Source organism: Amblyomma maculatum, chromosome 4 (assembly GCF_055883805.1).
Source record: "Amblyomma maculatum isolate TAMU_Amacu chromosome 4, ASM5588380v1, whole genome shotgun sequence".
Classification (NCBI taxonomy): Eukaryota; Metazoa; Arthropoda; class Arachnida; order Ixodida; family Ixodidae; genus Amblyomma; species Amblyomma maculatum.
The window spans coordinates 68571875-68716053 of NC_139347.1; the positions used below are offsets into that span (position 1 = coordinate 68571875).

The 144179-nt window shown below is 45.2% G+C and overlaps 3 protein-coding genes and 1 pseudogene across 19 annotated transcripts in view; 3 read left to right on the forward strand and 1 right to left on the reverse strand.

The window, feature by feature from the left end:
* Window positions 1–18207: 18207 nt before the first annotated feature.
* Window positions 18208–60009, reverse strand: LOC146191313 (uncharacterized). The gene is made up of 14 exons (XM_084601813.1): window positions 59875–60009; window positions 54498–54706; window positions 51142–51294; window positions 48583–48841; window positions 42999–43152; window positions 42408–42496; window positions 41333–41542; window positions 37698–37875; window positions 30738–30928; window positions 28578–28811; window positions 25893–26273; window positions 25114–25269; window positions 21108–21321; window positions 18208–19483 (listed from the first exon to the last, which is right to left on the reverse strand). Exons 2-14 carry the CDS (start codon window positions 54676–54678, stop codon window positions 18830–18832), a joined length of 3054 nt encoding a protein of 1017 aa, XP_084457939.1. The 5' UTR covers window positions 54679–54706; window positions 59875–60009; the 3' UTR covers window positions 18208–18829.
* Window positions 46570–47499, forward strand: LOC146191314 (protein GVQW3-like; annotated as a pseudogene).
* Window positions 60010–93897: 33888 nt separating the features above from the next.
* Window positions 93898–97407, forward strand: LOC146191315 (uncharacterized). The gene is made up of 5 exons (XM_084599910.1): window positions 93898–93918; window positions 94006–94074; window positions 94801–94890; window positions 95670–95842; window positions 97272–97407. The coding sequence occupies exons 1-5, from the start codon at window positions 93898–93900 to the stop codon at window positions 97405–97407; spliced, it is 489 nt and encodes a 162-aa protein (XP_084456036.1).
* Window positions 97408–116647: 19240 nt separating this feature from the next.
* Window positions 116648–144179, forward strand: part of LOC146191316 (uncharacterized) — a 42189-nt gene continuing 14657 nt past the window's right edge. Inside the window, exons 1-10 of one of the 17 annotated variants that reach the window (XM_084601814.1) lie at window positions 116659–117676; window positions 121352–121567; window positions 124798–124899; window positions 126654–126764; window positions 128177–128257; window positions 128361–128447; window positions 129489–129569; window positions 133291–133374; window positions 142805–143026; window positions 143856–143965. In XM_084601814.1, coding sequence (XP_084457940.1) covers window positions 117598–117676; window positions 121352–121567; window positions 124798–124899; window positions 126654–126764; window positions 128177–128257; window positions 128361–128447; window positions 129489–129569; window positions 133291–133374; window positions 142805–143026; window positions 143856–143965 — 1173 coding nt within the window. In that variant the 5' untranslated portion in view covers window positions 116659–117597. Of the gene's footprint in view, window positions 117677–121351; window positions 121568–124797; window positions 124900–126653; window positions 126765–128176; window positions 128258–128360; window positions 128448–129488; window positions 129570–133290; window positions 133375–142804; window positions 143027–143855; window positions 143966–144179 lie in introns of all 17 variants that reach the window. The other 16 variants (XM_084601815.1, XM_084601829.1, XM_084601823.1 and 13 more) reach the window with 16 other exon arrangements.

Sequence of the window (144179 nt, forward strand, 5' to 3'; positions counted from 1 at the left end):
TGCGGTGTGCGTCTTTCTTTCCCTCTTTCTTTTCTTCTCTATTTTCTCTTCTGTCTGCACGAGGCAGCGGAGGTGCCTCAGCTACAGAGCCAGTAGCAGGCCCGTGCATTTTCTTTTCCTTCTTCCTACAGCCACAACAACAACAACGGGCGAGGCCTGCGACCGTGGTGTCGGGCGAATCTGCCAGGCAGTGTGGCACTCTCGTTAAGGATAGAGAACGCAGCCATGTCAGAGAGCCTGCTGACATTCCCGAACAATGTAGATATACTATCTTGTTTCCGAGAAGCTCACCAAGTTCGGAAGCGTGACTAGGTCCAAGTGGCAGCAGCGATGCTTTGAGACGTTAAACCCCACAAACCAAATTGTCGTCGAGAAAAGCTGTCCGCGCGCGGCACAACTGGGCCCGTATTCCAAGTTTGCGTCGTTATCGAAGTGTCGCTATCTCACGTGACCTCGAGTCATCTGATTGGTCGAAATGCCGGAACTAGGTGTTGTCAATGCAGAACCGGAAGAGGTGGTCACATCATATTCCGGGGTTTCCACCAATCAGATTACTCGAGGTCGGAGAGATAGCGACACTTTCGATAACGACGCAAACACGGAATGCGGGCCCAGATTGATCGACAGAGAAGTGAAGTCACCAGACGCCAAATTCGAAGCGACCAACCGGAAGTCTCACCTTGTCTAGCGTTCAAATGGACCTCACAGCACATAGCCACACTTCCGCTTTCATCCTGTGTCAACGTTAATTTGCTACACTTTTTGGAGTTTCTGCAAAATGTCTCGTTGCATCACGGAATGTAACATAACAGAGAACTAATTTTACAACAGGAACGACCGACAACCGGAAAATAGAGGCGGCCACGCACGTGGCAAGGATATATACAGATTTCTGTCCGCAGACCGCATCCGCAGGCCGCGTCCGCAGGGTTATTCCACAGGCCGACGGCGCGCTTCGCATAGTAGTGACGTGTGAACATGTGATGCGCGGGCAGCGGATCGCCGGTCCGTCGCGTGAATCGGCCTTTAAAGGCCCACTGTCCACCTTCCGGTCGAAAATATCTCCTTCCCCGGTGACTGTGAGACTTCGCCCCCAGAACGCAAGGCCGCAAAATGTTTTTGAAAATAGTAACTAATAACATGCAGTTACAGCCACCGCAGTTGTTGTGGCTGTAGGAAGAAGGAAAAGAAAATGCACGGGCCTGCTACTGGCTCTGTAGCTGAGCCACCTCCACTGCCTCGTGTAGATAGAAGAGAATATAGAGAAGAAAGAAAAGCAAGAGGGAAAGAAAGACGCGCGCCGCAACAACAGCCGTCGTCCACCACCAGCGGTGGCGTGTGCAATGACGGCCTATCACCTGATTCTGTCGTGCTTCTCTCATTCCGTTCCCTCGCAAAGGTTTTTCACTCACCTACCCGAGATCGCATAGCCTCCGCAAGATAAATTCGCCTTCTTCCTCCGCGTTTGGCCGAGGTGGGGCGTGGCATTGCGCGTGAGCGAAAAGAAAGAAAAAACGGGTGAGGGAGCGCGCGCCGCTGGATTCAGTCTGGCCGTGGCGAGGGAAAAGCGCGCAGCGAGCGGTAGACACCCATCCTTCACCCTCAGACAGCGTGACGGACCAATGGACGTCGTTCTCGGCAAATACGTCCTAGCTGCGGTTCGACGGGCCAGCGCAGGGAACGGGAAAGCTGGCTTCTCGAAGGAGAGCAGGAGAGAGCTTTGATTTGTATTTTCGTTGCTTTGCGGCGCGCGTGTCACTGTAGCATTTTGCACAGACTATCTCCGGTAACTGATCGAAACACTGGGCTCTTGCACTGAAAAGGTCCTTCCCTTTTTATTCAGCGATAGTTCAACACCTACAATTTTTGGCTTCTTGACTGGATTTGTTCGCGCCAGAACTGCGCTGCGGCGCCTTAGCTCGTCTAAGGTTCCAGTGGTAGCTAGCAGCTAGATGAAAAGGCAACTTGTAAGAGCACTTTCAGGTGTTGTAGCAGAAAAATAAAATGGCATTTTGTAGCGAACATTCTATATTCTGTAGCAGAAACAAAACTACATTTTTACGGAAATGTTTGCCTATTGCAACACTCGCACAAAAGGGTACTCTGGGCAAAATCGATCGCCTTTTTTTATTTCGGCAAAATTTCAGCGTTTAGTTTTTACTTCGATCGCTGTAGATCCTGTGCTTCCAAATTTCATTTTAACACTCCTAAAGAAACCAAAAATTAAGAAATGGACAAAAAATTGCTGAATACTAATTTTTATACACAGTGAAAAATAACAAGAAATACGGAAAATCTACAGAAAAGCAAAAATGTTATCGTTGAATCAAATCCACATGTGGATTTGATTCAACGTTAGCATTTCTGTACTGTCTTTAATGATTCTGAAGGAGCGCGAAGGTGGTGTTAATTGCTGGCAAAACGCAACAAGACAGCTCAAGAAACCATTAACCCAACCCAGAGCTACAATGCGAGCGGCACTATTTTGAATATATACCATCGCAAATCCTGGAGAGCAGCACTGACAGAGGGCGTCTACCAGAAATGTTTTGAGGAAGTTAAATGACGACGCCTGCAGACAGGTACATATAACACACCAGCCCATTTAAACACAATACACCCCGGGTTCTGCGAATGCAAATGTAAATATTGCGACGAGAAGGCAGGCCTGCATCACATGGTGTGGACCTGCCCACACAATCCACTTGATGACCCCAATGCAGTGCCAACAATTGAGGGGTGGGAGGCTGCCCTATCCGGCTCTGGACTAGGAGCCCAGCGAGCCCTCATGACACGCGCACGGAGAGCAGCGGCAGCCGCAGGAGTCCCGGACTAGGAACCCCACCTACACATCCTCCTCTCTTATCTTTGCTCAAAAATTAAAGAGCAATGCAGAATCTGCATTGGAGTAATGCGAAAGCACGGATACTGCTGTTGGTTGCTTCAAGTTGCTTGATTCACATCTTGTTTGCCCATTTCAGTCTTTGGTACTTTTAAATTACGCGCCAATCCCTTTTTATGCCCTTTTTCGCCTCTACTTCCGGTTGCGTGACATCACATTATCTACCTCACATTAATTCACTTCTTGTTTACCCATTTTAGTCTTTGATACTTTCAAATTGCGCGCCAATTCCTTCCTATGCCCTTTCATAGCCCTTTTTTCGGCTCTACTTCCGGTTGCGTGACGTCACGTTCTTGACGTCATATTCACTACGGCACCCCTTTCTCTATTTCCGCTTTCACTCCCACCTTCCTCCCTTCCCTTACGCTCGGTTTAGGTCCACAGAATAAGTGTGGCAGATACTGTGAACCAGTTATTCTAATTAAATACCTAATTAACTTATTGACCTATTTTTTTCGGCCACAACATTACGTCACCCTCTATCGATTGACACTACTCATTAACCTCTACCCCTTCTCAATTACTCACAACTGCTGCGGACACAATTTTGCGGACACGGTCTGCGGACAGAAATCTGTGAACATAGCGAAATAATAATAAAGTTTTTCAGTCAGTCGGCAAGACATAGCGTGTTTAGTGCGTGCATGTACCACCGCGTGCTCAGCCCTTTTTAATGCGAAAGCATTACTTCGCTATGTTCACAGATTTCTATCCGCAGACCGTGTCCGCAGATTGTTTCCGCAGGCCGTGTTCACAGACCGTGTCCGCAGAACGTGTCCGCAGAACGTGTCCGCAAAATCGTGTCCGCCGCAGTTGTGAGTAATTGAGAAGCGTTAGAGGTTAATGGGTGGTGTCAATCGATAGAGAGTGACGTAACGTTGTAGCCGATAAAATAATTAGGCCAAAAAAGTAATTAGGTAATTAATTAGAATAACTGGTTCACGGGAAAGGAAAGGCGCAGTATCTGCCACAATTATTTTGTGGACACCTGAACCGCACGTAAGGGAAGGGAGGAAGGCGGAAGTGAAAGCGGAAAGAGAAAGGGGTGCCGTAGTGGATATGACGTCAAGGATGTGACGTCACGCAACCGGAAGTAAAGCCGAAAAAAAGGGCACAGAAAGGGATTGATGTGCAACTGGAAAGTATCCCGGCCTCGGCGGCTGCGTTTCGATGGAGGCGAAACGAAGTGGCGTCCGTGTGTTGTGCGATGTCAGCGCACGTTAAAGATCCCCAGGTGGTCGAAATTACTCCGCAGCCCTCCACTACGGCCCCCCTTTCTCTCTATCCACTTTCACTCCCACCTTCATCCCTTCCCTTACGGCGCGGTTCAGGTGTCCACAGAGCAAGTGTGACAGATACTGCGTCTTTCCCTTCCTATGAACCAACCAACCAACCAATTGGAAAGTACAAAAGACTAAAATGGGCAAACAAAAAGTGAATTAAGCAACCAGAAGCAACCTACAGCAGCATCCGTGCTTTCGCATTGCTCCAATGCAGACTCTGCAGTGCTATTTAATTTTTTATTATTGACTACCTCATATATAAGTTGCCGCAATTCAATAATAATCAGCGTAATGACATTGACCTCCTCAGCACAACAACTCTTGACTGATATGAGCGTCTAGATTTGGTAGTCAAAATTCCGCATGAAATTTAAGTGATAGTTCAACTCGTCCGCAAGGATGGCAGTCATATCCAAAGGTGTTTGAAGTGCGCTTTCACAATAAAGCAGAATAGCTTCAATTTCAAGAACCTCAGAAAATTACTCAGTTACCCCTCGGCATGCTTACGTGCTACGTGATTTTTTTTTTTTTTTCGTGCTGATGCAATAAGGGCTATTTCTTTAACCAACACCGGCTACACCAGTGTAGCAATTCCTGCAGTGGAGCTATGCTACGCTATAGTGTAGCTGGTGTGAGTCAAAATAATGGTCCTGCAGTTCGCTGCAGTGAAGAGAGCGTTCACAACCGACGCAGCAAATTCGAAACTACCGCATGAGATACAAAGTGCGCGGGATGCGTCGTGCCGAGCGGGCGCCCATGCGTGAGCCGTGCTGGATACACGTACCAGCGCGGTCTTTCAATGAGGCAGTTTCAGACGTCCGCCTTTTCTTTTTTATCCAACATGTCCTGAAGTACCGTTCATTCGAATAAACGTTACAAAGATTGTGCGTAGTGAACGCGGCCGCTGCGCGTACGCATGCAATGCTCACCGCCCGGTGTTTAATGATGATGATAATAATAATAATAATAATAATAATAATAATAATAATAATAATAATAATAATAATAATAATAATAATAATAATAATAATTTTGGTTTACAGGAAAGGAAACGGAAAGTATCTGTCACACTTGTTTCTGCGGACACCTGAACTATAGGGAAGTAAGGGAAGTAGTAAGGGAAGGGCGGGAGGTGGGGTAGAAAATGGAGCCGTAGTGGAGGGCTGCTGAGTAATTTCGTCCACCTGGGGATCTTTAACGTGCACTGACATCGCACATCACACGTACGCCTCCCTGTTTCGTCTCCATCGAAACGCAGCCGCCGGCGGTCGGGATAGAATACAGGCACTCCGGCGCAGTAGACGGGCATCTAAACTACTGTACCACCGCGCGGCGGGACACGGCCCGGTAATGCCATTTTGCGAACCGTAAGCACCGAGCGGCGTTGGCGCTTGTCGAACCACTACTTAAATTAGTGAAAAACTTAACTGCGCCAAAAGGACGGGACAAGAGAAGAACATAGGACGAACGCAGACTAACAACTGGTTTATTAAGGCGATAGCCTTTAATGGCGCATACTGTCGTGGATAAAGTGTGTCCCGCTTTTGCGGCGTTCTGATTGGCAGAGGCGGGATGCGTTCCTGCAATCTGCAATGCCACACTTGAACACGTGCCAAGGAACGCCATCCTACAGGAGCGATGGTGTGCTGTCCAAACACGCCGGAGAACTTTGTGATAGGTACTGCGCCTTTCCTTTCCTGTAAACCAAATATAATTATATGTAGCACTGCAACGAATGCTGGCAAGAGGCTAACGATGAGAGGCAAATTATAGGATAGGAAGGGTACGCTTTCAGAGACCCTCTAATTTTAAGGCGAAACCCTTTAATGGCTCATGCTATGGTGGAGAAAGTGTGCCCCTCTTTTGCTGTCGCGTGGAATTCCTTGGCGCGCGTTCAAGTGTGGGACTGCAGACGGCAGGAACGCTAGACAAGATGAGACTTCTGGGGGAAAGGCGCAGTATCTATCACGCTTTCTCCGACAAGTGTGCGTTTGGAAAGTACGCAATCGCTCCGGTCGCGTGGCGCTCCTTGCGCCAAGGCCAGTCTCTGGGGAGAGCGCTCTTCTCTTACGGCCTCACCGATGGGGTCTGTTTCCATCGCCCGCCGCGCCTGAGTGGGGTCGCCACCGCCCCACTGCTGCGCCTCTGCTACCGTCGTTCACGCGCAAGGGAAACGCACGCTCGCTCTTCGCTCCGTCCACGTCAGTTGCCACCGGCAGGTCCCGACATTTCACCTCTTATGATTTATACAAAGATGCCGTAATCAGCATCTAAGATTTGTCGTGTACGAGGAATAAAATATAAACACCGCTCACGCGCGCGCGCGCCTTCGTCAGTGCGGCCGAGCACGGTCGAATGAAGCTGGTACACTTCATCATTTTTTGCCCCTAAATTTTGTACAGAAATAAATTTATCAGGCTATGCAGTGTTCCTTCCAAAGCTGTAAGCAGGGGCAGCGCGACCTGACGTGAGTGCATGGCAAACTGCTGGCTGGGGATTCTGTCAACCTCTTCTGTTTTCGTTTAGAGCAAAAGAGGCACCGGCGAAAATTCATGGCGCGTCTCAGATTCAGAGTAAGAGAAAAAAAATATGAATACATATAGTTAAAATTGCAGTTTTCTAGTGGAGTGAGCTGTTCTAGCTTCGTTCACAACAAATCAGTCGGTTGAAAGACAGAATACTGTGTATATGTAGTCTCGCGACTGACGCACGTACGTGTATAACAGACGTAGTCGGTTTAATACACAGATAAACAACAAATTTTAATCAAGAAAATGGGCATGAACAGTTAAGCCCAATTGAAAAGAGCGGCAAACAATAAAGAAATTGTCTTTCAAAATTATACATTGTACTACATATTCATCAATTCATCAAATGTGACCTGCGGTTAGAAAATTCAGTCTCAATATCTTCCTGGCCGGTTTGTTCATATAGGGAGCTGGCCTGTAATTCCTGTGTGTCACTTTCTTGGCATAAATGACAAGAAGGATTCTGATAAATTTTTGAGATAATAAAGAAGCGGACCTTATAAGCTGTTGTTAATTCCTTCAGGGCAACTCAGCAATGACGAATTTGAAGTACTTCGAGAGCATTTGTGTGTGGTAGATGCACGAGTTCTTTTTTTTTTTTTTTAAAAAAAAAAGAAAACCTTATCCAATAGGGCAATAAACTCTGGTTTCGGATAATGCAGTCCACTAGAATTCTTGTCCTCGTAGAAGAATGTACATGGGGCTGCTTCTTTCGCTAGTTTCAAGAAAGATAGCGCAGCGTCACGCCCGAGGTCACTGATTAACTTATCAATGTATCCATCGACGTAAGCTAAACCGGAACATGTGACAGTAATGGGATGACAGGAGATGCCACCATAATTCTTTCATTTCCTCGGTTACTGATTGTGGCCGAGCAGAAATGATTTCTTCGGCATCGACGAAAACCGCCTTGATTATTGCTCCAAGATGAAACGTCCGTCTTGACAACGTGGTCAAGAGCCGCTGTTACGGCCCTCGCATCTAGCATGTAGTTCTCTCCGCACATTGGCCTTACTTTCCCTAAGAGAGCCTCAATGGGGCCACTATTGAGTTTCCTGGTGAGGACGGAGCCAACACCTTTCCCCAGGAGGTATTCTACCACTTGTACAGTATAACTCGTGATGAACAGCATTTCTTGAAATGTTTCTTCAGTGAAAGTTTCCTTCTTTAACGCTTTAGAAGTTTCTTGGATGCTTTCGATATAGCAAGTAAACTCTTTTGTCAGCCATTGCAATCGAGTATCACCAGCTGCGTCATTTATTAGCCTCTTTTTACCGCTTCCAGTACAAGTAGTGTCATGGATATCAAACCACTTCTTTATTGTTTTCATAATAAGCATGATATAATGTAAAATTTTATTAAAACAGCGTGTATTTGTAAAATAAAATAATGTTTAAATACAACACATTTGCTAATATATAAATTATAACAACATTGAAAACTCAACCTATATATGGATGGTTTCTCATCTAGCGTTGAAAGACGGTTTTGCTGTTGCAGACGATTTGCTGCAATGTTAGCCTTGAAGAAGCTTCGATGTGATCACTGCTCATTGTTTTTTTTTTTTTTTTTTTTTTGCTATTCTTGTGCAGGCTTGGGAAAAATTCGGATTAAAATGGACAAAAGTAACTACCATGCCGCCATGCATGCCTAATGCTTGTCGAACGTTTGCTGAGCGAAAGTGTTTTGATATAAAGACTCGGTTCACGTGTGTAGTATGGTGACGACATGCTGCTGCAGTATCTACCTTCCGTGTTCTTTCATTTCGGGGCTCCACTCACCACGAAACAAGCGAGCGACAGCGCGAATTAAGCCAGGCAGGAGCCACCCGCCGCCGCTGAAGCAGATGCGGAGCGAACAGTGAGCAGGTCGCGCCCCTTGCGGCGGCGGAGAGCGTAACTCAAGGAGAAAAGTTCCCATTGCTGCCGCGGCGATTGAAAAGGCCGTAAGTAGGGTGCCTCGATGCGCGCGCCCCCGCTTAGGGTGAGGTCACCCTTTGAACCACTCGACGCCGCCTCAAACTGTTTTCGCGCGCTCCCTCCGCCATTGTGTTGCCCGCGCCGACCTCGCCGCTCTGCTGTCGTGCGGGCGTCACTGCTAAGTGCCTGCGTTCGCGCGGCTTTCATCGCCGTGCAATGCCTGGATGTTGTGTTCCTCAATGCTCCAACCATGCGAGAAATGGTTGGAGGATGTTTCATTTTCCCAGAGACCCGAAAAGAAGGCTTCTGTGGCTGGTCCGGATCAAGCGTGACAAGTGGCAACCGACGAGCTCCTCATGTGTCTGTAGTGTAAGTGCCGCATGTTGGTTCAGTGCTGTTTTTGTTGCGATTTACCGCTTTTGCGTTTAGCCAGCTAAGTGTAGTACAAGATTTGTATTGGTCAGATGTCATTTTCGCACTATTCGTCTTGCTCGGCGTAAATAAAAAGGCACGCTTCCGCGCCGAACCGGTCATTGTCTGCTGCTTGCCTGTTTGCATCCGAAATTGCATGACACAATGTTTAAGCTCGTGAATGCGTACCAAACGTGCTTTCGCCGCTTCTGTTCATTAAAAAATAATTGCCTTTACGAGGCGCTTGTCAGAGAACCGCGGCCGGCACGAATCAAGGCACAGAGCACGACCACAAGCGAGGGCACATAAGCTGTGGCAATTACTCTGCATCTGGGTCGTCTAGGAGCCAACATGAATTCATTTACTTACGATTTTTTGAGTTTTTGACACGTATGCTGCGTTGGGTAGCTTGCGCTGCCTGTTAGCCCTATGCTTCGCCCAACGACACCGCACTAATTCAGTGAATGAGATAAACAGTATATGTTGTTATGTGCAGATTAAGGAGCTCATTCGATTGATTCGACTGATATATTTGGACTACGCTGTTGTCTTGCGTGCTGTTGTTTTCATTCTCGAGCAGGCAATGTGGGGCTAATTCCAATAACACATTCATCTGCAGGCTCATTTCGAAGACAAGAGCTTCGAACAAAACCGCGCGGACGGTTGGAAAAAACTCAAGCCCAATGCTGTCCCAACGGTGTTCCCATTCAAAGGTCAGATACCTCCTAACCTTGGTGTTTGCTACCATGTTGCTTATCGCCTCGTCGTCTACATTTGAAAATTTTACGTGATGAAGTGGTTGATTTGCATACGTGTTAAATTTTCTGCCGCGTCTTCTATGGACCCTTTTCAAAACTTTGGAGGTCAGCTTCTTGGCACAGCAAAATTCCTTCACCTTGGCCGCCAAACCAGCTTTGGAGTCAGAAAAATGTAGAATGCTGCAAACATATATAGTCTGAACAATGCGGCGTTCCTTTCCTTCACACGATACGCTGTCGGGATAAAGGGATTAGAACCAGTTTTGCCTAGCCACTCCTTTTTTTGAAGGAGGGTGAAAAACAGCTGCACCTGACGTTTAGGATGGGCCGCCATGGTGAAGAGTCCTTTGCAATGCAGAAAAGCTTACTTCGGAGTTTTGCAAAAGGACCACTATTTTAAATATGTAATGTGCTATTTTTCCTTATTTATATGCTTCCAGAACTTCCTAAAGAGCGAAGACCACCGAGGGACCGAAGTGTGCACATGCCTGCATTATTTAGTGATGACGCTGCCGCACAAGGTTCTTCACCAGAAGTGACAAACGTCCTTCCCTTAAATACGCAAGAAGATCCTCCAGCAGATTCATCGTCAGACGGAGTGATAAATGGGACATTGGTGGCTACAGAAAAAAGCAATGCTAGTGAGCAATTTACTTCGACCACCACGGATGTACGGCCTCAAGAAACTGCAGTGGCTCGTGCGACCCAACCCTTTGATTCTGGGGCAGCAGAGCTTTGGAAGAAGATAGCAGATCTCACAGCAGCCAATAATAAGCTGAAACAACACCACAGAGAATCTAAGAACACTGTAAAAAAACTACAGAAGCAGAATCGTAAGCTGCAGAAAGAGGCAGCTAATTTCTCACGAAATACGAAGTTTTTAAATGAAGACCAAATTCGTGCCCTTTCTCGGAACAACAATCGTGGCAATTCATGGTCAGCGCAAACAGTAAAGCAAGGCCTAAAAATTAAATTTGCGTGTGGAACCACTGGGTATGAAACGCTCAGAAAGATTGGCTACCCTCTCCCATCAAGCAGAACGTTAGCAAGAAGAATTGAGATCCTGAAGTTTCTGCCAGGTATCCTGCATGAAGTGATCGACGTAATGAGGTCCAAAGCAGAGGGAATGGAGGATGTGGAAAAAGACTGCGTTCTCTTTCTAGATGAAATGGAGATAGCACCCGGATTTGAACTCGACCGTGGAGAAGACGTGCTTTTGGGAGGAACGACCTTGCCCTCGAAGCCTGGAGAGGCAGCCAACCATGCTTTGGTCTTTATGCTAGGTGGGGTAAACCAAAGATGGAAGCAAGTGATAGCCTATGAATTTACTGGTAGGCACGTGGACGGCTCTGTACTCAAGACATATGTCCTGGAAATAGTTCAGATATGCAGCCAGATTTCTCTAAGAGTACGGGTAGTCACCTGTGACATGGGTGCAGCAAACTGCGCTATGTGGAGAGAATTTGGCTTTTCGAGTCACCGCCATTCAACAACTTCGTGCTCAATACCCCACCCAACCCTAGATGGGAAGGAACTTTTTTTCATCTCTGACCCAGCACATGTCCTTAAGAACCTGAAAGGACAACTTCTAAGCTCTAAAGTTTTCACACTGAGTGATGATACAGTAAGCGAGAACGGATTGCCTTCCTCGAAGGTGAAACTAGAGCATGTACAGGCCGTCTTGGATTATGATGCTGCCAATGAACTTAAGGTAGCACCAAATTTATCAGAAAACCACATTAGTGGTGGACACTTCACCAAGATGAAAGTTGGAGTCGCTGTCCAGCTCTTCCGCGAAGCCCCGCCAGCTATTCGGTTCCTAATAAAAGAAGGAGTGATTGAGCCAGAGGCCGAAACAACAGCGTGGTTTATGGACCTCGTTTCTAGGTGGTACGCCCTTATGTCAGCGCGTCATCCCACCATGGCGCTAAGCCGCAGAAACATGACTAAATATCATGCCGCCTTAGACACACTGCGTATGGCAATAGACACGATCAGAGAACTCAAAATGGGCACTGGATCTCAGTGGAAGCCATCGCAAGCAGGGGTCCTAATTGCAACAACGGCTGTCCTTCGCCTTCAAGATGTGCTTCTTGGCAGTGAAGGGTATGAATTCCTTCTCACGAGCAGGCTGTTGCAAGACTGCCTAGAAAACCTTTTTTCTGTGGTGCGGCTCATGAAGCCAGTGCCCACTGCGTACGACTTGAAGTGCGCACTTCGACTCATCAGCGTCAGCCACTTTCTTCACACTCCTAGGTCGACAAGTTACGAGCTTGACGACCGGGAATACCTTGTCGATCTGCTTGCACACGCCAAGAAGGAAGGTACAGAAAACGAAATCGATGAAATCAATGATTCGGAAATCCTGTTCATTGAAGAGCTCACGTCAACCGAGTGCCGTATCTTGTTTTACCTTGGCGGTTTTATTTTGAAAGGAATTCTAAAATGCATAACTTGTGCGCAGTGCAAGGCTGCTCTCCTTGGCAACCCTGACGATGAGTATGCTTCCCTCACTGCACTCAAGGAGTACGTCAGGGATGGACAAAACCTCGTATATCCTAGCAGGGATGTAATGAAAACATTGAAAAACTATGAAGAGCATTTTACCGCCGTCAATTCATGGTGTACCGGCACATTTTTCACCATGAAGTCGCCACTTCGTTCTTTGATCGCATATCTTGAACAGATAGACAAGCCCCTTGTGAAGACTTGCATGGCTCACAAAGAGCGAATAAGAAAAATGTTGACTGCTGCGTATGCCAGAGTGAGGCTCCGAATTCATCATCGCCAAATTCCGAGCCCTCATTCTAGTGGCCACGGAAGCAAAACTTGTGCTGGAGTCAGCCTTGCGTAACCAAGCCGGAATATGAAGTTCCGCGAAAGTTTTGCTTCGAAACCTGAATTCTGCATCTATGTATATATGCAATCACAACTGTTTCGTCAATTACAGTCATCTATTTAACATAGATGTCTACTTTGAAAAAGTGCAATAATGGTCGCGTTCCCATAAGCAGAAATATTGGTAACTTTATTGTGTGTTTTCATAACCACTGAATAAACGATTTCATGTTTGCTTGGGTAACAGTTTTTGTTTTCATCCAGGTATACCAAGACGAACAGGCGAGTGCTTATATTTTATTACCGTTGCTGATAATCGTTTTTTTTTTTTTTCAGAACGTGCGAAACCAAGACGCTGTGTCATTGACCGCGTCTGCTCAGTTTTCTTACCCATCCATTGCAGTCACCTGTATTGGGACATTCATAGCTACAAATTTAATAAAGAACGCCAAAGAAGCTTGGGCAGAAATCACCCGATGTGTTCCAGCAGTTCTAATAAACTTAGTAGTTTGAAATTAACTACAAAACAAGTGAACAGAATTAAATGCTTTCAATTGAGGGAGATGTGATCTAAAATAAATGTTCAACCCCCCCCCCCCTCCTCCACGCAGTGGATTGTGGCATTTTTCAAGCGTTTTGTTCTCGACATTAAACATGCGCAGGAATGATAACACCAACAGGGCTGCCAATGCCCGTGGTGGTATGCAGAATACGCCTTGTCATAACCGTCATCGAGATTTAACTGAAAAGCGACTCAAAACTTTTTATTTCATGATCCTCTGCTTAGTAACGGTTTCTTTCATCGGAATCTATCGCAAACCTCGGTAAATAAACGTTTTCAGGATTTTTTTTCCTTCTGCTTCTCTAGGAGTATGGTCGCTTTACTCGAGTAAGCGACCTGACGACGCAAATTTATGTTGGGACGGGTTGCTGTTTCCACGCACCAAAGGGTTCAGTGCATAAGAGATAGGTTTTGAACTCTAGCGATAGATTCTGGGAGAGCTTCACTGGCATATTTGGCGCATATCTTGCATACCCGCTTTCATTGTTACTGTCGACGCCTTGATGTTGGCTGCTTGTCCTGTTTTTAAAAGCACAAGGCAGGCTCTCCAACAAAATTAAGTATTATATTCTCATGTAAAACAAAAGCGCACCAGAATATTCCTTATTTTTCTTACTTTAAGCGCCCGCGGCAAGCCAGAAGCGAGCAGACCTCCCCCCACGAGAACGAAACCTGTATGCCGCGGGCGCGAGAATGGCGGCCGCCGTAGCAGACGACGCAGCTGTCCTCACCCCTAGCCGTAAGAAAGAGCGCGCGCCCTCTCTCGAGACCGGCCGTGCTTGCGCGTTAAGTGTGGGATTGCAGATGGCAGGAGCGCTAGACAAGATGAGACTCCTCAGGCTTTCGCCTTTCACTCCTTTAGACGCTAAAGATTTTTGCGTTGGTGTTGAAGGAAGGAGGCGTCGGTGCAATGAACCAGTTGTTAGTCTGCGTTCGTCCTGCGTTCTTCTTCTTTTGTCCCGTCCTTTTGACGCAGTTAAGTTTTTCAATAATGCATTACCAACTAGCCCCCCCCCCCCCCCCATCACACTCTATCAGATTTCAGTGCTTAAAGTCTGGCTCCATTGAAGGATGGTCTCTACTAATTCTAGTACAGGTGGAAAGGGGAATAAGTAGGGAGAGACAGAGAGACAGATAAAAATATATTATTGCTCATTATTACAATTAACTGCTATGTTCTGAAAACCATTGACAAGAATAATTATATGGCAGCCTGCTTTGTATTCACACGTTCAAGTGTGGGGGGTCTCAGACTCCCCCCCCCCCCCCCCTGGACAGGGGGGTCTTTAAATCCTGCTGACACCTGTCTGTCAATATACAAACAAATGCTTTTTCACCACCACCACCTGTCGAAAAGGCCGTCAACAGATTTTATGTACGGCCTATCACGCTGACGACATGTGCTGGCCATCAGCCATACAAGGAAAGCGCAGGTTCAGATTATTGATAAGCGCGAGATCGTGCATGTCAAGCTAGTGAGCGCTGTTTAGAAAGGTGGGCACAATTTTCCTCTGCAATGTTTTGGATATTTCTTCGGCCTTACTTTGAAAAGAAACATGCGATAAAACAGATCACAAAGTAGATTCCACGAACAAACTGGCATTCTATGTACAACCTATCGAAATTTTCGTTATTTCCATGCCCCTCCTTCTGTGACAGTCGTACGTGGAAGCTTGCAGCAAAGCGTGCAGTCAAGGTGATATCATCATGGAATGCTCCGCATGCACCCTCTGTGGGGCATCCAAAGCAGACTTTCACCATATCCTCTACATTTGCTCTGAGATCGCGGTGTCCAGCTCGGACCCGGCTGCGCAAAAGGGGCTGGTGGGCTGGGAAGAGTCGCCGAGAGCCACAAGCTCCCGGCCGCCCTACGCGATATCCAGCCGACCGATCAGTATAGGCAAAAATTACGAGACTTTAGCGACTAAAGTAGTGAAAGGCGAAAGCCTGAATGCCGCATTATGATACGCAACTGACGCTAATTAGCATTTAATTAACGAGTTAATTATCGTTAAGTACGTAATTAATCGATTAATTAATCACTCATTAATTAGCTAATTAGTGAAGTATATTGTTACGTGGAAACTCGACGTATTTACAGTATATTTACAGCACAGCTTGAACTGGCATAGCAGCAAACAGCAACACGGAACCAGCCCCACTTCGCCGTCATCACCTTGTCCCTTCCGCGAGGCAAGAGGACACACTTCGTCGTCGTCATCGCATAACGTGACCCCCCCGGCGGTGTAAGCGTCGTCCCGGCGCTAAACTGGCAAAGAAGGCATGAATTCGTATGGATTCAGGTGCGAAACATGGACAATGTCAGTAGTGGGGCGAGAGGAGGAGGACGCGGGCACAAGAGGGACAAGTTCATACGTCACATCGCCGACTTGGCGCATCACCCGATAAGGGCCACTGTAGGGGGACAAAAGTTTCTCCGAGAGACCAATGCGGCGTGCAGGAGACCATAAAAGAACTAAAGACCCAGGGTCATAGGATACGTGGCGATCTCGCCTATATCGTAGGCAGACTTCTGAGAGGTCTGAGAGGCGAGGAGCCGACTACGGGCTACATGGCGCGCTTCGGTGGCTTGCGCAATGGCGTCAAGTGCGTAGGTAGTTATGGGGCGGCCAGCAATCGGAAACAGCGTATTCAAAGGTAAACCGGGGTGCCTGCCAAAGAGCAGGAAGAAGGGTGAATAACCCGTCGTGTCGTACTTGGAATAATTAAAGCAAAGGTTACATATGGCAGCGCGAGGTCCCAGTCGTGGTGATCAGGTGATACACACATAGATAACATGTCCGTAAGTGTGCGGTTGAGGCGCTCGGTAAGGCCGTTGGTTTGGGGATGGTACGGGGTCGCGAGCTTATGATTCGTAGAACATGAATGCAGGATGTCTTCAGAAACTCGGGACAAAAAGTAGCGACCGCGGTCGGTGATTAATTGGCGAGGAGCGTCGTGATGGAGAATGACGCTGTGTAGTAGAAAGTCAGCGACATCCGTAGCGCAGCTCGTGTGTAAAGCTCGGGTGATGGCATAGCGTGTTACATAATCGGTTGCCACTGCGACCCATTTGTGACCCGACCGTGACGTCGGGAAGGAGCCAAGAAGGTCAAGCCCAACACGATAAAATGGTTCCAAGGGCACGTCAATGGGTCGGAGAAGACCAGCTGGTGACCGAGATGGTTCTTTCCTCCGCTGACACGTGTCGCAGGCAGCGATGTAGTGCCGGACGCTGTCCCGGCCAAAAAAAAAAAAAAAAAAACGAAGCCGTACTGGGTCGTAAGTGCGAGACACACCGAGATGGCCAGCTGTGGGCAGGTCGCGGAGTTCTTCAATAAGCGGAGCTTTTTGGGAATCACCAACAGGAGAGAAGAACCGTCATTATGAAAGTTACGGCGGTAGATGATACCATCCTGTAAAAAAAAAAAAGAAAAAAACAAGCTGCAGAAAAGAGTCTGTTCTTCCAGATGCCAGGTCTTCAATGATGGCTCTTAAAAATGGGTCATTGCGCTGCTCGCCTGCTATGTTGGGAGAAGTTAGAAAGGGCGAATACACAGGGAATCAATCGCCTCTGCGTCACCGAGATCAGGGGGTTCTACAGGATAGCGAGACAAACAATCGGCATCTTGAAGAAGGTGCCCCAACTTGTAAACGGCGTTGTAGGAGTATTCTTGAAGGCGCAAAGCCCAGCGACCACGATGGCCGGAGGGATCTCTCAGAGATGACAACCAACAAAGCGCGTGGTGGTCAGTGACAACTGAGAAAGAATGGCCGAATAAGTAAGGTCGGAATTTAGCGACAGCCCATACAAGGGCAAGACACTCGCGCTCAGTAATCTAATAATTGCGTTCCGCGTTGGAGAGAAGGCAGCTAGTATATGCGATGACGCGGTCATTGCCATGTTGGTGTTGAGCCAGCACTGCGCCGATCCCATATCCGCAGGCGTCTGTTCGAACTTCAGTGGAAGCTGAGGGATCAAAATCAGCCAAGACGGGGGGAGACGTCAGTAAGCTTAAAAGAGTTGAAAACGCACCTTGCTAGTCAGGGCCCCATGTAAAAGCGGTGTCTTTCTTAAGTAGGTCGGTGAGAGGACGAGCGATATGGGCAAAATCTTTGATAAAGCGGCGAAAGTAAGAGCAGAGGCCGACAAAGCTGCGCACATCCTTCGAAGACTGGGGACGCGGAAAGTCTTTGACGGCTTGAATTTTAGCCGGATCAGGTAGCACTTCAGAGGCGTCAACCATGTGTCCAAGAATGGCGAGTTGGCTGCGACCAAACTGGCATTTCGATGAACTGAGCTGGAGGCCGGCTGTACGGAATACATTGAGCATACTGGTAATGCCTTACCGGTATTAATGACTATTAATGACTTCAAAAATTAAGCCCTATAAAAATATGCGGCACTGCACAAAGTAAATCAACTATTAATAGTTTACTCGGTAGCCAACATACGTATATTATTTTTTCTGTACCGAAAAGCGAATAATAGCGACGTTCAGAAAATTCAGGATAATGCGCCGATATTATCCGAAATGCTTCCATATCGAAATATGAGACAGGAATGACGAGCGACTCGTTAAAGTGCAGTGAACTGAAACATTACGGTCTAGGTCGTATTGCTTGCCGAGATGGGACGAGTAAATACAATTTCCGGCGCATTTTTTATAGCTTTTGAACATTTACCCAAGCAAAAACTATCGCTGGAGATGCCCCGTAGTTTGCGTCACAGTGGACTGGCAGCAGATGCAGTTGATGCTGCAACTATATGCAAGAGCCGCTGAAAGATGAATTCATGACGCGAGGACTGCATAGAAACACACAGTTAGCAGACGACGTGACAGGCTCCGCTCCCAGATTTACTTTCAACTTCGCCATTAGTGGCGTGGCCATCGCTTTGCATGGGACATATACTGGGCAGCGTTCACCCAGACATATCAAGAAAGAAGACAACTCTATGCACACTGGATTCAAAAACGCTTTGGCCAAGGAGACTGGAATACAAGTCAAGGGCAATGCAAACATTTATTTCAGCATGAACTGTACATACTTCTATATCATAACACAGTGCAGTTATGGTGTTGATGTAATACCAACCAATAAAATATTAAAAGATCAATCTAATTTATTGTAATGACTGAGCAGCACATTGTACACACTACATAAGTAATCAGTACGGACTAATAACATCAATGGGCTTTGATTAAAAGCCCCGTTATGGAATCAATCTGGTTAATTTCAGCCCTGCTTCTGGCTCTTTCAGATACTGCTGACGATAAACCAATTTTATATAATGAAAGTGCTCATGAACACATAACACCTGATAATAAGAATATTTTTCACTACTTGTCCATTTTGGCTTCAAGACTATATAACAGTGCTGTCAGCAGTGATCCTGCACAGTAATACCAAGAATAAACTGAGCAACTAAACTAAGCAATGAAAATGCAACATAACTTTTAAATCTCTGCAACGCAACACAGCTGCAACGCAACACCAGATTTCATTTGTGAGATTACCGCTACGACTCTTCACTGGGTTCCACAGAATGACACTGCCAAACTCTGCACAACTGCACAGTGTAGAAGTGTCACCAATGGCTGCATTACGCATGCAGCCTCTCTATTTCTACCACACACCAGGGCAGTTATTCTGTGTCATGCAGGCATCGCTGACCACTTCCTCAACTTGGGATACTGAAAGCATGTGCAGCATGTGCTGCGTGGATCCAGCAACAGTCAGTGGTGACCCCCCGCCGATGACAGGCAGCGGATCCGTGGGCTGCTGAATGCTAGCAAACAGCTGCTCCACTGCGGCATGCTCTTGGCTCCCGGGCTCCATACGAGTCAGCTCCGTGATCTCCTGTGCCGGCTCCTCCATTTCAACTATAGCTTCTGGAGTTGAAGCTGGCATCGGCAGTGAAACAGAAATCGAAGCCGAAGTGATATCAACTGTATCTGAAGCTCCCACTGAAAGTGAAGCTACGTCCTGAACGCATGCTACGTCCTGAATGGAGGTCACATCCTGAACAGAAATCACATCTTGAACGGAACCCACATCCTGTATTGAGGACGCAGTTGGCACTGTAATTAAGTCTTGCATTGAGGTCATGGTTGACATGGCAGTCAGGTCAGACACTGAGGTCACAACTGGAATGGGTGCCATAGACGTTCCCAGATCCGTGACTGTCGTTGAGACCACAGTTTGGAGTGATGTGGTTGTGACTGGAGAGGGCTGTGAAGATGAAGCCGCTTCAGCTGCAGCACTTGCTTTGGCATCGCCCTTGGAAAAGAAAATTTTCAATAAAATTAGATGCTGCCATAAATGAAACCTTCAGCCAAAATAAATGATATGGTTATGTTCGCTGGTAAACAACAGTCAGAACGTCATGAGCTCAGGTAATTTCACATGCTGGTTCGCTGCCGAACAGAAAACAAAAACTGCAAACTTTCTTGCTTTGTTTCCCAAGTTTCAGCTTGTCTTCTATAAAGCAGGTTGAATGTCATGCCACATATTTTATTTCCTCGCACTGCAAAGCTACTGCGTCGGTACCTTTGCTTTATGCAGAGTTGGCTAAAGCTTTCTCTTCCTGCATTGTTCCACTCAGGTTCTAATCTCAGACATTCGACAATACTATCCCCCACATTGGTAGAAAGTGTCATACACACTGCAACAAAACTGACAGCCAGGTAACAAAAAATGCCACGTTAAAAGTCACCAACCAATATTTCTAACTAGACGAGAATGACAAAAAAAACAAAAAAAAAAAAACAGGCAGGCTCAAGTCTCAAAGAAAAAAAAAAAGGAGCCTATCGATAATAGCACTGTCACAAACTGTTTTAGGCTGCAGTCCAAATACTGAGCTGACCATATCTTAGACACCGAACAATCCGGTCGATGATTGAAAAATATGTCAAAGCACGGCTCTTTTAAAGATGTGAGAAAATTCTGCTAAAAACATGAGCTACACTGAGACTTAACTATTCCAAACTTCAAGTAGACTGGTGCTTGTCGGAACCAACATACAGAATCATCTTCCAAGTGCTCATGCTGTCGCACTGCTCAGGAGCACATCCTCATCTTGGAGATCATGTGTGCTTATCACTGATCTCAAGTACAGCCCCTATAACTGAAAATCAAGCTCCTTACTGAAGTGGTTATACTTGCAATATGCTATTAAAGTAATTGCATGCACAGATTTTTTTTTTTTCAAGGTGCAGATCATCCCAAAAGCTATGCCGCACTGCCATTAACTTCAAAACGACGACCACAATATCCTCTTCCGTATAGACATCATAAACTTAAATGTAGTGGCAGGAAAATTTTTTAACCATTTTCACAGCACTAAATGAAAACATCATCAGCCAGACTATACTCACTGCAGGGTGAAGGCCTCTCCCATATTACTCCCATTAACCCAGTCCTGTTGTCCTGTGCTAGCTGCATCCACTTGACCCCTGCCAATTTCTTAACCTCATCCACCCACATAACTTTCTCCTGCCCCTTGCAATGCTTTCCTTCCCTTGGAATCCAATTTGTTACCCTTAGTGACCATCGGTTATCCTCTCTTCATACTACATGCACTGCCCATTCTCATTTCTTCTTGACTGCTTCCTACCTCTTAATGTTACACTGGCCATTTTCCGTTCCACAGCTCTCTGCGTTGTCCTCAACTTAAGTAGAACCCTTTTTGGTTAACCTCCACGTTTCAACCCAATCGGTGAGTACAAGAAAGGTGCAACTGTTATATACTTTCCTCTTAAGCGATACCGGTAGTCATAATCTGCAAGTACTTGCAATTCGCCCCGTCCTAGTTTTATTTTTCTAATAGAAAACTTTGCCGAGAAAAAAAGCTGAAAGAAGTTCTTTTCAAAGCTCTTCCTTACTGTGCACATATACTACCAACCTTGTGTGCAAACTTGATATGCAGAAGCATGGAGGCATGGTTAAGGAAGCCCCGGTTGCAAATAGAACAGAACACCCGCAGGCTTGAGCGGTGCATAGTGGCAATGTGCTTTTTGAGGCTGCAGCGGCTGCGGTAGACCTTGCTGCAAACGCTGCACTTGAAATTGACCTCCTGAGTGTGTGTACGCAGATGCATGGCCAGGCTTAGCTCAGTCCTGCAAAAAGAATGCAACAACAACAACAACAACAACGAAAAGAGCTGTTCAAGTTAAAGCACACTGCACAAGGAAGAAGGTAAAGCACAGAGAGTAGGCAGTGCTGCTGGGTACATTAAGCCTTTTTCGCAAGCATCGTAATGAATATCCAACTTCATGTAGTGGTTACTACAGTAGATCCAAAATATGCATCATCCACTGAGGTTTTGTTCTGTAAGAATAGAAGAATGGCATGAATGTCCCCTCTGAAACATGACCGTGACAGGCGCCTGCTTTCCTAGGCCTACTGAGATAGGTTAAAAATACCAGTGCCTAGCTAACATGAACATTCTCGCTTCAAAGTTACAAATATAAGCTTATCAAGTGCCATTTTTTAGCTATCAGACTATCAATGCATCAAATATCTTGCAATCCTCTTCAAGTCTGATAAATTAGGGATGGACTACTGCAAAATAAAGATAGGGCTCTTTGTTCTGGGGTGAAATCCTATCCTTGCCCATTTCCGAGTACCAAGAGAGATTTAAAAAGACTGGTTTTTACCAGAAAAACAACCTTACCAAATGAAACTTGCCACTGCAAATTGTTGAACTCAGCTGCTATCGAAATTAATCCAGAGCCTATACTACAGTGCCTCCTCGATTCCTTCTTACTCCCACCTTCCCCCTTTACATCCCAGCACGATTGAGTAGCTCAGCAAAACCAAATTCACTTTCAAAGCCATTTCAAAAAGCCCTCGACTGTGAATTGTTAATGTAACTCATGTTGTCACTACAGGCAAAGTTTCACTTCCAGAACCAAAAATAAAAACAGCTAGACAGCAGAATGCAGGCTGGCATCACTGTATAAGAGTGTTATCTGTTGACGACGTTTGTCCCTGTTCTGCATGTGTGTATCAGCAACTGTGATGCTCAGAAATTGTTTGTGCAGCTAGGGCGCCCAGAAGGTTTTCAAAGAAACAATGAAAGGCTACCACTGTAGACAGTAATGCAGACTGAAAAAAATTTAACAGAAAATGACAGTATAATAAAAACTGTGTGTTAGTCTGTAAAAACTTTCTTGCAGAAGACTTCCTTCTGATGAATGCTGTTAAATAAAAGAATTTCCTGTTCTACAAAAGAGAAAATGCTCCCAGCTAATGAGTCTCCAAAATGTAAAAATAACCCAAAGAAACCCAAAGCATTGAAAAGTTTGAAGACAAACTCATTTTGTACCCATTCTTAAAGCAAAAATAAAGTTAAAGAAGGAAACAACACAACCTACACATTAAAAAAACAAAACAAAGAACATAAACAAATTACTACAACAGAAGGACCTCATTAGTAGGCAGAGTTGAATTTTTCCAGAGTGCATTACTTGTATATAGGTAAATTAGGCTAGGTTAGATCAGGTTACAAAGATATATTATTAGGTACCGTCCAGGAAGTTTATCAAAAAATGAAAAATTTAATACAAAGATTCATGTGACATACTATGTGGAATACCCGCCAGGGTGGCGCAGTGGTTACGACGCTCGACTACTGTTCCCAAGGACGCAGGATCGAATCCCGGCCTCGGCGGCAGCTTTTCGATGGAGGCGAAAAGCAAGGCACCCGTGTGCTGTGCGATGTCAGTGCATGTTAAAGAACCCCAGGTGGTCGAAATTCCCGGGGTCCTCCACTATGGCGTCTCTCATAGCCTGAGTTGCTTTGGGACGTTAAACCCCACAAACCAACCAACCATACTATGTGGAATACAAAAAAAATAAAAGTCAAATAAATGTCAGACTAAAAGCATACAAAAACTGCACATAGGCATAAAAAACAAAAACAAACTAATCAACAACCACTCCCCATTTCGGTGAACGTGAACGGCACCCACCTGTTGTACATATAGTGCACGTCAAGGATTCGCAGATGGCCTATGTTTATCTGCAGTCATCCAACATGGCATTCCCCATAGCCCAAATTACTCCAGATGTTAAAATCCACACACCACTGCCGTTACATATCATGCAAAGTAGCATGATGCAATCTAACATCAAAAAGAACTAGATTGCCGCCCAAATCCAAAAGTTTCTTTGCAGCTCTTTATGGTCAGATACAGTGCCAAAATACTCATTTTTCAAAAACAAAGCTATGCAAAGTAGTCACTGGCATATGAAGCTTTAACCTGTACAGTTGCACTCTGAATATTACAGAACATGTGTGTGTCTGAAATTTTCTCATGCATTCCACAAAAAGCTAAGGTTACTTGAGTCCATGCGCGAGTGCACCAATGGCACGTGCTAGTATATGCAAGGCACTTTCGAACACCCGCAAGGTTACATGCAACAAAAGTTTCAGTTTTTGAGACGTGCTCCACATTATCATGGCCAGGACTGAACATGGTGGATAATTACTCAGGACCAATATATTATCATCTTAGCCCTATCATATAAAACCAAACGCGTTCCCATTGCACATACGCACATTTACTGCACAGTATTCACATTGCAAATTTAACACATCATTGCACTGTGCATCCATTGCATAACAAACACACTGCAGTCTGATTCTGTATTCACCATCAATTTATCACTCCAGTTAACCCAGGTATATAAAATTTGAAGGGGATCGCGAAATAGTTCATTATACTGATCACTCCATATATAAAGCAAGCCAAAAGCTGAGCTCTTCTGTAACCCATAAGCATGAATACAGTGTACTAATGTTAGGGATGCACTTCCAGCAGTGAGATGCTGCCTGCCGGCATATTGGAAAGCACATCATAAATACTAGTGCGCCAACCCATGCGGCACGCGCGTGCACCCACATGCTGAGCAGCACCTTGCACCAGGGTTAAAAGGGGGCAAAGGGGGCGTAGGAGTTCGCACTGCTCGCAGCAGAAATGCCACTAGAGCTGGGGCTCGCATCAAAGCTGCAGCAACGAATAGTACTTTGAAAAAAGCCACTGCCGGGCTGTGATCGATACTGGTACACTATAAATGCAATAGAAATGAATTAATAGCACAGTTAATCACTTAATTAATCAGTAATGTTGATTTCTGCCTCACCTTCAGCAGCAAGTGCAGACCACAAGAGAGCAGTCGCAAGCTTTTCAACAAGTAGGCTGGCTTCACAGCATGTCTAGTGCACAGAACACTGGCTTCCCCACAAAAAAGCAGTGTTGCATTCAGAACACGCATGCCAAACCGAAGGCCATTTTCAAGCGGACTCGGCGTTCACCTCATCACGCAATTTTTACAGCTTTGGCGCTAACGGGCATGGGCCCAAGGACGCTCGGCTAATTTGGCTTCATGTGCACAAAGTTATCGTGGGAGTGCCACTAGAAGAAGCATCACGAGCAGGAGTGTGGCGCAGAGTTCGATATATTGAATGTTCTGTTAATGCGAGCTCGATAAGCGCGAATAGCACAGCTATATTTTTGCATGGGATTTCCAAGGGAGTATTGAGGCAGTTCGACACAAGCGGTAATTTGATATACAGGCGTTTGACGGCATACAGTCCTTTTGAATGTAACTTTAAACAAAATAACGAAGACTACAATTATAAAATTTCGCGGCAGACTTTTTTTTTTTGTGTGGTATGGTAGAACCATTATTTGCCGTTTCTCGTTTTATAAAGGTGGATACTTAATGAAGCCCTTATTTCAAGAATTACAAATCACAAGTCCCAAAGGAACAGCCATAAAGCCAGCTGCATTCTTTGCCTAATGCACATTTACTATTAAATGAACTAGAGCGAGGTATGGCAGCACTTTTATACACTTCTGTCTTCATTATTCGCAGATTACGCGACAATATGTAACACTCACTGAAAGGCTTTCCCACACTCTGGACACGGCTTATCTTCGGTGGCTTGGCCCTCAATGCCGTGGAAAAAGACCCGATGAGCACGCAAGCTGCCCTCAAACTTGAAGAAACGACCACAGGGCTCGCAACTGTGCTTCCACCGTGAGCAGCCATACTTCCTGCAAAGAAATGACATGAGACTCTTTGACGGGGCAAGGCCACAGATTATTATTACTATTACCCCGGCACATCAAAGCCACATTTTTATGCAGTTATGAAGACAGGTTTACAACAGAACGTTTAAGATGGCATTGCAACCTGTTCCCTTTCTCTTGCTCAAGGAAACTCTAAAAATAAGCATCAAGTAAAGCTACGGTGCAGCTGACCAGCTCCGATCATGAAAAGTGGTAACGGGAGCGCCGTAAGGAGAAGCCTCACTTGCTGGATATCAAATGGTCTCATGATTATCAGCTTGACAAAGGTATGCAACAGTGATATACTTTTACTTACGATTCTCAAGGCGATATCCTTATTGTTCAATATGACACAATTCAATATATCCGCGATCAAACCATTCCACTGACAAAATTTTGCATTCATTTTCCAATCATGCTGCGCTTTTGCTTTTATCACTCGAAAGTCTTATGTCACCCCTCTAATAGTTACGAGAAATGCCTCGGAATATGTATAGTGAAATGTAATTGGCGTCCTACTAACAGGATTTTTCTTTAAAGCATAACAAAAACAGAAAAGAGCACATTTTTAAGGCAAAAGTGTAAAACATGCACCGGCATCACCTCACCTGCCTGGACGGTGCGCCCAGTTCTTGAGCGCAGCCTGCTGTGCCGCCGTCTTGGCATATGGGGCGCCTTTGGAATCCGTGTGAGCCACCCGCCGATGGGCGACGACACCGTTGGACGTGCGAAACCGCTTATTGCACAGGCTGCAGGTAAAGCGGTTGTCTCGAGGCCCGTGGGCTGCGGCTTGGTGCTTCTCGAGCAGGCGTGGAGTCTCATAAAGTCGCTTGCACTGGCTGCACTCGAGACCGGCCGCATGGGCAGCACCATGCAAAGCCACATGCGTGGCGTGGGCATCCTCGGCGACAAAGTGCCGAGGACAGTGCGGGCATATCAGGGGGCCCCCGGGTCGGTGTTGGCGGCGCATGTGCAACGTCAGCTGGAACCTGCACAAATCAGATGGAAGAGTGTAACAGAGTCGCAATGAGGGCTAGTTGGTGTGATTAAGACATAATGGAAGCAGCGGAAAGAAGAACAATGAAAAAAAAAAGACACAGGACACTGCTAGCAGACCAAGCATTATCAGTTGAAAGCATAAAACATTACTTCCAACTGGCTAGTCCACTGCTGTTCTGAGACCTTCTTCCTTGGATGGTCTTGTTTTATTAAGTTTAGGTTAGAACACAGAGAGATGGCCCAGATCCCCAAAGGATAAACACGAAATGTTTGCAGCATCTGGCATGGCATCTGACTGCAACTAATGGCCTTTGTACGTAATACTGTGAATCTGCTGTGAAACTTTGTTCTATCTTTGATGTATCCAATTAAAAGTGCCAGTCCCCCCCCTTCTATAAGCAGTGTCACAGCACTTTTCTAGGTGTGTCCAGTGGTGTGCAAAAGTAACAATAAAATTCTCACCGCAGACAGGGCCTATATATATATGCATTACATACACGCATACATGTACCGTCTTTGCCAAAAGTAACCGAGCAGCCCAGCCGGCTGGTGGAGCAAGCGCAGAGCCGAGCGGCGGCAATGCGGTCGCCGTCTGTGGCCACTGCTTCCTGGCTGCGAGAAGTTTGCTGACGTAAGGCTGCTCCCTCGCTATCTTTCTTGGGATGATAAAATGTGAGCGGGTAGCATGTGCGTCATCCTATTTCGGGCCTTTAGAGTGCTGTGCTTGCCATGAAGGGCGTTGTGCACAGCAAAACGCAAAATTCGCTCAACGCTCATTTTGGGCTGGCGCCGTAAAGACGTGCCTTTCGTTAGAATGCCTTGCGTGCAGAATCCCAGTACACAGATCCCGTAGAGGAAGCGATTTGGAAAGTGGTTGTTTATGTCTCGTTCGGAATGTTAGCACAGGGAGATAGGACATGATAGAAACCTTGGTGTGGTTTTTTCCGCAATTCCTAGTGTTCGATGGAGACGCATTGTGATGATTCGTTGACCAAGAGAGAAGGTTGCACTTGCAAGGCTCCATTCCAGCATCTTATATATCGAGTCCCTCTCTTATATATCGAGCTCTGCCAGCGGGCACTAGCTAATAGCGAGTACCGCAAAAATATAGTTTGCGGTCCATGTGCCGCGTGTCCCGTTATCTCTTCATTTCCACAACATATTGCTGTTAGGTTTGTCACATGGTGTTCCCGCATAAAATAAAACAAACAAACAAAACGGCCGCACTTACCGAGAAATGGGCGATGTATGTTTCAGGTGCAAGAATGACATTTTCTCGCGCAGTTCGCTCATTAAACGAAGAGATTGGCCGCAGCTAACACATGAACACAATTACCAATGCGGAAAACACGATGCACTTTTTGCTTGTTACCAAATAGTGAGAAATATGGTACGAAACAAGAGGGGTACTTGAAAGAGCTGGAAATCTTTTATTTCTCTCTCTCCTACAGCTTAACAGAGCTTAACAGCTCCATGTCAATGGACCTGATGGGTAGACATCATAAAATTAACTCAGAAAAAGCATGCCTGTGTTTTTTGAGTGTGACATTCTTTTTTTTTTCTTTTGAGTAAGCAATGAGCTTGACCGCTCATCATTTGGGAAAAAAAAGCCCTCTTACAAAGCAGCTTTCAATTTTAATATACTGAAGAATTTTGACATTACGAACACAGTTATTACGAATTTAGGGATGATACGAATTCTGAAAATTCCCTGTCCAGAAGAACTTGGGCACGATGTGTGGAATCTTGGATGCCCCGAACACTCTCCCAAGCCACTTCCGATGATACAAATGCGTGATCCATTACAGCCTGCTCCGGCTCTATGTGGCGGCAGACTGCCCACGCATCGCCAAATCTACAATCGTAAGCTATGCAAAGTGAGTAGTGAGTGACAATGCATGGCCCACACACAGTCACTACCGAATTGCAGTCACCATTTAGGCTGCACATACCTACTGCAAAGTTGTGAGCTACTGCCACACAATCGTAAATAAACCCCGTTTTTGAAAGACAAAAATCCCGTAACTGAAGAAAGACAATAACAAGCTGTCAAGAGATGCACAGTAAGTGAGTCAGGTGTTCCCGACTCACTTCATGAGGTTCCTTGTGCAGCCTTTCAAAGAACACATCACAGTCAAAGGCACACACTTTTGGCCTCCCGAACCATTTAATTTAGTTCTTCAATTAAATCTGTTCAAAGTCTCTTCAGCTCCCCGAACTGTGGTTGTGACTAGGTAATTATTATGACAGCACGGCTGCACTTCACAGTGCAGGTCATGAAAAAAGGGGCCTACCTAAATGTGAAGGCGCGGTCGCACTGGGTGCAGGAGAAGGGGTAGCGGCCCGTATGGGTGGCCTGGTGCTGGCGGAACTGCAGGGCACTGTAAGTGGCAAAGGAACAGTCGGGGCAACGCATGTGACGCACACGCGTCATGGCCTTCAGCTCCTCGGCTGTCAACTCCTGCTCGTGCACGACGGCCATGTGAGTCTGCTGCTTGCGCTCATTGGGGAACTTGTGGCCGCACAGCCTGCGCAAAGGTGCGAGAGAAAGAAGAAAAATTCAAGTATACAATGACATGTGGACATGATATGCAACAAAAAGGAAAAAAAAAAAAAATTCAAACACTTCTACTGCTACAGTTGATCGAGTCATAAGTCAATGTGAAATGCATTTTTTTTACTACCACTTATGAAAGACAAGCTGGTCTGTGGTTTTACAGAGTTCTATGTCCCAGAGTGACAACGCTATGAAGGACGCTGTAGTGATGGGCTCCAAAAAATTCTGACCACCAGGGGATCTTTAACGTGCACTGACATCCCAAAGCCCATGGGTGCCTTGCCTTTTGCCTCCAACGAAACATAGCAGCTGCCACAGCGAAGATCGAACCTGCATCCTTAGGTCCAGCAGTCAAGTGCCCTAACCACTGAGCTACCACAGCATGAAACGACAAGAGAAAAAAAGAAAGACGAGTATATATAAATGATGAACAGTATAGCTTGTTGTGCACTTGGCTCCTTCGCTTTAGTTCGAAAGTGCCTGTAAACATGGATTGAGAGCCTTTCAACTAAAAAGACCATGTTTATGCATTCTCAGAAATCAAGCAGAGAAAAAAATTACGTGAGACACTTAAGCTCCACCTTTAAGGGTATGAAGCGATAGCATAAGCTACAAGCCCATATATAAAACCCTGCTTTAATCAAGCCGCATGAAAGTGTATGTGTGTTCTAGGGGTAATGTGAATGCAAGGCTCCTAGCAGGCTGACTCTGACGTCACACTCCCGTGTGAAAAAAGAGGCACGAGTTGACAGCTCCTGCCAATCGTAATGTCAGGCAACCCTGTGTCCAGTTAGTGCTCAGTCATGGCAGCTGCCAGATACCACCTGCGAGCACCACGCTCGAGATTTTTCGCTCACAACGCCAATGCCGGCCGCCGACGCCAGATTTTCGGTAAATGAGGCCTTTAATGCTATTGCGTTGAGATTACCTTTTATGCCTAAGGCCCCTCAATTTCAGCAGTGGAAAATTTTGAATTTTACGAACTAAGAATAAAGAACCCGCAAAATTCAACAGGAGACATCACATAATGCTCCAGAATGTGCCCCAAGTGATCAATATTATTTTAAAAGCCAGTGCTAATCTACTTTCTTCTTTTAAGCCTTGGGAGGAGCCTGCTTTTTTACATCCTTGGGACACAGTGTGCAGATATCCCTTAACTACTCGGTGTAGTAACATGTAGGGAAAGCAGCACCCCTGAAGCCTCAATTTCATAAATACAGAAAGTTGTCCATGAGCACAGCAAGGTTTTATGCACAGCGAGTAATCAATGGCGGTGTAGCCCGCAGTCACTCCACGATCACGAGTGACGCAGTACACCCAGGAAGCAAGCAGTCTGTGACGGCGTGTAGCATGCACATTGTTGACTCGAGTACCAAGTCACGCTCTATTCCTGCAGTGGTAATTTCTTTCCAGGTTGCTCCCATCACTTCGAGTTGCTGTCAGAATGCGCTCATTTTTCTTTTGGCTGGGCGGATTCAGGTTATCCAGCAGCAGCCAGGCTTGGAAGGTAGTACGGAAACGAGGAGTGCACGCAGCCATTTTTACAAGAACTAGAAAGATTGCAATGCTGCATGCGAAGTTTTGTTCGATCTCGGGAGCGATGCAGGCACACACTTTAGCTTGTTTGGGGTGCACATTGTTTATCGTCTACAATGGCATGTTCTGCAACTGTCTATTTAGCATTTTGTGCATGCGTGACATCACATCTCTCAGCATTCACGAGAGCATACAATCCTTCATACTTTCGCTCATTTAATTTGGATTCACAAGGTATTTTGGCTGCCAAGTTCTTGCTCCAGGCGGATATGGTGGTGTGGAGGAAGCTTTAGGTTAGATGAGCACTTTGAACGTGGGAGACATGTACAGCTCATTGCCAAACTTTCCAAAACTGACTCACCGGCAAGCAAACTTGAAGTTGCGAGTGTGGACTAGGCGCTCATGGTTACGCATGTAGTCCAGTGTGGCGAATTCCTTGGAGCAATGCGGACACTTGGTAGCATTGGCAAAGTCATGGGTGCGCTTGTGCTTGGTCAGGCTGCCCCGGCTGGTGTAGCGGTGTCCGCATTGGTCACACAGGAACGGTTTTGTCTGGAACCAAAACAGAACGAGCACGAATGGATTGTTTGCAAAGGCACTGATTTTCACACAACAAGGCAACCATTAAGGTCAACATAATATCGACTCAAAGACAGACTACTCGTCACTTTTTATATATAACTTGTTGCGTTTTTAACCGTGCACTTAATCACAAGATTGCGCTGTGTTGCCTTTCTTGCAAGTTGCATGAAATTTGTAATACTACTGCCCTATTCATGTGCACTCAGGTTCTCGTAACTAAGAACTTCATATTTCTTATTTCTTTAGTCTTCAATCATAACTGAACGGTTAAATAAAAATTTTGAATATAACCGTCAATGGGGAATTCAGAGATGCTTAAGACCAATTGCCAAGCCATTATATGATGTGTACAGTCTGACCTCATTAATTCAAGTTTCAAAGGGAGTTTGATCATAAATATAGGAAATTCAAGCTAAAAGGAAGCAGGATTTAGGGTCTGCACTTTACAGAATCATAATACAATGCACAGCACATAGCACACATCGCAAAAAGATAGATGGAGCAAGCGCTAAACTGAAGCATCTTACTGACATGGCAAATAAGATGACCAACATAGTCAAACTTCTTAATTTCTCAGCATATATTTTTTCCCGCAATCCTTGGGTCTTTATCTTTCTCACAACAAAACGTTATAATGAGATATGGAGCATGAATTAGGAATGCATAATATAGACCTTATTCACTGCACCTCATTCTTCTTTGAACACATGATGATGTGCGATGCAAACTTGTTAAGTCCCCAAGCTGCAGCGACTGTGCTGCAGGTGTTGCGAGATCATTTGCTGCCCCAGTGCGTGCATGCAGTCAGGCGTGGCAAGGCACAGAAAGTTTGAAACTGCTGTCAACACTGAGTCATTTTACGCTACTTTGTGCTGAACGTGCTTGGACTGCATTAGTAGACAGAAGGTGATGCCCTGTGCTCCTTTGGAGCTCATTATCGAAACATGTACACTGCAAGGCTCATTCATTCATCCACATGACTGCTGAGAGCAAGGATTACCCACAGAACCCCTTAAATGTAAACCGTTGGCCTCCGCACGGTCGCTCCCAAATTTTGACCAAAGGACCTACGCATACATTCCAACATTGCTCGAGCAGAATAATGCACCAACGCTGCGAGGTGAGGCTCGCTGCTTGAAAACAGTATTTGAATGGAGTTTTGAAAACAAAATAAAAAGTTTTGTGTCTAAGCCAAATGATCTTGTTACAAATGTCATGCACAAATAATGGAAACGATTCTGACGGCCAAGACGGAAGGGTTTATAGCCTCTGCCCTATGTATGCATAGGCTGTCACCAGCTCATGCTATTATCAGACATTTTCTACTGACATCGCATAGACTTGAACAGTAGTCACAGTTCGTGGAACTCATCTGTGCTAAGCCTTTTTGTCTCGAATATGCTATATAGGCAGTATCGAAGCGCATGGGAGACTTCTTGGAGATTGCGGGGGAAAAAAATGCCTGCTTTGCTTTTGAAAAAGCAAGCAGCCCCAACTGTTCCAATGTTCAACCATTAAAACTGATGTTTTGATGACAATATCTGACAAATAAAACACCTTGAACAAACTGCTGCGGAGTACACACAAAACGTATTGTCAATTCTGAGACTGATTTCAAAATAATTGCCTGGCCTAACTATGAGTGTTAGGGCTAATGCAATGCTTGTTTCGGCTGTCCACCATAGGGATAACGCATTAAATACCTTCATTATACGGCGTAAAATTATGCACATCCTGCTTCGTACCACCGCCGACGGGAACTGTCCAGAATGAGAGATGATGGTGGAACACTTCACTGACAGACGTCATGTCACCTTAAGGCATTCCAAATCGCAATTTAGACAGGGAAAAGTGCGCGCAGCGATGTGATCCAGCGTACGACGGCCCATAGCGACAGTTCTGCCGATAGCTCAGACTCCATACGTGCGACCCACGGCCATTGGTGCGTGGCGGGTGTCTGCACCTAGCCCACTTTTACGCACGTGTCGGCATTACTGAAATCAAGTTTTATGTTTGTACAATGAAGTTACTCTGTCGGCAGTAATAGGTCAGTCTTGTCAGCAATCAGCAGTGGCTAGTTTGAAAGCGCCTTCCGTTGCAGCGTCACATCACAGCCTTCACCCGGCGGGACCGTACGTCGCTGCAGGAAGCCCGCCGCCAGCGTGGGTGCACTCGTGCCATAGGCGTACAAGATTGATTTAGTTTTTTTTCCCACCAGAATGAGCCAACTGCCTAATACAGACAATGCTGCAGCGGGGGTGACTGTGGTTCTAAAGGGAGTCTGAGCAGAAACAAATGTTGTTTGCATTGGCCATACTGCTCATCGTAAAAAGCCTTCGAATAGCTGAAGCAGGCATCATAAGGCGCATTTCTCAGTCTTTCATCTTAAGGTACATGTGACATCTACTTATTGGGCAGTGATTGGAATGCATGTGAGCTTCGTCAAAAGTAGCCTTCTCGATGCCAAAAGGTCTGGCTGCGCAGTCACGGCACTACCTCGTGCAATTCCCAAACTCATAATGCATTTCCTTAATGCATTTAAAAAATACATACTCACATTATATTACATTCCTTTCTCCACTAAGTCACCAGAATGCACACAGATGTGTCCAAGGCAGGTTTTGAATGATCAGCGTGGCTGCGTCATCATGTGCGGGTGTGAAAGGTGTCAGCTGAGAGCGGACGCCGTCATGCCGGCTATGACGCTAGCTAAATTTGTATGCCGATGCCAGGAGAGAAGAAAAAAAAAAAAAAGAGTTCGAAATGTGTGCCATTCACCCAGCTCGCTCGCACTGATTGGCACTGATTGCTCTGAGCAGCGCTTATGCCCTCATTCTGCAAAAAAAGAGTAAGGCAGCGGAGAGGGAGGTATGCGTCAGTGCTGACTTATAATTTTGGACCAAAGTTTTCTTTTTTCAGAATGACCAGTATGAGTTCAGAGACTGACTGTGCATTTTGACACTTTTATAGAGCTCTTAAGGTTAGCTCACGAAATCGCGTAATTTGCGCACCTTTGTTTGGTAGCTTTAATCTGATGGAAGTATGCGTGTGCAAAATGCACGAGTAAATGCGTTTACTCTCGCAAGGCGAAAACAGGGGCACTTTCATAAGATACTTGCAAGGAACATAATTTTGGCAACCAGAGTAGCGGGTTCATTTTTAAGACATGTGCATCAGTTTTGAGAGATTTCCAATTATTCGACACTTGAATTATACGATTATGCAGTCCCTTGAAAGCTGTATAATGAAAGTTCTACTGTATTTACATTCATTGCCCCCTTCGCCTTATCACTGTGAACCCTCTTAATGGCAGGCACAGTGCAGTTCCTGCTGAAAGTGAATTCACTTTACACCCTGGCTTTGCTCCAGCCAGCGTGTTAGTTTGAGATGTGCTGACAGCAGTACAGATATTGAATGGCTGAACTCAGGAAAGTGGTCCCCACAGTTGACTGCACACACAACAAGCAGCAAGGTTTAGAGTCAGGCGAAGCTCAGAATGTGTACAAAACTATTTACCTCTTCCTTCATCTCAGATTTAAAACTTCTAAATTAGAAGTTGAAGTACTAATCTGAGTTTTTCTGAGAAATTAGATTTCTCTGACTGTTTAATTTATTCAGATGTTTCCCAGTCCCCAGACAATTTGAAAAAATTAGTAGGTGACTACCATAGTAGAACCTCATTGATACGTTTCCGGTTCACACAATTTCCCGTTTCATACATTCAAAATCGCGGGCTGTAAAACATCTTCCATAGAGTTACACAATTTTTCTCCCGGTTAATAGGTTCCTGGATACCATGATTTTCAGGTTACAATGTTCAAAATTTCTACAAACTCTGGTCGTATGATAAGTTTTGCGATCAACTGGACATATGCTAATGAGCACTCGCAACATAAAAAACTGATCAGCGGCGGTCACCCGCCACAGTTGCTTTCCTGCAACGCCTAGGTGCAACGGGAAGAAGCATCAAGGAAAGCCAACCAGCCAACATACAAGGCGCCCTTTCCCGCGGAAACACTACTTCATAAGGAGAAATGCAGTGGCTTCTTTGCGGTACCTAAGGTGCATAAGGATAGACCATTTAATAACTGCAACTACAGTGAAAGCTCGTTAATTCAATATGGCACTGTGACTGGCGCAGCAGCCGGCGGCGCCAGAGGGTAAGGGTTGGCGGCAGCGGCTGCCTGCTCTTCTCTCCTGTGCGGCCTCCGAAGCGTGCAACTAGATACTCGTTAGTTCAACCCTCGTCAATTCGGAAATACAGATAAGTATTTCTGTCGGTGGCATCCGAGCCAACTTCCATAAAAGGCTATAATATCGGACGGGCGTTACGGGCTTCCAAATAAAAAAAACACAAAAAATGATTACGTAAGAAAAAGTTTTTTCTTTGTGACAGCCGTCAATTCTTCCCCCATAAGTCATCAACGAAAGCACACAGTCAGTCGCGATCATGACGCCAGCTTCAAGCACCACTCGTTTCAAAAGGCGTTTGCACTATCACACTTTCCAATGATTATGTGGCAGAGGAGGGCGCCCACCCCAAACGCGACACGATAAGGTGAAAACGAGGCCCGCATTGCCCGACGAGCGCTGGCACTCTACCAAGTCCCCCCTCCCCTCCCCTCGCCGCTCTTTTTTTTTTCCCTATAGAGCTAGCATGAAAGGTAAACACACCATGATGTTATCACTGCGCAGCATCTTGGCACATTGCCAAGAAATGTGGGGTGGAATGGGACAGTGACCGGCGAAATGGAGAGAAGCGCTAACGAAAGCTTTTTCTTTTTTTTTTTCAAATTCTCTGTGGCAAAGTGGGGGGTCGATTCATTACTCGAGGGGGTCGCAGTAGGAGTAAATAGGGTAAATTTACCACAATGGAAATAGATCGTGTCAGTATTTTGAGGTCATTCGATAATTCAAACCTTTTTTCGCGGTCTCGTGAAGTTAAAATTAACGAGCTTTTACTTTATTCGCTTGCATACAAGCGGGCCAAATCTGGGGGAAGCAGCATGAGTAAAAGCGTGGCGACTTCAAGCCGTCGCAATGGCTTCTCTCCATGTCCCTGGTGTAAGGAAGCGAAGCATCCGGAAACAATTAAGGATGCGATCCCGGCTCATCATTCCTTCTGCACACCAGATCTGTTGATAAATTTCTTCCCTTAGGACAATGCAAATACAGACTGAATTCTGCGAGATAAAAAAGGAGCTGTGCATACTTCATGTCTATAAATGCTAATCTACCCTTTTATGCAGTGAAAGTCTCAATTTTAAATGTCCTTGTACCTCATTCAGCAGTTAAATTTTTAAATAATAGGCAATTCGGATCATATGTTTTCCCAGATAATACATTTTTTTGCCATTTTTAAAAAAACATATCAATGAGGTTATACTTGTGCAGGAGTTGCACTTTTTTTTTTTCATTGTTTGGGAATGGCATTTTTCTATTTCCAACCACAGCACAGCCCCAATTGCAGATCCCCCTTTTATGCAGCGGCATGCGCTTTTATGATGGGCTAGCACAGCCCTGGCATGTCCTCTATATACATAATGCATTAAAAGTATGGGTGATAAGGAGTGAGCCTGACATTGGCATGAGTTAACTGCCCAAAGTAAAGCAGATTACTAGCAGCTGCTTGATCCCTGAATTACTTTACTGGCAAACGTCATGTGATACTATGTCATTACGATCCCCTTAAGACCCAGTGCTTGTGATGGCTTCGCTGACAGTTTGGATTGTGCTTGCAGGTAACATGATTAACTGTGATTAGATTGAAAGTGCCTTTGCTATGGCTGTGATATGTTAGGCCTCAAGACAACGAGCGAACAATGTACCAATGCGAAGTGTAGTCCTCAAGCACCCAAGCCTGTCAGACGTCGTGATGCCGCACACAAAAAAAAGAAAGTGCCCCTCGCGTGAGTGCAGCTCATTTTAGCTTTTGCACAGCATGTTTTGATGATGATGATGCATAGTTTATTCTTTGGTGCGAATGCCGTGTGTACAAGATATTTTGGAATAACAGCGCGAAGGACGAGGACGAAGATAGAAGGACACAGGAAGATAGAAGGTTTGTGTCCTTCTATCTTCGTCCTCGTCCTTCGCGCTGTTATTCCAAAATGTATTACCAACTAGCCGGCACCTCAACTCTTGTACAAGATATGTTGGTAGCATTGAAGCATCATGTGTTGAAGGTTCCAGGCTAAGTCTCGAACAGAGGACGATGCATCTAGGGTCGTAGCAAGTGTCGCAGGTAGTTATAACTGTCTGCTATCTCCCAGCGGAATGAGCTACAAGGCCAAATTTGTGCCCAATAAAACAATTTTTGGCTGACATTATTTCCTTTCACAAATTATTGGCCGCTGTGTTGGGGATGCAGCCCTTATACGACTATACAAGGTAAAGATATATCTTCTAGTTTTTTCTAAGCAAGATTTGTAATATCAGCTTCGAACATGAGACACAAATCTATATAAGTGGCAAGAAGATAAATGAACAAAACGAAAATTGTGTTATTTACAATTATATTCATAAACAACACCTTCTCTTTCTCATCTATTTAAATCACTGCGATGAGGTATGCCATACATTTCCAACATAAAACAATTTGAGTGCAAAACTACACAAATCATAATGAAAGAATTTAGTGCTAGCTGGCAAGAGATAATGATTACGCACAGAGAGATGCAGCCCATGCATGGGTTAAGCACAGCAATCTAAGTCACACCAAGTGCTCAGTGACACCTGCCTTGGTGTGGCCCCTGAGGTGGCCCCAGTAGCCGCTGAACGTCTTCAATCTCCGATCGCAGATCTGGCAGACATAATTCCCATCTGAGGTTGGTTCCACATGGAGCAGCTGGTGCTTAAGCTGCATGTGCTCGTCCCGCTCAGCTTCCTTCAGGAATGGCTGCTCACACTTTTCACACCTAAGCAGTGGCAAGGAGAAACGGCAGATGTCACTGATCTTTTCACGAAACGAGGTAGCCTTCCTTTTGATGAAACATAGAAATAAACCTGCAATGCCTTACACAGCGGCTTAGTACCTTCCTGGCGCCATACAAGGAGGTGGCCATATTTTGTTTGCCAACAAGTAATGACTACATACTGCAAAGGCGGCAGCAGACATAAAATTAGAAAAAGGTTCATAATAAGTCTAAAAAAGGTTCTTAAAAGGCTCATAAAAGGTACATAAAAGATTCATAGCAGGTTCATAGCAGGTCTAAATCTTCTTAGCCTCAGGGAATCCCAACAGTTTCGATGAAGAGTTGAGAAACCCTGTGTGTTCTGTCATTCACTCCTTCCTGCCTAATATGGATGCAAAACATAGCACACAGATGCAGAGCCCTCAAAAACGTCCAAACAACGAATAGTGACAGGCTTCAAGGTTAAACAGTCTGCTATCTGCAATTAAAGAATGATTAGTCCAAAAATGAAGTGGGCAAAGTAGAGATGGTGGCTGGGGCATGCATAAATTTAGGTTCTCACAGTGCCTAAGGGCTTTGTGGAATTTTAGTGTGAGAATCCCTGATTGACACCGCATGCCAGTAAGTGAAGGCTCCTCCAGGTCTATAACATAGCGTTATGTGTACTTGTGAAATGCCTGAGACACTAGACAAACAATGCCCACTTGTGGACATGGGCACGTGGACTTTTTTGTAAGAGTAAAATGCTATATGCTCTAGTGTAGTTCAGCACTGAATCATTTCACAGTGTTAGAGCAAAGAACCATAACCACTCGATCCTATTATGTCACATAAAAGGAAATAAAATGTCACAATATTTACATTGGCACTTAGCTTCATAACTAAAACAAAAAAGAAAAGGAACAGTCCAATGTGAATTATGACAGAGAATTGGCTGTCTCCATTACATATACTGTAAAAACCTGCATATAACACAAGGTTTTTCCTCGCAATTTTATCACATCAGATTTCTGCCTCATATTATATGTGGGTCTGAAGAAATTTCAGTTTAAATTCACAATTCCAGCCTCACTATCAACCAGCGCCATGAGCATCAGGCTCCCAGTGAGAGGAGGCAGTGGCGGTGGCGTTGCCCGACTGTTTCGGTGATTTTGGTCTCACCATGCTGACCATGTAATCCTCGCGACCATGGTGCCCGCGACGCACATGCGACCAGAAGGAGATCTGTCACACCTTGTACGATGCAGGGATGGTGAAAGGTTCACTCGGCATGCTGCACAGGTCTCTCACGAGCCTCCCCAGCTATGCTGGCCCCATGCTACAGTTGAATCGCAGACGCTTCACTACTATTCCCAAGGAACATGTCGTTTGCTTTTTCGCGAAATGCGGGATACAGAAAACATTTGGAGGTACAAAAAAAAATGTTTCTACAGAAAGACACCTCTAGCGAGGCAAACATGAGCTGTGCTTCTCCTCGCGGTGCATGAAATTCTCCAACCAAGCGCGTCGGCGCGAGAAGAGGACCAATCATGCAACCATAAAATGTAGTGCAAATCAATACTCTGGTTATCTTTCCTCCCTAGCATTAAACGCGGATGAGAAGCTTTTTTTTTCGTTTTTGATATCCCGAAATTGCGCCTCGTATTATATGAGGGTTTGTATTATATACGCGGGTTTTTACTGCAGGCTACGAGGTTCCTTACTTGAACGCGTGTGCGTAAAATTTCAGAAATTGCTTTTCCCCAAACACCTGAACAGTGGAACGGTGTGTTCTGCCTTTATGTATTACTGAGTGCTCAAATGCAAACAAATCTGAAGAGATGTTATTCATGCACTGTAACACTCTCCTGCTTAGGCAAGTGCTGGCTGTATGCAGTGCATCAAAATAAAATATACAAATGGCCAGATTGTGCATTAACTCTTTCATTACCACACCTGTTCAGAATGATCACCGGTGATCGATGCTTTAAATCATCAATTTCGACATGTTGAAATCGTTTCTCGTGCACCTAGCGCCACCCAGTGGTTAGTCTAGATACTGCACTTGTAGAATCATTTTAAATTTTTTCGCTCTGGTGATGTTCCGATTTTTTATGGACCATTTTGAGAACTAATGTGTATGTGTTGTTTCGAAAGTGGGCGTAGCAGTCGTGCTTGAAAAAAAAAATGTCCCACTCGTGGTAATGCAGCATTAACATCAAATTTTTGTGATCAAAAGATTTCCAGCAAGTCAAATATCGAATTATACTGTCGGCTTTGTTATCTGACGGCGTTACCCGAAAGTGGCACCAGGTGTTCACTAGTGAGCTTTGACTCCAAGTCCAGGTGGCTTTATTCCACGAAAACGCTTTCATGAAGGTCCGCCGCATGTCCAACATGTATACTTGGCCTTTACAGACAGAGTGGAAAAACAGGCTAGTTGGTAGTTAATCTTGGGAAAAAAACAGCTCACTCTTGAGACATGGACAAAGAAAGAAAAAGAAAGAAATGACAACACAAACGACAAAAAAAAAAAAGAATAAAAATCAACGCTGTGTTGCCGTTTCTTTCTTTGTCCATGTCCACGAGTGAACTGTTTTCTTTCCCAAGACTTTACAGCCACCTTGCAGCAGTTTTGCTTTGGTGCCTCACGAAAACCAGGAGCTGCTTCACAGTATGGCATGAGAAATGAAGCTGTTTCCACCTGTAGTTTTCTTTATATAGCTGAAGAACGGCACTGTACGGATAGTTTATTTTTTTACCCAGTGTTCCTGGGCAATTGATTTTCAAAATGTATATTCTAAATTTTCATTGTTAATAATACATCTGTAGATATCCTGCCTCTTCTATCTTACTTTTATCAACTCGCCACAAGTATGGCGATTTTCCTATATTTTTTGCGAGTTTCCTAATAAAGTTTTTGCTTTGTAACTTACGTTTTTGGAAAGAGCTATCCATTATGTGCAATTCTGTATGCTGCAATGTGTGGTGCAGTATTATTTGTACTGGCAAAAAATATATTCCGGGAGCTATGAAAAACGATCATTTTCTCGCGGTAACAAAAGAGTTAAGGTGCACTGACAGCTTCTGAAAGTACTAAGCAACGTCCTCAACTAGCATTTTGCTACAACACAATGTAACTGCTCGCATATATTTTAAATACATTTCAAGTAATAGGACAATGCATCCTGTGGAATGACCATGCTCGCAAGTGCCATTCAACCATTTGCTCACAATCAGTGATGTTTTCATGTTCATCAAATTTCTCCGACACAAGGTCAGCAAGTCCCTCAGGTTAACACCCTCCCCACAAAGCAGAGAAGTGTCTAGACTAAGCTATCCTTCCAGCAGCTCGATGATGACAGACTGCGACTGGCTCCAAGCTGCTTGCAGCACCTGTAAAAGCTGTAAACACCGCGGAGCAATGTTTCCTCTGTGCCATGCATTTTTTCCCTGCAGTCCTCCCCCTTGGGAAACGGACCTAAAAATGGGCACCGCAGGGTGGTTGGATGCCACATGCTGTGCCAGTTCCAAGGGCTGAGAGCAGCCAAAGGTGCACTGGTCACAAGTGAGGGCCACTGGAATGGAGTCCAACACTGCGGCCGTCTCCGGAGCTGTTTCTGGATCTGCCCCGTCCGCATCGTTGGCTGCATCCCCAGTTGTGGTTCCAGCAGGTGTGTTCTTGTGATACCTGAGCAAAAAGCACTCGCTGTAACTGGGGCACTCCAAGGCTTTCAAAGGCATTGGCTAAAGGTGTTCTTATTCATCTGAAAGGTGCACTACAGATATCCGGAACACTCTGCCTAGCCATCTCTTTTGTCATAGGTTTCCACCGGTGGCTTCTTCCGTATGTTTTTCAAAGTGCCTTTTAAAATGAAATAAAAAAATGTCGCACTGTTTTTTTCAGAAAATGCTTATTCTCAAGAGATGACTTCACAGAAAGGTTTGGTCTGGGTTGGTTTGGTTTGTGGGGTTCAATATCCCAAATCGACTCAGGCTACGAGAGATGCCATAGTGGGGGCTACAGAGTAATTTCGACCACCTGGGATTCTTTAACGTGCACCGACATTACACAGCACACGGGCGCCCAGCTTTACACCTCCATCTAGAAGCCGTGACGGCCGCCGGGATTCGATCCCGCATCCTCGGGCACAGTAGTCATGAGTGCCGTAACCACTCCACCACCACGGCGGGTACTTCAAAGAAAGGTAAAGTGGCCTCAGGCGTATCACCACTCAGTACCAGGACGAGAATGTCGGAGATGCATGAAAAGCAGAAAATTTTTTTGCACATGTGGAAATATTCAACCTAACCGTAAAGTTAACACAAGCCAAAGCTTGCAAGGTAAGTTTTATCTTTCTGTGACATATAAATTAGCTCAGTTAGTGACCTAAGCAAAGTAAAGCTAGCAACCACTGAAACAAGAAGATTGGTTTAAAAAACGAAATTTTCGAACACATACGCAATGATGCACAAACATAAAAATGAGATCAAGTTAGAACATTACACAGTCACTGCAAGACATAAAAGTAAAAAAAAAAAGGAAATGTGCATACCTCTGAGTATGCCGCTGCAGGCCAGCTTTGCTGAGGAAAAGCTGCTCACAATGAACGCAGAGGAATGTCTCACGCCCATGTTGGTGCGTCTGCATATCCGAACAGTGCACACCAATAAATGAAACTATCATCACACAAAATCTGCCAAGAGCATTAACCAGTTGCCCAAAAATATAGCCAAGAAACATATTTTGATGTTTTTTTTTTTTTTTTTCAAAAAATTGCTACCTTTCACGGCCTCTGCCGTACCAGTGAAAACGAAATGCTACCATTGGCTACCTTAGTGAAAAAAGAATGGTGTGCATTTACAGACGCCCAAGCGGAAACACAAGTAAAAAATAATATATGTGCGATAGGATGCTGATAAGGAGAGTGGTATTTGCTTTCAAGGGACCTGCATCCAGGAACAAGTCTCACAATTTCTGCATAAAATAAAACTTAATGGACAAAGAACAGTGTGCCTCGAGCCCCTTTAAATTTTAATCGAGAACACGTTAAGCAAGCAAGGACCAGTGGAGCACACTGTTTTTTTTTCACTAATCCCAGAACTGCAGGGCCGTGCTGGGTACAAAAACCAAAAGCGAGACTCACCATGTTGTGTTCCTGCAGTTCTTTCTGGTTGGAGAATGTCAGGTTACACTCCTTGCACTCAAAGGTGTGACTCTGCTGGTGACGCACAAACGCCACCTGTCGGATGAAGCCCCGCTGGCAGGACTTGCACTGAAACGGCCATTCCGACTCAGGCCTGCACCCCACCCACATAAACAGTAGAAAAATTGATGAGAATTCAGATAAGAATTCGAGCCAATAAGCACAGCTCCATCGGCCAACTATGGGAAAATACACTGCTATAAATCGCTGGGGTTGAAAGGAAGTCAGGTAGGAAGATGAGATTTAGAAATTTCCTTGGATGAGGCGGCCGCAGGTGGTGCGGGCTGGAGACCAAACGAGAAGCCTTTGTCTGGCAGTGGAGGTGGTTAAGCTGACGATCTAGAAATGACAATATCGAAACCCCAGAGAGTATGCAAAGCAACAATTAAAATGCACTGCCTTAACTTAAATTAATGAACTCGCTGTGCAGTAACGATTCACCCCTGCAAGTTGGCACGGTTTCGTGCAAATGGCTGCCCAAACTGTCCAGATAAGGTGGGATCGATCTGCAAACCTCTCGAGAGAGTCGGGAGAGACAAAAGAACAGCAACTATTTTTTTTTAGAAAACTTAAATCTATTTCTGTATGCCCAAACACTCACCTTGTTTACTGTAAGTTGTCTGTCTCTTCCATGTTAATAACCTCAATGATGTGCATACATTTTGGCGGTCACCAATATAGACTGAATAAATAATATACTTCACAATTAGTATAGCTATGAAATTATTTTATGACGAAGAGTGTACATAGTGCTTAAAATACACCCTTGGGTACTGTATTTTCCTGGATGAAGTTCAACAGAGATGAGCCCCGGTGGACTAGAAATGAAGTCAGACAAGGAGTCCTTCAAGCAGTTTAGCATACTGCCATGGACACTTAGGTTGGCTAGGTCACAGTGAATCCCAAACCTCCAAGTGGCATCAAAAGCTTGCTCTACATTAAAAAAAAAAAAAACTGCTTCTCGAACAGTGTTTTCGAGCCGGACAAGATGGTTGACTGTTTTGTCTTTTTTTTCCTTTAAGTTGCTCTGATGGATGTCAAGAAGTCTATGGGAACCAAGAATAAAAGTTAACCTAATATTTAGTATGCTTTGAAAAGATTTAGCAAGGCAACTGATAACTGCTATTGGTCTAGAACTTAGTGACAGGTTTCCAGGTTTCATTTTTTTTTTAATTATTATTTTAAAAGTGTTTATACAGTTTCAAAAAGATAGTGTTTTGTAGTGTATCTGATAGGTCCAGATGCAGCCTTTTTACCGGCCAAAGAAAATTATTGTAGGGTTCACAGTGCAGCCACTTGTTGGAAATCGGTTTTTCAGCTGTGTTTCTGTGCTTCAAAACCACTTATGTGCAATGTGATGAACTAGAAATACTCCCCTACTACAGTATTGTGCATTTTTATTGCGAAGATTTAAAAAGTTCTCCCGCCTCAAGGACTGGCTCATTTGCAGTGAAACTGCACATGGAGCTTGCGCATTGCTCTCACTTTTGTTTTGTAGAAGTTCATCAATGGTACTAATTAGTCAGCTTGGCCGTGCATCATGCAAACATGTACTCAACTGTGCTGAAATCAAGGAACCAAAAACTGGGAGCGCCGAGTTGTTGCCAAAGGGCGGTGGTTGCGCCATCTGTCGTTCGCAGAAGACCCACAAGCCATACAATGCTCACCTCTGTGCTCTCCTGTGTTAGGTACCATGAATTATTGCTCACACTATGTTTTGTTTCTTTTTTTTTTTTTACTTACTTCTCTACATTATTGCATACACCATGTTCTGTTGTATTGTAGTACCATTCTCAAGAATAGAGGGGTGTGTGAACGTTTCATTGAGTTTGTTGATATCTCAAAATTATGTGTGTACAAAAATTCAAAATTTCAAACAAGGATAGACAGTGCCTGTTAGTATTTGATTCATATTCACATTAAAAAAAACTGCTGTTCGAAATTTTTGTATATTTGAAATTAGTGAATAAAGCAAAGATTATTTAATTCACTGCAGTTTCACCACACTGTGCTCTTTACCGCAACGCTTAACCGCGCTGACTGTGCAATGAAGCACTCTCAAAATGCAACGGGGCCGTTTTGTGAAGAGGGCCTTACTTAGGCTTCATCTCAAATACAGACAACAATCGTGCAGGAGTTCATCACGTAAAATTACTGCGATGCAAATGATTTGCGGAAAATGTTTCAGGCCCATTCAATAATTCGAGCTTTGGTTAATTTGGACAATTTTTCTGGTAGTTAAAAGATGCATTAATGATAGTTTACTGTATTCAGCACCAACATGGCAGCTCCACTCTGTTTTATGCCCGTCCTTCCTGTGCAAAGAACCAGTATAAGGAATCACGCATAAAATGTATGCTAGATTCTTCCGAAGGGTATACACTTTTGTGCAGTTCTAGTTCAATTTATTTACAAATACTGTGCCACTTCTGAAATGAACAAAGCAAACAGTGCTAGCTAATTTTTAACGTTACTCTCTTTTTTTCACTGATTACATATCCAATATTCGATTCAATATTCGAAGGCATTTTTTCCCCATATTCATATTCTAGTATTTCCATTCAAAAAGAAGTCGTACTTGGAATTCTTCTTCCAAATTGGCCTTCTCTAGATGCAACGGTAAGTCGGCAAAGTGCAGTTTCCAAGGATGAGATTTTCATGGGAGGTTCTATGGTGAAAATGGTAAAATGATTACCATGAGGAAATAATAGCTCCCATATGGGTTGTCAAGTAAACACTAAAAAAATGTAAAAACAGAGGGTGCACTAAAGGAAAAATATATACAGCTCATTCCTTGAGCTCGGAGAGCAATAGGTTTGAATGCCAGCATTAAGCAGGTAGACATTTTTGCTAAGAATAAAATCTCCTAAAGTACAGCCTCTTGTGCCAGCTTGTTCATTTCTCCAAAACCTGAAGTTGGTAGTACTAAAATCCCCAACTACCAGATATGATTCTGGTACGAGCTGTTTTAAGAGTGCTTACAAGTTGTGAATTGTTAGTTAAAATTGGCAAGACGTACAAAAACATGTTGTTGTTTTAAAAGAATGGATTGAGTAATTCCATGAGTTGCGACACCACTTTGTGATATAAAAGTGACGACCCTAGAGAGCCTATTTGCAGCTCTTGGTCACAGAGGTCAATTGCTCACTGTATTTCTATAAGACATACTGGTGTTTAGGAAGTAAGCTTATAAGCATAAAATCTATTCTGGGCAAGCAAGAATCATTTCTGTGCCTCCCTGAACGATATATTTCCCTTTATTTCTGCTTGAAGTTCTAATGCCAAAGGGGTGCATGTATAAGTGATGGATTAATTCCTCTGTGTTCATACCCTTCCCCTCGTAGTATTAGTTGGAAGAAGGAGGCAATGTGCCATTCAGGCAGGGGATCCCCCTAGCCCTATTTACCTTATCTAGCCCTAACCGTACGTCAAGACATGGCACACAACACTATACATAATTAAAATCTGCCTGTCCTCCCCTTTGGTGCATGCGCGATTTGAGATACCTGTCATGAGGATAGGAGGTCTGTTAGAAAAGCATCCGACCTTATTTTTTTTTTTTTTTTGCGAACACCTAACAGATATGAAAAAAGTGCACCTACATCAGGCGACCTTGAACCTTCGTGCACATGCAGAAATTTTTTCTCGCCTGCCGATAGCGTCAGTCGCTGGGACGCAGCATTTGAGTGAGGTAGTGCGCAGTGCTCTCGTTGTTTTTTTTTTTTATTGCACGGAAATTGGCGGAGCGACTGGAGCTGCTCTACTGCATCAAATTTTGCCAAAAACTGGCCGACATCCAACTGGAAACCACTCGGAAGATTCAGACAGCTTTCCGTGATGATGCTACAAGCAGAACACAGATTACGCAGTGATATAACCGGTTTAAAGATGGCCGCACATCAGTGGAGAGCCAGCCCCACTCTGGTCAGCTATCAACATGCCGAAATGACCAGGTCATTGTCGAAGTGAACGTTGTGGTGGTGCGGGACCGTCGTGTGACTATCCGAGAAATCGCGGAAGAGGTGGGCATCAGCCCTTTTTCTGCACATTCCATTATCATTGAAGATTTGGCCATGAAGACGGCTGCAGCGAAATTCGTGCCGAAGCTGCTCACGGTGGAGCAAAGGCAACTTCGTGTTGAAATCTCACAGGACATGCTGGATTACCCCGACTTCATGAACACCATAATCACTGGTGACGAGTCTTGGGTGTACAGGTACGACCCGGAAATCAAATCCCAGTCATCACAGTGAAAGCATTCCACGTCAACAAGACCAAAGAAAGCCCAACAAGATTGATGCTGGCTGCTTCCTTTGACTCCCGCAGTGTGGTACACCCCAAGTACGCACCTCAGGGTCAAACAATCACCAAAGAGTACTACAGGGATGTCCTCCGTCACCTACGTGATGCCGTGCAACGCAAGAGACCAGAGTTGTGGTGAACAGGAAATTGGCGCATTAATCTCGAGAATGCTCTTGCACATTCCTCGCACTTGATTCAGACTTTTTTGGCGAAAAACCAGACTTCTGTAGTTCAATACGCTCCTTACTTTCCTGATATGGCCCCCTGAAACTTCAGGCTGTTTCCCAAAACCAAGAGGCCATTGAAAGAAGCGCGTTTTCAGACAAGAGAGGATATTATGGCTGCAATGACAGCTGAGTTAAACTCCATTCCGAAAGAAGCCTTCTCGGAATGCTTCCAACAATGGCAGCACCGCTGGGAGAAGTGTGTGGAGTCGCAAGGAGACTACTTTGAGGGTGATTAGGTTTCCAACGCTCCTGTTATGGCAGGTTTTTTTTCTCCGGCTAAAGGACTGATACTTTTCTAACAGACCTCGTAAACCCTGTGACAGTGTCTAGGCACAAATACTTCCTCAGGATGGTGCGCCTACGGTGTAACTGTGGACACAACTATGATAAGTCAGTAATGAACAACCGTAACACTATCAACAAACATTGTTAATTTTGCAGCAGAACTTATCTGCACTGCTACTTTCTCCTGCCCCACTGCCCTTTCTAAACCTGCTAAATAAAGTTTGAAAATGTCCAGCAGAGTAAACAGGAAACCTTGCTGCCTTAGTGCACAGCACATTATCTGCATCACAGTATCAAACGCTGGCCAATTCTTGTTTACAAATGAATGAGGAGAGTTTTGGTGCTGAAGTGGTCTTCGTATCATTCTGACCGCAGCTGTAACTGGCCCGAGCTCGAGTGTGATGCACACCTGCAGCCACTGCTACTGTTGCTTGCGAATGCAGCACAGCTCATAGCAGACTTTCTCCGATTGTTGCTGGCGTTCTGACAATTCAACTGAGCATTTCTTCCTTCAGTTTTTTCGCTAGCTTTATCTATCCACCTTTGTGCGCGATACCCAACTGGCCATAGCACAGTTAAACACTTTGCGTTTCCTCCATTCTCTCGCTGTCTCTTGACCATTAGACCTGCACATCTCCAGAAAGTCATGAGCTCAAGGAAAAAAAAGAGATAACTATGAAAAATGGCAAGTGGATAAACGAAGCCAGTACCTATGCTTCCATTTGTGTAGCAGGCACTCTGCGCTGGTGGGAAAGGTCTGCTTGCAGACCTTGCAGCCGTACAGGGTCTTGACACCATTAGGCTTAGCAGCATTGTTCCGACAGTGGCTAATGGCCTTGTGAAGCTGCAGCACCTCCGAGCTGGAAAACCAACCTCCACAGGATGGGCAAAGGAGGCCCGAGATGTCGCTAGGAGTCTCAGTTTCAGTTTCAACGGGCTTGGATGGCCGCTTGTCGTTCTTCTCAGGGCCTGCATGCACAGACATACCCCAATTATCATCTGTTCTTCACATGTCCCTTCACAACACAGCAAGAAAATGCAACTTGGTTTATGGGGTTCACCTCAAAGCGACTCAGGCTATGAGAGATTCCATAGTGAAGGACTCCGGTAATTTCTAATATGTGTAGTTCTTTAACATGCACCGACATCAGATAGTACAAAGATGCCTTGCTTTTCGTTTCCATCGCAAAGCAGTGGCCACAGCCTGGATAGTCTGCTTTGATAGGATCAGCAATTGAGCACCCTAATCACTCAGCGGCCCCGGGCAGCAGGGCAAATAAATATAACTGTTCAAACACCGCCTCAAATGTGATTGTATGATCCAACAGCTGGACGCCAGTAGGCACAGAAAGTGTGAAGCACACAGCCAATTAACACCTGAACTTTTACACCTTGCACTGACAAATCTGAAAGCACTGATATGGTTGTGACAGTGTGTGGAGTGAATCTACATGCTCTGAAAAGATAACTAAACACGATAAAAAAAAATGAAATAAAAAACCAGCAATGAGATAAGCACCAATATTCTATGCTGCCTACGTCTCCTTTTCAATGGAATTATTCATGTTTTTGAAGCCACATTTGCAAAGCTAAGTGCCAGAAGAAAAGTGCAATGAATAAGGTGCTCTGAAGCTCTAAGCCGTAAAAATGACACAAGATGCAACATAAAAACATTCCGTGCTGATCTATGGCATCCGAACTGACCGTGATGACCTATGGATGCTAGTCAGTACTCTCATGTCAGCGTTTTCATGTAACTGGTTCCTATTCTCATAGCTGCATGGTACAATCAGCCGTTTTTTCTTTTCACTCTACTGTTTCATGTTAGCTAGCCTATGCTGCACTGTGGTAAGCAAGAAATGTTCAATAACCATGCAAACTTGAAGCATTTTATGAGCTTTAGGGCAACACCGTTTCTTTGTTACTCTAGTCATTCCATCACAGCACGGCTAACCGGGTGCTTAACATTAAGGCATTCCCAAACATATCTGACGTGCACTACCATTTATGCATATATTTCCATATACAGCTTCAAAATGTGTGACACAGAGATGTGTTGCACAAAAAGCAGCAGTTTGGACACTATGCATGAAAGTCCACAACTAATCTAAACTAAGGCAACACAGTTGTCGCATATTGAATATAAGGCAGCAAGCAGGAAAGCTAACGCTGAGATATATTCCGCCCAGATATAAAATGTCTCTTGGCAATTTTTTATTAATATACACAGTAATATACGCATTGAATATACGCATTGAATATATAATATACGCATTTATTAATATATGCATTGAAGAACAGTCAAGCCACACTGCTAGCGACAATTTAATATACACCTCTGCACACACAAGCTACTAATTTCTTCACCATAAAATATGGGTGGAAACATTAGGTTTTTGATACTCGTAGTCTTTTTCTGAACCATCTCAACAACTAGTGAGAGAAAGTTATTTAATGACATGAAAGGTGACGAGGTTGGCTGGCAAAAAAGTGACCCTGGTCCTCTACTCCACACTGGGAAAAGGAGTAACTATAGACTATAGACAAAGAGACCACAGACGGAAAGTATAAACTATGCCCATCACGTTACTAATTTTTCCTTACCTATCCTCTCTTCCTTCACGTCCTCCAAATTTTGTAGCGTAAAATTGAAAAGACACAAAACTCTAATTTCCTGGTGAACACCTCAAATATGCTGTCAGAGGATGTGAGTGCTAAAGAAGAAATTAGATGTCCTTGAGCGCGGTATGCCTTCAAGTCAGCGTTGCTATCTCCTGTAGCTCTTACTGCATTAGCCCTGCGCGTCAGCATCTGGTCCTGATGCCATCATCAGCACAAATGCACAAACTTGCTGGCAAGACTTCTCATACAAAACCCTTATTTTGAACAACAACTTCAGGGTTTGATCCACAGTGGAGCTTAGAGGCAATAAAGTCGCTCTCACTGCTGTCAGTCTGGGTGTCTTCTCCGCCAGCAGGTGTCTTTGCAACAAGATTGTTTCGAGAAAGCAGGCAAGGCGATGAGCGTAACAAATGATATCGCTGGTAATAAATTCACTTCATTCTTACATCTACTTCCAATCAAGAGAGAGGCAATAATCTGGATGTGTCACTCACCAACTAGCACCTGCCAGACCCAGGCCAGTGATTTTTCACTTACAACGGCCACTTTAACACTGACAATGCCGGACCTTCTAGACAAGAGGGCCTTTAGCGCTATCACATAAACACAGCTCGCTAATAATATGCTGAGATGTAACCAATCCTCACCTAGAATTAGGTCATCCACAGCTTCATCATCAGATGCATCTGGGATGTCCTCAAGGTCCTCAGGCAGTGGAGCGTCTCGTAAAGTGCACAGTGGGTTGCGCTCACCATAAGGCACGCTGATGAACACCTTTTTGCTTACAGGCACTTCATCTTCTGTGGATGTACATGCAGCCAGAAATGCACAAAGTACTGAATCATCTCCACAGTCAGGAAAGGAAAAATTTCTCAGAACATCCACTTTCTGTACGCGGCATCAAGATAAGTAGTCTTTCAGGTTAGACAGGCCAGCTCTATCTCAGAATTTTGAGCAAATCCAGCAGCGCACAACATGTTCCACAATTTTACACACACTACAGAATGCTTATTCCAGCTCAATCAGTGACTCATGCGAGCTAAAATTTCTCACAGATATTGCGTTTGATAACCAAGATAATGGAGTTTGGTGGGAGTGTCGCTTTATTCAACATTTGTTTCGGGCATTTGCCAGATTCAATCGTAAGAAGTCAGATATTCGCACCTCCTGAGGTGATAGCAAAACAAAACAAGCCGCTGCCCCTACAATAGCACTGGTGTTGGCCTTACAGATTCTCATGTGCGCATGTACAGCTGGTTACTTGCTTAACCACAATTCCTATAATTCATGCATCTATTACCTCCCAAATACTAATCATCAGTCAGGCTACACCCACTGCAGGATAATGGCCTCTAATTACCCCCGTTCTTGTGCCAAGTGCTTCCATCTAATCCCTGCAGACTTCCTAATCTCATCCATCCACCTGACTTTCTGCTGTCCCATTCTATGTGTGTCTTCCCTTGGAATCCACTCCGTTACTTTTAGCATGCATCGGTTATCTTGCCTTCGTATTACATGACCTGCCCGCGCCCATTTCTTCTGACTTCAAAAAGTATGTCAGTAACTCGTTTTTGCTTTCTAACCCACTCTATACACCTCCTGTTTTTTAACATTACACCCATCGTTCACCTTTCCATAGCTCCCTGCATTGAAGTTAAACTCTTTTCATTAGCCTGCACGTTTCTGCCCCACAGGTGAGTGCCAGTAAGATGCATCTGTTATATATATTTTTAGGGACACTGGTAAACTACCATTCATGATATGAGAGTACTTGCCAAATGCACTTCACCCCAACCTTATTCTTCCGGTTATTTCACGCTTGTGGTTCAGATCTGTAATATACTACCTGTCTTAAGTAGACATATTCCCTTTATGCTTCCAATGCCTCGCTACATATTGTAAACTGTTGTTCCCTTCTGAGGCTATTAAACATTACTTTAGTTTTCTGCTTACTAATTTTTAAGCCTACTGTTGTACTTAGCTTCTTTAGCTTATTAAATCATCCTTTGTCATCAATCTCCTGAGCTTACTACGGAATCACAGATAGCTGAAATATTATTCTACATTAACTTCACCTAAGCTACCTCATTATGTGCAAGACCACCTGACACAGATAAAAGTCCCACTTTAACAAAACCTTACAAACGCACCTGCATGGCCTCCACTACGTTAAGCCCCCCAAACCACAAGCCACTTATCTTCAGGATTGCTGTTCATACTTTTACATTTCCTGCAATGCTTGGCAAGGTGCCCGAAAATAGCAATACTACTAACATTATTTGTGTGTTCTTGAAGCCTGGTGTTGATTCACCTGCCTGTTTGGCCAATGTATCTCTTCCCACATGACAAGCAGCAAGTATACAATGTTTGTGTCACAAGGTACGTGCTATTTAGAATGTTTCTGCCTGCACCCATGTGTGATACGAGGGTCAATTACCTTTATACAGAGGGCTGAAAGCTTGTTTGGCGCAGAAAGGACAACGTCCATCCCTGAACGCTCAGCCATGTTTTTGAGGCGGTGGCTGATGTCATGGATGTAGGGCATTATGACGACAAATTCAACCGCTGCACAATTATAGGTAAAGGACGGGATAGGTTGTCCAGGGAAATTACCGAGGCCCTTGAAATCCGCCGTACAAATAACCAAAGTGTAAGCACACCTTCCTTATATGTACAGGAATTGTCTAGACTTTCCCACGTGCTCTTTGCTGTTTTTTAATAGCCTTAAGCCGCAAATCTCATTCTGGTTTTTCACTTCCATTTTTATCGCTTTTATGCGCCATTTTGGCTGGTACCCATCCTTTTATTGGTTTTATTCGTTTTTGTCCTGGCCCTTTACATCACATTTCTATCGTTTTTAGCCTTTTCATCTTTCATCTATTTATTTCTGACGTGACTACACTTAATCCGGTGATCGCGCCTTGGCTCCACCCCTCTATGCATGTTTATATGTATTGTGCTAAGAAATTAAATTTTCAGTTCAGCTTCATGTCCTGTCTTTTTCTCCTGTGTGCGTGTGTCGTACGCTGCTTTGTTTTGAGAATGCATTAACAACTAGCCCGGCATCCCACAGTTGTGAATTTTGACAAGTTCATATCCTGTTGCATTCATGGCTCCAATTAATGTGTCCTCATATGATATAAACAGAAATTCAAAACAAAAATGCTGCAGTCTAAAGGCCCGAAGCCATGCTAGAATTAGAATGCTTTGAACCAGTGCTAGTAGCTAGCAGTTTGTACGTACAAAATGCTAAACATTAGGAATAAAATTACAGCCACAGCCTACATGCAAGCCATAAACCAAATATTGAGATATCTTATTGCACAAAAGGACAGAACAGGTTTAAAATTACTTGCTATAAGGCACACAACTATGACACTTTGCTTAAAGGAGAAAGAAGAGTGTTAAATGCAATGTGGCCTTTTCTCATCCATTATTACCGCATTTTTGTCCATGATTATGAAATTACCATGAACCCAAATATATGTTGGTTGGTTTATAGGGTTTAAAGTCCCCAAGCTACTCAGGCCATGAGAGACGCCGTAGTGGAGGGCTCCTGAAATGTCAACCACCTGGGGTTCTTTAACGTGCACTGACATCGCACAGCACATGGGCGCCATGCTTTTAGCCTCCATAGAAAATCAGCTGCCGTGGCCGGGATTCGGTCTCGCCTCCTTAGGTTTAGGTTCAGCAGTCGAGCGTCCTAACCGCTAATCCACTGCAGTGGGGCGAACCTGAGCTTGACATGTGTGTAATTAAGTAAACAAATAAAAATTAAATCAATGGAGACAAAAAGGACAGAAAGAAGAAAAAGGAGAATTCAAATTTATTACCTTTAAATAAGAGTGCTACAAAACAATTAGTCTAATTGAAACAAAGCTGAAAGCAGTCTAAATGTAATGCGAGGAAAACGGATAGTTTCACTCTTCTTTTTCTTGCTTTGTAGTTTCATGCAGTCTGGTACCATAGTGCTCCTATGTCATCTCATTCAATCTAGACTTACCCGGTCTAGATCTTGCAGAGGTTCGAAGCGAAATATGCCGCACTCCTTTGTCCTGAGGGGCCTCCTGGCTGAAGCGGCCAAAAACAAGGGACACAAAGCCCCCAACATCGAGGCCTTTGGGGAACACCAGTTCTGTACAGAACGGATCTAGGTCCACATTGATGTGAACTCGTGTTGCCATGAGCAGTTTTGCAAGTCAGTCCTCAAGCCTAGAAAACAAGAACAAGACATTGATACAGACCAAAGAATAGTAAGGTAAAGAACCACAAGAGTGCCTACAAGTAAACCAAGAAAAAAAAATAAAATCAAGCAATGCACAGAGTCTACCACTCAATTGTCCAATAAAGCACTGCATAATCTGACACTGTGAATGCAAAGAAAAGCAACTATACTCCCGGACAGCTTTTTCTGACTATGCAGCCAAAACTACAGAGCCAAAACGCATCAGCTCACTGTGCAGCAAAATATAGTCCCTTCATAAATTTCGCGGATCGTGCTCTGGAATATTACAGTCGAACGCCTCTGCAGCGAAATGACCTGTATAACGAAGGATTTTGTAGGTCCCAGCTGCATTCCTATGTTTCATATGTATTGTGAACGCCTCTATAAGGAAGAATTTGCCCATACAACGAAGAAATTCGGGCATTCCCGGTGGCTAATTCACTCCTTTATAACGAGCATACATAGCGGCACTGTCACTGCACTACGTAGCCGCCATTGAGTTACGGGAGAGTGTAGGGAACACCACTGCAAAGACAACGGCAGAAATTCCGAACTCCGCAGTGGCCACGGTACCTGCATACCAATGCAAAAAAAGTGCGGAAGGCAGAGCTCCCTAAATATTTGACGAATGGCGCCGGAGTAGCCTGCCGGCAAAAAGCTCATCTAAACGCGTAATGGTCCCCGTGCTCCCTTGCACATGTTGCGTTAAGTAGCGAGCTGCAGTGAGCCACAGTAAACTGTGGTTAGCTGTAGACATGGAAGACAACAGTGGCGACCTCAGTGAACAGCAAGCACAAACACGGCGGAAAAGCCGGTGTCTGCAGCGGCGGATTTTGCCCCGTTCCAACTGGGAGCCTACGGAATGATGTAATCTTTGGACTGTAATGCTTGAATTAATGCTAAATAAAACTTTTGTAGTCCTGAACATGCTTGACCCCTTCATGCGCAAAAAAAAGAGAAATTTTATTTTTTTCATTTTCTTTTGCAATGTCCCCATTCAGGGACAGGACACCTCAATACAGAAAAAGTAGCGCATGTTACTAGCAAAAAGTGCAATAGTGTCCTTAGCAATATATCGGGCACAAAAGATGGTTAAAGGATTATTGCTTGATTTCTTAACTAAATTAATCACTTCAGAGTATATTTATTGTGAAAAAGATAAAAGCTATTGCTCTAAACAGGCATGCACAAAAGATGTGGCTCTTTTGACAGCGAATCCGACAATTCACTATGCATCCTTCACGGCAGCAGCGCTGTGATTTCATTGTGCTGACATGCTCCTGGTTGTAGTCGTTGTACCTAATGATAGCTGTCAGTAGCAAATGCAGTCTGGCCTTCATCGCAACAGGCTCTGGGTACTCACTACAGGACCGACCACGCTATTTTTCTGCTGTTATGCTGCATGCGATTAGGACGTCAGTTCGGAAGGCCATCGTGTGCAACATACTTTTCTGTGCAAGCTTCTCAGCACTTGCATCTGACAGGTGCTCTATCCAGCTGTTGCAAAGAGCAAAAGATATAAAGTGAGAAATTACCCTGACAAGCCACTTTCTGGTTCTTGACCTAAGAGTGTACAGTGACATAAAGAAGTAGAGTTTGGCGTGTTTTGAAACATCCAAAACGATGCTTTTATTGCCTTTTTAGCACAGCACCGTGCACAAAGTAATAAAGTGACGCCAAACACTCAGAAAAAGAGTGTGGCCGCAGAGCCGGCTTTGAGGCGCCCTGCCCTCGAACAGGGACGCTAACATTCAGAAGTGCATGCGAGGCTGAATATGCTCATAACATGGATGATAGCCATTATTTCACAACTATGTGCCCTTCCTCAGACAAATAAATGCTAATATTTTGGTCAGCGCAGATTCTTAACAGTCCAAAATGACAAAAGAAAGAAGCAATTATTGCTAGCTCCGTAGAACGTAGCAGTGTCCATTTTTTCCGCACTTTTCGGGCAGGATTTCTTTTACTTCGTGTAAGATGGTACCAACTGTGCAATAAAGTGGCTCAGGGCGCATGCTTTGAGACATTCAAAATGGCGCATTGCCACTTTGCACAGCAGGCTGCACAAAGTTCTTGTCCCCATAGAGCGACACAGCCCGTGACTTTTACAACATGTATAATGAAGACGTTTACAGGTTCCAAGCATTTCATTATAAAGGCGTTCGACTGTATACCATTACGGAAATATAGACAGTGTTATATCAAGATTGTGCCAGGATACAAGCGTGTACAACATCAGTGTAGTGCATTTTAAAATCACTACAATATGCCAAGCAAACGAGATGGTTGTGCCATTTGTCAGAAGCCTCCCGAAGTGTAGGTTGGCAGCTTATGCTGCGTCTACTCACCGGTTTCTGTATGTTTTTGCAACGTACTTGTTTCAGCAAAGTATGCAGCATATAATATTCATCAACCACGAATTTATGTTCAATTAGGCCATAAGAATTCTAAAGAAAATCATTTCTGTGTCGTCGGTGGCTTGAAAACTATAATTTCAAGCAAAGGTGAAACTGAAACCAAGACCGTAACTGAAGCCAGATATGCCAGAACTACATGGTGTAGTAACGCCATGACAGAAGCTACATCCTTGTAGCCTTGGCTGCATAGCCAGGAGAAGTAATCTGGGAGTAAACAAGAACAACAAGAATGGAGACAGCCATTTGTGACACTGGCAGATTGCTGTGCAGACACAACAATGCAATGCCACCTCCACAGCTTACCACGAGCAACACCCCAATGCAGCTGCATTGGCCGCTGATGGCGGCACTAGCAGCCGATGAGAGCAACCACCTTCTACCATTGCCTCCAATAGCACCTCAAAAATCAGTTTAAGTCTCCATAGACCGCACATGAATACAGGTCTTGTTACGTTGCAACATGTTGCAACTATGGCAGCAACACTGTTTACCATGGAGCAAACCGGTCACTGAGTCATGTTGTCAAACAACCTGTTGACAACAGGCTCTAGGTTTTAGGAACCATCTTTTAAAGGATGATTCCGTTTTTAACTGATAACTGATACCAAATGCCTTAGGAATCGCAGAGAGAAATCAAAATCCGTACTCATCAGTAAAATTGCGCACAACACTCACACTGCTGCTCGCTCTACGCTTGTTGCATGTGTACTCAACAGCCCAATGAGCAATATGGCGACGTACAGCGAGCGCTCTTTACTCAGCTCACAGGTTACTCACAATGAAAGCTTCAAAAGCCAGACGTGCCATAATATATAGCCTAGGAATTTGAGGAGTTAGTATCAATCAGGGCACTTTGCACTACAACGATGACACCCTCTATGTCATCTGTGAAGGAGCAAGCGTCCACACAATGCCAAATCCACCCATAGTCCACACTCCCAGTCTATTATCCAAGGATAATTGGCCCCCTTTGAACACATCAAGGTACGCTATAAATCAGGTGCATGTTTTGCATCATTCAAAATGCTGCAAGGCAAGGTAGGTTTACACCAGCATCAACTTCGCTGAATATTGAAGCACTCAGTGTCATTTTCAACAGGACAAGAGTGGGTAGCACCGCAGAAAAAAATTTGTACCACAATTTTATTCCTTGGCTTTAGCAATGCACACAAAGCCATAACATTTCTTATTAACACTGCCTTTTCCGTCACCTGCCATTTGCAGTTTTTAAGGCGAAAGCCTTTATGTGCTCATACTCGCGATGACCCTCCGTGAGTTACATCCAAAGGCTGGAAGAAGAATGTCAGCTGGCAGCTGACATGGCCGAGCACTAACTGTACGTAGGGTTGCCTGACATTACGTTTGGCAGGAGCTACCGACTCCACCCTCTCCTTTCATATGGGAGGGTGATATCAGAATCAGCTGCCAAAACCCTTGCATTTACGTTATCTCTACTCCAAGCATGCACGTTCATATGACTCGGTTAAAGCGGGGCTTTATATGTTGGCTGGTAGCTTAAGCTATCACGTCATCGCAAAGGTGGGAGTGAAAACAGAAAGAAAGAGGTGCCGTAGTGGAGGGCTTTGGACCACCAATAACCTCAAAGATAGAGGCTTTCACCTCATCGCAGTTTAGTGATCCAAAGTGGCCCCTCGAATTGTTAATCCCATCCGTGAGTGAAAAATTTACAGGGTGTAGTCCTGGAACAGGTAAAACAAAGGCAGTGTCTATTTTGCTGGCAGCCGGCAACATTTTACAGGGTGATATGCGGCCAGCATGCACCCTTGACTGGCCACTTCGTCCTTTGCAAGAACAAATTCTAATCTTTCCCTGGTCCCACTACTCCCAACACCATTCACTTGGGCCACGTCCTTGTGAAGGCTAGCTAAAAATGACGGGTTTCTTTAAAATGAAAAGTTTTTGTGGCAGATTCATCAAGCTGCACTCCATTATCTCGCAAATACTTTTTAGCATATAGTAGTAAGCTACCATTTTACGTGAAAGAACACCCGACATAGAAACAAAGCCGCGCCGGGTCATGTCAGCTGCGAGCTACCAGCTGCCAGAGCCATGCCCGTGATTTGCCGCTCATATCACCGACGCCGGATTTTCTGGTGAACAGGGCCTAAAGCAGTATCGCTATAATACCACGCGACCTTCAGCAGCCAATCACAACCGAATGCCGCGGGAATATACACTGCCCAAAACAAATAGGAAACCGAAGACTGCGCCGACTGCAGAGTCATGAAAAATGCCGAGCGCGAGTCAGGCTCGGCGTTCCGAAAATGGACGTTAAATGGCATATAAACTTCTACTGATAACGTTTTTGGGACCCATTACAGACAAACAAAATAAAAGCAAGGGACCATTGATTAGACCATGAACTCGGGTTACTCTGGAGGTATACTTCGGGCCAGACCGCAATAAACGCAAGGATGGCAACGCTTATTTCCGACGTGTTTTGAGCACGGTGTCTTCTACCGTCGTTAAAAAGATTTTTTCGTTGTCATAAAGAATCAGAGTAACAAAAAATAGTAAGATTATGTGCCTTTGTTGTTTCATTCTACCGCAACGCCGGAACGAATAAATTACTTGATAACTGGCTGGCATCCACAAGTAAGAGAGTCCGTGCAATTGACATGCATGCACGGAATAATGAACACTTCAAAAAGCGACACCTGTGCATAATATCAAGTAGATTATGCACAAACTTTTCGTAAATATATGCTTGCAGTTACCTTATCACTTCAGCAGACGAACTGTGGTTATTTGGCGCAAAACCGACCATTCCAAATCGTGCACAATAACAAAACAAACAAAACTCCATCCAGGTCCTCATTGCTGCCAGATTATACGATATTTATCGTCAACCCGTCGTTGCCGTCGTCAAACAAAAGAGCACAAACCTAGATATCAGTGCTTTTTTCTCTTAGTAACTGTGTATTGTAGTATTTATGAGCATGATGACTTATTTTTGTAGGTATCGGGGTAAATCCATGTACATAGACCCTGGTAAATCTGTATTATTCATTAGTGTGCGGCCATGGTACGGCGAGGATTGAACGCGGGAGATTCAAAGATTCAAAAGCGATATAGGTCGCACGTTTTCAAGCGCGAGCTTTTTGCCTTGTTTGTGGATAAATTTAAAGAGGCTGCAAGTTTTCCCTTTCTACAAAATATTTTTGCAAATTCTGCTAGGTCTCTGATAGAAGCGTGTCCAAGATTGGTTTAGGTTTTTCATCATGTTCTGTTTGTGTCTTGGGCTGTGCAGAAGTATCCGTAGTGCGTTTAAGATCTCTTGATCCGTACCCGGGTCGTTGTATCTTGCTTAGGTTCCGTGTCAAGGAGATGCCGCCGAAGGTTCCACGTATCTCTCGTGCTTAGATTGTCATTTATATATTTTCGCAAATTTGGTTCCATTGCTGTCTCGCGAGTTCTGCGAAGTAGTGTTGAATTTCTTCAGTGAGTTTGACTATATGTTTTGTCGCTGGAGCAATAAAATCTCACCAGGGCTCTATCCTAGCTCTAGATTCAACCAAAGCATTTGATAACGTCAAACACAAAGCTATCCTAGAATGGCTTTTACCATTAAACGTAGGTGAAATAGCGTACAACTACATCAGACTTCCTGTCGGGTAGAAGGCTAAAATCCAATTTGGAACGATCAAATCCAACACCTGTATTTACGAGACAGAGGAATGCAAAACTTTCAGACCTAGAACAGTCTTTTTACGTGGACGATGTTACGATTTTGACCATCAATGGGAATAGCCACGATAGACACGCTACAATAAGCAGCAGGTGCAGTAGAGGAAGCAAAATTTGCTGGACTTGCGTGTTTCCCCCAAAAGTCGGAAATCCGTGTACTATGCCGAAGGAGTCAAAGAAAGAATAAAGCCCCCAAAATCCTAATATACGCAAAAGGAGCAGTCATCCCGGAAGTGGAAACCCTGGGAATAGTGGGAATATTCATATAATCGAATTAATCGAATCAAAGAAACGACATGCTCATTAAGAAATTGAGAAACACAGTAAGCCAAATCGCCCTTCTCATCAGCCGCATCGCAATTTGGCAAAGAAGAATTAATGAAGCCAAGACCAGGAGTACAGGCCTGCGTTCTTAGCAGTCATCTACTCTATACCATATTTCCTCGCAGTCAGGAAAGGGGACAAACTGGATGCGCTAATTAGACAGTCCTACAAAGCTGCACTCAACCCGCCCCGTCATAAATAAAATGAAAAACATTTACAATTATAAATTCATAACACCTTAGCGAAAATGATGGAAGCACATCTAACCGCACAATATGAAAGACTATCAGGTGCTGAAACAGGTGTCTTCATCCTAAAAAAAAAAAGCTGGAAGGCAATACGAAGGAATTTGTACGCGTATACCTTGCCGATTCCATGTGCGCGAATACTTACTAGTCCCTTCTCAGCCGAAAAACATCCATCCTGACTTTGAATAAGACAGAAGAATAACCAGAGCACAAACATGAAATATTTTCAGTTGACGAAGACGCGGAGCACGTGGACACGGCAGTATGTACTAACAGAGACGCATTCTCCTTAACCGTCGTCAACAACCACGGTTGTCTTTTATCAGAATATAAGGGTTAATAATTAAACGAGCAGAACATATATGTGAGCGAACGAGCCGCAAACGGGAGCCGTTAACGCTGCCGTGTTATATGCTCTTAAAGGTAGAGCTCAAGTTTCCTCGCAATTTCTTGATGTTCATGTATTCCCTCTAACCGGTAATGTAAGATTTAAGGTTACACCGTTAGGAAATTCCTGTGTAAAATTCGTTACGAATTAAAGGCGCGCCTTCAGTGAAACAAGGGTGTGTATACACGTCATCAAGGATGTGCGTAGGAAAATCACTGAATGTAATTATCAGCGTCCTCGGCTGAATTTTTGAAAACATTTCTGTCTATTTGCGGAAGAACTCGCAGTAGCAAAAGAGAAATAGGTAGTTCAGGTCGGGAGGTGTCCGGTAATGCAAGAATGATTTTGCTGTTGCTGTCCAAGAGCCGGCTTTTTTCAGGAGGAACAGGAATGTAGCCTTCGTGTGCACGGAGGGCAGAAGTGCACGTACCTTCTCGTAACACATGTACTATGGGAACTCAGGGAATTAAGCATGAAATCATGGTCGCTATAACGAAGTTGTCCCTGCGGTGAATGCCCGAATTAAGCATCATAACTGGCGGACTGTTCGTTAGCGCAGGCTCAAAACTTGGTTGTGAGCCTCAGACAATGAAGGAGCACTTCTCCATGTCATTTACAAAAGACTGCATCGAGATAATTGGAGCATAGCCTCCTCTATCCGGTAGCTAAATGAGGGGTGGCGAAGAATTTTTGTGCCTGGAGGAACCATGACCTGGCTGACGGGGCGTGTCTTGGTCAACCTGCACAGGCCAAAGCTTGTCGTTTCTTGTGTGAGCCAGTGTTTTGGTTAGCTCAGGGAAGTCATCTACCATGCTGAGGCTCTTCGAATGGAGACGAGTGAAGCGAGGTAGGCCTATGACAAGGCAACGCGCTTGGACCGTAGGTTCTATATAGTGAGCGGTTCTCAGGCGGCGTCGTTCTGTTCCAGTTCTGATAGTTCAGCATCAAAATGTTCTGCTCCTACAAGTGTCATGTGAGCCTTGCACTTACCATAGCCTTCATTAGCTCGCACAAAAAACAGAAACCATATGGGCCGATTGTCCTTGGCGCATGCCGATGCTTTTGGAAAATGTGGCCAGCACGGCAGAGAACATTACAAGTTCGGTGTAGTCCCAGAAGGGGCCGCAGAACTCCCCGGAAACAAGTCCAGCATGTCAGTCCGTCGAATGTTTCGAACACGACGTCGAACCAGTGGTGACCTCTGACTTTTTGAAGACAAATTGTGAGGTTTAATAGGGGGATAAATACGTTTTTCCCGCTTAGCCGCGGCTCACAGAACAAACCGCCGGCCCAACCCAGTGATCGCGTGTGCTATCGAGCGCACGCCGACCACTGCGGGCCGTGCTCTTGGGAACAAAGGAACAACACGTACTGACAAAAAAAAAAACACGGATTTATTGCTGTGGTAACAACGCCAGCTAGCAATAAAACGCGCTAATGAATCTAGGCCGTCCGACTCACCAATTGGGCTACGGGCGAATGTTCGTCCATGCTAGGGCAGGGGATAAACTCCGAGACCGGACAGGGCGACCAGGAGTGAAAAGTCTGCTCACGTCGAGTTTCCGATGCCGAAAAGGCCTGGCTTTCCCCCGTGCGCAAGGGGGGGAATAAATGTTTCTGCAATAAATAATGCCACACACTTTCAATTGGATAGAAGTCTGGTCTAGTTAGAGGCCATTCATTGTCAAAACATTGTGGGCGTGTGTCTTCTTTGCACTCGTAAATTATGCGACAAAGAAGTTTCATCGCGAACATCTTTTTTAGCATTCATGGCTATGTTCTCCAAAGCAGCGGCTTACAAGCAGTGGCAAATGCACTTGCACGGTTTTAAACCATCCATGTCGAATTTTGGGTGCGCCTAGGCCTCCTGGGATGGAAAACTATTGGCCTCCGCACCCTGCGGTGGACGCTCCCCAACTGCCGCGAAGCTGGCGTCATCTCTCGATAGTTAATGTTAGCCACCAACGTTGGCGCCATTTTGCGATAGCTAGAGTAACTACCGCGGGAGATGGACGATCATTCTCCACAATGTGAACATGGTATATAGGCAATACCGTAACTTTCCTTCAACGTAGGTTTCTTGTAGCGGAACCAACACCAACAGCTGCAGCCCCGATGTGTGCTCAACATGAAAGCGAAAATTTGTGATGTTGTGCAGTTCTCTAACACAGTATTTTGGCCTGAGCTGTCCAAGAGAGATTTCTGTACATCACAATCGCAAGAAATCATTGGCATCGTACATAAGGGCGTCCGTCTGACCTATGAAGACAGGTATTCGGTTGTTGTTTTTTAGTGGGTAGCACTACTAGCCGCAATCACGGATTTCGCCGATGTCTGTCCGAAGCCTCTCACTCTCTTTTCGTGAAATTGAAGTGAAGAAGGAGAAATTAAGAGTATGCAATAATTCCTGTGAATAAATACTGACTATTTTCAACACGCCAGCTGTAATACCATTAGAGACTGAGGCCGAAGGGCTCGCTTTTGAGATTACAGTTGCTAGCTGGCACAGATACTTCGCAAAAGTCAGTCACACCGACTGAGAACGCGAGCGGCATGACGACGAAAACCGAACTTCTAGACGCTGACAAGGGTATAAAGTAAATAAACAGCCTTGCTAGGGCTCACCACCAAAGAGGAAGACCAGACTATCTGCTGCGAAGATATAGCACGACGCAGGAAACGAAAAAAAATTACGAGGGACTTTAACGAATTAAGTAGTAAAAGGCGAAAGCCTGAGTGCCACATTCTGCTACGCAACTGGAACTAATTAGCAATTAATTCATTATTAGGTCATTAACTAAATAAACAATTACTCATTGGTAAGTAGGTAAATAATTACTTGATTAATTAGTCATCAATTGGTAATTAATTAATTGATTGACATGCAGCCATATAAGGCACGCATTCGTGCATACTGTGGTGGAGCTCTGTGATTGGTTTAAACCTCTATAACGTCATCCCGCCTCGGCCAATCAGAGCCGCCGCAATAGTGGGGCACATTTTGTCCAAGACAGCATGAACCATTAAAGGCTTTCGCCTTAAAAGAGCACTCCGGTGCTTAGTATCGAATAAAAAAAAGGGATACAAGTCAGCTTTATGATTTAGCTTAGCTGATGTCACAGCGAGTTTAAAAAGGGCAGCGTGAAACTTGAAATGTGACCAATTAGAGTTGGGAGAGATTACGATGCAGACTTTTCCACGCAGCTTTCTGGCGCCGATATGCGCGATAACATTCGGGATTCCACCATGAGGAATTCGACAGCGGACAAGATGAGGCAACAAGTGCAGCATCGCGCAACCACGACGCCCCAGATGTCGCACGTGACTGAGCGTCAGAGTTCGTCTTGGACGAGCCCCTTTGTCAGATTTTGAAAGCAGTAAATCATGGGTTATAGGAAGGTAATCATTGTGGTCCCATTATCTATGGTCGCCCACGATTATGCAAGAACTCCAACAGTTGAATAAGTAAGATCAGGAGCTGATGAGCGCTGCCCCCACAGAAAGGTGATATCACCATAATTGCGGCTATTGTTGTTGTTATCCTCATAACAGATGGCACGTACCCGCACAGTGGGATCGGCCAAGAAATGGAGTGCAGAGAGATTTTCCGAAATGTACATTTACATGGCCAAAAATAAAATCATTGCTGGAGAAGAAAGAAAAAAAAAAACAAAAAATGAGAAGGGTTCAACGCTGCTGAACCGAATATGTAGCGAAAGCATTAGATGCGGGTGACCGAGCGTTCTTCTTTTTCGTCTTCTGCTTCGTCTTCGTCTTCGTCGTCTTCTTCTTCGTCGTCGTCTTCTCATCCTCGAGGAGCACATGGCTCCACGGGCCACGGAAAACGCGACGAGTGGTTAGACCTGGCGTTATTGCTTTCGCAATGAAAGGTGAATCGCCGAAATAAAAAGGATAAATCCTAACACACGTAGGAGATGAACCAAGTGGGATTTGTAGATCTCGGCACTATACGTCTACTTCGATTTGTAGATACCTGGCACTATATGTCTACTTCATTTCCTTCTTCAGGATCTTTTTCATGTCGTTTTTCCGACTTCGTCGTCGTCTCCTCCATCCCTTCCCAAAACACCACTGCACTCTGTATGTTCTTGCCTCTTCTCTTTCTCTTTCATTTAACGTGCATTAACGTAAGTCCATTTCTTTCTTCTTTTTTTTTTCTCGTTTCTTGCTGCTCGTGAGACGCGGTTTTCCAAATCTTGCAAACGGCCACAAAATCTGGCTCGAAAAATTCAAAAACAACACATGCACCGCATGCGGAGAAGTTTCTGACATCATTCACATGATATGGAGATGTAAAGAACAATGAGAGAATTATAAAAATTCAAGCACTCATCCAAATCGACTGAGAGGTGAAGCTGGCCCACACGGGTCTCTCTGAACAACGCAAGGGGCTCACCAGGAGCTGGGAGACATCGCAAGCCATTAGAACCCTGGACTGAGAAAAACCACCCACGCAATTCCGCAAGCCAATTAAAATTTACTCTCTCTCTCTCTCTCTCTCTCTCTCTCTCTCTCTCTCTCTCTCTCTCTCTCTCTCTCTCTTTCTCTTCACGAAGCACATTTACAGCGGCCGGAGGAGGTGTCATTTGACTCACCATTCTGTTTGTCAGTCGTATAACTTTTAAAAATAGAGAGCAACAATGGCGTAATAAATATATACGCAGGTAAATTCACATTAAGCGAGGAAATGCACATAAAATAACGTTTTAGCTCTTTTTTAGTCGCTCAATCTTCTTCGTAGGACGAAATATCACCATCATGACAGATCAAAGAAGACAAAGAGCAATAGCGGTCGTTGGTAGGCCTAAGAGGCAGCAGAGGCGCACGGCGACAACCGCAAGGGCCCAGCCAGGATGTCGGCCACTGGATTACACGAGACTTCAGAAAGCCGGACGCGGATGAACTCGTGCTTCTCGGTGTAGGCGCACTGTACGTAAGGAATATTTGCTTGCATACGCGCCATCTTTGATGCACCAATGCGTAGACGAGGTTTGACGTGTGGGTGTAATATGTTCTATATGCGCTCCAAGGCGCGCATGAGGCTGAGCATACAGAGCTGCGTGAACGGTTTCCGAAGCTCTGGTTACACCTGGTCGTTTTAATCAAGGGGGTAATAACTCGTAGCACCTACTTTATCGTGGTTACTTGGCAGTGAATGAAGGATTGCACCTACCTTTTCATATACTCGCAAGTAAAGAATTTACTCTAGTTTAGAACGACTTTCTTATTGCGAAAGCAATGCTACGCCATGTCTAACCACTCGTCGCTGTTTGTCGCGTCCGTGTCCGTGGTCCCTCATAAAACAAATCAGCCTGCCATGACGTTTCAGTTCACGTTACCCCTGTGCCACGGGCATGGAGCTGCCAACTCTGGTCGCTCCTTTTATATGGGAGGGTGATATCAGCCTGCCAGAACAGTTTGCAGTCAAAGCAGAAAGATGGGCTAGTTGGTTGGAATCCATTTGGAGTTTAAGACTAGCGCTTAAGACGAAGACACGAAGACCCTTTTTTCTGTGTTTAAGCGCTAGTCTTAAACTTCAAACAGAACCGTTTGCATTCTCGTTACCACTACGACACACAAGCACGTTGGGGAATAATGTAGCAGGCAAAAAAACTTCCGCCGTTGCTTTCGCAATTCAACTAGGGTTATCCAGAGCTAAACCACAACTAATCTTTTTTTTTCGCATCTGCTTATGACAGTGGCGTGTACCGGGTATGGCCAATGCCGCTGGCCGCAGTCTTGGCAAGTTAGACCATATCCTCGTGCACCTTTTTTTCTTTCTCTCCCGCTTTTATACACCCCGTCCTGTATTTTAACCCAACAGCGTTAAAGGCCCCGTTCAGTCGAAAATCCGGCGTTGTCAGTGCTGTGAGTGAAGAATGACAGGCGTGACTCTGGCAGGTGGTATTTAGCAGGTTGTACGTGATTTACTTACTTTCCTTTCTAAAAGCGCCCTACGTTAGCCGTGGTAGACGCACGTACACGTGGTGGTTCAGGGCCCGCTGCCGTCCGGATTCCTGCCCAGGTATATACTGTTGCCTGGAACCCATCGCCCAAGCTTTCCAGGCACATATGTGCGCTGCCGTTCTCTTTGCGGCCCTGTCGTTGGTGTCGAGCGGCGACCTCTCTGCCGCCGCATCATCGGGCTGCGCCTCTCTGGTCGAGCGGAACGTGACGTTGTACACCGACACGAGCTTCGCGTTCGCTTGGAACTACCTGGCATCGCGGATAGCCAACTCGCTCACCAATGATGTCGACACCGGTGAGACATGTATACTATTATATACGTCTCAAAAAACTATGTAATGTGTGTTCAGCCACCTGGTTTACCTGGTGATGCAGCTTGACCGTTCGCGTGCACATTTAGACTTTTCAGGCGATTTGATTGCGTTACCGTATCCAAATAACTTTTTTTTTCCTTTCTCAGCGGCTAACTTTCGTGGCAATGTGCATCAACATTTCGACGCTTTACTTAGTGCCGCACTAAACACATATTTCGCTATACCGGGAGTGTACAATACAAGTAAAGAGCAGCTTTAGCGCGAATATTGAACTGAGCGTGGGTAAAGCATCGAGCCATCGGCTCGATGTCAACTCGTTTCCATTAATGCAAATTGTTCCGTGACGGCCACATGTCTGCTTGTCAAATCTTCGCCACAGTGATGGAACCCCAGCTTTGCTCAAGACGATTATTCGAATATTTTTACAAGGAGGATGCAAAAAGAATTAAAAACAAAGAGGTGAACGTGACAACGCAAAGAATCGCCCCCCTTTCAAATACATATTATATGGAGTAAATTCATAACAGACTTCTACGAATGCTATTCGAATCCTGCCATGTAGCAAGGAAGTAAAAGCAAATTAATAAACCAGCATCCAGACAATGTTCAACTGTTGAACCGTTGAACGCGATGCCTTGTGACAGGCATCGCATTGCAAGCCAGGAGGAAGCAATGCACAGCCGAGGCTTTATTCAATCGCCGCCGACCCATGTAGAAGTGTAGCTTTTAACAGGTGGCAGTGAATATCGCGTCGCTTGCGCTTTGTTGATGGCGCGCATATAGTATACCTTCTTTCAAGTGTGTTTTAGGGAAAAGATAGGCTCGCCTGCTTGTTCTTATCTTCTTTCTGTCGTTCTTAGGTACACGTGAGCAACACTATTAAACTGTAGCTCGATTATCGTTTCTTCTCAAGCCCGCGCCTTGGCGATGTCTCTAATAGCAAAACTCCGTCTTCCTCTATTTTTATTTTTCAAGACAAGGTACTCGACGACAAGACCTTCGACATGCACATGGGACTGTCCAGCCTGGTAAGGCGTTAATGCGCTACGCCCATCAGTGCAGCTAGAAAGCTGGTGGAGTGACGTGTCCAATACAGCTATTTCTTGTACGTATACGTGTACGTACGCCGGAAGAAGGATAAACTGCGATAGTGAATAGTTTCTGCACGATAGTGAATAGTTCCTGCACACATTTTGCATACAGACATATTTGGCAAATGAATGCTTACCGCGCGCTTTGCAGTAAGGCTGCAGTGTCGTTAAAATTTGGATTCTTGTGTTGTGTTGGGTTTTCATTTGTCGTGTACTAGGCTGTGCCATCAATTCTCATATTTTTCTCTCGTGCGAAGCTGCATTATATGAAAATGCATGAATAAATAATTAAACAGACAGAAGGCCAGGAAAGGGGTGTAGATGCTATTCAGGTACCACTGCCGTAATTCGTTCGATAGCTTTTTTTTTCTCCCCCGAAGGAGGGGGGGGGGGGGGGGGGGGGGGGGGGCAGGAAATGCAACACGGCAAATATATAGCCGTAGTCAGAGCACGGTCGCTCGATGGAAGTAGTTAGGAGAGCACTCGTAAAAACACACGCGCCTTTTTCTGCGCATATACTGTTTTGTAAGCAGGCCCAATCTAGGCAATTAATGTAAGACCGTTATGACACAACGGCAGCTTTTCGATGGAGGCGAAAAGCAAGGCGCCCGTGTTCTGTGCGATGTCAGTGCACGTTAAAGAACCCCAGGTGGTCGAAATTACCGGAGTCCTCCACTACGGCGTCTCTCATAGCCTGAGCCGCTTTGGGACGTTAAATCCCACAAACCAACCAACCAACCATTGTTCCACTTATTCTAATCCCCCCCCCCCCTCCCCCGGTTATGCTGATTTCAGTTAGAGGATGTACTGGGTAATAACAAAAGGGGAAAAAACAATCAGACCTAAATGGGCTGTCGCTAACAAGGGATACTATCAACGCATAAATCGATGTGGTAAGCCTGCACATCGGGTACGTAACGTCGCCCATCATATTTTGACTAGTTTGGTTTCTCCGCAGTGTGGCGTCGATTTTGAGAAGCTAGGGGGGGTACGAGCGCAAATTAAAGGTATCGCTTTGTGAATGAAATGAATACAGGCTTTTTTTTTCGGTGGTGTACATACCAACGTTAACGACCGTGATGACGATGACGAAAATCCGCCCGACGATCTGCTTTCGCAGTTTCGTCGGCTCCGCAAGCGTCGTTTCTTTTAGCCATGCTCTTTTCGCCTTTTTACAGGCTGCCCTCTACCAGACGCGGCTGAACAAGGCGTGGTACTTGATGACAACGATCATCGTGATTTTACTCATCCTGCTCCCCGTTGCTGTTATGTCACGTGTCCAGACCCAGTTTCGCTGCACCTTCGTGCGAAAGTGGCTCGCGCTGTCAGCGCCCAGGGAAAGAATGACACCGTACATCATCTCCACGGCCGTGTTTGCGGCGCTCATCACGTGAGTGCGCGCTCCTAAGTGACAGATGAATTAGGTTATTGGTCCTGAAAGAAAAAAAAATAAAGGTGGGCATGAAGATTCACTCATGCATAAGCATTGGGGAGGAGTGGGGACGATTTGCGCTCCCCGTGGCGAATCATCATGATCAGCTGACGCCAGAGAAGTATCGTTACAGTGCCAATTGCAGAAACCTTGTGTTTCTTCATTATTTCAGATTGTTCTACGTTTTCCAAATTTGTTCATCTATCGGCGCTGAGAACGGCGTTGACGTAATGCAGAGCAAGACTTGGAACATACGGAGGGATATGCGCGCCTTCCTGAACAGTATGAACTGTGTGAGTTTCTCTCCTGTGCGTCATGTATCAGTGCAGGAACGAATGTTTACGCTTACGCAGAGCGAGGGTGTGTTGTTCCTAGACTAAGCTGGCTTTGCAGATCAGAACGCGCAGGAGACTAACTCCGCTGAGAATAGGTCTTTATCTGCTTTGACAGAGCCAACCTGTGACTCGTTTTGTTTCAGCGTTTTGACCAGTTTCTCGACGCTGACATCAAGCCGACGCTAGAAACCCTCAAGGGCACGTTCAGTTCAGGAAGTAAGTTCGCATTTCTCATCGTACGGAAGGCGTGCACGCATGTAGGATTAACCACCACTGCCACAAAAGCCTGCCTTTTCATTTAAAAACAAGTGTGTAATGAACGCAACGAGCATATTCTGAATTTCATTCTGCGTACCATCCTTCTTTTTTTTACACACTTGCATTTTCCAAGCAAACTGCTTACAAAAACCATATATGTTGTGCTTCGTTGCGCTACACGCAATTGCTGCAGTGAAGTGTCCTTTCGCGGAAGCATCATGATGCGACGTGTCGTGCTTTTCTTTCTTGCAGCGTTTTATTAAGAACGGAATGGCATCAGGCCCCTTCGAGCCAGTTCTGGGAGGGGTCTCGTAGGAGAAAGGTTGAGAATAATTCCTTCTAGACATATGATTAGCTTAGCTTAGGTACCACTCTCGCTGCTAGCGGCTTTAATATTCTCGCTCTACTGACTTGCCAAAACCTAATGAAATGAATTCTTGCATGCGCTTCCTCTATTTAGACTGTAAACGTCTTAACGGACGTCTTAAATACTGTAAGCCAGATAAGCTCGTCCACAACCCGCCGTAAGCTAAATGCGTCATTAAGGTAGCGTGCAGCTTAACTTACTGTCGAGATCAGGATATTGCCGGGCGTGAGAAAGCGTGGCAAAACTGCATGCGTTCTGCGCAACTTGACGATTTAGGCCCTTTCATCGGTCCTTCGCAGGCCCTCTGTTATTTTATTCCTGTCTTACACGTATGCATCGTACGTAGGTCAGTCTTCCACTCACCGCCCCGTCCACTTTCACCCTCTAAAAGCGCACGCCATCATCACTCGACTAACACTACTCTCCAGAAACAGCACCCACCACCAAGCCCCTCGCTTCAACTTTCCGCCAGGCCTCCACCCACAGGGAGCCCACGCTGCAGTGGAACGAAAAAACGACAGCGAACAGAACTCAGAGATGCAGTAGGAAAGAAGCCAGCTGCCCTTCTGAGGCATCGCTCACCATCCTCTTCTTCCTCTCCTCCCCCTATCTACACAGATGTCCATCCGTCTGTTGCCACACTCGACTCGTCTTTTCGTTCCTCCATCACTCCCCAGAAGCTCTGCCCGTGTGTCGCGCGTGTAAAGCTTAACCTATGAGTAGAATTTAGTGAGTAAAGGCCTAAAAGTAATCGTCTAAGGTAATCTAACTGAGGTCGCAGCTATCTGTCTCGCATCAAGTCTCGATAGCCTTGACCACTACTGCTGCGAAAGCATTAAAACAGCCACGCAAGTGCATTTTCATTAAGCAGGCGCGGCAGAAGTATACAGCAGTGATCTTCTCAACCCCGGCGTTTTTTTGTGGATAGTCCCGAACAGTGCTGACTTCATCACTAGAAGCACTATGCACCAGCCACGCCTACACCCCATACAACAAGCCAAGGGGTTGCCGGTCCACCCTTCACCCTACATCTACTGCCAGCCCACAAACTCCACGCACATGACAACGCTGCTCTTTTTTACTGGTTAGAGGTGACAGGAGGGGAGAGGGATGTTCAGTGGGGCTTCTGAAGGGTGGATGTTGCCGCGGGATAGATGGGCAGATAAAAGGGGATAGATTGTCAGCTTGCTAGTTAGGAGGGCTAGGTGAGAAGGTGCACCTGTTAGGCGGGGGCTTCTGGGAGGGAAGATTTCACTCACTGCGGCTTCACACACACTACCCCCGAGAATATTCAGGACGGCACTGCTAATTACGTTGGGCTAAAATAAAATTTGACGGGCTATCATTCCATGTGAGACAGCAAATTTTCGTTATCAGTAATAGTTTGAAATTTCGTTTTATGTTTCCTTTAAAATGATATCCTACCTCTGTAACTTCAAATTTGCTTTTGCCTTAGCGTTTTCGTTTCGTTGATGCTTGATTGATTGAATGTCCTTTATTGAATGGGAAGGCTCATGGCCATGGATGGGGATAAAGGGGAGTAGACATAATCTTCATTGTTTAGGTCGTCACTCGAATCACATTGCTCTAACCAGGCCACTAAGCGAGCCATACTTGGCAAATATCATCTGGGTGTTAGCATCAGTTTCTAGAAGGGAACGGTAGTTCAGGCGGTAGGGTTCGATCTCGGGGCGTCCAGTAGAAAAAGCAGGGCATTCCCAAAGTAAATGAGATATGCCGCCGCAGGTTAGAGTCGTACAGTGGGGGCACGTAATCATTTTCTCCTTATACTGACGCCAGCGGGCCATAAGCCGCGTGTAAGCCGCATGGGCTATGAGCTTATTCAAAAATACTTCTTGACTTCGGGTGAGGTGGGTTCTTCTCGTAAATGGTGGGTCTGATGTGGCCACCTGCATGCGATGCTGACTGAGGCTACGAAGACTGGTCCGAGTATAGTGCATAAGGGCAAGAGAAGGGGTGAGTTGCCCGCCCAAGGTCGAATAAGGATGAAGCAAGGGGGGTGGGGAAGTAAATGTGGACATCCCACCTGCCAAGGCAGCCGCGGCGTGTGCCGCCGCATTGCCCCCTGATTCGTCCGAGTGACCTGGAGTCCAGTGAATAGCGACAGTTCTGGTCGCGAGTTGGTGGCGTTTAAGGAGGCGCTGTATAGCCGTAGCTGTTGCATCTTGTGAACCCGGAGTAGCGATTTCCTTGTAAGCTTCAAAGGAATCAGTAAGAATACGTAGTGACCCAGTTCCGGTGCAAGGCACTCCTGACAAGGCTCCCCAAATCGCGAGGAGTTCAGCGTGAAGAGGGGTACCCTGAGGTAGATGGCAGGCATAAGCGCCTGAAAGGGAAGGGTTGTCATCGCATACCCAGGCCATAGATGCGAATTCGCTTGTAATCGATGCATCGGTGTATATGTCAATCGTATCGGGGATTCGCTCTTGTCGGTGATGGGTAGCTAGGAGCTCCCGGGGAATGACAAAATCGCGGTTTATAGGTCGGCGATGGACGCGTGTGACAACTGGCATCTCCCAAGGGGAAAGTGATGCATATAGGGCTGGTGTTTTGTCGTTACGCTGTTCATCCCAGGCCAGCAGGCGGCGCCCCTGGACAGTGTTCTCTAGACGTATTCGATGACGCGTCTGTGACTCGGTAACGATGGTAGTGAGCGGTGGAAGAGCGGCCAAACGCTCAAGTTCGGCTATAGGAGTGTGCTTAGGTAGACCGGTAATAGTGCGTAGTGTTGCGCGATGAAGGCGTTCGACCTTAGCGAAGTCAGTCTTCGACAGTTGGAGGACGGGTGTGCCATAGAGGATTTTTCCGACCGCCGCTGCTCTGGCCATCGCACGGCAGGCATGCTGCCGCGCACCGCCGTGCCGGTTGGACAGGCGACGAATAGTATGTAGCAGTGCTGGCCAAAGGCGTTGTAACTGATGAACCCATTTCTGGGGGCTGTTGCAGCTTGATATGGGCAAGCCAAGAATGCGGATTTGTCCATTTGAGGAGGTGATGGTGTTGCCTCCGATGTGAAGATGGATCTGCATACTGGGGTTGGTTTTATGTTTTCCGTCGATACTAATCAATTCTGTTTTATGTGGTGCGAGTTCGAGGCCAATTTTTGTTAGTGTATCTTCAAGACAAAGAAGGGCCGCCTGAAGTTCAGTCTCCATAGAATATTTGTCTACGTAATCCGCTGCCTCAGTCCAGACGGTAATATCATCGGCATATATAGCGAATCTTGCGCTTGTGCTGATTTCCAGATTCTCGGCGACGCGTGTCATGGCCAAGTTGAACAATATGGGTCCGAGAATGGAGCCCTGAGGTACACCCCTATCCAAGTAATAGGTTTTGGGCACCCATCCCGGAGCTTTGCCATGTAGCTGAATGGGTCTAGATGTCAAAAAATTGCGGATCCAGATTTGGGCACGATTACTAGGAAAGCGTTTGGCGAGTTCCTCCAGGATAACCTCATGGCGAACATTGTCAAAAGCTTTGTGTATATCGACAGCCAGGAGATAGTCCGGTAGCGTTTTACGATGAGCTCTATTCAGAACTCTTCGCAAAAGCCAAAGGCAGTCATGCGTTCCGAGATTAGGGCGGAAGCCGGCTTGAGCTGGATAAAATCCAGGACTGACGTATTCAATGTAGTGACTAATCCGGGTATGCAGCAGGCGCTCGATGAGTTTACAGAGATGTGAAGTCAGTGCAATTGGACGCAAATTACTAGGAAGTCGAGGGTTTTTGCCAGGTTTAGGGATAGGTTATCATTTGGTGGAGTGATGGCTTGTGGAGGGCGTCGATCGTGAGATGTTGGGTAGACCTTCGTGAGTCCGGACGAGGTATAAGTGGGAGCATCATAATTTCACCGTCGCTCTTTTCACACTGTTGCGTTCAATCAATCAATCAATCAATCAATCAATCAATCAATCAATCAATCAATCAATCAATCAATCAATCAATCAATCAATCAATCAATCAATCAATCGATCGATCGATCAGCCTTTTATTTTCTCTATATTACAGAAGGAGACAAGGCTAAAAGCTCGGAAGCTTGACAGAGGTCCTAGCCGCATGACGAAGTAGGCACGCGGTTTGCTAAACCATCACTATGGTTATGATAGTCTGTAACGCCGATATCGAATCGGTACCTGGCGCCAATTCCAACCTTCGTGCGGAGTGCCTAAAGTACGAGTGGAGATATAGAGATGCTTGCTAGGTGATGCGCGTAAAAGCTTGCACCATTAGGGTGGCACGAAACTTTTCCACACTTTTCCATGTTCCGCAGTATGACAAAGTCCTTCCTGTGAAGCTTACAGTCTCCTTGGCACAGATGCGCGCCACAGCGCAACGCGTCGCTTGCTGGCGCCGATCGAAAATAGCGATGCGCTTCACATATAAGCACGCGATAGCCATGTCTCCCGCTGCTGCCATAACAGTATGCCTGCGCTTTCATAGTTTACGTCGGTAAGTTAGAGACTCGTAAGTTGAAGCTTGACTTTGCGAAGACAAACCCAAGAAAATGGGACGATAGTAAAGTACACAAGATAATAACTATGCACCACGTGTGCATCCGAAACAGGAGACGTCGCTTATGGTGCACGTGTGCAACGAAGTGTGTACATCAGCAGTCATCGGTCATACCTCCCAACGTCGGCGACGTTGGTGTTAATCTATGGCGTTTTACCTTAGTGCTTATAGAGCGGGATATAAAGCCCTGCAGCATATACGTCTGATAAGGTTGCTATTAAAAACCATTTCAAATAAACTGCGTCATTTATCCTTGCGTAGACACAATGAATTGTCTCTTCAAGCAGCTTTCACGACCTTATATATTCAAAACATGGTCAACTGTTAGTCCGATTGTATTATTTTTCGCCACTGTAAACAATTTTGCCCCACTGCAACGTTTCTTTTCAACTTTTGCAGTCAGCAGCTCATTTCCAAAACAGCTCGGAAATGAAGTGCGGGCAGTGATGACCAACACTCCTCTCCAAGCCGTGTACAATGTTAGCTTTGTCGAAAGTAAGTGTTCACTTCTGTTTGCACGCCAGTATATGCATGCACAGTCTTCTTTAGGTCAAGAAGGGAAGGACGTTCAGAATGCTTCTTTGCGGAAAAAGTACCTTATTTCTGATTCTCTAAGCGCGGAAACAAAACGTCCTTTTCTTTTCTTTTTTTTAAGAATACAGGCGTAATGCCGAGCAGAGAGGGCATCAGTTCGAGACTTCGTTGGAACAATTCGTTTCCAGTTACTGATTACAGCGCACAATATTTCGTCACATTCGACGGGCACTTCCGTGTTTCTTAATTAATATGCTGTTCTTTTACTGAGCGTTGAGTTACAAGAGATTATAAGCTCTCCTAAAATAATAAATTATTTTATTTCATTTATTATTCACAGATTCTTTTCGGGCTTTCGCCATTGTCGTTACTGGTTTAGATGACGTCACGCCACCGCCAAAGTATGAATCATACTATCGTCTTATCGGGCTGTAAAGATCAGAACCGAAAGGGAAAAAAAAAAATCTTATATTATAGGCAACCTGCATTGCCTAGGTGGCGCTGCAATTGTTCTACAGCGAGCCTCAAAACTTCCGCTGTTAGCCACAAAGTTCACGATAAACGATCAAGCATATTCAGTAGCATTATAGATACGCGTGTGACAGATAACGTCCTTGCCCAGGCGCTCTCGATGTAGCCCAGTTATCTGACACACGCCATGCAAAGCTTCGACAGAGTGTGCAATATGATCCCTGTAAGCTCATGCAGGTGGCGTGAAAACGCCCTACGAAGGAGCCTCCGAAGTATTTACTCTTCTCGCTAGGATATGTGTTACGGCGCGGCGATCGACACAGCGAACTTCATTGCAGCCTGCGGAATCACAAGCGAGCTGGTTAAGATCATCTGAATAAGATGCAGTTACTCGAGCATTTTACTATCAAAGATATTACGCAAGCAACACGAGTGTCGAGAAACAGGTGATGGGACGCAGAGGATTGGAATGGGGCGCGTTATTTATTTTCCTCCGGTTTATTGGCCCTCTTCTCATTTCTCTCCTAGCTATTTGAGCCAGGCCTGGTCGCCATAAGGCTAGTTCTGGAAAACATAAGTGGACCTCGATTAAGCAAGAATGTTTGTTAACACAAGCAGGCCTTGGATAAGCCATTTAAATAAAATGTTCACAAAAAACGATGCTCTTTTAACGCGGCATGCAGATAACGTAAGTATGGTTAGGGTTAAGCTAGACTGGTTAGTTGTGCAGCAGTCTAAAAGGATCCAATATTGCTCCGATTCATCGTATTTTGTCACTGTTTCTTCTTCACAGTGCTTCACGGAACGGTCGCTGAGTACGCGAATAAGGCAAGTATTTTACGGCAAGTATGGTCGTTAGCTGGAACCCATTTTCTGGCCGGAGCATAAAACAATGCAACTTCTTATACTCTACAAGAATAAAATAAAATTAGACGTCTCTAAAGTATGGCAGGATTCCTAAGATGCTCCTTGAGCATTAAAGGACATTGGTATGACGATCTATTTGGTTTACTGACATCCGAGTCCTTCAAGAGCATGAAGAAATCTGCTGATACTCTGCAGCTGTTTTCCTACTGCCACCCACCGTTTGGTGAGTAGTTAGTGATGGCGTTTCAGTAGCTTCACGGGGACCTTATTCGACGAGGAAACCTGAAAAAAAAAAAAAAATCTCAAATGACTTTTTGCGATGGCGCCAGCTCACTCGACTGCAATTTGGTTATGTGTGAAAGTTCGGGAAGCATTTTTTTTCACGCATTTCCCAGTCGAAGACAACTACAGAACCGTGTCAAAAATGCGACAAAATATTCTGTAGTTTTGTCGTAAACAGCAGATTTTTCTGTAGTTTTGCAGTACTTTTTGTAATTCTGTAGTTTTTCTGTAGTGCATTTCTGTCGTAAGAGAACATTTTCTGTGGCTTTTTCCGACTGGGTTGGGCCATTGCAAGCAGACTATCCTCTTACTTTTAAGTTAGCTTTGTGGAAGCCTTACTTTTTATGGCTGAATTTTTGCTGAAAATTTGAATACCCAAATTAACTCACCGTACCTGGTGAAAAGAAAGCAGCTGTACTATACATAACTTTCATGCGTGACAAATGGTTCGGTTAACATATGTCTCGATTCCATTTTCGAGTTGCTGAATTATTTCAATGATTCAGCGGTTTTTCAATTATTGCGCAAGAAACTATATGTAGGATCATGTGCTCGCCGAAAAATTTTTCATACCGTCGAGAAATACCAACTGAAATAACTCATCTAAGTTACAGTGTACTCTTCTCGAAGAGATAGCATCACACCAGTATACTACTCAATTTTATCAACGCAGGAGGAAGTGGCCGCAAGTCTGAATAACATCGTAGACTCTGCGAACAAGACTGATCTTCAGGTGAATATTTCTTGTGTGTCCTCTAAAAAGAAAACAAATAATATAAAAAAACACGAAAAACGTTTAATGGAAACAGTTTTAGTCGCAAGTATTTAAGTGTAACGCTAAAAGCTAGAAAGAAATGCTCTGTAAATATGTTGTACAAAATTTAAACACTGTTTTTTTTTTTTTTTATGAAACGCATCATCACCCCCGTTAAGACAAGGAACCGTTAAGACACCCCAAGTAAACTAGGTGCCGCAGTAGCGAACGTTATGCGTATTCGCATTCACATTTGATCGGCTCTGAATTACGTTGTTGTGGCTAGGTTTTTGATCTTATATAATTTGTGTGGCATGGTGTGGTTACACTGCTATAAATACGATGGCTTAGTGACGTCTGCAGTTCATGCCATATGACGAATTTGCATGCTCAAGGCGTCAGGACGCACCCCAAAGATCCTTGCCCCAGAATTTTCTTTTATAGATCATCCGTCATATAAAGTACGAAAGGAACGGGGTAAGCGGGCGGTAGTCATCTGCTCAATACGATCATGAGCACCTTCCACGTCCTAGGGTCCTTTACAACGAGTGCAACTAGCATAGTTAAGGGAAACGTATGAATCTTTTTGCGCTGTCTTTCAAACGTTTCGGAGGTACTGATGTGGTAACCGGGAACAATTGTCTTCAAAAGAAGGCTTGTGTTGTTTCTTTGCTCTTCTTGATCAACAGTCAGTAGTGACGCTGTTTTATCAACCATTGAGTGGTTTTTCGCTACTGACAGCGTAAGCCATCAAATATCCAGGTTCCTATGAAGTGAACCTATTGTACGTGAGCTGAGTGGTCACAGAGCGAGAGAGAGAGAGAGGGGGGGGGGGTGAAGTTGTAAAGAGCCCAACCAATGCTTTTGGTGAGCGAGCCGCATTGCTCTTTATTTTTTTCAGATCCAGGAACTATGGAAGCAGCTAATTAGCCACTTTGGCAGCCTCAAATCCGAAGGTAGACGAGGTAAGCGTTTGATTCTGTTTTACTCAGTCTAACGCTGCCATTGAAGCCGTTTCTGCAAATATTGAAGTTCCCATCAATTGGTGACCAGATATGTTCTCTCGTACAGATTTTATAGTTTTCCACACTGCTGGGGCACAATCGTGATATCAGACATGCATATTTATTTATTTATTTATTTATTTATTTATTTATTTATTTATTTATTTATTTATTTATTTATTTATTTATTTATTTATTTATTTATTTATTTATTTCACAATACCATACGCCTGAGTTCCAGGTTGGTACAGGAGTGGGTTGTACAATTTTGTTCTAGCAGGCAGTGCTTGCTGGAGCGACGTGAGGGCATAGCCACAACAACTGACAATAAATGAATATGGGCAATACATCAGGAAATCGTACACTAGTAAAAATTTCAACAAACAAATATTTTGAAGGGGCTTCATCGATTGAACAGACTCTCAAGTTCTTTAACAAACAGTTCAGGCGTGCCCACATTGATGCATTCCCACGGCGAACTATTCCATTCTTCAAAGGTCAAAAAAAAATTTAATATTTGAATTTATCACAGCGGGATGCAAAAGTTCTGATACAGTTATCGTAATTAGTCCTGAGCGAGTGATGATAACGTGATTCTAGATAGGTGGTTTTATTTATGTTTAATGCGATTGTGATACAAAAAAATAAGAAATTTCAATGCAGAAACATGATGACGATTAGATAGTGATGGGATGCCAGCTCGGATGCGCGTGCCACTAACGCTCCATGTCTTGTGTATTTCGAGTAGATGAAACGGAGAGCCATTGCGGTTTATGTTTTGCATTTTATCAGTGAAGTATGCCTGGTAGGGATTCAGAATGGGGCGTAAGCTTACAGGGCCCCTGAAATGCTACTCGTGGTAAATCTTAATGCGAGAAATCCATAGAATTGGTCCTTGTGAGTATTCGAATGAAATTTAAACGCTTTGCGTGCAGCCTATATATATAATTTGCAAATAATGTTTAAAAAGTGCTTCTGGCGACCAGTCGCAACCGATTTGGATGACAAATTTTTGCGCGTAAACCTCCCCAATGACGTCATTAGAGTATGCTGGGCGCGCACTCATTGGACGCTCCAAAGTAACGGGGGCGGGGCGGCGCATGGTTGGGATCGCGATTTCTTTTCTTGTTTTTTTCTTGCGCTCCGGCGTGGGCTGAGTTGAGGGGGAAGAGGAAGAGCATCATTTTCGATTAGCGGAGCCAACATGGCAGCCTCCTATTTAGCTTCCAAGCAGAATTCGGATCGTGAAAGATGGATCTGCATGATCAAGATCAAAAAACAGCGCGGCTACTTGGGACAAACAGAGAGGAGAATTACGGACAAGCGCTGACTAACAACTGAAGTTTATTCGAAAAAGGCACAGGTAATATACACTTTTTTCTCAAGAACCAGGACGCATGCGTAGTGAAGCCAAGCCGGCCTGGTCCTGAAAAAATGCGGTATTAGAACAAAAAAGAGAGCTCAGCGTACAAGAAATAAACTGCGGAAGAACGGAAATCTGAGCTAGTTGGTGCATTGCAAAATCAAAAAACAGCGCGGCTACTTGGGACAAACAGAGAGGAGAATAACGGACAAGCGCTGACTAACAACTGAAGTTTATTCGAAAAAGGCACAGGTAATATACACTTTTTTTCTCAAGAACCAGGAGGCATGCGCATGGATCTGCATACACCCAGCACCTCCACCAAATGTTACACGGTGGCATGACAAGCGATGGGACACGGCGACACAACAGAAACAGAACGACGTGATGACATGACGATGAAATATGCTTTAATGGTCAGCGGGCCTGGCACGAGCGCTCCGCCCCGCGCCACTGCCCGCTTCGTCATCTTCGTAGCAATATCTTCAGTGCTAATGAAGGCAGCTTAAAAATGTTTCCATTGCGGAGAGGATTGATCGGATACCTATGGCTCGTGCGCATTTTCTATTCTTATTAAACCACTTTTTATGAACCCCTTATTCACGGCACCTCTTCGTTGCATAGATACTCCAGCATGTATCGGACAGTACTGCTACTACACACAGATGTATCACCGTTGTGTTGCTTCCTTTAACCTTCAGACGCCGTAGAACAAGTGAACAAGATGCAGAAGACAGCGTACATAGTACAAGACAGCGTCCGCACGAAGATCACTACGGTAAATAAAAACTGCCTCATTTTCTTCAGCTTGACGTCGTGTCGCAGTGTAGGCGCCATGTTACTGTGCGAATAGAAATAAGAGCATTGATGGTGTCGTTTGATGAAATAACGAAACGCTATTACAGCTGTGCTAAATTGAGATTAGGAGGCTGAAGCAAAACTTGACTGGAAGTCAGTGTGTGCTGTTGGGCTGGTTGGTGCACTGACAGCATGGTGTATATATCGCTCACAGACGAATAGAGAATGCCACTGTGCAGGCTATGGTGAGCCCTATATTTTGATTGTAATGTCTCGATGTGACGCTTGGGCTATGAGGGACGCCGTAGGGTTTAAAGCTTCGAATTAATTTAGACCACCTGTTCTTACGCCCCAAAAAAAGGCATTTTTTTTGCACTATGGCTTTTTGTGTTTCGCATCCACTGAAATGCATCCGCCACAACCACAACCGCGATTTAAAGTGGAGCAGATATATATTATAGGGTCAATAGCATCCCCATGACAGAAACTATACGACTACAAATTTTACACACAGTTACACGTTATTTGCTATATGTGTTAGCGTAATATATCATTGCGGTGCTTAACTAAGTTTTAAGTGGCTATCATCATAGAATATCGGCTGGTTTCAAATCGTTCGCAGGCAAAGGACGTTCTCACCACGCATGAAATCACCTACCCTGGCTTCGTGGGAATCAGGTCGAATCCTTTGCAAGCGGGCAGACGCCGGCTGTGAGTCCCGTCGACACTCATGATTTCTTAGGTCTCCAGGTAGAGCCAGCTCCAGTTGATGCAATCGCTCTCAGGTTTCTTTTTTTTTTTTTTTTTTTGCTGCCTTGGGTCGAAAAGTAAGAGCTGAAACACTCGACACACAATGAACAATTATAAGCCAGCAGGGCTGGCGTGTTGTATAGATGACGAGCTCATGATTAATCCCCAGTCGCACGGACAGACGAGGGGACAGTTCTACATTGAAAGCTGTACAGAAAAGAGAAGATCAAAAAAATCAAAAGTTCCGAATTCAATAGGGCTCAATCAAGCTAATAACATACTCATAAGACAATGTCAAAGGGTGAACGTTAAACACAGAGAACAGGCCACCTCAGCAAGCAAATTTATGAGAAAGAAAATGATGTTAATTTAAAGTGGTTTATATTTCTTGAGGAAAACTTCTTTCGAGGCCTCATTTTGTCAAGGTCCCTTTTTCCATTTTATTTTTCAGCCGCTCTGCCACTGATGAGCTCCACCTTAAACGTCAGAGCCGAAGATGCATCCCTTACTGTCTACCTACCGTAATGTCAGGATGACAACCGCTAACAATGCAATGATTAAATATTAAATCGAAAAAAATAATATTTACAGGCCCTGCCTTCGGATCTTAAATGCTTATTAAAAGCCTTAAATCACCAGGTTTTGCGAGCAGAGGAGTGATAAAGAAGGTGTGAGATAAACTAAAGACTTCATATATTCCCCTTGCCCGCTCACATACGATTCTATAGCTAGTCTTTCTTCTCTCTTAATGCCAAGTGATTTATTTTGCATGTGTTTGCTATTAGCGAACGTTTTCTTCTTTTGCATGTTTACTGCATCTGCATCGCTCAATTGTTTCCCTTTTCCTTTATGTTTATTGAGGCATGCTGATGATGATTCTGCTTTTTTGTTTCAGTGTTGCTTTCTACTTGTGTTGATAGCTTGATTTTCAAATGGTTTCTTTTTATTCCTGTGGCTATGGAGATATAATGCAACGGTAGAATTTTAAGGGAAAATAAACCTAATTAGCCATGATAATTTATGCACAGCTGCGCGTTCAAGAAATCGTATACGTGTTGTCAGACCTGCGTTAAAGACACGGTCTCTTTCTTTTTTTGAAGCGAAAAGCTTCACTAGACTAGTCAACACCGGGTCTCGCCAACACCACCTAGACTACTATAAAGCCTGTGCAAGCTTATGGGACGTCATCATAGTGAGATCATACTGAAAGTCGGCTTCACCCTATGCGGTTGCGTTTTTCTTTTCTTTTTTTTTTTTTTATTCAACGCTGCTCTGGAGCTACCTCTTGAAATTTTTAGTGCTAGCGATGAAGAGGGTTATACTTTTGTTACCTGTGTTATCTAATATTGCCAGTCGTTTGAAGTATACTTGTGTTACCTGTGTTATCTAATATTGCCAGTCGTTTGAAGTATATGAGAAGTTTGACACAATCCACCTCAAATTTACTTCAATGGCAGAAATGAGGTTGCGAGGAAATTTTCACCTCCATTCAGAGTTACTTGAATAGACATTAAGACAGGCACAAAATTCATCTGAGAGCACATTTATTGTTAAATGGATAGATAAAGCTAAGAATGGTAGGCAGAGATATTACTCAGAACGGTGACCTTGACGACACTAGGTGTAGCTTGTCATGAATACGAGGTCGCTTTCACAGAAGTGCTGGTCACAAAGCTGTAACGTAAACATAAAAAAGCTACTTAAGCTGAGAGCAGCGATTGTAATGAGTATATTAACGCAGCGAGCAGCTAACTCGGCTTTAAACTAGTCATTTACTACGGCAACTACGATCACGTGGCCACTAGCGAAATAAAATTGTTTCCATGATAAAATAATTTAGGTTGCAAAACAGTTTTGTTCCGCACTCAAAACAGGGCAAATGCTATCTCAATTATTAGTAGCTGTGCTGTCCAAATTGTGCGCTCGATTTGGGCACGCCTACGCTTTAATACAGTGGGCAAAATCAAATAGTGGTGAATAGCAGCACGAGTATTAGGAAGCAAACAAGAACGCTTTCTTACTACAGTGCACTTCATCGGTAATAAGTTTTCCCACGGCACAGCCTTTGCCCACGCTGCATTTTGAGCCGAGTCCAACGGAAACTTGTACACTTGCGCTTTGGATCCAATGGCATAGTTAGAGCGACAGTTTATCACACAGCACCCAGACATTGTAGATACATTGCCGAGTGACATCACTAGGAGAGGCGCAGGTGTTTGAAGCGAAAAGCTTCACTGCGAGGGTCAGAGAGCTTCGCGTATGCCGTGACGTCACAGCCAAAGCCAAATGCGCATTCCCCCTCAACAAGCTCTGCCGGCATTGCCTACCAACGCTTAAACCTCCATCCCTTGGATCCCCAGCCGAGCGCTTTACCGCTGTGCCACGCTGCGGGTCGTGAAGCGCTGCTCATAATTCCGCTTGTGTACCGTGATGATGATAGCGGGATTCCGCGCGTGACAGATACTGCGATTGGCGCGCAATTTGACAGCACCAAAGACTAAAATAGTTAAGTCACTCAATTAGCGTGACGTCAAGAATGTGACGTCACCCATCTGCCGTCAGCTATGAGGACCAAGCGGGAACGAGTGCGCTCCAACGCCGCCGGGCGGCGCTTCTTGCCTTCCGCGAGTGACAGATGCTGCGCCTTTCCTTTCCTGTAAACGAATTATAAAACGCCGGTGAACTTAGACGAGCTCGATATGGAAGCCAAGGAGGGTTTAGCTGCTGGCGAACGGCGCAGAAGATTGGAGAAATTAACTTCTGATCCCGAGGTAGTCACTTCTTTTCGCTACGTATATCCAGGCATAGCAGAGCTAAGCCATGTTTAATTCTTTTTTTTTTTTTCCAGGAGGCTGCTGACTTTTGTGACGTCAGTGCTGGTGGTCGTGTTCATCCTGTGCCTGGTTGTCACCTTCATCCTGGGCCTCTCTATGCGCAGTCCGGACACAATGCCCGTCGAGAGGGGAAAGTTCTCCAATTTTGCCGGCTTGGCGATCCTGTTGTGCGTATGATTACATAGATTATGCTTACACGTTGTATGTGACGACAGTCCTGTAAGCACGCAGACAGCGAAATGAGTTAACAGGTCGGCGGCAGCGATAACAACGAGAGTGCTCAGAGGTCGTCGAAGAACAGAATGCCCGCTGCTCTCCGCCTCAGTTTAAATATCACCGTGAGCTTTCGATATAAGACATGGTAGTCGACCCCGGCAGTCTCTGACAACGTGGAGCCGGTTCCGCGCGGCTACACATATTTCGGATAAATATGGCAATATCACCCCGCCGGGGTGGTGCAGTGGTTGGGGCACTCGACTACTGTGCCCGAGGATGAGGGGTCGAATCCCTGCCTTGGCGGCAGCTTTTCGATGGAGGCGAAAAGCTGGGCGGCCATGTACTGTGCGATGTGAAAGAAATGAAAAAGTAAACGCGACAGTGCTTTGCTGCAATATAATCTGCCGCAAAGCACTGTCGTGTTTACTTTTTCATTCTCAGAGCCTCGGCACGCGGCTTTATCTCATTCTCCGTAATAGAATTCCAGAAACAGCGGGCTTCTGTTACGTAGAATGAGATCAGATTATATCGCGTAACACTAGGTTATGTCAACTCATAACGCATTGGACGAAGCCATATTATTTTGAGCTCGCTTAAATCGAACCTCTGGCTTATTTGGCCTGCTGTTTTGTTCCCGTCCATGCCGTGTGTATTAAAAAGACACTGTGGACAAAATGAATTTGTCACGTATTAGCAAATCACCGCACTATAACGACAAAGGTGGTTAGTTTCACAGGAAACGAACATCTTATAAGCTTGGAAGGGGCGACGGTCTGAAAGAAAGCCATCGCCACCGCCGGCCAACCTTGCAAGTAAACTGCTACCTAGAAGCTAACCTTATATACCGCCATTAATAAAAAGACTAGCGCATTTAACGAGGACACAGACGCAGAAGATAGGACGATCCATTCTTCTTTTATGTCTGTGTCTTTGTTACATGCGCTATAGTCTTTTTATTAATGATGACACACCAACTAGCCCAGCTTTCTGCCTTGACTATATACCGCCATTTACTTCAGAAGAGGGGCCATGGAGTCCCGCTTCCGTCTATAGACATCGCGAGCGTGAATCCTGTGGAGGAACTTCTTTTCTCAAGATATTTGAAGCAATAAATGCATCTTTTGCAATCGAGCAAGCATCAATATATCCAAAACGAGCTATCATCTATTTTTGCCAATAAGAAAAGCCGCAGTTAGCGTACGCGGCCATGGAGGACAACTCCGCGGAGTTGTATTCCCTTTTAATCTAGATAAAATTAAAGCGCGCTACACTAGGCTATGTCACTATGGTAGAATATATGGTAGAATCTTGTAATTCGAACCTCCGCTTTATTCGAACTGACATTTTAGCTAACATCCACGGGCAAATGAATGAACATAACCACTACGTTTGTTTATTGTACCCGTCTTCTTGTCAAGAGCAAACCTTAGGAGCGTCAGTGGTTCCCATCAGGGGCTCGTCTTGTTGATCCTCGATCGTGTATGTCCCCGTTGCTACTCAATTAATTTCTCATCCTTTAATTTGTACCTCTATTATCTCGCACATATTGTTGAGCAAACTGTTATAAGCTACCCAGTTATGTTAAAGACCACCCGTGATATCCATAAGGTCCCCACTTCACGCAAGCTGTGCGAACGTGCCTGCGTGTCCAAAGAGTTGCTTGTCTTACCACAACCCAGGGGTCCTGGCTGGTTCGATACCAATCTCACCCACCCCTCTCAAACGAGGTGCCTGAATTGGCACCGCCTTCCAATTCGACCACGTTATACGGTCTCGTAACGTCGCACAACTCGAAGAAAAGTTAGTGCCCCGGCCACATCACCTGCCATCTACCACCTAGCCCCCATAGCTATTCGCGGGATTCTTTGCCCACAAAGCCAAAGGCGAGGTTTTTTCGGAAAACGGGTCCTTTAAAGCTGTCACGTTAAAACGTACCAAAAATCGGTGCTTGAGCTACTCGGCAGCAACAGCCTGGGAAACGAACGAATAAACTGTGCCCTTGATACGATACAATGTGTGCTTCAGGAAAACTGCTGGACCAGGTTCGCGTGTGTAATATCAATGGTCCATTGACAGGAACATGCGAGAAAGGAGCCAGACAGTGCGGTAGGGTAGCTGTTTCGGCTAATCTTCAAGTGGTCTGGATAAGGTTAAAAGCTTCGCTTGCAGCATGACCATGGCACCTAAACTCTTAGTCTGGTTCCAACTAATAATCCACTTAGCAGCTGGAACGATTTTGCGGAAAAGTTCCACTTATATAACCGGAACTGCATTCCACAACATCAAAATATATGGAAGGAATTTGTAAGGTTTTAGCCGGAACAGTGCCACGCCTATATATCTGGAACACCATTCCATTTATTTATGTGGAACACTGTGTCACTGAGATAGCTAAAACCATGTTCCGGGTATCTTGTGAATCAGCCAGTAGCTAAGGTCTCGTATTCGCATTCAAAGTGGACAGCGTATATTCTCAACGGTATACCCTGGGACACTTTTCAGTACAGCCTACGGCGCACTTCCTGCATCGGCCGTGCTCCTCCTCATCGGACGGAACCTAATGAACCTGAGCGTGGCAGCTCAGGCTTTCATCTGCAACCCGTACTCCAGGAGAAATCCCAGTCTGGTGGATCATGTAAGTCAGCGCTGTGCGTCGCATGAGGGGCCAATTGATTTTGTAGGCAGACACAACCGTTTGCCCTCCCTCGCCCCCCCCCTCTCATTTTTTTCTTATTTTCTTTTTTAATACACCGAAACTTGTATAATTGGTACGTAGCCATATAGGCCCTGGTTCACATTCTACCCCAGAATTTTCAGCGTCAGCATAAGAACCTTAATAATTAATCCAGTGGAATAAATCGACTGGAACTGAGTCTAATAAATGTGAACACCTACAGCGGTCCATAGGTGGCAACGCGGAGAGCCGTAAGTAGCCGGAAGGTGTTTGCCTTGGGAAGAACGAAGAGGGCTGCGTAAAGTGGAAGGTCCGACGTAGGAGGAGGAATGCGCTATCTGGGTGTGTTGTGACGGAATAAGAACCTGCAGCTGGCTACAGGGAAGATTGCCGTGCTTCCCTATGACGGAGAGGAAGAAAGGTGGAGGGGGGTGGACAACAAGGAATAGAGGAACGTACGATGTGATTTCGACCCATTTAAGCGACCGCAAAGCTCCCTCTTTCCGTTGCGTGTTTAACATGGAGCGTTTGTGAGGAATGTGGGTGGCTTTATGAGTTTGCAGCTCGATATAGGGTGACCATTATCACCCAGATTACGCCCACTGTAGGGCCAAAGACAGCTCCCTTATTTCTTCAATTAACCCGGTATACTGTGCCAATTACGGCCACCTTACTCCCCAAATTACTCATCCACTCATCTAATTTTCAGCGGTCTTCTGTTACGCTTGCCTTCTTTTTTGACACTTAACGAATATTGGTTTGCTTGCCATCGTATTACATGCGCTGCGAATGCCCACTTCTTGGTTTCAACAAGAGTGTCAGTGACATGTTTGCTCATTTACCGAGGTTACACCTGCCATTTTCTGTTTTCATGGCTTCCTGCCTTTTCCTCTTATTTAAGTTGACAGCTTTTCGTTATTCCCCAGGTTTATGCATGCCCCATATGTGGGTTAAAGTACACCTGTGATATGCACCCAAAGTACACCGGTTTCTTCTTGAGAGGTACTGGTAAACGGGCCTTGATGACCTGAGAGTACTTACCTAACATATTTACCTGATCCTTATTCTAGTTAATTCGCTCCTGTGCCATGATGCTGCGGTCACTAGCTTTCTTAAGTAGACTTATTTCCTTAAACTGGCCTCACTATCTATAGTAAACTACTGTCCCCTTCCGAGACTATTGTAAAATGATCTAGTTTTCTACATAATAATTTTAAGGCTTCAGGCGGCAAGTGCTGCCAGAATAATTACTTTGACTTCGACTGACTATTCTGGCTTGCCTATCTATGTCACTGACCTTCCTTTGCCAATCGTTCCTCGAGTTAATTAGCATGGCAAGGCCACCAGTGAATCTGAAATTACTAATGTATTCTTTATAAAATTTTGTCACAACTTTTGCCAAACCAGGCCTCTGAATATCTCCTATAAACACGTGGTGAATGGTGCTTGCAAGGTCCATTCCCCTTACCTAACACCCTTCCTTTACGAAGGGCAATTGTGGCTGTGCAGCCGCTACAGGTATCTCCCAGTATTTTTTTTTATCTAGTTCCGCAGTGCCTGCATGAGTTCTTAGGTTTCGACTGAATGAAATGGTTCTGACATAGGATACATATTTTGCTCTTTTCTCAAGCATCAGACTCATATTGTGAGCACGGTCTGTTGTCGAATAGCATTTTTACGAAAGCCTGCCTACTCCTTTGATTTATTTAGGTATAAGGTTATCCTGGTTCTATTAGCGATTATCTTTCAAAATATTTCACCTTGTAGGCACTGGACAGTACATTGATAGTTTTCTAATTTGTCATGATCTCGAAAAATCCTTTCTAATGTACTAATCTAATGTAGCGACTTTCCAAGTTTCCACGATGCAATGAGCCATTGCATATACAGGGTGGCCATTATTTCTTGCACAGTCTCCCCACCGTCCTTCAACAAATCTGTTTTTACCCGATCCTCTTTACTTCCTCCCTCTGTACCGACGAAGCGACCAATACCTCTGCACTACTGCGTCTCTATTATCCACTCAGGTTTTTTATTATTATATTATTATTATTATTATTATTATTATTATTATTATTATTATTATTATTATTATTATTATTATTATTATTATTATTATTATTATTATTATTATTATTATTATTATTATTATTATTATTATTATTATTATTATATTCTTTACGTGGCCCATATTGTGCAAGTTTCATTTAATGTTATTTGTTCCTTCTTTTGTTTGCTATCTGTGTGTGTGTAAATCTTTCGTGTGCATTTTTCATTCCTATTTGCAATGCGGCACCTAAAGCCCGCACCAGGACCATAAGGTTTTCCTGCGCACAATAAAATTGATTGATTGATTGATTGATTGATTGATTGATTGATTGATTGATTGATTGATTGATTGATTGATTGATTGATTGATTGATTGATTGATTGATTGATTGATTCGCAGGTGCGCTTTGCTGTTGAGATCAATCGAAAGTACACCACGCACATGCTGGACTACCTTATGTATCCATCCAGCTTCACGTAAGAAACAGCGCAATTTCTATCTGGTGACGCAACTTTCACATGACCGCATTGAAAACCCTGAAGCGCCAAATAAGGATGCAGTGACACAACACTATATCCTCCAATTGAATGTGACGAAGCTAAAAAAACAGTAAGACACAGTAAACCCTTGCCCAATGAAACCAACTAGGGGCAATGAAGGCTCGCTTAGTCCGTCTGTAGTGTTTTTCGTACTCCAAAGTCAATAAGTAAAAGCTAATTGGCTAACTTATTGTTTATACCTTTCACCTGAGACGCATGCAGAACCCCATTGGAGAGAATTCCAGAGATAAGCAGATTTGCTTCCTAGAGACGCGTTTTGTGACGTCAAAGTATGGCACCTTTGTTATTCGAATATTTTTACTGTCCGAGTTGTGTTTTAAATCCTGTAAAAAAACTTATCTGCGCAAACTGAAGCACAGTGCCATGAATGCAATCAGCCTCACCGCAAGACGATTTACAACTCTTATACAATAATTAGATAATTAATAATTGAGGCAACTATTTAAGAAGTTGTCTACTTAGTCTTTGCCAATTAAGTAGGTTTACATCGGGAAAAAACTACCACAAACTAGGCCATTCGACTTCTGACAGCTTTTATGCTAGTTTCATTTGGTTGGGACACACCGCCTTTTTTAAAGTGATAGCTTGCATGCTGCTGGGACGCATGTATACTTCTCGTTTCACTCATTGCCAATGCACACCTCTACTATCTCACATCACTGAACTATAATTGAAGTGATTATTTTTAACCTTTACAAATATTTACTTCGAGAACAGTGAGCGAGACATCGGCTCAGTCTGTGCATGCGTTTCGTGCAGTAAAGCGTACATTATTTTCATGACATAATTATGTTAAAATACGTAGCTATAAACAATTTTAGTAGTTTTCGGTTTTAGGGCTCGAGATTATTTTGCAGAATTGAAAGCTGTCAGCATGGTAGGCAAACTAATTTTTACTATCTTAGCATTGCGATTCTAAATATCAAGCGCCAAACGTGCGGCTTTGAAATCTCGTCTAATTGGCTTTACCGCCTTAATGAGCCTTCTTTTGATCCATCTTTCTCGCATGCATAATATCCGCTTGCTGCACAATCCTCCTGAACTAAGCGCATCGACGTATCCCTCATCGTCCTTAAAGTAAAATAACAACAATTAATGGTAATAAAGGTCGCCCAGTATATGCATGCTGTGAGTTATTTCAAGTTTGGTTGCTAGAACGGTACAAAAACGCGCACTTTCGACTACACAGCAACTCTAATTGGAGGACTCACTAACACCGACATATATATTGCGAGTTTCTTGTGGTTCATTAAAGCTATATCCACCAGCGGAATATTGCCAATTATCAACATTGTGTTTCCAGAAAATGTGCCAGCAGCTTGGAGGAAGCCATCAAGACCGACATTGAACCACTCGAAACCATGGTAAGTACGACAGTTACGCATCATTTATATAGGCACGCGACATATATCAGCATGCGACATATATCAGCATGCGACATATATCAGCATGCGACATATACCAGCATGCAACATATATTATGTTGCATGTTGGTCAGCATGCGACATATATCAGCATGCGACATATACCAGCATGCAACATATATCAGCATGTGACATATATTAGCAGGGTGGCCGCCATCTTGGGGGACACCACGGACCTATAGGGCGGGCCTTAGGATGGCTGCCATGTTGGGTGGCTAGGGTAAGGCTAGGCAACCCACCCTGGTGAACACTGCTTTGGACTTAGAGAAACTCTAACTCAAACGCTTGGTTGTCACGTGACAGACCCGGACTAACCAAAACGAAATCGCCAAACGTGAGGAGAGCTAAAGTTCTTAAAAAATATTTCAGGACACCAGTAAGCTGTTCTTGAGCAGATCACTGGTGAGAAAAAAGATCACCATTGACCAATGCACACTGCGCCCTTCGTGCCCTGCTGCGATAAAAAAAAAATAAATAAAACAGATAAAAAATGTCGCTTAGATCGACGACTCTAGGTAGCCGATAGGTGGCGAGGAGCCGCCTGATAATGAAAAGTATGCCCATAGATACACGCCGTGCGAATTACCTGGTTGAAGGAAATTTGTGGTTTACGGCCTAACATTCCGAAACCCTGGAACCTCGTTGACTATTTGTCATCCCAGGACATCGGTCAAGTACGGAGAAAGCTGCTAAGCGGTTCCGGCCTAACTGCGTTTCGCCACAATGACACCGACTTGAGCGCCCTCATGCAGTTTGCGCTCGACTTCAGGACCTACATCGACGATGAGAAGCTGCGGGTTAACATCGTGAGTAGAAAATACATGACCGCGTTGTTCGTTGTTTTCTCACTGAATTCCATACAGTCGTTTGTCTGTAGTTTTGTGATACATTGCTGTTCGTTTTGTTTTCAGGAATCGGAAACCAAAATCAGAGCAAGTAACGTTTTATGCCTTACACCTCTGTACTTAAGCGCACTATGTTCCTGCAAACAGCGCTTGACAGTCGCAGTCTTTTCTTGTATAACCTAACACTGTACGGATTTAGTTAATATGGTCGTAAATTAACTCAGATACTGCAGCACTGCAGCAACTGCAGTATTTTAAAGCGGCTCTTCTTCTACTTTTGGGTGCATAGAAATTAATCGGCGACATCACATCAACTCTTTCCGCTGGCGGAGACACGCTTGCACAGAAAATGGCCGAGGTCATCGACAAGGTTAGTAGTTTTTCAGCCCGCTTCGGTTTGAAACAGAAAAAAAAAAAAAGGAAGCAATTAAGCCGTTATTTCTGTTTTTCTGTACAGAGCTACAGAAACATTGTGAGAAGAAGAGCGCTTAGACTCGAAGCAGCGTTTTCCGGCGTGAGAAGAAACGTAAGCATTGCAGAGGAACATTTGTTTGCAAATACTGTGCTCAATGCACCTACTGAGGTGTTGTTAGTAATCTAACTCGATACTTATATGTTAATATTTTCTTTCCAAAATACCACTCTCAACCATGCACGGATAATTTAAACCATAAGTATATTCAAACAGTGCCTATAGAACAAAGCACTGCAAAGTTAACCAGGTGTCAGGTGAAAGGAATCTGAGCTATCATCATTTATTATAGCACTGAAGCTAAAGGACCTTACATATAAGGGCCGTTGCATAAGATAGCAATATGAAAAAACATACAAAGCAATTCCTAGCATAACGACAAAATAGGGCTAAGCTCGCAGTAATTCGGTACAGGTGGCCTTTTGGCACATGTATCCATTCGCTACACGCGGCTATTCAATGAAGTGGCCCCTGTATACTGATTCATGCAATTTCTAGCGTAACGACAAAATAGGGCTAAGTTCGCAGTAATTCGGTGGTGGCCCTTTGTAACTTGTGTCCATTCGCTACATGCGGTTATTCTATGCAGTGACCCCTGTGTAGTGATTCGGTGTCTGTCTTTCCATTTGGGAGCCTTTACAAAGCAAAATCGTGCTCCGGAGGAAAGTAAAAGGAAAAGGGGGGGGGGGGGGGGGGAGGGGGGATCTTGGTCGGCCAAGCAGCTGTCGCAGTTGAGAATAACGCGCACTGCTATCAGTACATTATTCGCACGCGGTGCAGGTAATCGCTGCGCTCGGTCACTGCGATGAACTGAAACAAGCGTATGACTCCGGGGTGTCTATCTTGTGCAACGTCGTCCTGGCCAACACGGTAAGAACAATCTCTTTAAGGTGAGATATGTTGCATAAAGGAGCGAATGTCAAATACTATAGCCATCGAGTTATCTTCGTATATACGCGTCGGTAGTATAGATTAGCGTGAACCGAACATCCCCGTCATCCACCCATCACACGCACACATATGCACAGCTTTGGCTTTGCACTCAACATCTCGAGTAACTTAAATATGTCACACATCTCACGAAAGATATTTATATATTTGTTGTCCCCGTCCTCCAACGGCACAGTTTTTTTTTTTTTGAAGATCATTGCCTGAGGGACATGCCAGCGCGTCTTTCTAAGCATTCCCCGAAAATCGTCAGGACTATTTAATTTGAAGCGGCACCTTTAAAGCGAATTGGCTACCTACTGACAGTTCTAGAAGATGCCTGTTTACGTTCCTGATGCAGGAGAAAAACGAAAGAAGACAGCCCAATAGAAGGCTGGTGGAATAGGAGGACTTCACGCGTAATACTCGTGCTCAAAGCTACGGTGAAGAAATTTGGGCTTAAATCGACTCACTGCATGCTTCCTCGCACTGCCATGCAACGTCTCTGAACAGCCACGGCACAACTGTTCTTTTGCAATCTGCACGTATTATCAGGGTCAGCGCCTCGAATAACGTGTAGCTGGCGATCCTCACAACATAATCTGCACATATAGGAGAGATACACTGCCCAGGGGCGAATCGGTTATGATGTGGTTGAATAAAGTTTCGCAGCTCGTTGCCGTGCGGGAAGCCAGCTTCACCCAGTCACCTCCTTTTTGCAGAATGGCTTCTGGGTGGCCCTGGTCATTATCGCGATGCTGGTGGCCTGCGCCTCGTTCACATCCCTGAAGCTATCGAGGCAGTGCCTCAAAATCACCAGGCACGAGATAGCCACCCACAGCGTTGATCCCGAGGCGCTGTCCGACAAGGAAAGCGAATTCAGGTGGGCTGTTACGTCGGGTCGCTGTAAACCGGTTTTACGTTGATGGCCTGCTGAATAAGCGAGTGTATTGCTACCGCAGACATTATATTATCACTGTGTCAAAAATCACATACACCCAAGTCGAAATAATCACACTTCAATTTCTACAACATTTGTTCTACTGCTACCATTCCTGAAGGTCAAATGACGCCGGGATTTGACCTCTAATGAAGGAATCCGGTGGCTAGTCACTACACCATCGCCGTGGCAAGAGTGCCTACCCGGGCGCGTTGCCGTGTATATAAAATATCGATATCCAGCCTGATTTGGCTATAGCTAATACGGGGGTGACCCTCAAATTTGGCCCGGAACGCCCCGAAATTTGACCTCGGCCGGTTTGGACCGAGATCCTTGTCCAGCTTAATTCGACTATGGTGAACACGACCTCCAAATTGGGCCGGGCCATCCCCAAATTCGACCTCGGCAAATTAGGATTAAAATAATACTACATCGTGTGTAAAAAAATTCCTATAATAAACAATTTACACTAGCATGCAACCCACGCGCCCTCCCGCAGTGCTGAGCAACTCATAGCTAACGCTTGATATTCAGGTTCGTCTGCACTGAGCCACTACTGATTTTTTCAACCGGCTTTTTCCGTTCAACAATCATATTGATATTTAAAGATATATGACGTTTAACGTTCGAAAGCCAAATACTGGCATACGAGGCGTCATCTATGTGGAGGGCTTCAGCAATATCGACTAACTTGGGCCATTTATCGAGCACGTAATATACCCAAGGGAAAGGCCGATGTTCCTTCGGATCGCTCTTTGGACTGGCGTCAGAGGTCCTCAGAGCGGGGATGAGTGTGGGACATATGCCAGGGAGGATGTAACAGTTCATAATAGAAGCGCCCCGCCGCGGTGGCTCAGTGGTGGGGGAGCTCGATTGTTGAATCCAAGAACGTATTTTCATGCATTTGGGCGAAATGGCCGGTCGTGGCGAAATTCAATGCGCCTGTGTCCGGTGCGATGTCAGTGCATGTTAAGCAACCCTGGGCGGCCGAAATTATCCGCAGCCCTTCATTGCGATGCTCCTTGTAGCCTGAGTCGCTTTGCAATATCGAACTCTGCAAATCAAAACAAACTAAAAGAGAAGCGAAGTCTGGATTCTACGCCAGTTTATTGGCATGTCATAAGGATGCACTTAAACAGCGAGGGCAAGTTTGTGTTGCCCTCTGTAGATAGATTCGCCCGTTGTAAGGAAAATAATATACTTCTACTAAAACAGAGCTTTCGGGAAATAAAAATGATTAATTAAAAAAGATATAAATGTATTGTCACCATCGGTGGGTTGATAAAGTAAGCTGCTGGAAAAAACGCCACCAATTCTTGTTCGAATATTTCTGAAGATGTGTGTTCACCATTTTCTGCAGAATTGGCCACTCGAAAGTGAACAGGGGTCGCGAGGCATGCGGGGATTTCCGGAGCAGCCCTTCTTCAGACGACGACATAGGCGTTACTGTGCTGGGCAATGTTCCCAACAGCAGGTACTACGCCGCCAGCGACGAAGGGGACCACGCCTTTCGTACCTGAACAGTTCTCAATGCTACACACACACACACACACTAGTCATTTACGCTTCTTCATTTTCTCTCTTTTTTTTTTAAGAACATAGCCCACAAGGTAGAAAAAGGCCCTTTGAAAACATCGTTTACCGTGCACACACAGTGATCTTAATGTTTTCAATAAAGCTCAAGCATGCTCGATGTGTATTGCGTGTTGGACGTACACTCGTAAGACTAACAGTACGGGAAGCTTATAATTGTGTAGTCTTTGTGAAAAGATTAGAGCTAAGATGGTCTCCTAAGGCGTGTAGTTTCGCTCATTTAGTATTAGCACTCGTGGAGGTCCTTCCCATAGGAGATTACAGGGCAAAAAAAATCTTACCTTCAGGAGATGTTGAGCACTGGGAATAATTTACGAGCCACGCGGTATAACTCAGAAACTATAGGGAAGAATATCGGGATGGTAAAGAGAAACTGCACCGGTTTTAGATTTCGATGAGATTAGAGGGGTCGAATGTTTATAGCTTGCAGTTTAAGCATGCCAAATATATTTGCGATAGCATTGGAATCAGCGGTGCAATTAGCGATTAAAACCTCGACTGTTATCAGATTTCTCTGCACCGCACAGCGAAGGGTGGGGGGTGGGCTGACGGGCGTGATGACGTCATTGACGGTAGCAGTACATTTCGCGCATAGAAAGGCTTGGTTTCAAACTGTAAAAACTACGCTAACGAATACACAGCCCTAGAAACGTTGTTTGGTAGTATCAGAAAAGGCACCGCAAGTAGCCGAAGGCAAGAAAAAAAAAAAACATTACCGTCCATGATGTCATCACAGAGCTTCTCTGCAGACCTTCAGTTCTGTGAGGAGATCTCCTCACAGAATCGACGATTAACACACGAGCTTCGAAGCTCGAGTGTTAATCGTCGATTACGTCATCAATTTGAATGCTAGAGCAAAAACACTCCCAGTTGAAAAAACTACAGAACTGTGTCAAAAATACGACAAAATATCCTGTAGTTCTGTCGTAACCATCGGATTTTTCTGTAGTACTTTTCTGTAGTTATGTAGTTTTTCTGTAGTATATTTTTGTTGTCTGTAGTTCTGTAGCACTTTTCTGTCGTAACTACAGAAAATTCTGAGAATGTTTTGTTGTCACAACAGGTTTCCCGTCAAAAACCGCACAGAAGTTCTGTCGTAACATCAGAAAATTAGTACTTTTCTGTCGTAGCTGCAGAAATTTCTGTTGTCACAACAGGTTCACTGTCAAAAACCACACAGAAATCCTGTCGTGATAACAAAAAATCTGTATTTTTTTTTTTTTCAACTGGGTTCGATTCCTGGCGACGACACGACTTTTTTCTTCAGTTCGTGCGGACGCATCTACTGGAGACAGGCTCTGTCCACACAACACATAAGCCAAGAAATGCTTTTGTAATCAAATCACTATGGTCGCGACAGCGCCGGAACTCTATGAAAGGTAGCGGAATTAAAAAAAAAAAGCTTCGCTGGCTGTTGCACGAGAGCACTATGGTATCAAAGTTTTTGCTTTCTTTGTACATGGAAACACTACAACACTGACAGGCTTCTATCCTTAACCGGGCCGCATCCCGTTAGACCGCTCTACATATTCACGCCAGCATCCTGCAATTACTTTTCCGCACATCAAAGCTGCGGCAAGCACATACTACATGCATCGAGCGAAGGCAGCCAGAGAAGAGGTAGACACTCACTCGAAACACAAATAAAGCTTATAAGGGGGCAAAAGTGGGTAAGACGTCCTCCAGTTACTCCCCATCTATTCTGGTGTAGATTTCCATTACTAAAAATGCGGAACATCTATTGTCGGCAACGGAAGCAGATTCTCAGAACAAAACACGCGACGCTATCGCAGTTACCAAGACCTTAGCAGAGGTTTCAATCTCCTCTGATTGCCAGCATCAAATTTTCTAGTTCCGCCGTTAAATGTCGTACGCTATTGCCAATTACATAAAATCAATGCTGTTTCAGATTGGCACGTGCTTTTTTGCCAGCATTATATCATTCCGTAGAATTAGTTCGTGAAAATCAACTTCAGGTCTTGAGAAGAACACCCTGCTCCTGTAGAGAGTGCGCTGAAGGACATTTTACTCCCCCTTTACTCTCTTAAGGGGTAATTCATGTTTACAGTATAAAATATACCCCCCACAGCAATGCACATTCAGCCGTCGGAGCAGAGGCTTCCAAGATCGTGGAGGCTATGTGTGACGATCCATCATGTTCCTCTTCCACAGGCTGAACAGACCCTTGAGGCCAGAAAAATCAGGCGGAAACTTAGAACTTTCCAATGGGGCAAAGTCATAATATAGAGCGTGATAACAACATATTTTTTTAAGTCCGTTGCATAATGTCAACTTCGTCAACTTGCATCCATTTGCATCCATGTATAATAGATACGAACACACCAATATATCACTTTGACTTCCGGTTCCAAGAGTGAGCTACCACTAAAAGTCCCCAGTCACCGACTTTGCCGCTGTTTACCTGAAGCCAGACCTTCAAACCTTATAGCTTAAAACCGAACTACTCATACTCATACCTGTTCTCTACTCATACGTGTGCTCTTACCGGATGAGTGATTGATTGAAATCATATTCATTACAATTTTGTTTTGTAGAGGCACTCACGAGAAGGCAATGTGAGTTAGTAGGGGATTGGGGAAGGCGTCCTGCGTTTTATGACGCTATATAGTGTCCCGGAAGCAGCAGCAGATGAACGTCGCAGTCGATTGCCAATGTGTGGAGACGTGGGTGAAAAGGTGAGCCAAGGATGATGGTGGGTTTTGGACAGGGTGTGGAGTGGCTGATGCTCTTGGTTAGTATCTGGCATTCCCATTTGGGTCCCTTAATTCGCTTTCACTGCCTCTATTTTCTTCCGTTACTTGGAGAAGTTGTGGTGAGTGCACGCCCTATGAAGGGTGGAGTTGGTGGTGCTTCGGGCACTATTGTTTCAGTGCGTGGATGAATATCTCCTGGCTAGAGGGATGCAACGGGAAGACAGCTGGTATAGGGTGTGAGACTTGCGTCTGGAAGGAGGCGGCTTCACTCTTTGAGGCTTCGCACAGATAACACCATCGGTTTCGCCACGTGGCACTACTATCAGTGAAGGACGGTCAATCCCAACGACAGTAATAGCATTATATATAAGCATAAAGATTTGCTTTTTTTTTTTTTTGTAGCGAGAACTACATTGGCCTTAGTCTCGAAATTTCGGCGTGCCTGTCCGTGAGAAGAGAAAGAAGATAGGAAGAACAAGAAGAGTAGGAGGAGGAGGAAGAAGAAGAAGAAGAAGACAGATGAGTGGGTAGTTGGCAGAGGCGAACGACAACATCGAGTTGCTAGGACAACGTTCGAACGTTGTAACGGCGCTGTGCCCCGAAGTTCGACGTAGAGACGATTCATACCACTAGAAGTCTTCTATACCCAAATAAGAATGCTTTTCGACGAGAGGCAAGGGGTACTCATACGTGAAGTGTCACAAATAAAACTGAAACCATAGAGTAATCATGTCTTTACTTACAAGCCGAACCTAAGCGTATCCATGCATATTGCTCTCGCGTAACTCCAGGTTTAACAACAAGCTAATCCACAATCACTATGCATCGCACCACTGTACAAAACAGAGCTAAAATATATGTGAAACAGCTAAAACGTAAGCGACGTACAAAATGAGATGGCTATAGTTAGTTCTATGTCTTGGACAACTGTACAAAACAGAGCAAACAAATGTGAAACAGCTAAAATTAAAAGACGTACAAAATGAGATGGTTAGTTAGTTATATAGGGTTTTATTGCGCAAAAGCAACTATGGCTATGATACAACAAACACAAAATTTCTAAAAGTGCGCAGTAACATAACTACACGTTGTAGAAAAGAAATCCGTATCTCCGGTTGAAGGATAGCTTCCCGTAATCCATAAGGAATGTGATTTGCCAATAGGTCGAAAATAAAAGTGCAGTTTCTATTTCCTTTATTTTCCTTTAGCATTTACGTAATCTGTTGTTGCAAGTGAAGCCCCTTCTTTATTCTGCTATATATTGGAAAAAAGCAGCACTCCGTCGTTTTTCCAGCCAATAACGGTAAGAAATGGAGATGGCGACTGCCGGTTCAGTGCGTGTTGTAGGAAGGAGAAAGAAGAAGTTCGACAATAAACAGAAGAAGGAAGAAAAGAAGGCCAAACCACAGCCATGGGTAAGAACCTCGCTCTCTGTCTGTTTTTTTCTCTCCCCTTATCGACTATTGCTTGGCAAAAACCAATGCTGTTCTGGGTCTTTAGCAGCTGAGGGCTCGCGGTTATGTGAAAATTCCCATTTTTAGCAGCCACCATCCGATGACCAAATGGAGGCGTTGCAATATCCGATGACAGGCTGGTTTTCTCATCATTCACGTTCCCAATTATTTATCTAGAAATTTACAAGAGAAACTGACGCCGCAGTTCTTGCTAACATTAGGAACTTGTAATTCAGGCCCAGAAAACGTCAAAAGCAGATGCAAACTAGATGCAGACGAGATGCAGACCAGATGCAGACGCGTTATTCGCCACAGCAAGATAATAATAATAGCAGTAATAGTAATAGTAATAATGAGGGCAATGATTTTGACCCGACAGAGTAATGATACCCATTTGCATTCTCCCCTTGCGGATCATTGTTCGTGTATGCTACTCGCTTCATCCCTAATCTCTTAATCTGTACCTCTAGTATATCACACATTACCATCAGAATACAATCGAAACCTGTTACATTTTGTGTAAGACCATTCGACGTAGATATAAAGCCCCGCTTAAGCCAAGTCATACGAACGTGCCAGAGTGGCCTAGAGTACTGTGTCTGACACGGGATCTAAGGGTCCCGGGATCATTTTCTGTTTTTTTTTCTTCTAATGCAGCTTCTAACGGTCGATGCCGACGACGCCGGACGTTCTTTTCTTTTTTGTTTTCGACATGGGGTACTGACTGTACAGGCTCTCTTAAAAGAACTGGGCGCCATACGCATAAGCTGCCGCTGAGAGCATAACCTTCGACTTTTGGTGCCGTAGAAAGCGGAAATTTTCTTCCTGCTTAAAGAAAAATTATGTCAAGATATCCGTACAGACATGGCCACACGGAAAACGCAAACACCGCATCCCGTGACATCTCTTGCGTTTGGATCTTCAGCGTGATCTTCCCATGTTATGACCTTCTGCTCAAACAAGCAATGTACTTTCGAAGCGTGGCGCCGCTTTAAGCGAATAGGGGCAGTGGTTTTTACTTTTTAAGTGCATGTTCTGTCAAACCAATCACATGGCTTCGTTGCTTTCTTTCTTGCAGCTCAGACTTCGGGTGAGACACATTCTTTATTATGTAAAGTGTGCGGGTAAGTACGCGCAGTTCACAAGAGAGAGAGAGAGAGCCAACAATTACGATACTGGGTAATGAGAAATACGAGCGCGGCTGTTTATGCCACAGAAAACCTGGCGTATTCGTCGTCAGCGACTTGACCGAGAAGCATGAATCCGATCTGTCAAGGGCACGATCCCACAGTCCCCAGTTAGTTTAGTTAGGGCAGCGCAGGGAAGAGCAGGCAGGCGGACAGATGGGCAATTGTTAGCATCCTCTTTTTAACAGAGTGGTGAGAAGTGTCACATCTTCAGGTCACACTGTTTTTGGCTGAGCAGCGTCATCTAACCGTCAGTCGAAGAATTTTTATCAACATGAGTTATAGTGCGTTCCCATAGCTTCCAGAAGAGCAGTGACAGCTAACGGCAATTCGGTGAAACTTCATGAAAACGAATGACCGCGCAATTAAACACTGCACTTGTCGATGGTGCTGTGGCGCAATGTATTAGTGCTTTGTTTTTGCATGCGGAAGGAGCCCGAATCCACTTGTTCTTCTTTTGTTTGTTTGTTTGTTTGTTTGTTTGTTTGTTTGTTTGTTTGTTTGTTTGTTTGTTTGTTTGTTTGTTTGTTTGTTTGTTTGTTTGTTTGTTTGTTTGTTTGTTTGTTTGTTTGTTTGTTTGTTTGTTTGTTTGTTTGCTGCCTTACTTTACTGGTTATTTTTCTGAATGTGAAACAAAATTCCGGGGACACTTAAGCTTCACTTTTAAGGGCCGGACACGGTAACGTTAAACGGTTCCCCGGAATTTCTACTCTTCTGATCCCCAACTGTCCCAGACGTCAATGTTTCGTACGACCATATGGAAGGTTGCTGAAGCCCGATCCGAACCTTAGCCCCCTGGTTGGCCTTAGCCACTTGCAATTACTCCTCCGACCCCCAGCCTAGGAAGCAAACCAATACTCCACGTGGCGCTTGAAAGAAGAAGATCGTATTGTCTAGCGTAAGGATTTAGGTATGTGGTTTCCTCTTTGTAACGTGTGGTCCTTACGAAAAAAAGAACATAATGATAGCAGCGATGAAATTGAGGCTGCAGTTAGTGATCATCAAAATAGTAGCGATGATAATGACGGTGTATTTATTTGATAATAATAATGATGACAGTAGCGATAACAAATGAGAATGCAGTTAGTTATAATGGTAATGAGGATAGCACCAATGACAATGACAATGAAGTTAATGAAAACAGTCATTAAAGTGGCATTCGCCGTTTTCGCTCTTAAGCAGGTTTAAGCGTAGTCCCGCAATTTTTTTAAACACGGCGTCACTGTTCTACCGCAATGGCCTCGTGGGAAAGCAGAATTTAAAGGAGGTGATGGGAGATCGGTCCCTACAGAGTGCTCCACGCTGCATTCCATGCGTAGGATTAGGCTTGTTTGTGCTTAGAAGACTGAAAAAAAAAAAGTATTATTCCTTTTTTATAAGCAGTGCTGCATATAAGCTAAATTTTAAATAGATACCATGACAAAAGAAAAAGTTTGCGTAAGCATCTTGGCCACATGTATGTAAAATTTAGAGTGTATGGCGCACATATGAAAATCGTGAAGTCAATCCCAGGTATATGTAAATTATTGCTTGTATCAAAGTTTCAGCTCATTACCTCGAAGCTCACATGCAAAATTATAGGAAGGGTGTTCCTGTTTATCGAAGTCCCGTTCAGGGGAGCATTCGATATACCAAACTGTGCGACATGCCCCTGCAACGGGCGCTTCTCCTAATGGTCTCCCACCGTCACTTCCGCACGCAATGCCGACTCGGCTCCGCAGCTTTGGGCACCTGCTAGGATCTGTAAAGCTGTAAAACCGCTTTCGGTTGAAAATGCACTTCGGCCTGATACGCTTGTTTTCAACGCGACAACGCTGTCACGCGGAGAAGCCTGACTTAGATACAGTGGTTGCTATGCGGTGAAGCCAGCTTCGATGACCAAGTGCTTGCGGAGATTCTCCCATGACCTGTTTCATTGCTGAAGGAGACAATAATATACACTATTTTATGTAAGCCATTAGGGCCATTTTTTAACCTACACCACCTACACCAGTGCAGCAAAAATCCATTGTAGGTATAGGAGATTTCCTATACTGGTGTAGCTGGTGTAGGTTAAACAAATGGCCCTATTATAACGCTTGTGGTGCGTCATGCAGTAATAAAGATAGCGGTGGCTTTTCCCAAAACACTGTCAGCAGTAGCCCTGATGCGGGCTTCAGCCCCAACAGCACTTGTGCCACGCGGCGCGAGACTCGAGCATCATGAGCTCCAAAGCTCTGATCTGTTCGTACCAAATATTTGGAGCGTAAGCTCGTGCCCACGAAGCTAAATGCGCTTAGCGGATCGCCGCTGTCATTATCCCGACGGGCAGCACATCACGTCGCTAGAATGGGTACACGATATTCACGCTTCTGGGTTACAGTGGAGCTCATGTGATGGCGTGTTTTATATATATCGAATTGTCGATATATCAAACTATTTTGCGATCCCTTTCGATTTTGAGATATCCGGGATCGACTTAATGTACCTTGTCTAATGACTGAGATTTTCAGAGTAAATTCCACGTTATGTCATCATTTTCGTTTCAGATTACTCGGAGATTTCTATATCTTCGATGATTTCGTCAAAACTAACGTCCGGCTCAGTCGTGGAGGGTGTGGTTGGTAAGAATTTTACTATAATTATGTGTAGTTCTGGGTTACATACGCATAGTACATTTGTCTGAGGCAAGTATAAATCTCGCGGCTAATCATCGAATGAAGCGCTTTGTACAGATTCAGTAATACGCAGCTTGCAAAATGTGCCAGGTAGTGAGCTAAAAACCTACTTTTCCCCTCACTCGAAGACTTTCGCTAAACTAAGCTATTAGAATAAAGAAAACCGCGCGAAATATTCAGGTACTCATCAGAAGGCATGCACTAAAAAATTTTTGGCGCTTCAAATGAGTGCAGCTCTTGTACCACTGTTCATAGTTTAGGATTGAAGATGAAACATTGTGCTTTCCTGATAGTCTAAAATTATTCCGTTAGCACATTTTAAGGCAAAATGTTTTTTTTTTTTTTTTCTCATTTCAGAGCCAGAATCCAAGTAAGCTATAACAAATTGTGGGGTACACAGACGAGATAGAAATGAAAAACTTGCAATTTCCCCTTTTGAACCGAAAGCTTTACCCAGCCCTGTTGATCGAAAAATCCGCCTTCCGCGGCGTCCACTTCCCTAAGCAGTCTCAAGTGGCTCTACCGAATTTTTAATTGAGCGATTAGCTAGTTTGAGAGATCAGCTAGTTTAGGCAAGTGTACTGTCTTCGATTAATATTTGCAGCGTGTAGTCTCCAATTTGCCTTTTCATATACAAACTGGTCGAATGACTACGTCCGGAGTGAGACACGCGAACCGTGAAGTCAACTGAAGGCGTACAGTACACCAACCTCTGCTTTCACACGGGAGTTCCCTTATAGAATCAGCATCCATAACCCAATCTAAACATGTGTAATGAACCAGAATGGTGCTACTCCGTCTTTCCCTTCCCGCAACATCATTCTTCCTGACTCGTTGCAGATGTGTCACCTGTTGCTGGTAGTCAACAAGAAAAAATTGATCAAATATTGATTGATTGATTGATTGATTAATTGATTGATTGATTGATTGATTGATTGATTGATTGATTGATTGATTGATTGATTGATTGATTGATTGATTGATTGATTGATTGATTGATTGATTGATTGATTGATTGATTGATTGATTGATTGATTGATTGATTGATTGATTGATTGAACACTGACCTTTGCCAAAAATGCATTTCTTGAATTGCGATCGTGATTTATTCTCGTTAAATGCAAGTGCTGATGATGACTTAAAGCGACAGCTCAACGTTATGCCTAGGTTAGATCTTTCAGGGTGCTCCCGGGAACTCACCCCTTCTTCCTCTGGCCCGCGCTTGAGTGCAGAGTGAACGTGTACAGGAAAGCCGCGCTGGTGCTGCCGATCGCGAGCGCCGTGCTGTTCGTCCTGGCCGTGGTCGGTCTCTTTTCCTTCTTCATCGGTCGCGGTAAGCAGCCATACAAGCGCAGGGGTTCTTAGAAAACTGAAAGCTGGAATGGCATTGTCAGCCTGGTATGAGCGCTTTGTGTTGACATAAATTAAAAATAACCGACTTATAGATGGGCTCTAAATTTGCATTACGCTTCAATTCCGCCTTGCCCTCGGAACACGTACCAGTGTAGTTTTTGTCGAAAGGAGTAAATAGCAAATATACGAGTCTCTATTAATCTATCAGCGAATGTTTCGGGGATAGTTTTCCCGCGTGTTTTATCCATCGGGCATCACTTGCTTGAAATCGACGTTGAACGCTAGCTTCGGGAAAGGTAAGGGTGACTAATTAATCATCATTATCATCATCATCATCATCATCAGCCGGATTATACCACCGCAGGGCGAAGGTCTCCCATATTACTTCAACAAACCCGGTCCTGTGTTAGCTGCATTCACTTGACCCCTGCAAACTTCTTAACCTCATCCGCTCACCTAACTTTTTCCCATATTACTTCAACAAACCCGGTCCTGTGTTAGCTGCATTCACTTGACCCCTGCAAACTTCTTAACCTCATCCGCTCACCTAACTTTCTGCCTCCCCTGCTACGCTTTCCTTCCCATGGAATCAAATTTGTTACTCTTCGCGACCATCGGTTATCCTCTCTTCTAATGCTAATTAATACGTCTCCATTTTAAGCAGTTTCCGCAAGGGGTCGAGCAAGACAGGCACACGTACAAATAACGCAAGGTCATCCGTACACGTGCGCACAACTTCTGTGCAGCCCAAGGCAGCGGGTTTGATCTTGGGCAGAATTTCACCGAAGAGGAAATTTATCAGGAGCTCACCACTTAGTGTTCCTAAGGCGCACAATAATTCATTAAACAACTACAACTAAAAAATTACTTACCTCTATCGGCGTACCAAATCCGACACAAACATATTCCATCCAATTTTTGTATTTTGTAGCGAAGCCAGCAGTGCCCTAGAGATTTCTTACAAAATAAGGCACTTTCATGCATGCTCCGAATAATGGTGTAATATCCGAGGCTATGTTTGCAACCAAACTGTATTAGAAAATACAGTAGAATTCACTCAAATCCCTGCTAATGGGTGAATACTGACTTATATTTAAAATCCAGACCACCTCAGGGAATTCCCTTAAACCCACAAGAGAAGCAACTCGCATTAAGTTCCAGCAGCTACACCGTGGAAAGACAACAGCAAAAACGTGGCGCAGCCTCGCTGCGCAGATCTACTAGAATGCTATCCGAAAGGCCAATTTGTTCTATGGTGACAGCATACGTATGCCATTTTTGTACAGCGACCTTGGAGTTGTCAAATGCAAGCTTCTCTATTTATGCTATTACACCCTCTTTCCCATAGAAAGTGGTCAAAACTTGCAGCCCTCCACTACCGCGTCTGTTGTAGTTGTAACCCCTTTTCATGTCGAAACGTTAAACCGTAGCATGCCGTACCATACCATATACAACGATATACTATACCATAATGGTCGGCTATCTTGCTGGCAATCCAAATTAGAAACTCATCTGCTTCTGCACTCACGCCATAAAGTGTCAAATGACAGGGATGTAAGCCATTTGGCGATTGGTTGAGCTGCTGCATCCTCAAGTCCCTCAATGAAGACTCACCAAGAGGCTAACTGTAGACGGGCGTCACTGTTCGTCGTGAGGAAAAAGTACCACAGTTGGCCCCACTGTGATAAGCGCACGTATTTAGAGAGATATATAAGGGTAATATTCGACAGGACACGGTCTGGGTACTACAGCCTGCAACAGCAAGGTGCCGTGGTAGACAGGCAGGTAGCGTTTAGAAAGATAACATCGAAGGTGAGAAGATAACACATAGGATCATATATATAAGTATAAATCCGCTTTCGTGCTCATTATACCTGTAGCCCTGTCGTCGCACCTGAGCACCTAATTGTAATGCAGTGTACCAGCTTTATCCTCAGAGACACCTACATGAGCAAAAGGACAAGTTAGTCTTGGAATCATGCCTGCCGGCGGTGGATCCGCCACGATGGGCCAAAGCGCGATTCTGGACCCAGGGACTCCTGATCGCATTACTCGTGAAGCCTTGTTGCTACGGACAAAGCACAACTCGTGCTGCTCGGTGATGCATACTACCATATAACACACTCCCAGTTCAAAAAGTGTTAATTGGCCTGTTTTACAGTTTATTTATTTGTTGACCTGTAGTAGGTTTTTACATGTCGAAACAACCCGGTACGACTAGCTGAGGTTAAGGATTTATTTACATATATCCTGAGCTCATTTCAGCACAATGGCGCCTTTTATTGCATTTAACCTCCATCGTAATGCAGCCGCTGCAGTATAAAACCCTCAACCTCGTTTTCGGCACCTGAAAGCCATAACCACGGAGCTAAAACGGTGGGTTATTAAGTGGGGATATGTACTATATTAGTAAATATCAGTTCAAATCCGCTTCCATGGGGTGTTATCTGTTTCCGTCAGTCGTTTCTTCTTCTTTTTTTCGTCCACGAAAGGGAGCACGGACGAGTACGGTGCGGCCGAAAAGGCCAGGATTGAAGACTCGCCCACCACGGACACCCTGCTGGCGTTCCGCAGGGCGCTGGACGAAGAACACATGGCAGACAGGGTGACACCGCTCGGTGGCGGTGAGGTCGAAAAGGCCAACATTAAGGACGTGGCGAAGAAAGCGGTAAAGAAGGCGAGAACGATTAAAAAAGGTAAGACCACGAAGAAGGCCACCAAGAAAGCAACCGAGGAGGCAACCAAAAAGGCTATCAAGAAGGCAACCAACAAGGCTACCAAGAGAGCTACAAAGAAGGTTGCCAAAAAGGTCTCCGAGGGGTCTCTGAAGAAGGCAACAAAGATTTTAACTAAGGGACCCAAAAAGACCAGGAGTGCTCAAGGAAAGCTTAGAATCAAGACCAGGGCTGGTAGACTCAGAAATGCCACGACGGTCGCCTCTGTGATTGCGAAGACGGCAAGGGAGAAGCAGCGCTCGCTGCCAGCTCAGACTATGCCGGTGACTACAGCAGGTCCGAAGGCAGAGTAAGTGTTTCTTTCCTTTTTACAAAGCTCGTTTAATGTGGTGTAACGTTATAACAACTGATGGCAAACATAATGGCTGAAATCACGTTGGCTCTCGAATCTTAAGCATACATGAAGTGGTGTGATTAACAGCAGGCTTCGGTATGTCCCACTCAAAACAAATTTCTACCTACACATGCATAAAAAAACTGATGTTTTTATTTTATATGACCTTGGCAACTTTTCGGCGTGCACTGAAAATTTAGACTAATAATGTAATTTCACTTCACAAGCTGTTAATCCACGCTCAGTCAGAATGAAAATGAGAATGCCCCAGCCGCCGAGCCACAGCTTTGTGCGAGTGTTCGTTCATCTGTTATTGCGTGCGCATGCGTTTATGAGCGACGCAAATAAAACTCGTTTATCTGTCAGTCGAGCAGATAACTGAACTCGGCAACTACGTAGTAGCCGCTTTCATTATTTTCAGATGCTTTAAAATCCTAAGAGGTAATGAAACCATTTTTATGCATCTCGAGAAAAGTGATGCATTGATTTTACTTCATTAAACCAGATGATGATGTTCCAGCTGTTAGAATGATAGTCTGAACCACAGCAAACAAAATCACTAGCACATCTGTCCACAAACGACGGACGCGATTGTGATCTTGTTCACTGCGTATTGGTGCCGTAAATTAAAAGAAATACTGAAGTAGCGTTCACCTAATGACCGAAGAATTAGAGCATTACTTACAGCTGTGAAATGTATACCGTGCTGTGTGAGGGGCCCATGGGTCATGATTGTCATGTGTGTGTAAGGGTGATCATACTCCAGTAGGATGGGCTGAATGGACCAAACGACTGGTGAACATTACAGCGTATAACATTACAGCGAGCCCCACGAAGTACTAATGTAGCTATACTGATCTACGACCGATAATGCCCCCATAAGTAGTCACATAATTGCTTTGTCATTTCGCGCACACAAAGATAACCATTAGCAAACATTTAGTGATAGAGCACTTATAGCCTATCCCGATCGCTTTCGTCGATTTCCGGATTCCATGCCGTTTCTGTACGCCCTACCAGGTGTTGCTGTGGCAACAACGAAGCCTAACTTTACTATATAGTCATCTGTCGATCACTTTCCATGAATAACCATGACTGCTACGAGTGCCCTGACCATGACCGAAGTTACTAAGTTAATCAGGTCTTATTAACTAAACCTGCCTGCAGCACAGGCTCGCAAATGAAGTCTGAACGCGTCTGAAATCACACTGGCGTAATTACGCCCTCCTAAGTATAACTGATCGTGTTAGGCTTATAGTTAACCTTAATAGGCCTAGCTGAGCCTACAGGTCTGCAAGCCCCAATAAAGTAGTAATTGGCTGTCTGAATGAACTTTGATCGTAATTATATCTGTCAGGCAATTATTAAGTCAAATAGGCGTAGTTTAGCCTAAAAGTCCTAAAAATAAGCTTATACAATGTGAAAACACTTCTTAGCCTTCGCACGTAAAACTTGTAATTACAGCTACGGCTAAGCCACTGTCATTTTTTTACAGTTGATGCTATAAAAATAAAAGCTTTTCTTAAAGTAGTATTTTATTTCTTTGCACAGAAAGGCTAATGCGGCTGCCGACAAACCGGCATACAGGACGAGCGCTCCAGCGGTCAATGTGACCTCGAAGTCGTCGCCAAACAACCTGGACGAAGAGGAAGACGATGCCGAAGGCGGGACTGAGGCCGATGCTGCCGGCTCCGGAACAGTGGCATCTGAGAACTGAAGGAAACTGAAGCCCACTGCAGAATATAGTTTAGTTTTACCCGCGCAGCGGAGGGTATACACATTCGCCTTAGTACCCGAAGCTTCAGCACGTTATTAACCTGCAGAGCCCATACTAACTTGGACAAGCGCTTGTCCATGGTCCTTCACCTGCCTTGGTGTCTCTTTCGCTAATGCGTTTTCCCACTCTCCAATGCATAAACCATTAATCGTCAATAACCCGCCTACAAATTATATTGGGTCAACCTGCATACATGCGTGATGCGCGTTTACGTATTCAATGTTCCCCGCGTATCACAAAAAGAAAAAGAAAACATGCTTTACAGAGAACTCATCGCTTGAAATAAGATTCCGATTTCGACGCTGGTAGGATGAGGCTCAATTTCGAGGAAACGTTTCCATGCCCGACGGTCGCCATCAGTCAGCGAGAATGCAGTGCCCGCAACCGGTGACTGGAAAGAAAACAGCTGGGAAGTCGCCACATCGTTCCCCTTCTCTTGCCCGTTGAAGGCGACACAAGTTATCGTAATTTCGATATTACTCCTTATATTTGTTTCTGCCCGATCCCGTTACATAGACCGCTTTTGCGACGACTGATATGATTTGTTGCTGTAAATTAATAGGCTATAAGGGCCACGCAACAGGAAGATTTTCTGTAAGAATAAGCTTCTGTTTTGACCTGGTCAACCTTGCGGCTTGTAGAGGACAATCGCTATAGGTCACATGCGCGTCATGCAATTGGGCTTTGTGATGTTGCTGGAATCGGCGAACATGTATGTAGGTACGGGAGGCTTTCAATCAGGATATGACGATAATATTCCGCAAACAATACCGAGGCGTGCCGAGGATACATACCGAAATTATGAAGGATGAAAATAATTAAACGGCACGCAGAATAATTATTAGTTTAGTCTTCGAAACAAATCTGGAAAGACGCTTTATTTTGTATACCCGATAATGATCGTGCTGTGCAGTGACTTGTAATGACTCAAGTAAATCCGTTAAATATTCGTCTCCCTTTGTGATTTTACGCGTAGGTTTCCTGCTGACACGCCACAAGTAACAATAGCTGTCGAGACTAGTGAAGTCTCGAATTTTCTTCTTCCTTAGCGGTGAAATGAGACCACCTATTCCAACACCGCACAGTCAGTAGGCTGCTCTTACTCACTTTCCAGCTCCTCTTCGACCTCACGGATTTTGAGTCCGAATTCTGGCCCCCAATGACAGCAGCGATAAGCTGGATCTGTTCCTCGAAGTAGCATTACTGTACAAGAGCAATATCAAGGCATCCTAGCCGGACATATGCAGGCTAGCACACCTCATGCATGGTATGTCTCGCCTTTGCCAATATATAATTATTGGGCACCGGTAAAGGGGCGGGCTTGGGAGATAGGAGCCGCGAGGGAGAGACTCCGGGCGAGAAAGTTTTCATGGCAAAATCAGCCTGAACCCTAATTTGTCGACGGAAAAAGTCCAAGAAAAATGTAGAGAATATTGACAAAAAATCTAACATTGTGCGAAAGCATTGTTTTACGGGTTTTGCTTTTCTGTCACCCTGCACAAGGGTTTGTTTAAAGTATGTATTTACGGAGCCCTTGCGTCACCTATAAATACCACGGGTCTGCAAAGGTGAGTACAGGGAATCACTTTACCTTACACTGTTTTGGGGTTTAATGGGTGTCATATGAGTGCTTCCCTACGTAAAGAAAAACAAAAAACTCCGTTGTTACTTTAGGCAAAGACTGCATTTGCACTTTTCTCGCATCAATTCAATTTCTTCGTTCCTTCTTTTTTTTTCTTTGATTGGCTGAAGTGCCTGCAGAGAGTGAGGCAGCCATAGCACCTTTGCTATCTGTATAAACCTAACCTAACTTTTTACTAGGCAGCCCGTAAACGTTGTGAAGTTGTCATATTAGGACTTATTTAATGTTATCTACCCCAGAAACAAAAATGACAGATGGTTTGGTTCCGCCAACCAGCGTAGTATGGCGCGAAAGCTTCCAAATCTCGACTGTCCGTCCACATTTAGGAACTTCCTGCCTAATTTTGGTGGTGGTGGTGGTCCACTCGAATTTCGTGGGTGAATGCGAAGTCTGTTTCCGAACTGGACCAAATCGGTTTTTACTTAGGTCAACTCAATTTTTAAATTTCAATGTTTGAAACGGGCCGAGTCATTTGGCGGTTAACCACCCAAATTTTGATCAGCCAATTCCATGAGACAAACCGTCTCTCATCGCCTTTAACGCACGTGAAGAGGACAATGCGATAGCGATGCGCTTGGGTCCACTGCGTACGTACAGATGGAAGTTGGTGAAGACGATAGCGATGCGCTTGGGTCCACTGCGTACGTACAGATGGAAGTTGGTGAAGACGATAGCGATGCGCTTGGGTCCACTGCGTACGTACAGATGGAAGTTGGTGAAGACGATAGCGATGCGCTTGGGTCCACTGCGTACGTACAGATGGAAGTTGGTGAAGACGATAGCGATGCGCTTGGGTCCACTGCGTACGTACAGATGGAAGTTGGTGAAGACGATAGCGATGCGCTTGGGTCCACTGCGTACGTACAGATGGAAGTTGGTGAAGACGATGACGTGCAATACACGGTGCGAAGAAGTGCGGGGATAGCTTTGCTGTGCTATGCTAGGCTGACAAGGTCGCTTTAAGGTCAGGCCTCACATCTGACTCGAGTTTTGCAGCTTTGATAGTGAAGTACTGCTTTCGCACTAAACAAAAATGAGCACTGCACACTTACTGCTGGGACACACCCAGAATAGTCAGTGAAGGAAAGTGTAGACCACGCAAGAGAGGTGAGCATCTCTCCAGTGTCGTGAAAGAAAACACGCTTGGAGAAATCGAGCTTGCGGGACGACGGAGCCATGCAGACAAAGATGTGACTGGCGCCTGTAAGCAGAAGATATATTCTCGGCGAAGGAAGTCGTAGTGACCTGTTTGTTCAAGTCATCGTGCATTTACAGTAGAGAACATGCGGCTGATTTTGCTCGAAATGCCCTATGTAATCACTCGCACGTCGCATTATGCCTGCTCGGTGACGACGTGCGAATAGTACTTTTTCCAAACTGAACCGTATACGAATATATAATGGAGCGACTGGAGTAAATCGAATATTCGCGCCGCGTTTAGATTTTGCAAATGGAGCTAAAGCTATAGTTGCTAAAAGACTCACTGATATCTACTAAGGGGCTACAACATGAACTCAGTGTTAACCCGATGAGCCCCAAGTTATATTTATTTTATTTATTATTTATTGATACTGCAATCCCAGTGTTGGGATTTTAGCAGGGTGGGAATACAAACTAATCAGGGAATACAAACTATATGAGTAGGAAAATTACCTTTTTTCATTGATTATATAAAAAAAATGGATTAGACACGAAACTGGCAACAGCTGCCCGTGTGAAGAGGAGGAAAAAACTTTGCTTAAACATTGGCTCCTGCAATCGGGAAAGAGTTTGCTGAACTTGCATCAACCATGCCTCGTCGTCCAGCTTTGTGGCCATGCATGAACATTATGGGGGCCGCAACACGAATGGCTCAAGTTGCCTGAGCCATGTCGCATCGTCAAGCGTTTTTAGTTGTTATACACTATGAACGCCGCAACGCGAAGCGAAAAGTGTAGCGAGGCTGAAGTGTTCATCCCGGTTACACATGGTACGTAGCGTCGGTGTGGGCCCTGTTTTTACAACAGTCGTGGTATAAAAATACTACGGGGGCCCTTATTCGAACCTTAAGTAACATATTGGAAAACTGTTCGCAAAGTCTAGTAAGTACATACTCGGCTCGTTTTGAACGATACATAGATGCACTATTTCATTCGTGCAGATAAATCGAATATGGGGATATTCTATCCGGTATTCGAAATTTTCGATTATTCGAAGACCCCTACCATTCAGCTTTATATTTCAAATGGAATCGGGATAGACGCCAGCAACAGGTACAGTCTTTGTTAAAAGTGTAGAGCTCAGGAGGTCTGCTTCTGGGCCACTTCGTGTGGCTTGTAATGCATTTCTAGTGCACCGAAACTCCTGTGCCTTGCAAGATTCTGTGGTGGTGACTTCAGTCACGCAGCGGTAGCCCCTCAGTTCATAGAGTTTAAAATTCAAATTACAATAGTGTTCTGCGCCGCCAGGCCGACCAGTGTTTCTAATAGCGAAGACCTCAGCGAGCATTAAGCCGCCCGTGATAGTGCAAACCGCGCCGAAACTGTGCTGTCAGTGAGAAAAGACAGATGAAGGTATCCTCCTGCCGCATATCGCAGTGTGTATGCGCGGGTCCTAAAGAGCGTGCACAGCAAATCAATATTTGTTTTACTCGTTCGTGAGCCCCAGGACGTGAAAAAGCCGCCAAACAGCAGGCGCTGATGGAGTGAGCACTCAGCTATGTACGGCTCATTGCCCTTTCGTCTCCCTTCACTGGTCTTCACTTAGAACAAAAGCTCAAAAGGGAGAAAGAGTCAAGGATGGGAACGAACGGCACGGTGTCATGGCCCCACCTAGAATGCGGGCAGCCGGTACATGTATATAGCCAGCCGGTTCGGGGGTTCGGGGGCCTTTGCCTCAAACGACAACCCCTTACTTCTCAGACACGTACCATTACACGCACGGCGTCGAGCATGGAGCTGGGCGCGGCCACTGACCAGTGGGGCACTAGTTAAGATCAAGGCCCCTGTCCCCTCCCCTTTTCTCTCAAGGACGCGACCGGCCAGAGGGTGATCGCCACTGCGGGACGCCGAAGCAAAAGAACACTAGATTGAGCAAGCGGTGGTGAGTGAAAACCGCCCCGCGCGGATACAACCGCGTAGAACGGAAGGGCGACCCCCTCCTCCCCCCTTCCCCCTTTGAAGCAACCTCCGCTTCACGACGCCCCCCTCCGCCGTTGGTCTCGCTATCGCGCGGTTGCAGCAGCAGGGGCGTCGCGAGCGCGGTGCTCTTCCGTGGCCGCCGCTACCGGATTATGTGCCGACCGTGCTCGACTTCTGGGCCCTCAAGAAAGATGTCTCGAAGACGTTGAGGTGGCACATACCGTAGCTAAATGTAGAGCAGGAAAACTATAGAGCCTGATACGCTCGCAACCCAATCTTGTGTACAGACGCGAGAATAATGCAGATAACGCAGGAGTTGCGGTTGAAAAAGAGCCAAATTTACAGTACTCACTCTACATACAGTAAATTAAGAGGTGCTACTAAAGCCCAGATCGCCCGACAACCAAATCCGGCTGTACGTACGTCACTGCTTTCAAAGCAACTTTGCATCCGACGCATGCGCATATCGAAGCAAAGCGACACAAGCACAGAGTGACCCATAGGTGGTGCTTCGACTTAGCTTTACGCCTTTACTGCGTGGCCAGGTCAGACCAACACCACGTCAGAAGCAGTGGCGTTTTGAAAGCAATGACCATGTTACAGTTAGAAGTAGACAACCCTGTACACGAAAAGTGTGTTAACTAGACACCGCCTGAGAGGTTTATGGTGTGTTGAATGAATGAAGGCCGGCGAAAGTAGATAAGCGAAATTCTAGAGCGAGTGAGCCGGAACGAGAACAGTGACGGAGAACGAATGAAAGGGTTACGTGAGGGAGGGTGAGCTGAATTGTTGAGCAGACGCCACTCAGTGTGGCATTCAAGGCGACAACTGATCACCGGGCAGGATCTACCATAAAGTCACAAAGTCGTCCAACGATCGGTTTTGTGTCGAGGTTCGTTTCGCGCGCGCCATTCTCTCTCAAATAGCGTTCTGAAACCGGTTTCCTCCTTCCCCCTCTGGTCTGAAGGCGAGGGTGCTGCGGCGTGCGCGCGCGCGCCAAGGCGACGTAACGCGCCTTTTAAGAAGAGCACTTTCGCAGCAGCTCAGGCGGGAATCCCGTCGCCACTTCGCGGTCCGCTCTCGCAAGCGCTACAAGTCGTCTTTTGCGGCATCGCGTCGCAGTGATTCCGACGACGCCGAACGAAATGCGCGTTCTGTTATTGTGTCTGGGCCTACTGGCCCTCGCATCGAAGCTGGGATGCGATGCACACCTCTTGGGAAAAGGTGAGCCTTGTACCTCGTCGTTCATTTTAATGAGTGCTTTTATTTATTTCTTTTTTACCAATTTCACAGATCAGTTAGTGAGAGTTCGAACCCTGCGGTTTCGAGCACGGATGAGACACACGGCTTTCGAAGAGATCGTAATAGGTTTGGATTACTAACAAAAAATATGCTCAACGCCGTGATATCCAGCGCAAAAGAGGGAGAGAACATATTTGGTTTAGAAAACATTATTTTAGATCGGCTGTTAAAAAGTTTAGTGACCCTGTTCAAAATCTTGCTGTCGAGTAGTTGGGATATAAAACTGCATTTATTGTCCGTGTCTTACAACTGGCTAATGTAACGTTTTTTTGTTTGTTTGTTTTTTTCTTCGTCAAAGAAAGCAGATTTGTCATCCACCAAATCTTTAATTTTGACTATCCGCTATTGATCCTTCATCGCATCAGGACATACACTATCGCATATCGTTGTTACTACCGTCGTGTCGACAGAAAATTTCAGTTCGAACCTATAGAGACAAACATTGACCCCAGCCGAAAGGAGTTCCTTAAACTACCCCATAAAAACTAGGCTAGTTACCGTATTAGATAAGAAGATGGACGGCAGGGGGAGGGGGTGGGTTAAGACAAGAAGGATAAGCAAAGAATATAATGGCAAAGAGTAGATCTTGAAGCAATAAAAACACCTTTAGACAGTACCTGTCCCCGGCACACGTCAATCAGTTGAGCAGCCAAATACAGGCTCGAGCCCCCACGGCTTGTGTACGAGTATAATATGGTGGTGTTCACTCGAAGCAGCGGCTGCCAGCCTATAGTAAGTAATTTGCTTGAGCGTCGCACGCGTAAAACTCGTCCCACGAGTCTTCGAAATGGCTTCACGAGGAGTTGTCGATTACAAAACGGCTTGAGGCAGTCTTAGTTTAGCGGCGGCGAGGTCAAATAAAGGGTCTCTCACGTGCGTAAGTGACGTCCAGCCAAGGACGCTGTTTGGCAACGCGAGCACGCTCTCATCAATCAGGCGGCGGACTGACTTTGCTTTGGACGACACGCCGAGATGAATCAATATAGCTTTGGCATTCAGCTGCTGACTACATGGTCGTGTGATCGAATCCCTGCCGCAGGGGTCTCATTTCAACGGAGGCGGAAAGTATTAATTCCCGCCTGCTGTGCGATATTACTGCACCTTACGGAACGTACTCTACGAGTTCTAAATTAATCCGGAGCGCTTAGCTGATTCGTCCATCATAGCCTATAGATGTCAATTCTGGACGTCGCCCGGACGTCCATTCGCTTTTGCAAAGGTGGTTCTCTGCACGAAGGCAAACTACCACGACATACTTTCTTCGGGGGCATTCAGTTCCTTGTCTTGCGCAAAAGGGAAAACAACATTTCTTTTTTGTTTGTTTGTTTTCTTACTGTTTTCTCTAGAATAAACAAAAAAATTTACCTTACGAACGCCGTGGCCGCGCCGAATTTCAACCAAAGCGTGTACACGCACTTCCATTTCTCGCTAACCTAAGGAGCGGAAACGCTTTTTTTTTTTTTCGATCAAAGTCAAGGGCTTCTATATATGCAAATGCAGACTGCAGCGCAAGACATTCCGCCGACAAGGACAGGGCGTGCAGTGTTCCTCGTATTTCATAAATAGCGTTTGTTCCTAAGAAGGGAAGTTGGACGAACAAACAACCACTCGCCGACGTCCCCTTGGCGCCGTTTAGTATACGCTTCCTGTAAGAGTGAGGCGCCGCGTAGTCGGAGCAGGCGATCGATAAGCAACGATATGGTAGGTGTTAATCAAGTCTCGTTTGTAGCCGATCCTCGGGCGAAGGTCGAGTTAGGATTCTGAAAGAATCCATACGCACGCTTCCATCTTTTTAAATGCGCGTTTTCATTTTGCCCCGCTAGTTCACAGAAACATGTATGCCTTATTAATATCGCGAAGCGCACGGTTAGGTGTCGTGCAGGAAGAGCACAAAGTAACTTCAACTGCACTACTGCAAACGTAATTAGCGTGCGAAGGCTTCATCCCCGCATAGACGCAATCATCCACAGAAGTCGTTCGCAAGAAGCTTGCTTTCTTGTCACTGGCTATTTCCATCGTTCCCCTGGAACGAAGCCAAACAAGATGCTTTAACAGGAGCTGTTGGCGGGCTAGTTGGTGAATGTCTACTGTCTAGAGTTGGTAGTTTGCGCTCGTCCCGTGATACGTGTTCCTCTTACTTTTGTGTCGTGTTTGTTGCGCATTTCACCATGACGACCAAACAAGATGTTTTCGAATCGGCAGTTTTGTTCCTTAACGTCTAAGCGTAATAATGTACGACGTCGATTCAATGAAGACAACGTTCAATGACGCACTAATCTGTTCATTGTTTGCATACAAAACAGTGACGCAATTAACAGAAGAACGCGTCAGAAAAACAATACGGACAAGGTATATGCGGTTTCTTCCCGTCTTGCCTGAGCAGAACTCTTGTATTCAGTTAGTGAATGTCACTGTGGTTTTTGCTCAAACTATGCAAACATAATGCGGGCTATGGATGCTCTGACCACCTTTGGCAAGCTTTTTTGTTTTTTCAGGTGCATATACTACAAGGTGAGAGAGAGTAGGTGATTTTTATTGAACACGGGTGTCTATAGCCAGCGGCATGCGCTGTGCCGTATAGCTGTTGAGATCCGGAGACAACGGGACAGAAAACAAATATGCGAACAAAGCTTATTGCGATCCGTGAGCGTGGTATCATTGTACAGTCAAAGCTTATCACAGCCGTTCCTAATATGCGGCCAAAAATTAATACGAAGGTCCTCTTTTTCCGCGAGACTGAGAGCTTGCATAAATCAGCCCTTCCTCGTCTGTAGAGACGTGCATTGAAGGACCGGTCACTGGAGACGACTGTTGTCAATTTTTTTTTCTTCCCAGTGATAACCGATCCATGGCTCGTTCTGCGTGTATGTTTATGTTTATCCGGCTGCGTAAGACATGTACTCTTATTGGCGAAAAAAAAAATGCATTCAATTTTTTATCCGCGAATGTTAATGCAAACTTATGGCGTCCACACCGAAAAAGACCCCGTAATCTCAACTTTCAAACGGATGGTTGCAAGTAAACAGCTCCTACGGATCACACTTTAGTTACGAAATCGACGGGTGAAGGCGACACTTGCATTCCTGTATTTTGTTACTGTGCTTTTCTAGCTCGTAAAAGTTATAAAATGCTACATAAAGTACTATAAAGCTAGAAAATACAATATAACTCGGTGCTCTATCGATACAGGCAAACCTCAGTTTGTTCTCTGTCCCAGAGCCTCTTTAACGGCGAAGAGCCATGTGGCCGCCGTGTTCTTTTCTACGGGCAGAAAGGGGCGACAGCTGAGCATAAAATCTAAGTCAATAACGTCAACCGGTCTAGGTCGCCATGGTGGTCCCTATGTCGAGGACTCTCAAGACGCTCACGGCTACTGCTGTGGGCGTCCTCAGTATATTATAGTATACAACACCGGAGAGTGTACTGGTGTCGAATCGGGACTCCAGCACACCATGAATTTAGTTTTCGCTTTAACGGGTCTGCCTCGTTCGAGTAACGTGTCGCGAGAAGAGAGTCAACGAGCACTGAGTCAAGGCAGCCAGTGTGGCGCAAGCGAAACGTGTCGAGTGCGTCACGGTTCCTTCCTGCGGCCGGCAGTGGAGCGAGGTCCGTGCCAGGCCAAGAATCCGTTCGGCCGGGGCTTCCTGGACGGGACGTGCATGCCGCTGATCAAGTGCAAGCAGACGCTGCGAGGCATCATCCGGCTCAACTTCCCCGTGGTCTGCGGCGTCGAGCTGCTCTCGCCCATCGTGTGCTGCCCGCATATGGGACCTACCAGAGGAGGAGGAACACGAGGTGTACAAGGTGTACAAGGTGCCCGTGAGCGCGCGCGCGCGCTAAGTCATACAGTCTCTGGGGAGCTTTCACTGACGTCACTGTGTACCCCGGTGACGTAGTCGCGTATCTTAATGTCACCATGCCAGAACTGATTAAGCTTCACTTGGAGCCGCTCAGTGCCTAGAGGTCAAGCAAATGCGCCACCTTTATTTCGACGTATGCATTGGTGTTGAAGGGTAACTCCGGAGGTTTTTTGACATACGAATATTCTGGTAAATATTTTACTGTAGGTTCTCCTCTCCATCCTGGCACATTCTACAAAATTGGGGCGTCGTGCGATAATCCGTTCGCGCGCAACACGACTTTAAAATATGCAGTTCTCATGGTTTAAGTTGTGACTACTTCTGCGGACAACAGTGAGTTTCTGATGTCACAAACAGTATACAGGCGTTACTGTCCACTTCCCGCGTGATTATGAAATTGTGAGGCTTATACTGAACTACCTCATACATTTTATGCAGTACGTCATGATTTCCATACTTTATTTTCCCCATCCAACGCACGTACAGGTTTTTTTTTTTTTTTGATACTGTGTGTGACGTCACCATTTCGTCAACTGGGACATCGTTTCTGCCATGAAAGCAGTTTCAGTTTCAATTTGCTATTTTTCCTTCTTAATAATTTCGAAAAACGGTATTTTGTGGTGTAGTCAGGACATGCCGAGGAATGTAATTCAACCAAAAACACAAAATGATGAAAAAAACACCGAAATTGCCCTTTAAGGCTCGTACCGCTGTTGCTTGATCTCAAGAAACTGAGCGACTCAAAACAAGGCGCAAAAAAAAAAAAAAAAAAAAAAAAAAAGGTTCATTACGATGCAAGTGTCATCTTTCGAATCGTATATAAATGAAACAAGTTCAGGACATTATTACGATCTCCAGCTGGCCGCGGTGGAAGGCATCAAAGGCTGATAGCGTTATAAGCATATTACACGGGCAAATTAAGTAACATAAGGGACTATGCATAATGCACTGAAATTGTGTATGTTCATAAATTTCCGAAGTCGGCCGGTACCACACGTTCATGTTTCTCTCTATTAAAGGTCGCTGTGGTCTTACAGCGGATAAACACGTTTAAAAGCGTTATTTATACTTGGTAGGCATGAGGAATGTGCACCATTACTTGTGAAGACGAAGTCAACAAAGTATTAACAGGATTTTTGCGACGCTTGGTAGCACAGAACTACTGTCCTAGTTTTATAAAGCATTCTCTACTGTAAAGAGAAGGGTTGCTTATGTCTCGATAAATTCTTACCTCCAAAGTTATTTCGGCAACTTTGGAGTTCCAAGTATCTATAATACTTCCAAAGTCCCAAGTATCTATAATACTTGTTAATTATTACAAATCTAATATGGATTAAACGCGCCATCTGCACTCCGTGAGCGGGAAAGTGGAGGCGAATGTCATTGTGGATGATGTCATTAAATTTATAACTTTGGCACTGTTACTATTAAGTATGAAGGCATCAGATAATGTCATTATGCGCACCTATCTGGCACCGGTATTAAGTTGCGGTACATATCGGTAGGGCCAAGTGGTATGTGAAACAAATTCACTCACTGAAATTAGCATTCATTTTCGCTTTTTGATCTCGGGCTGTGGTTTGGGTTAAACATCTGCCAGGGTTGGTGTACTCCGGCAACAGTGGTAAGCGAATGTTACGCTTTAATAGCCCAGAATATGAACACGACTCCAAAGTGCCGGTTGAACAAAACGGCCAGAAGTTCGCTACATTTCGTTATATGGCCCTCATGATGTCAGTGCGAGCTCCCTGGAGACGGTTTTAGTTTAGTAAGAAAAAATAAGGACGCGCCAGGAGAGGAGAGCTACTGGACGGGCACCGAGTCGTGTCTTCTACTTTCACAAAAAGAACCTCAAAAAAGTCATACAGACAGCAGTGGGCACGTCCCAAAGTGGCAATGGATCGAAGGTGTGAAAACCTGGCACAAAAAATGCGGAGGAGCAAGGTACTCGTTACCTCCTCCTCCTTTTCACTGCTGCTCTGATGCATGCCCAATGTTGTAAATGTAGTAACATTTCTTCAAAAACAAATAGCCTTACCTTCGTTTGCTCTCCCATTGAATGAATTTTTTTTTTCTCGTGTGCGTGGGTACGAGCCGAAATTTTTTTAGCGTATCGCGCGTAACCTCAGTAAGCAGATTCCACTTTTAACGAAGATGCGGCTCGCATACAGCGCAATATGCCTATCAAAGTGAAGGCCTTGACGTACACGGAAAAACCGAACGTCATCTTAGTTATGCGAAACTTGACTCAGCCTCGCCACAGCGTTGCGCGAGTCAAAACGCGCGGCTACCTACTTGCCGTGTTAGGTTCGCGAGGCGTGTTCTTGCTTCCCACAGCACAGAGTTTGATGTTTTTTGTGCATACACTTTTCCCAGCAAAAGGTTGGCCATCTGTAAAAATGCTACTGGCACAAAAACTTAGCGCGCAAGTTGATTGCTCGCACTATATTGGCAGCGTGAGATTATTCACTTAACTTCGGCTAAGCGTATTTTAGAGGCGTCCCAAGCTCTAACGCGAAACAGCTTGTTAGTGCGAGCATGCCAACTAACAGCAGCGTTAAAGAGCCTTCCCCGCTTCTTACTGTGTGCAGTAGTGCAGTACAGCGTTGCTTTGCTGAAACACGATTGCTCTTAACAATCGGCCTCACGGAAGCGAAGCTTTTTTCACAGAGGCGCTGTAGCAAACTCCCCGAAACTTAGTCGGCAAATGTGGGTGTTTTTTCTTCTCCTGTTCCCTTTCATGCGGAATTTCCTACGCACTTTACACTGACGTAACATTCAAATACAGTACCGGTTCGTGAAATAAAATAAGAATAGATAATTTATATTCAAAACACTCATAAAGCGGTTAAGCGTCACCGTCAGTGGAACCCGAGATACGCGTAACTTCCCCAATTGAGCCATTGGCAAAGAGTCAGGAAAAATATGGGGAAATGTGGCGCATTCCTTTTTGCGGCATTTTCTTCTCACTTGCCTCAAACTAATCCCTTCCATCTTCTAGCTACCATGGCAACCGCAGAGCCTATATATGTATTCATTATCATATTCTCTAAAAATGTGGCGCAGAACTATGCGTCAGGAAGGGTTTTTTGGTTAAAGATGAACGCTGTTTCTGTCATAGGCAAAATATAAGATATTTGACCTCAACCAATCAGCTTTGCTACCTTTTCCTTTTGCACGCAGGGGATTTTATCAGTCCAGTGAACCCGCTTAACGTGTTAGATGACATCTTTAAAAACATCCCCGGTCTAGGATCAGAATTGGGAGGCCCACATTTCGGCACACGTAAGTCGTGTTCCCGCTTCGAAGACTTCGAGCACTTCCTTCGCATGCTGCATCCGAATCGGCCAATGCAGAGGCGTTGACTCATCCTGTGCTCGGCGGGGCAGCCTCTTTGCTTTCCTGTTTTGCTTCCTCGTTGCTTGCACCGCGCGTCACGTTGCTGCCTGTTTAACTATACCGCTTAGCTCCTTGCGTCGTGCCGTGCTTCTTGCTTCTAAGGAAATATGTGCACTTGAACTTAACACCATGTTTTCCTGTAAAGTGCTCAAGGTTTCTGTTTGTGAAACCATGCAGGGTTTCAGAACAGATTAAATAGTACGTTATTGCAAAAGCAAACAAGCCAAGAAAATGTGGGAATCGCAGTTACAACAGATACTGCTTGCGGTACACGTGTACACTTAACACCTTGACTTCTTAGTCATTCCTCCACTCTCACACGATGTGGCTACACTGTATATTCACGCTCTTGCGTATAGCTGAGCTTTTCTGCAAGTCGTGCTTATAACGCATGTTGCTGGGCAACTCGGTATGGGGCCGCCGCAGATACAGCAGCGCAACAGACGTGCACGAAACATATCATAAGAGAGATTTAGCTTACCGTGATCCGCGATCCGTCACCGTGACCCTCTACCGCGCGTGGGCGGGGCGTACAAGCTGATTGGTTCCGCCGTGGCAGGTCTATGTGCCAACATTAAGTATGTGGCGCCATCTATCGGCGTCAACGGGATCTGGGCATGCGCAGTGGAACGCGCGGTGGCGGATCATGGTAGCGGATCGCGGATCTCGGTAAGCCAAATCTCTCTATAGTCAGCGCAGCTTAATGTCTTCACTGCTTCGTCCACATGAGTAACAATATATGGTAACAAATATAGCCGAGGCTGAATGGTAGCATGGACGCAGACATTCAAAGTACCTTCTTTAACTGATTTCCCAAGCGTGCAATTGGTATATTCTGTACTGCGCGAGTCTCAAACAAAGCAGAGCTGCTTTCGCGGCATGCACTAACCTTAACGGTACATACCCTTGCCCATTGCTGTGACCCCGCCTGGACCTTCTCCTAGAAAGCAGCGTTTAATGATTGGTGATCGCATAATTTATAAGCTTCTAAAGTCAAACACCTGACTTTTAAGTGTGTTGTACTTTAGTGCAAACAGTTAACTGGCCGAGGCAGAATGGAAAGGAATGAGGATTGGCGGACTCATCTTTGTCCCTCCCATAGAACTGCGCTGCAACCAATGCACGGATTGTCCAGACTTCCACTCAGCTGACGTTGAACCCTGCTCGCTTCTAACGACGCTTGTATGAATGGCGCGCACGCATGATTCTGCTGTTTAAAAATTTCCTCGCCGCCTTGTCGACCCCGAGAACGACGAGTTCTCGACGACTGTCATGCTGTCAGCGGTGTGCCCCCCATGAACAAGTAAGAACGCGCATGGTTTTAGCAATGGAACGCGTTTTTACGCGAAGGATGGCGATGGTCAAATACTACGACAGTACCACAGAGCTCAACTTTAGACTATGTGTGATGTCTAATGCGGAGCAACCGAAAAATAAGAAAGGAAGAAGAATAGGGGGTGCACTCTGGCGCAGTAACCGTTGGTTGAGTGGAATAAAAGGAGTGGTTTTGCAGCTCCAGTATTCAGAATTGGCCAATGGAGAATTGGGGAGGTGGGGCGCAGGGTTCGAAAACAACCAGTCAGCGCCCGTTCTGTGACAGACCACGATCTAACGAACCTTGTGTCGTGTATATACCTCAGCTGGACCATTCGGCCCCTACGGAGTCAACATTCCGGGCGTCAGTTCTTTTGAGGACTATGTGCGCTTCCTCGGTCTTCCGCATCAAGGGCACGGCTTTGGAGTGATACCAGGTAAATGAGCGTTGAGTGCGATCGCATGGCCTCATCTGCATGGAGTGTCCCCGCCAGTAAAACAGCCTGTCGCTGAAAACTAAAGGATTTTACAAATATTAGAAAAGTGATATACAAGTGGCCACCTGCAGTCTCTCTAGAGAAATTGCTTAGGATTAATTAGAAAGAGGCAAAGGGGAAAGCGGCTACCTCGATCCGTGAGCGCGAGCTTCATTAAAAAAAAAAAATGCGCTGTTTTGAGCACCTAGCTGCCATCACTGAAAATTCCCTGTAACTATACTCCTGTGTTGCCAGGTGTTTTTCCCCATCACTCAATAACTTTGCCACTGAAACACTGAAAGAACGACTTGAGGAAACACTGAGAGTCCGTGCTGGCTTAACAGCTTATGTAAAGCTCCCGTGCCACACTGAAAACAGAGGAAAAACCACGAACAGAATGCTCTCAAACCACTTCGCATTCCGCATCATGAAACAAGCAGCTGACAAGGCCAATACTTTTATTCCACTTGACCAATACACTGCCTGAACACGAAAGCCACAGAAACCATGCGAAATGCCCCAAGCTGTATAAAGAGTGTGCGCTATAAGTCAGATGCAATCCTGAAAACGCGCTTGGACACGGCTCAGTGTATCGAATAAAGGCAAAATAGTGTGTACAGCCTCGTCCATTTCTAGCTACAACACGGTCACTGCTTTCAAAGCGCCATTACGTCCGAACTGTCCGCACAGTAAAGCTAACTGGCAGCTCATGTGAAGCGGCACTTCCGGGTCCCTCTGTGACATATAATATCGAAAATTGAGAGCAACGTATCGCATCTCGTGGCTCTTAGATACGACATCTTACTTCAATATGGCATCTCTAAGTCAGAGAAATTCTGACGCAAAGTTATGAACACTAAGTTGCTCTGTAACAGCAAAAAAATAATTATTAAGGCGGCTCGCTATACATAATCTATGGTTATATGTACCACCTTAATCAAAAATATGGCAGACGAAGGACGATAACCAACATTAATATCATTGATTCAGCGAGTCATTACGCTTGCTACCACCCTTCTGGCTAAGGATATGCAGTAGGAAGCATGTGAAGCGCGGTCACAAATGCAAAACTTTACTTATTAAACAAATTTTCGGACGACCGATAAGCTGAACCGTGTTCAGGTACGTTCTCTGACTGCCGTGGCCACACCTGAGGATAAATGACCTTGCGCTAGTGAGGGGTAATAAAGAGTGCCGTGAGGGTTATCAGACACCCACAGTATCTACATTTAATCTTCTTTTCATTTGTATGCCTCATAGCTTTCTTCCATTCCGTCGACAGTAGCACTTAGCTTCTATTGATAAAAGCAGTCCACAGCATGCCCTACGCGTTGTGTGTTCGTCCAGTGACTCTCTGCCTGGTTACGTCACAGGGCCTTACGTTCCAACGATACCACATCTGCCACAAGGTGGCAGCTTTGGAATGCCAATCAATCCCCAAGGCAATCTGCCAGGTATTACATGCATGTGTTGGGTCATCCCTCGATACAACCGAGGAAGACCGTCGACAGCATTCTGTGCGTTGTTAACGAGCACGGTCATTCACAATCGCCGCAGGCCCATCGCACCCAGCCCCTGCTCCGCAGCCCTACCCGCCCCTTAATGGTGGTTCTGGAGTTCCCGTGAAGCCGGAATACCCACCAGGTAATTGTCTATGTTGCCCTTTTTTTTTCTTTGTTTACTCAAGTGTGAAGGCGGTTAAATATCCCCACTCTAAAAAAAAAAGAAAGTTGCCTCGCTAATATCTACAGCCGCAGCCGCAACTCATAAATCACGCCGGGAAGGATGTCCACGATGTGCGTGTGCGTGTGCTAAAGAAAAGTCATCCAAGAAAGCGAGGTTTTTTTTTTATTTATTTATTTCTTGCACGCGCGCGTGACATGTCATTAGGCTAACGTGGCAAGAATAGAACAAACTGTATCGTCGGCGAATACTGGTAGGAACTCGATCGTCTCTCTGACTAATTACACCAAACACACGTGTACGCTACACGCCGCATCAACAGCGAATATACAACGCAAAACAGCGTCTTGTAAATCTGCGGGCACGCCATAAAGAAAAATCTCGTGCCCACGCAGTGACGCCGAGGTACGATGCAAGGTGTTCTACGCTTATAAGCTAGGGACCTTTCTCCTCTTTTATCTCGCCAGCGGAAGCGCAAACAGCTAGGAAAAACGAAAAGTTCTACGGGGCAATAACCTCACACAATCTCATCAAATCACATAGAGTCTCATACGGGGCACATAATTATCATAAAATATATTCCATAATTTATGTTCATGTACAAGAAACTATGACACCTTACGCAATTTTATATGCGACTTGTATGTGATTTCTTACGTGAATTGAGTGAGACTGTGTGAGAAAATGTGAGGATTGCCTCGTACAATTTTTTCAGTAGGGGTACGCGTTATGCATCCGCGCTGAAAGAACGGGACACACAGTACATGCACTGCGATAACAAGGCTCCTTATACGCCTTGTTTGATGCGCGATCGCCTTCGGTTTTAAAAGTACATCCGATGGTCAAACGAAACCATATTCAAAACACAATCAAAACGGAACTTTTCCGCTGCTGGACAGAAAAAAAAAAAAAAAGTAATCTTAATACACGCGCCTGTCGTTTTGCTGCGCGGCTTATTCTCTTCCGCTCACCTAATTTTTGTGAGCCGTTCTTTTATTGCAGCCGTGAACCCTCGACCACCGAGCGGGAACTCCCCCGGAACCGGACCAGTCCCGCCGCAACCGGGAAACGGAGGCAGCGGAGGTGAGTGTGGGGCACACACAACACAGGACGCCGCACCCTCGTCCCAGTGCAGCCACGCGGCGTGGAAACTGAAGCATATGTTGCGAGCCGACGGCCGCGCGGCGAAGGCAGCGTATAGAACGTCAAGGACGCATGTTCAATCGAGGCCGCGAACGTTGCTGTCCGATGGATGCGAAAAGCAAGGCGCCCGTGCACTGTGCTATATCCGCGCACGATACAAGGAACACGTGGAGTCCTCCACTACGGCGTCTCTTCATAGCCTGAGTCGCTTTGGGACGTTAAACCCTATAAACCAAACAAGCATGTGGACTACCGCCTTGTGTCTCGGTTTCAGAAGGAAGGTAAAGGCAATTTTACGCGTTTTCGGAAACCGTATACCCAGTTCGGAAACAGACTTAGTCATATGGCCTAGTGTTAAAGCAACACCTGGATCATGACAACTGCGCCTAATTTTTATTGTTAGCGAAAGTCGATTCTGTACCTCTTGTATTGGCGTCTGCTCAACACAGAAAAAGGTACATTCGAAGAAATTGAATTTATACAGATTGAAAATTGTTTTCCCGCAACTTGATTCGAACCCATGACGTCAATCCCAGTCAGGGATCAGTAATCACTGTCTGGAAGTGAAGGCAGACTTAGCTAGGACCCGATGATTTGCGTGCTAAATGCCTTCTTGACACTACCGCACCTCGTTCCCGCGAACAGCTGCCTCCTCTGAAGTGAGGGGAAATCTTCTTCTTCTTCTTCTTCTTCTTCTTCTTCTTCTTCTTCTTCTTCTTCTTCTTCTTCTTCTTCTTCTTCTTCTTCTTCTTCTTCTTCCTCTTCTTCTTCTTCTTCTTCTTCTTCTTCTTCTTCTTCTTCTTCTTCCTTGATATTTGGCACATACCACGAAGGGGGATTGGCCAGGGTTCAGTGTGGTTCACTAATTCAGTCTTACAGAAACTGAATTAGTGTATTAAAGTAATTGACAACTCGTCTTCTTTCTTCTTTTCCTCCAGGCAACCATTATTCTTCTTCTTCCCGTAATTTATCATCCTTTTATAGTCTCTTAATTTTTCATTCCTCATCAGTATTCCTTTACAATTCGACGTTATTTTATTTATTACCCTCGCGTCGCGGAGCAGAGGACTTTCTCCAATACGCAGTTCTCTCTCTATCCAGCGGGATCACCAGCAATGCACCACTGCCGCCTAATGAAGTGCCTCCTTCAACATCATTTTTTTTTTCTTTTTTTCAAAGCATCCAGTCGTTAGCCAAGACAGATATAGCAGGAGCGAGAAAGCGCATGTGCCGTCATTATTTTTATCCGCGACACCGGAAACACGATATGTCAATGCGCGTAATGGCATCGGCCTCAGAAGGCGTTGCGTTAAACGGACTTCCCCTCCTACAAATGCATAGAAACGGCAGTGCATCCGCGTGTTAGTACATGTCACCCAGCCTCTTTCTAATGCGCTGCAGCCCGCGTTGCTTGTCAGCTTACACGTCCGCTACACGGCGCAACGATTGCCCAGCGCGGAAGTAATTACGGGGAACTTCCCCTGGTCTCGATGGGGGCCGGGGCCCTTCCAGTTATTTCTTCTTTTCACCCCCTGCGGCGAGAAAGAGTTGCGGCGAAGGCGTTTTGAAGGTCACGTACGCCAAAGGCCGTTCGCTGCCTGCCGCCAAGTGTACAGTCATGCGCGGCAGTCGTCGTCACCGCAGAAGGTCGGCCTTCGAGGGAAAAGCGAAAGCTCGCGACTGCGTGCTGCCCTACATCGACAGCTCCGCGGGATTCCCCAGTGAAAGCTCGCAGCGAGCACTCGCAAGAGACGAACGCGGTCGCGCACTTCGTCAAGGTGGTGTGGGAATTTTTAAAATACGCCGCGCGATGGGTCACGGCGATGCCGAGATAGCAACGCACGCTTTTTGGGCCAGAATGGAAAACCGTTATGTACTTCGTCGACTGAAGAGGACGTGCGAGCATGTTGTTGTTGTTGTAGGAAGAAAGAAAAGAAAATGCACAGGCCTGCTACTGGCTCTGTAGCTGAGCCACATCCGCTGCCTCGTGCGGACAGAAGAGAAAATAGGCAAGAAAGAAAAAAGAGGAGGGAGAGAAAGAGGCGCGCCGCAACAACAGCCGTCGTCCACCACCACTGAAGCGGTGGCGGGTGCAATGACGGCCTACAACAGATAAAAATTCGGTGGCAGGCTAGCCCCCGCCGCAAGCGGCGGTGACCCACCTGTACCAGCCTCATCAGGGGAGAGCGACGTGCGAGCAACAACCACAACGCATAATGTCGTTGTCGGCCGACGGCTGGCAAGCACATGTGTCCACATGGCAAAGTAGCAGCTATCATCTCTAATCAGAGGTTTTCTAGCGCATATCGCAGCTATACGCGCGATCACCGTTCAATCGTGCTGGAGACTTTTGTCACCGATATTGCGCAAGTTTATAAATGTGGCGGCGTATATGACGCAGCCAGCGAATGGATGTGCTCTCTTTCATTAAAACTCGCTTCGGTCGAGGTTCCCGTTCAGATTTTTTCTTCTTTCTGAAGTATAACTTTTTTATTTGAAGTTTAGCTTCCCGATGGTGGATGCCGTAGTGGAGGGCGCCGGACAACTTCAGAGGTTTTTTAACGTGCACTGACATCGCACAGCACACGGGCGCCTCGTGTTTCGCCTGAATCGAAACACGACCTGCACGGCCAAGTTTGAGCCCGGTTCCCGCAGCTCGATAGTCGAGCGCCTTAACCACGGAGCCACAGCGGCGAAGTGAAGTTCCGGCTCATTCGAAACGAATGTGAACATCGAATACATTCAAGCCCCCATCTAAATCGAACTTAGCACAATTCAACCAAATTTTATGCCCTCATCGAGTTTGAACTATACTTTAAGTCGACATGATAAATTTATAGTTCATTTTATAACATTCTTTTTCTATGTTACCTCATCCATATTTTGTTCGTTCCGCTCAGTATCAAATGAGTACTATATATGTTATGAGTGGGTGATTAAGTTGCAGAGCAATCGTAGTGAGCAAGTTCAATTTAAAGAAATAGAAAAAAAAAAGAGCTTCTATATCAGTCGCGAAGCTCAGCAATGCCCCGGTGTTGCGTATTGCCTATTTTAGCAGGAGAATAAAGGGTGGTGCTGCGCATGTCTTTTTCGTTGGGTAATGCGCATGCCTAAAGATGATGACAGAAGGCAGCCAGATTTTGAAATATAATCCCACGGGTGGAATTATCTTATAATTATTTTATAATTACATTACTGCGTTTGAGGTGCGCAAGGCCAACTTCTCACTAATTATAGGCATAGAGAAATTTCCGAAAAACCATACCAATGTTTCAGAGCTTGACTCAACTGTACAAAATCGGTGTTCACCAAGTGGCCGTGGTTTTACAGAAAAGTAAGACAGTGTATTGACGTCAAAGGTAGAGCACATGCAGTTGAACTGGTTATATACACGCCCTGGTTCCGTGTGTATAAAGCGAATGGTGCTTTTAACTCTGTCCGCCACAAATCTATGCTTTAGAGGTGAAACCTTCCCGTTTCGCAGTTTATTACGCTCGGTCGCCGTAGGCACTGCAATGTCAGCTACTGGTCGTCACGTGCGTTACATGGCAAGAGCCATACCGCTCGAAGTGTTCGGTTACTAATGCCAGACACGTGCGTAGTATCAGGCGCGTCACGCCATGTGCAATTTTCTAAAAACTCGTGTTTCACTTCTTCACAGGACCAGCGATTCCACCAATTCCGGACAGCAAGCCAGGCAAACAGCCGATACCAGGAGGTGGAGGCGGAGGCAGCAATCGTCCAGGTGAGGAGTGGCCTCACCGAGTTTCATTATGGTGAAAGATAAGCGGCGGATACGCGAGCAGAATGCATGCATGCAAATTTGCAGTCGCAAGCCAACGGTGGAAGCATCCGCTCCCCGGCCGATTTCTTGAGTCATGCGAGTTCTATCACAGAATTTTAACGAGATTGTTCTCCTTTACACTTGAATGACACATATTGCGCTGGGATAGCAATTCGTGACAAGAAAAATGAAGCCTGGACAATGAACATAAAGCGCTGGTGCTACCGGCTAACTTAGACTATAGAGCTGCAAGCCAATGCATGTAGAGGTGTATGTAATCACTAACCATGACATGCTTAGAACAACGTATTTCACATAATCACTCACAGCTATACGATTGTACTCTGCAGCTTCAGCGCACAAGTGGGTCACGACCTCTGATTCATTATAATTACATCGTCGCGATATCAGTTGTCAACCTTGTGTAAGTACAGTTGAGCATTTGAAAAAGTATTTTCCCGACGCCTCTCCATCATTTGGCTCCAGAAATACACAAATGCACTCCTCTCCACAGCATTAGACAGATGGATTTATTGAAAAGAAAGGCAGAGAGGTTGGTCGGAATGATTAAAATCTGGCCTGCTACTCTGCACTGTGGGAGGGGAAAAGAAAGAAGATCATGATGGGTGACGATGTGGGAGAAGGCATATGAAAATATATACAGGCACGGCAGCTTACTTTACAAGCGCGAATAAAGTCTGGTGGTGCACAAAAAAAAAATGGCATAGAGCCCGCACTGCCTGGACATCCTTCTCCTCCATAGCATTCCACTGCACTACACTGCAGGTGCTCTTGAAGTCGACTCACCTGTGCGAACCTGAAACATGGGTTGGCATGCTTGTTGCGTCAATCGGAACATTTGAGCTTTTCGCGCAACTTTAAGCTATGAGAGGATGCAACTGTACACTACACTACGCCATATTGCACTGCACTACACTACATTGCACTACCACTACACTACACTGCACTACACTGCACTACATCAACAAAATTATCTGCGGCAGTCAGCACAACCTGCATGTTCGCCCCCTGCAAACCAATAGCTAAGTTAGGCTAAGTAGACTGCCTAAAACAGATGCCCGTGAAGTTGTCCCAGCTGCGCGAATCTGCCACAGAGTATGTTGATGCGTGTGCCTACCTGAGTGCTCTATAGCAATAAAACAATGTTTATAAGTCAGCTTCTCCTGCGCGCTTGCCAGAACCATTATCACCACAAACGCTTAACAAATTAACCTACATCTCCAGACTAAATTTCCGTACGGCATTCAGCCATAAGAGGGTGCACTGTACACTACACTACAGATGGACTTAAAATACCCCCCCCCCCCCCCCCCCCACACACACACACATACACACGCGCGCAAATCTGCCACAGGGACCACACTCTTGTTTCATATACTTGTCGGATGACTTCTGTAGCAGTAAAACGACGCGGCAGTCACCACCTTCTGCATGCTTGCTGTCTTGTAAACGCGTAACAAACCAGCATAAATAGTTACCTGACTAACTATCCATGCGGTTCTAAGCTATGAGAGTATGCAGCACGCTCTAGTCCTTTTGTACGCTTTTCGATGTATATTGCCGTTTAACTCACGGCAAACGTCACGAGCAAAAAATAACAACAGGGTGCTTTCACTAACAATCTAACAATCTGCTCGATGGGATCGCTCTTAAATTTGACTATCGCGAAGATTAAGGCGCCGCCGTGGTGGCGCAGTGGTTAAGATGCCCGACCACTGTGTCGGAATTCCCGGGTTCGAACCCGACCGCCGACGGCTGCGTTTCAATGGAGGCGAAACGAAGAGGCGTCCGTGTGCTGTGCGATGTCAGTGCAAGTAAGAGTCCAAGATGTTCGAAATCCCTCCGTAGCCCTCCACTACGGCATCTTTCTCTCTATCCGCTTTCACTGCTCCTCCCTTCCGTTACAGCGTGGCCCACAGAAGCAAGTGCGAGTGATACTGAGCCTTTCCCTTCCGGTGAACCAATTATTATTGGTTTGGTTTGATTTTTAGGGTTTAACGCCCCAAAGCGACTCAGGCTTTGAGAGACGTCGTAGTGAAGGACTCCGGAATTTTCATTCACCATGGGTTTTTTAACGTGCACTGATATCGCACAGCACGCGGACTCCATTCTATTTCTCCTGCACAGAAAAGCAGCCGCCGGCGGTCGGGATCGAACCCGGGAACTCCGGCACAGTAGTCGGGCACCACCGCGGCGGGGTAACCAATTATTAAGATTAACATGTAGTTACCATCAAGCCCTTGTCTTTATTTAGGCACGTCGCTTTATTGGCAAGGAAAAACACTTACTAGAGGTTTTGCCGCACAAAAATTTTTTTTTCCTGCATTTCTATCTTGTGCGTAACAGAGGAAGGCGGTCCCGGTGCGCCGTGCGACAAGCCCGAATGTGAACCCGAAGAGAACGACTCCTACATCCACTTAATCGACCCGAGGAGAGGAAGGAACTGAGCGCGAGTGGACAAGATTTGGGGCCGCGACGGACGCCAGGCCCAGCGGCAGCGTCGGACGCGCCTCTCGATTGTTTCCTGGGAAAAAGTACCCGCCTGCACACTGCTCTCAAGACACGCATGGTCGTGGCTTATGGGGGAGAGCACAAACTACGGGCAGCCTTACACTTCGCGGCCTGGAACAGTCTTGGGTTGAAGAATGAGGGCGTTATTACGACGGCGTCCATGAAAAACAAACCTTGGCCGGGAAATTCATTAGTGTCACCTTTCGCCCAGGTGAAAGGCATTTGACGACATCACTGTACGCTCTAATAACCGAAAAACTTTCAGCATGATGAAGGCATGTCATTCGATTTCCTTGAGCTCAGTGCTATGACCAAAGTGCACGCATGTAGCGTCCAATAACAGTGCAGTACTCGGGTCTTGTGGGGCATTACTTGTACGCAACTTTATCTCCAGCCGTTATTAAAAGATGTGATAGCATTTCTTTTTTCGGGTGTCTTTTATAAAAAAATAATGCCCAATCTTCCTTATTTATTTCCTTGCACACTACATCGGCAGTAGGCTAAGAAAACGTTTGGGCAGATCGATTAAAGAAGACGCTTACGATTCGAACACTTCGCACTCCGAAAGCACCCTGTTGTTACCGTTGTTGGTTGTTGTCAAGAAAATAAACATGCTCACAAACAAAGCGTGCTGTGTTCTTCTGTGTAGAAAAGCTCATGCGTGCAAGACGTCGAGTTCCCTTCGTTGTTCAGGGAGCCAGTTTACGCAAAACTTTGAAACTAGAAACAAAGAATATTAGTCGAGATAGACTTGCCGACTTGAGGCATGCACCAACGATAGCAGTTATAGCTTTGTTTCACCCACGTAGTTCTGCAGTTTGCAGCGCAACTACCCGTGGCCTGTCCATTCATCTGCCCTTGCCATAACACCCTCTTTCTGCAGTACAGCCATCCTCCAGGTTCTTAGCGTAGAAGCCATCTTCCCGCTGCGATTTCCTCCCCTCTCTTGCCATAATCTCCCAAGCCACTATATAGACCGCCCATCGCCCCCAACCCTCTCTTTCTTCGCTCTTGCAGCACTTTCCGCTAACTCCTCTGCGTTAAACATTGGCACGAGGACGACACTCCTTCTCTCCAAATTTCCACCTAGCACAGTTGGAAGGTGCCACCTTTAAGGCACAGTGTTGGCAGCCAGCTATGGCGTTAAATAATTAAATTAAATTGCAACCTGTCGTTGCAACAGGCGTCTGTACAAATAATTCCATTGAAGCGTTTCACAGTGGCAGCTTGGTGTAATTAAAATAAAAAGCATATAAATAATATATATACCGCGCACCTGCTCACAGTGACAGGCGATAATTAAATGAATTCTTTATGTAGTTAAGGTCTTAAACTGACGCTGCAGATTCCACGAAATAATGCCGGCTAATAGGACTAAACCAATCCTGCAGCAGCTTCAGATGTGAAAGAAACTTGCCTCAGTCACACACCCTTTACTGACATCATGTACGGAGTATACGGACGCAAACGGCTATCAACTGTTCTTGCGCATCCTCACGAAGGCGTTTGTGATATGTGCTTGAGCAGGCGTGAATAACGTGAACGGACACTGTTAGCGAAAACAAACACAAATACGCAGTGCAACTCTGAAAGCAAGTATCTGTCCTCTGTATACTTACCTTGCACAGGAAGGGAAAACAAACGCTAACCACAGCTTCGATGCAAAAAGTACCCTGTCGGCGCGGCTCGCATGTTTCAGCAAGTGCCCCATCATGCTAAATAATTCCACTTTACACGGAATCTCTCTACGCGAAATACTTCTCGACCAGCGGTAAGTATGCACGAAAGTTAGGATCCAGACATCATGAAGTATCTTTTAAACATTTACCTTTAGCGATATTCGTTGTACAGAGTAGGCACGAACAGCGCCTTCTCAAAGGCGACCCTGCGGTCCTTCAACTCTTCCCTGCTATAAAAAACGGCCTTAAAGAAAAGCAGAAATTCAAAAATAGCCTCAAGAAGACATACACGTCAATTTCTCATCTCCCAAGAATTTGAAAAAAAAAAAAATCATTTCGGATGATGTGTTTGATGTAGAAGAGAATGCGTTTTATGCGATTTCATGAGTGATTCGTGCTGACGAACTGAATTTATTCGCACCAACGACAGTTTGAGTATCGCTTCGACAAATTGTTTCTTGGCGCGTTTACAAAGCTTTGACTCTTATGCTAACTCTTCTCTAACTCCGTTTCGTCTTATTCTGTATTGTAAATTGTATTGTAATTTTAATTCCAATTCTAATTCTATTTCCAATTCTTCAATCGATGCGGAACGAAATGCATCGCTGTGCGCTTCTACCAATCCTCCTCTCTTCACAACTGCTAGTTTCCCTCAGTGCATGTAGCTACACAATCACCTCCTCTCATCACCCTCTTCATGCTCTGTGCGACAAACTTCGGACGCCGCTGGGCTTTCGCTCACATAACCAATCTCCTTAATAACAGGAGGAAATCGAGTAAGAAAGGGGGGATGTGTGTGTGTGTGTGTGTGTGTGGGGGGGGGGGGGGGGGGTTAAGAGAAGAGACACCTGCAACAGTCATCAGACACGGACTCAGTCGATTGAAATGAAGAAGTAGCGATGCAAGTATGTAATGGTTGCTAGAAAGAGGGCAACTGGAATGAAACGCACAAGGTAAGTTCTGCATTGCATCGGCGTGTTATAGCGGTACGATTATGCGAAGGAACTACAACAGGTAGCTAGCAAGCTTTAGCGAAATTATGAGCATATAACAATACAATCAACGGATTACAATTACCAAGCAGTATTTTCATGTATTTTGGATATTAAGACGCAGCAACGTCAGCGAATGCCTCCCACGTTTACTGAACAGATACTTAGAGAGGAAAATGCACGACTTAAAGCATAGCTAACGGAATGCACACAACATCCCGCTAGGTTGCATGCTAAGATACCGATAATAGACCCACCTATATAGCACCACCACTGCCATAGTATCGAACCTCACGGCGGAGTCTCGCCGACCCGCGGATGCTTTACCCCCATGCAAGATCAAAAACAGGATTCCACATCCAATACACCACCCCCAAACAATGTCCAGCATGCTGCTATTTCAGGCATTATAGAAACAACAACAACCCTACCGCCAACCCCGCCAGCGGGGCGCAGAGTACGCTACAGGCCTCCCCAGTTCAATACAAAACCTCTCAAATCAGAACATTCAAAAGCGAGTAGAAGCGATCGTTAACGAAACCCTAAACAACTGTCTCGGTTCTCTCGTGGAGCGCAACTTCCAACTCGAAATTATAGCCCTTCAGGACGTTAACTCCGAGGCAAAACTCACTTCCTATACAGTACACATCAAACTAACCCTCCTACATGTATTTTGGTTCACAAGGGCTGCACAAAACGAAATAGATATAGAACCCACAACTGAGATAAATTATACCTTTATTCAACTATTACCAAGTACGCGCAATATCTAAGTCGACCGCAGCACCGAATGGCGACCTTTGACGAGATCTTTCAAAAGGCCGCAAAGATGGCGAAAACAGATCCTCTCGTTGTAGTCGAGGATTTCAACGCACATCACTGCATGCGGGGCAGCAGTAAAGAAACAGTGAAAAGTCGTAAATTGGCAACGACGATATCTGACGTCGCCCTGACGTTACTCACGGACCAGCAACACCTCACGCGAATCGGAAACAGTACCTCCAGAGATACCTGCCCTGACCTTTCGTTAGTCAGGAATGCCAAACGCTACGAATGGCACAATACGCAGGAAACTCTGGGTAGAGATCACTGCCTACTCCGCATTAATTCTGCATCTGACAAACAACGCACACGCCGGGAACAAGCTCACATCACGGACTGGATGCGGTTCTGTGCCGCGCACACCCATACCCTCAACACAAAAATTGAAAACTACAAAACATGAGCCCAAACTCATCAACACCAAGGAAAAATTCGCACGTATACAGTGAAAACCTCGAAAGACATCCCTGATATTAATAATCACTTCTTCAGTATCTGGGAAGCCAAGAGAAGTCTCACACGGCGGTGAAAAAAGCAAAGCCACAACCACAAGCTTAAACTAAAAATAGCATGGATCACGCAGCAAGCACAATACTATGCTTGGACGCTAGCTAAAAGCAACTGACTCACCTAATACGACTCGCTTAATGGAGCCTCGGCACTAAATCAACCTAGAAGCTCCTCAAATGTCTGACAGGTACTCCTAAATCTCAAAGAGAACAGCAGCATATCCTCAGAAATGCGCTCACGAATCCAGAGGAACAGACGAGCAGTTAATTGACACCCTTGTCGATACCTATTTCTGTACCACCCAAGACTCTGACCCCCCGACAGAATACGGAGGCAACGACAATCCAGATCCCGGCCGTCACTTCGACGCCGACGAAATACAAGTCGCACTCATAACAATGCGCCGTGGCACTTCCCCAAGCCACGACATGATCACAGTAGGCCTTCTTGCTAACATCAACAGCGAAGCACTAGAGAACCTCGCGCATTATATCAACGAGTGCTGGTGCTCCGGAACGCTACTACAAGAATGGAAGACTGCAGGCGTGAACTTCATTTCCAAGCCTGGGAATACAATCAGCATCACTTATCTCCGCCCGATATCCCTCGCATCCTGCGCGGGCAAGCTCATGGAGAAATTAGTACAACTCCGTCTCTCTCGCTACCTTGTAAACAACAACCTGCAGTATGTTTGGCTACCGAAACCACCTATCAATCCAAGATGTCCTCCTGCAACTCAAATATGACGTCATCGATTCAACTCGTCAAAGAGGCTTACGCGCCATACTGGCACTATACTTAAAGGGAGCATTCGATGATGTTACGCACTCCGAAATGTTGCACAACCTTCAAAGCACATAATTACGTCAAGGAATTCCGGCAGAATCGTCAAGTCCACATCAGAGTGGGCAATACGAGATCTAACCCCATCCACGAGGGGCACGCCACAAGAAGCTGTACTCTCCCGCTTCTTTTTAACCTGGCCTTTTTGCACCTGCCAAATCAATGCTATAGAATGCGTACGCCATGCCCTGTATGCAGATGACGTCATCATTTGAACATCAAGAGGTAACGCAGGACAGATAGAGGATGCTATGCAGGAAGCTGCCAGCACTGTGCAGAACTACGTCACCGACTGCGGACTTACCTGTTCTTCTACCAAGTCAGGACTTCTAGTCATGCGCCCCTGTGGCAGCAACGAACAGATCCAAATTAAAATCCACGATACACCTATCCCCGAAGCAGACACCATTCGCATCCTAGGCCTGCGCATTAGCAATAAAGGGGTCAACGGGACAGCTATTGCTGAGCTCCGGACGACGTGTGAACACGATCAATAAGAATGGTATGAGAGAGAACGACACGTTACGACTAATTCGGGCCTTTATCGTCAGCCGCATAACCTACGTAACCTCGTACCTCAAGCTACGAAATAAAGACCTCAAGCAACTCGGCCCCATACTTCGCATGCCATACAAGCGGGCGCTAGGGCTACTCCTCAACGCGTCTACAAAACCGGCTTCTTAAACTCAGCGTCCGCAACGCCATCGACGAACACAAGAGGCTCACCTTCTAATGCAAACTACCCGCCTCTCGCCACCAGACGGGAAGTACTTGAACATCTTGGCCTTCCCAGCCTTCCCAGCACCATGCAGCATAGACAGGGAATACCACATGAATGGAAGGGCAAACTCCACACCATGCCCTCCCATGCAATGTGCATCCCGAATATGATGAGGCACGACGCAAAGTACGAGCCAGGACGATTGATGAGGACTACTCCAAGGACAAAGGAGCCTTCTTTGTGGATGCTCCGGGTCCCTGCGAAGGCATCAGAACAGTAGCCGTCACTTGTCTAGGATATAAGTACCACGGCTGATGGCTAGAAATTCAGACGTCGCACAACTGAAAAAGGCAGCGATCGCATTAGCCGCAAGACACACCGATTTCATATACATATACATTTCATATATACAGTTTACTTGCAACTCACGCTGCAGAAAATAAGAACACATAACATTAAATAGTAACGCGAAGCAAGCATCTGTAATGTAGTCGCGTGAAGTGTGAGACCGCGAGAACGTTGCTTGGTGCCAGACACAGAAAACGTACGTGAACGCGATCTGTGATCCGCTACCCAGCTGCTTGCTCCTTTCGATCCTGCTCCGTTTCGACATGCTGCTTTCCGTCAGGGAGCGCGACAAGCCCGTGCATTTTGACCTTTGACAATGCGTTTCCTTATTTCCCCTCTTGCCGGTAGCGGTTTCATGGAGGCACGTGAGTAATTGCCATAAATCAGTCGGCCAACAAAAATCCACAAATATCCCTGGCCCACGCAGACATGTGCATTGGGCTTGGGTTAACCGGGGCTTGATAACCGTGTCGGGCGACCTTCCACATAATGTGGTAGCTTACGACTGTATTCGAATGAGTGTATCTGAGACAACAGAGGCACGAAATAAGGGATTAGTGACTAAGCGAGTTTCGAGGACGACGAGTCGCAGGACGAGACAGGAGCCATTACCGCTGTTGCGTCATACTCTTAAAGGCGGAGCTTAGTTAGGGCCCGTATTACGAGTTTGCGTCATTATCAAAGTGTCACTATCTCACGTGACCTCGAGTCATTTGAGTGGTTGAAACGCCGGGACCGGTGTTGCCACCACAGAACCGGAAGAGGTGGCAATCATGTTCCGGTGTTTCCGCCAATCAGATGACTTGAGGTCACGTGAGATAGCGACACTTTCGATAACGACTCGAACTCGGAATACGGGCCTAGGTGTCCCAAAGTGGAATTAAGAGACCTGTTGCTCTTTAATATCGTGACGGTTTCTCTTCGCTTCACCCGCTCCTTCCCAGTCGTCTATTCGGCAGCAGCTTCTCTGTCGGCAGACTGCGAGACAGCGTCATCGCACCAGCCTGGACGGTGCGTATCCGAGGTGTCTTGCCCGCAGGAGCGACGTGAGCGTTCTAGTTCGTGCACGGGCGTGGGTCACGTGTGCTGCCGTCGGGAGTCCCGGCCGCAGCGCTCGGCCGCTGACAAGGACCGCATGCTGGCCGTGCTCCAGGAGAATAGGCATCGTACGAGCACCCTTCCTTTCTCTCTTCTAAATGCGCACAGTGACACTTTCCTGCGTAAAAACGCTACATTTCATTCATAGCTGCGTTGATGCAGTTGCATTATTTCAGTGAGTACGCTGTGTTCAGTGACGTCGCGTTTCAAGAGTATGCTGTCCACAAAACAGATAAATTGACCACGCAAAATATTTTACGCGCTCATTTTAGCACAAGTCACCACTGCTGTCAGAAAATAACAAGCACGATGCCTCATGCTAACCATCTGCCGACACAGAGAACATATGCTTAGGCGCCATATTTCCAGAAATTAAATAATAAATCTGCTTCCGCGGTCTATTTCCATTTTTCTATCGACTGTATAAGCAAATAAAACCGGTTTATTATGCGCCACAAAACTTTCATTTTACAAATGCCATGGAACGGGTACTTCGCGTGATTAAACTAGCCGTATAAACACTGCACCGCGGCATCATAGATTGGTTTAGGTTTTTGTTAGCTGTGCATTTCTACTCACTGGTGTATTGTTCGGCCACACCATCAATTAAGCGTAAACTATGTGGATAGGCCTCTTTCAAGACGACGTGCTTTGTCTTACATGAGCTGTAAGTTAACATTGTCGCAATGCAAAGGTGCCTTTTTATTTACTGCTGTTCAGAATCAGAGTGTGGTTTCCGGAGAGCAAAGTTCTCTCGTGTTCAGATTGACATAGTTTACCTAATTCGTATATCCCCATCTTTCAAACAGGAACACAAGGGTTATCTTGTTACTTTTTTGAGCGTGGGTTACAGGCACAGCTTGACAGTATGGCTCGTTAACTGCACGCGCTGCCCAGTGTGCGGCAGGAACCCTCCCAGCAAGGACGGCAGTGGCAAGCAACGCTTTCCGGTGCACTATGTTCTTGGAGGCAGGAGCGTCCGTAAGCATGGAGACTACCCGTTCGTCGTGAGTTCTGAGAACGCGCGCACAACATTTTCCTTGTGCAGTTTCTTGACCAATCCTATGTGCAAGCTGTGTCGTGACCGCTAATAACTGTAGTGCAAGCACAGAGATAAGAACAAATTATTGAGGCACTTAATACCCCTTAAAAACGATAAGGCGAAAGGTTTTGGGGCTGATTCTACTGTACTGTTTATTTGTCAGAACCCCGCCAATCACA

Bases quoted from the DNA above. Each gene is read 5' to 3' on its own strand.
- LOC146191313 (XM_084601813.1), bottom strand. From the start codon at position 54,678: ATGGCAACACGAGTTCACATCAATGTGGACCTAGATCCGTTCTGTACA. The intron at 41,543-42,407 runs GTATGCACATTT...CTTTTTGCTCAG, and splicing joins CTGCAGCGGCATACTCAGAG to GTATCACAAGAACACACCTG. The intron at 30,929-37,697 runs GCAGGTGTCACT...TTTTGGTTCCAG, and splicing joins ACCTCAGGGGCCACACCAAG to ACAAAACCGTTCCTGTGTGA.
- LOC146191315 (XM_084599910.1), top strand. From the start codon at position 93,898: ATGGCCGAGGTCATCGACAAG. The intron at 94,075-94,800 runs GTAAGCATTGCA...CACGCGGTGCAG, and splicing joins TTTCCGGCGTGAGAAGAAAC to GTAATCGCTGCGCTCGGTCA. The intron at 95,843-97,271 runs GTCGGGTCGCTG...GAAAGTGAACAG, and splicing joins GAATTCAGGTGGGCTGTTAC to GGGTCGCGAGGCATGCGGGG.